We start from the raw sequence: 129,194 nt of genomic DNA, 5'->3' as shown, positions 1-129,194 counted from the left end.
TGTTATTACTTTCGTATATTGTTTTATAAATTTCACTGAGGTAAGTGAATGGCAAAGGTTTTATTATCGATAAAAGGATTTGTTGTAAACTATGCTCCATTGGTCTTTTTGTGTTTTCTACCCACCTTTACCTCCGTGACGGTGAGATATCGTGATGTCTTTACTGGGCTAGTGTCGCTCATTCCTTATTTAATCATTTCAGATCAAGAGGACATCGTTCCCGAGTCGGTTCCGCAGGAGGACGACGAAGGGGACGCCTAAAGACTCTATAGTCACATTCGTAGCTTTTACTTTCAAGTTTCTCCTTTAGGTAGTTTGATCTTTTATATTTTGTGAGCACGTTTTTGGTTTTAGTGTAAGGGATGTTATTCAAATTTTGACTTCGCTTCCGCATTTGATATTTATAATATAAATTCCATTTTAAATTTCCGGGGCTGCTACACACACTTTTCAATTCTTTCTTTTATGTTTTTACTGTGATAGATAAGTTACTTGAAATACATTTATCTTTACTATTTAATTATAGGAGAATTTATAAAACTTGGTGAAATTTGTTGCTGTTACTTAAGTACTTACATAAGGTAAATATGATTTGCACAAATAAGTATAACCTAGAGTGTATGCCATCAATTCAATGTGTGTGTCTAATGTGAGCAGTAATATAATATTGTGTAATGATAAACAATAATATAAAGTAAAGATGATAAAAAAAAGAGTGCAAACTCTTTTATAGAGATTCAGTCACATTATTGTGTCTACATCATCTTTCTCAAATCAAACACTTGAGTTTCTACTATTTGTTTTCAAAGTATTATAACAAACTAATTGAAAATGGTGTCAAGTTCAACTATTGCTCATGTTCTATTAAAAACTCTAACTTATTATCAAGGTGTTAAGTTCACCTATTACTCGAGTTCCACTAAACACAATTTGTCTATAAATATGTCAAGCTCATCTTTTTCTTGTTTCCCCAGGCGCAAAGTTTTCTAAAGATTTCAACAAATATTTTTTACAATGTTACGAAAGAATAAAGACAAGGATATTAAAATTTTCTCTCTTTAAGAATAGATATATAAATAAACAGTTTACTTAAGAATTTTGCAAAGACTTAAAAGAATGAAGAATATTTTTTCTTTTTGAATTACACATTTTTGCTTAATGTCTCTTTTTTTAAAAATTTGTTGGAGCCAATATTTATAGGTAAGAAGGTAAAAAAAAATAGAGATAATTTGAAATTAGTTTGACGTCCAAAAAGATGTAGAACTTTACCCAAAATGAGAAAATTCTGCATGTTGTATTCTGACATTGACAGTTTAACCTTAAAATAACAATTAATTCTAGAAAAATTATTTTGACTTAACATTGTTCTTTCTGACAATATTGTTTTTTTTAATACTTGTAAATATACTTTTTTTTAACACTTTTAACGTTTAAAATAATATTTTGACTTAAAAATAAATATGATTCATGCTATAATATAACTCAAACACACAAGTAACGTTAAAAACATACTTTATTATTAACTAAATTAGTCAGAATCTGGATTCGCGCCAAATTATCCTTGAGATAAATAGTGCTCTCACCGTTCAGGTCCTTAACAAAGTTCTTAACAATAAAGTGATCTCGGTCAACGCGAACTCCAATCTTATCCTATCTATCAAGGTTTGGCTCATGAAATATTGAATTGTCAAGATATAATATGTTTATTGTGAAGGTAATCGGTGTGCGGATTACTTGACAAATATGGCTTTTTACTAGCCCCCTGACCTCTATTACATACAACACCCTCTTATGGAATTAATGAATATCATTAGAGAGGATCTCATTAGAGTCTCCTGACTTAAGATGTGTAATATTTAAGTATTTTTTCTTTTGATTTTATTGTGTTTATTCTCCCTTTGCCCAAAAAAAAATTAGAAGGGGACAAGTCATATTATTAACTCATTATGTGGATTATAGTATTTAGATCATATTGATGTTGTTATTGTTAGTATTTTACATCATATTGTTACAAATAATATATTACTAACTTTCTTAATATTGAAAATATATTTTTTTGAAAAAAAATTATGATTATTTTAAGTAATAAAAGGATTTTATTAGAGTGAGAAGTATAGGAAAAATTTAAGAAAACAAAAAATAAGTAACTTCATGAAACGACCCCTAAAATTCCAAAGAAAATAAATTATAAATTTAGTGCGGAAAAGAAATAAATAGTTAGGGTTTACATTCCTTACACAATAACTGAAAGTACCAAATAAGGTTTACGAGAATAACCATTCTAAAAGAACAACTAATAACCCAAATAAATAAATTAAAAGTAAACAAACTGAACGTCCTACTTGCAATCCTCTTGTGGATCGAGCTCTGAATGTTGGTCCTCTTAATCTAAAATGGTTAATGAAAGAATGAGCTATACTAACTTAGTAAGAATATCACGCTATTCACCGACACAGAAATGAAGATTAGTAGAAAATCATAAAAACAACTAATGAAGCTCTTAATTAAGCAAACTCGTTTATCATAAATAAAATCATTTTTCGTTTACTTACCGTAGCGAGATTTACAAAAACAACCTATAGAGACAATAATATAACACATATCATGATTTCATATGCAATTAGTTTGAACATCAATTTTCTATTTTATTAGCATGCTGGTATCCATTGGGGTCCATAGGGATGTCCCCACTACGTGCGAACTTTTTCTTTTAACATTTTTAATTAACAGATCGTCCCCATACTTCATTCGCTATGAGTGCCAATTTACCAAACCTCAATACCCAGTCCGGTATGAGGGTGAAACGGGCCATCCCCATATCCTGTCCGCTATGAGTGCCAAATTACCAAATCTCGATACCCCGTTCGGTATGAGGTAACATTCACGGTAGGATTCCCTATGTACCCAGTTCATCCACCATCTCCCAGGATATCCAGTAAGCTATCGTTTCATTCATTCATTTAATCAAATAATTTTCTGTTTATCTTTAATTTTTAGTTTTCCAATTCAACCGTAATAACATAAATAAACAAAACATGAATAAAAGGGAATACAATTGCATCCCAGTTTTTCAATTTAACTGTAATCACATAAGGCAAGCAATACATGCATTCAAACTATAAAATCAATCAACAGGACCAACAGTGAAAAACTTCTGGTTCTTGCTCCATTAGTAACTTGTAATTAATTATGAATATTTTTTAAAATTACACAAAATACTGTATTATTATTAATTAGACTTCAATTCCATAATAGAGAATAAGGTGAGGGATTCTTACTCAAATTGATATATGAAATATTAAACTTTTGACTGCACCTACTGGTGGTCCTCGAGTTCCCTGAATTTTTTTTCGGGGATTAAAACGCGCTTTAAGTACTTACAAATATTCTAAAAAAATCAAAATCAGCATTAGGAACCCTTTTTGGCCAATTCTGAAATTGCGACATGGCGGCTTCACCGGGCTCCGACAGCAGCACCTCCACTCGCAGCGGCAGTTTGCTTCGGGCCGGCTGTTTTCGACCATTTTCAGCCGAATTTAATCAGTTTTATATTAATTCTTGTGAGAAAATATGTTAAGGGGCCTCGATTGGCTCAAAAAAATAAAAAAAATCAAAACTTACCGATGGTAAGGTTCTCCAATGTGGCGGCTCCGCCGACTCATATTTACAGTTGGGTGTTTTGATTCGATCAAACTGTAGAGAAAGAAACGGTGATTATAATGGTGGAGGAATTACATAAGATGGGAATCGAGAAAAGCTTCATCGGAGGTGATTTTAACAATTTTCTGCAACGGGGCTGCCAGGTTTTGCACGCAGTTTTCATCTAATCTGCCTATTCTTTTGCTCCGATTTGACTGTGAAGGTGTTAAAAATTGAATTTCGAGCAAATAAAATTTTTTTTACCTCTTTTGGAGGTGGGAAGTGGCTCTGGCACGGCGGCGGACGACGGTTGGCTTCCTTCCTGACGGCTGGCTCTTCTTCTACGGCGATGATGTCTAGTGGCTGGGGTTAGGATTTAGTGTGAAGAGTGTTATTTATGTCTATCCTCTTTTAATCTGAACCGTCCATTGCATTCGATTTGCACCGTTCGATCGCGATTAGATAGGAGTGAATCTGGACTATTTATCACGATTTGATCTGGTTCGTCCGATCGCATTTAAGTAGGAAGTAGATCTGGACCGGTTATTACGTTTAAATTTGACTGTCCGATCACGTTTGGGGAAGGAAAGGATCCGAATCGTCCGTGCGCACGAGAATGAATCTGGACCATCTGATCACGGACACACGAATCGCCTGCGTGGCCTGCCGCGTGGCACCACATCAGTGTCTCTTGCCACGCGGCACGCTCCGGTTCGTCGGTGTTACTGACTGGGCGTTCTGCGTATCATAATATTTTTAAATTACTTTTTGATCCCCGATTCTTAAATTTTCTTTCAAAAATACTCACAGAACCTAAAATTTCATTTTTTTTTCTAAAATTATTTTCAATTTCATCATCCATTTAATTTTTTCTAATTTTACATTAAATAATAATAATAAAAAGAATAAAATTTAAATTATATATATTAATTTGAATATTACAAATTAAATTTCGTGTATCACAACTCTTTGTCCCTTAAAAGAAATTTGGTTCCTCAAATTTGTCTATCTCTCACTCAATCAAACAGTCGGGGATATTGGGTTCTGAAGTCTGATTCTAGCTTCCATGTGGCATCTCTTATTGTGTAATTCTACCATAAGACCTTAATAAAGAAAAATTTTCGATTGCAAAATTTTCTGCTCTTTCTGTAGCACCCGGAAAGGAGGAAAAAAAAAATAATATATATATATAATAAAAAAAAGGGGGGCCACGTCAGCAGCCACGTCAGCAGGCCCGGTCAGCAGTCCCGGCCAACCGGGGCCTGCCACGTGGCAAGACCGCGTCACTCCGAAAGGAGCCACGTTGCCGATCCGCGTGGGTGCGATCCGACGGCCCAGATCAATCGCGCGATCGGACGGCCCAGATTCAATCGCACGGACGGCCCAGATTCAATCAAAAACGAACGGCCCAGATTAAAACGAAATGAACGGCTGTGATCAAAAGGCAAGGGGTTATAAATAGAACCCCCCACACCAGACCACAAACCCTAGCCGCCCGCCGCTCGCCGGAGAAGACGAACCAGAGGCCGACCGCCGCCACCCGCCGCCGCACCGGGGAAATTTTCGACCGCCGATCGAGGTAAATTTCATACCCCCGACTCGTTTTTCTCCGCTGATTCCTCCTATGGCCAAATTGAGGCCGAAATCCCGGCCAAACGGCCGGAATACGCGGCCGAAACCCAGCGGCGCCGCCGCGCCCCTCTCGGTTTTTGCCTCCGACGAGGTCCTTCCCAGCCTCCGTTCGATGCAATTTTTATATCACCGTGATCACCATTCTTTTCTCTACAGGTTGACCGAAGCCGAATCACCAAAACACGAACCTCGCCGGAGAGCCGCCGTACCCGAGAGCGCTGCCGCCGGTAAGCTCCGCTTTTCCGTGATTTTTGGCCCCCCGAGGGCCCTAGGGTTGTTTTCTGACAAGGACCAATGCGAGTGTGGCCGAATTCGGCCGAAAACGGCCGAAAACAGCCAACCCGAGGCGACTCGCCGCCGCCAGCGGCAGCGCCATCACCGGAGCACGGCGGAACCGCCGTGCCGGAGTTGCGATTTGGTCCGAAAGGGGCCCTGGGCCTAATTTAGATTTTTTTGGAACACGTGCAGGTACTGTTAGTGTGTTTCAGTTCCCCGGGAAAAATTCAGGGAAAATTAGGGACGGCCTGCAGGCGCACTGTGAATCGTATTCGGATCCCGAAAACAAGTAAGGACCCCTCACCCTATTTCCTATCACGGTATTAAAGTTCAAAATGATAAAACAGTATTTCTTGAATTAACGAATGTGTGAAATTGCTTAAGGTGGCTAATGGAGCCCGAGTCTAGTGTGATTGGTGATTTACTGTTATTTAGCCTGTTTACAGCTTTAAATGCAAAATGAGGTTTGATGTGTTCACTTTACAGATTTGTGTGCAAATACTACATTTTTATTAATCATGGGTTGAATGACTGAAAAACTGATACTGTATGTTGTCTGTTCGGCATGAATTACTGTTTTGCTTGTTTGTATGTGAATTGATGATGCTGACTGAGGAAAAGGAAAATGAAAGATTGTGTAGACTGATAATTGTATTATGAGGGTCAGCCTAACTAGATATCCTGGGAGATGGTGGACGGACCAGGTCCGTAGGGAACCCTACCGGGATTGTGGTCTCACATGCCGGACGGGGTATGGAGATCTTATGGTTTTGGCACCCATATCGGACGGGGTATGGGGACGGCCCGTTTCACCCTCATACCGGACGGGGTATTGAGGTTTATGGTTTTGGCGCCCATACCGGACGGGGTATGGGGACGGCCCGTTTCACCCTCATACCGGACGGGGTATTGAGGTTCATGGTTTTGGCGCCCATACCGGACGGGGTATGGGGACGACCCTGGAAACTGATTATGAATGTTAAAGGTTAACGGGTAGCGGAACCCCTATGGACCCCCACGGATACTAGTAGGCTGGTAAATGAGAAAAAGATATGTTGTACAATGATTGAATTACAAGAGGCGTGATAAGTGTTATGTTTTACAGCTTATATTATTCCATGATTATGATAATGTTATTATTTTTCTTATATTGTTTTCATAAATTCCACCGAGGTAAGTGGATGGTAAAAGTTTTCATGTTAATAAACGAGTTTATTGTAAATTATGCTCCATTGGTCTTTTTGTGTTTTTCTACCCACCTTTATCTCCGTGACGGTGAGATATCGTGATGTTCTTACTGGGCTAGTGTAGCTCACTCCTTATTTAACCATTTCAGATCAGGAAGACATGGTTCCCGAGCCCGTTCCGCAGGAGGACGACGAAGGGGATGCCTAGAGACTCTGTAGTCATACTCATAGTTTTATTTTCGAGTTTCTCTCTTAGTTAGTTTAATCTTTTATATTTCAAGTACGTTTTTGGTTTTTCGTGTAAGGGATGTTAACTGAAATTTTGATCTCGCTTCCGCATTTGATATATTTAAAAACTCATTTCATTTTAATATTTCCGGGGCCGTTACAGTTTCAGTCCATAATACCGACCGGTACTTCCTCGTAGGACAGATCTTCCTAGAGTGCAAGAGACTCGTGGGCCAAGACATGAGAGGGGTTCGGGTTGTACTTGCGTAGTATGGACACATAAAATGCATTATGGACCTTGAAAAGTTCTAGAGGCAGTGCGAGTCTGTAGGCAGCGGTGCCAATTCGGTTTAAATTTTCAAATGGCCTAATAAACTGGGGATTTAGTTTTTCTCTTTTGCCAAACCTACTGATTTTTTTGAAATGAGTGACCTTAAGGAATACCCGATCACCTTTCTCAAATTCCAAATCCCTCATCCGGGTGTTCGCATAACTCTTCTGCCTGCTCTGAGTCGTCTGAATATTTTTTCCGATCTTAACTATTTTGGCTGTAGCCTCCTCTACGAGATTTGAGTCGAATAGTTTTCTATCACCCACTTCTTCCCAACATATCGACGATTTGCATAGACGGCCATACAACGTCTCGTACGACGTCATGCCAATACTTACTTGGTTGCTATTATTGTAGGCGAACTCTATCAGAGGTAGATACTCATCCCAATGGTCCCCGAAGTCAAGAAAACAAGTTTGAAACATATTCTCAAGTGTGCGAATCGTCCTTTTTGACTGTCCATCGGTCTGAGAGTTGAAAGTAGTACTAAGTGACAATTTCGTTATCATAGCTTGTTGAAAACTAGACTAGAACCAAGAAGTGAACTTGGGGTCCCTGTCGGACACTACTGTCACTAGCACTCCATGTAATATGACTATCTCCCGGATATACATTCTTCTTAATTTATTCAAAGAGTTGGTCATCCTGATGGTTAAGAAGTGGGAAGACTTGGTAAGCCGGTCAGCAATTACGCAGATAGCATCGTGTCCTGAGCGTGCCCTAGGCAATCATATTACAAAATCTATTGTGATATGTTTTCACTTATACTCCGGGATTGGTAATGGCTGAAGTAGCTCATCTGGGTATTGATGCTCTACCTTAACCTACTGACATACCAAACACTTAGAAATAAAGTCAACCACATCTTTTTTCATCATGTTTCACAAAAATAGGAGTCGCATATTTTGATACATCTTAGTGCTTCCGGGATGCATAGCAAACTTTGAGCTATGGACCTCTGTTATAATGTTCTTTTTTAACTTACTTCCACCTGGAACACACACCATATCCTGAAATCTAAGTAATTCATCGGTAGAGACTCAAAATTCTAAATTGACCCCCTATTTTGCGTCTTTCTTAGGGGCTGCTAAGGTGGAATTGACGGACTAAACTTCTTTTATTCTTTGAATCAACTCAGGTTGAACAGTCAAGTAAGCCAAACATGTGACTCTCTTTAAGTTTTGAAGTTGTACATGGTGTGTGGCCCCTATTACCCTACATTCTGAAACCATCGAGTGAGTTGATATATCTGTACTTTTCCTACTGAGTGTATCGGCTACTACGTTGCCCTTACCCAAGTGATATAAGATATTGCAATCATAGTCGTTGAGGAGTTCTATCCATCTTCTTTGACGTATGTTGAGATCTTTTTGAGTGAATATGTGTTTCAAGCTCTTATAGTCAGTATAGATCTGAAAGGTCTCCCCATACAAATAATGGCGCCAAGTCTTCAAGGTGTGGATAATTGCGACAAGCTTTAAGTCATTAGTGGGGTAGTTTTTCTCATGACTCTTCAACTACCTGAACCCATAGGCTATGACCTTCCTATATTGGATAAGAATATAATCCAACCCTAGGTAGGAGGCATCACTATAAACTGTATATCCACTCGATCCACTCGGTAAGACTAACACAGGTGTAATGGTCAACCGTTTCTTTAGTTCTGAAAAACTTCTTTCACAATTCTCGTTCCACTCAAACTTAACGTTCTTTTTTGTGAGTCGAGTCAGATGAGCGACTAGGCTAGAAAATCCTTCCACAAACCTACGGTAATAACCTGTCATCTCTAGAAAGCTATGGATTTCATTGACCTGGGTTAGTTTTTCCCAGTCGTGCACTGCTTTTATTTTTTCAGAGTTCACTAACACTTTATCTTTTGATATAATGTGCTCTACAAAAGTAGTATGCTCAAGTCAGAATCCACACTTACTCAACTTCGCATACAACTTCTTCTCTATGAGGACCTGCAAAACCTAAGTCAGATGGTGAGCATGTTCCTCTCTGCTTTTTAAATATATCAAGATATCATCTATGAACACGATGATGAACTGATTCAGGAATTGTCTGAAAATCTTGTTCATCAAGTCTATGAAGATGGCTGGTGCGTTGCTTAGTCCAAATTGCATGACCAGTGACTTATAGTGTCCATACCTGGTTCGAAAGACTGTTTTGGAAATGTTTTATGCCCTAATCTTTATCTGATGGTAACTTGAATACATGTCTATCTTGGAGAAGACCTGGACATCCTACAACTGATCAAAAAGGTCATCAATCCTAGGAGGGGGTACTTGTTCTTGATCGTGACCTTGTTCAGACCTCTGTAATCAGTACATAATTTCAATATCATATCTCTCTTTCTTATAAATGTGACTTTAGCACGCCAAGGGGACATACTATGTCGGATGAATCCACTGTCCTGCAATTCATTGATTTGTTTTCTTAGCTCCTCTATCTCAACACAACTAATGTGGTAAAGAACAATCGAAATAGGCTGGATGCCTTATTGAAGGTCTATGGTGAATTTGACTTCTTTGTTCACTGGCAGTTCAGGTAGTTCATCCGGAAAGTCTCGGACTATTGAAATCTCTTGAATATAAATTTCTTTCTTGGGTTTGCCTAGTTAGAGAAAACAGCTAGGTAAAAGCACTTTATAATAAGAAAAATTACCATGAGAGAAAAAATGTTAAAGAATTTTATTAATTTGTAAATGACACTTCATTAGAAGGGTTGAATACAATCTTCTTATAAAAATAATCTATGGTAGTGTGATACGCCGCTACCTAGTTCATTTCTAAAATTACATCAAAGTCCCCCATGTCAATTTCTATTAGGTCCACACTCAATTTTTTATCGCTATATTTATGACATAGACTCTGTATATAACATCCTCTAGTAATGTCCTACTCCCAGGAGTAGACATAAACAATATAAAATTAAAATTTTCAGGTAATACATTTAACTTTGATGCAAAAACATGTGAAACAAATGCATATGAGGCACCAGTATCAATCAAAATATGTGCAAGATGATTACAGATAGTGTACATATCCTGTATCACATCCGGGTTGGCTTCTACATCTTATTGTGTGAGGTTGTAAGCCCTGCCCTGAATAGGAGGTCTCGCATAGTTCTGGTTTCTCAGGCACTCCCTTGCATAATATTGGGTACTACCACATATGCGTCAGTGTTGTTGAGGTGATAACAGGGTCGATCCCTATGATCCTTGCCATAGTGTTGACAGGTCCTACAGTGTCCTGTTATTGGATTCTGAGAGGAGCCTGAGTCATTGGCCTGGGTCTCTTGTTCTGTTGAGTAGGTGCAGTAGGTGCTGCTCTGCGGTGTGGAGCTGAGAGCCTGAGGTTCCCTACTGTTGGAGGAAAAATATGAATGTTCCTCTCCACTAACTGTGCCTTGACTAGAACAGCCGAGTAAGTATTGAATTCGAACACACACAACTACTGTCTGATCTCAAGACGGAGACCCCACTCGAACTTTCTCTCCTTCTTGCCTTCATCCATCATGCTTTCAGGAGAATGCCGACCTAATTTTAGGAACTTTCGAGTATATTTTGATATAGTCATGTCCCCCTGGACCAAGTGTGCAAACTTTATCTCCTTCAGATGTTAGAGATGTTCTAGAAGGTACTCTACATGAAAGACTGTTAAAAATTGTTCCCAACCAGTATGTACATAGCAATGATGACTCTCTGTTTAGGAATCACCCCAAGAGTCATGAAGGCCTTCTCTGTTTCAGCTAACTAGTACTTGGCCTCTTCAAAAGAGGATTCTCTTACAAAAGTAGATAGGTTTAGTCTTTTATACATCTCAATGTAGTTTGGGTCCATCATGGGAGGGACTGGGTCCCATGAAAGAGGGATTGGACTGTGCTGAGGATGGACTAGACATCCTTGCGGTGGTACTAGATGATACGGTGGATGCACCAGATTGTACTGTGATAGTGCCGGGTGATGCAGTTAGGGCACTGGACCATACTGTGGTGGTGCCAGCTGGTACTGTGGGTAGGGCACCGGATCATACTGTGGTGGTGTTGGGTGGTACTCTGTAGGAGTAGGGTCATACTAGGGTGACTCGGGATCCTCTCGCTACAGAGGTGGCTCAACCTGTGGCAGTGGGGGAGGGTCAGATAGCTCTCCCCTTTCTTCCTAGGCCTGCTGAGTAGTGATGAGTCTCTCCAACATCTCAAATAACCGGTCAATATTTTTTTGAAGTGAACCCTCTCGGGCTACTCGATTTAGTGGGGGTCTTCCTCTCCTCATTAATCTGTACCTACATTTCACAAGAAACGATTGAGTGATAATTCATTATTTTTGGTGTTTCTTAAGGATTGTGTAAGGAATGGTTTCGAGGAACGCAACTCTGATACCAACTGAAACGACCCCAAAAATGTAAAAGAAAATAAATTATAAATTTAGTACGGAAGCAAAATAAATATTTAGGGTTTACATTCCTTACATAATAATTGAAAGTACCAAATAGAGCTTACGGGAATAACCATTCTAAAAGAACAACTAATAACCAAAGAAATAAATTAAAAGTAAACAAACTAAACGTCCTACTTGCAATTCTATTGTGGATCGGGCTCTGGATCTTGGTCTCCTTAATCTAAAATGGTTAATAAAAGAATGAGCTACACTAATCCAATAAGAATATCACGCTACTCACCGACACAGAAATGAAGGTTGGTAGAAAATCATAAAAATAACTAATGGAGCTCTTAATTAAGCATACTTGTTTATCATAAATAAAATCATTTGTCGTTTACTTACTGTAGCAAAATTTATAAAAACAACTTATAGAGACAATAACATAACACATATCATGATTTCATATGCAATCGATTGGAGTAACAATTTTTCCTTTTATCAGCCTGCTGGTATCCATGGGGGTTCATAGGGATTTTTCCACTATGCACGAATCCTTTTCTTTAATATTTTCAATTAACAGACTGTCCCCATACCCCATCCGGTATGAGTGCCAAATTACCAAACCTCAATACCCCGTCCGATATGAGGGTAAAATAGACCGTCCCCATACCCCGTCCAGTATGAGCGCCAAATTACCAAATCTCGATACCCCATTCGGTATGAGGAAACGTTCACGGTAAGGTTCCCTATGTACCCATTCCATCCACCATCTTTCAGGATATCTAGTAAGGCTGTCGTTTCATTCATTCATTTAATCAAACAATTTTTTGTTTACCTTTGATTTCCAATTTTCTAATTCAACCGTAATCACATAAAATAAACAAAACATGCATAAAAAAGAATACAATCGCATCCCAGTTTTTTAATTTAACTGTAATCACATAAGGCAAGCAATACATGCATTCAAACTATAAAATCAATCAACAGGACCAACAGTGAATAACTTCTGGTTATGTCTCTATTAATAACTTGTAATTAATTATAGATATTTTTTAAATTACACAAAATACCGTATTATTATTAATTAGACTTCAATTCCATAAAGGAGAATAAGGTGAGAGATTTTTACTCCAATTGATGTTCGAAATGCTAAACTTTTGACTGCGCCTACTGGTGGTCCCCGAATTCTTTGAATTTTCTTTTAGAGATTAGAACGCACTTCAAGTACCTACAAATATTCTAAAAAATTCAAAATTAGTATTAAGAACCCTTTTTGGCAAATTTCGAAACTCTGACACGGCGACATCTCTACCCGCGGCGCGGTTTGCCTCGAGTCGGATTGTTTCAACCGTTTTCGGCTGAATTCGGCTGATTTTATATCAATTCATGTGAGAAAATATGTTAAGGGGGCTCGGTTGGTGAAAAAAATAAAAAAAATCGAAACTTACCGACAGCGGGGTTCTCCAGTGTGGCGGCTCCGCCGGCTCACCTTTACAGTTGGGTATTTTGCTTTGGTCAACCTATAGAGAAAGAAACAGTTATTATGATGGTGAAAGAATTACACAGGATGGGAATTAAGAAGGGCCTCATCAGAGAAAATTTTTACAATTTTCTGCGGTGGCACTGCCAGACTTTGCCCGCAGTTTTTAGCCATTCTGCCAGTACATTTGCTCTGATTTGACCATTGGGGTGTTGAAAATTGAATTTTGAGCAAAGAAGAACTTTTTTTTACCTCTTTTAGCGTTGAGAAGTGGCTCCGGCACAGCGGGGGCGGCGGTCGGCTTCCTTTCCGGCGGCTAGCTCTTCTTCTCCGGCGAGGGTGTCTGGCGGCTGAGGTTAGGATTTGGTGTGAAGAGTGTTATTTATATCTGTCCCCTTTTAATCTGGGTTGTCTATCGCGTTTGATGTAGACGGTCCGATTGCGATTAAATAGAGAGTGAATATGAGCTGTTCATCATAATTTGATATGGAACGTCCGATTGGGTTTAAATAGGAATTGAATATGGATCGTTCATCGCGTTTAAATCTGACCGTCCGATCGCGTCTGGGGAGGGAATGGATCTGAATCGTCCGTGTGTTGGAACGATCTAGACCGTCCGATTACAGGTATGCGGATCGCCCGCGTTACCTTCTGTGTGGCATGGGGTCAGCATCCCTTGCCACGCGGTATGCTTTGGTTTGTCGGGGTTGCTGACTGGGTGTCCTGCGTGGCACAATTTTTTTAAACTGTGTTTTGATCCCGATTTTTGAATTTTCTTTCAAAAATACTCTAAAACTCAAATTTTCACCCCATTTTTTCAAAATTATTTTTAATTTCATCATTTATTTAATTTTTTCTATTTTTACATTAAATAATAAAAAAATTTAATTATATATATTAATTTGATTACAAATTAAATTCCTGATATTACATTTCAATCTAAAAATAAAGAAGAAATAATTAAAAGGAAAATTTTTAAGTTTAATAGATAATGAAATTATAACTAACCTTACTGCACATATAATATTGAATATTATTATAAATTTAGTACCATAAATTAAAATTATTTTTATTAGTTAATTTAATGAATAAATAAACTAAATCTCAATAGAGTATTTTTAAATACCAATAGACACTCTCGTTAATTTTGTAAATATCCACTTGGGTTTAACCTTAGAAAGCATTAATGCTTGTTTACATATATATATATATATATATATATAGGGTGGTTACATTTGTGCAAAAGCATTAAAAAGATGAATGAGAGAAAAAGAGATTTAAAAAGAATATATTACAAAATCTGAAGGCAGTCAAAAAAGAGAAGTCGGGCACCTGGCGAAGAAATTGGGTTCGGGTCATAATCCGTCTCTTTACGTGGTCCGATTGGAAAGCCGACGCCTTTGATAACGACTGTCGGCAACTGTTCTTATCGCCACGTGTCTCAAGAGGTGACCACTGCTGGTACAATACTTTAATGTAAAAAGATTTAGTTGTTAAATCATGGATTTTGTTACAAGTTCAATTATGAAAATTTTAGGTTTGATTCTTAAAGTTTAATAATTGATACAATGAAATTCATTTACTCATATTCTTTTTAAATTGAGTTTAACAAAATGAAATTCATGATAAATTAAGCAAGAATGATTATTTTGTTATGTTTAAATAATAATAAATATTTATTTACTCGGTAATCTTACAATATCTTTTTCACAATGATCTAATGATACTACAATTTTCAACTTGGACCACTTTTTTAAAGTTGAAAAAAAAGTAAAATTATAAAAAAAAAATAAAATAAAATACAATGTGTAAAAAATTTCAGGTCTTTGTTAAAAAAATACTTCGAGGTTAATAACTAAATCTAAGTGACGGCAATGTGATTAAAAACAAATGAGTTTGTTGTACTAAAAAGAAACCAAATAATAACATTAAAAAGGTAGAAGATACATTTAGTTGGTAAATGCTTCCCATGGACATGAAGGCATTGATTATAATGAAACAACCATTGGAAACTTGCTGCTATTGTCATTGAGACTTCAACAACTTAATGTTTCTAATGTCTCTTTACATGAAAATCTTGAGGAAACCATTTACATGACACAACTCCGAGGTTTTCTTGACAAAGATTATCCTTATTTTGTGTGCAAACTTAATAAGTCTTTGTATTGTATGGTTTAAGCAGAGTCTACGTACTTGGTTTCAACAGTTCAGTATATTCTTATTGACTTCTGACTTTAGATCATCAAGAATTGTCACATCTATTTCATTTATTAGAAAAAATTATAAAACAATTTATATATTGGTATATGGTGACTATAATACCTTAAATTTTTTTCAAGCTAATTTTGGTCCAGGCCTGCTTATGTTTTTTGTCTTTCTATTTTCTTCTTCCCCCAGCGCCTAAGCCCAAGGACAAGGAAAGTTTGGCCTCAAACTTGTGTGCAGAGCTGATCCCCAAAAAAAGGAAGCTTGGGGTTTGCTTCCTACTGGTACTTGGAAGGAGCAAACTGGAGAGCATGAATGAGACGCAGTGGTGTTGTGCTTGATAATAACACAAAAAATGGAAGGCTCAGATACTTACAGATGCCTCGTCAAAGCGAGAAGAAGAGAAACGAAAGATGTGGACTTCGGGGTTGGGGAGCAGCGTTGACCAAGGATTTATAACAATAAGGAGCCCAGATGATGTCGGAGCAAGGGGGGTCTATGGCAGATCGAAGCAGAAAGACGAAAGGATAAGAGCTGGGGATGATGATGTAATAATCTGTAATTAGATGCAGTATGAGTATCTTAATTTTTTGGGATGGCAGTAAAGCGGAATTCTATGAAATGAATCAATTTATTTAACCCTTTTTACTGAATATCTGAGTTCCAACTGCACGATGTGTTTAGACAATGAGAGAATATAACTAATGATAGTAGGTTACTTTTGTAGTCTTAATCATGGATTAATTTTTATAGGTTTGAACTCATATTTGCATTATCATTAGATTTAGATTATCTCCACTTGAGACTTCTTCATAATTAGTGCCATCGCTCACTCAGTATCCATGTAGTAAGACTTCTTTATTATTTCTTTAGAAATCAGCATAAATCAATAGGATAATTTTTATAGCATTCTCTTTTCCTTTATTAGCTGATTAGGGTAACCAATAATGCAATTATATTGATTTTTTTCTCTTTTGATTTTGGTTTACCCCTGCTATTTAGTGTAGAAAGAGGAGTAAAAGTAGCAAATATGTATATATATATATATATATTTGAAACAACAAAATCGTTAATTCTCTTTAGGCAGTTGTGGATGGATGGATGGTGTGGATCAATCATAAAGTTTACCCAAGTCAAGGAAATCAATTATGTAAGTAACACATGCAAATTATACTAATTAATTAGCTTATATTACATTGCAGGTAACTTATACCTTCCTATCTCGTATCATCCATAAACTTAGAATCCTAAGATCAAAACTAGCACAATTTTTTAGTGTTTTGATTCCACTTCTAATAAAATCGGTGGCAACTCCAAAAATTTCTTAAAATTTAAATTTATTTTTTACGGAGTCTTTTTATTACCTCCCATTATATTGTAACAGTTTGACGATTCTACTTGGGACAATTAAATTTTCAATGAGGGATGATAGACGTATGTTAATAATTGATGATAATTTGCATACTATTCTGAAATTTGAAGCATGACAAACATTATTGAGAGTTTGACACAAATTCTAGGATTTGCATGATAAGATTTAGCTCCTATTTAGGACTTACTGTGGGAGAGGTTATATGAATCCTACTTTGAGGTGGATGTAGTATGTGTATATTCATTATGTTATTGCATACAAGAATGCATATTGCCACCATTTAGTAAACTTAGAGTGATTCATAAAATTGAAGAAATCAAAAAGAAAAAATATTAAACTTACAAATTAAAAAGATGATACTTATTACTTAATTTTTTAAAGATAAAACACTCATATTTCTGTAAAGAAGAATTCGTTTTAAATATAAGTAAAGAGAAGATATGAAAGGAAAAGTTCTCTTTGAATTTAAGCAAGGAAAAAACACATAAGGAAATGTTCATTTTTTTTTTGTGAAAATTATTTTTAAATAGATAAAATATAACAACCCAAACTCTCATTCAGAGTGCTGACCGAATGCTCACAATGTTATAATAAGATAATCAATAGAAATATTTTGTACGTCAAATATTAAAATAATAAAAGTACATTCATTGCATACTTAGCTTAGAATATCCAATATCTATGAGACAGGTATAAACTCTAAAATAAATACTTATTAAAAGTGGAATAATTAACATTAAGTATTATTCGAATTAAAATAAAAATTAAACGATCTCCTAATAAATTTCTCACTGTTCTGGAGCAGAATTCTGAATATCCTGATATGGAATAAATAAATTATAAATATGGTGTGCTTAATATACTTAGTAAGCATATAAGTACTAACAAATAATATGATAATCTGTAACAGACTAAAACGACATCGTTTTGAAAAATTTTAAAATAGTGCCGTTTTAGGTAAAGAAAAAAAAACCAGAGGTGTGTTTGCCTCTGGTCAGGAAAGATGAAGAGACAGAGGCGTGTATGCCTCTGTCACCAGCCGAAAAGGAAGAAGAGGATACCTGCATGTCGAAGAAGAAGGGTCGTGCAGGACTCCTCTCGCTCCTCCCTATAAAATGTGAAAGAGGGGGAAGGAGATCGGTGTAGGAACACACAGAGAGAGAGAGAGAGAGAGAGAGAGAGAGAGAGAGAGAGAGAGAGAGAGAGAGAGAGAGAGAGAAAGGGGCTGCAACCATCAATCGGCAGCCGAGAAAGGAGAAGAAGAAGAAAAAGGAGGAGGAGAAGCTGGTGTTACACGCGACCTTGAGCATGAAAAGAAGATGATCTATGCAGTGGCTCGACCCATGTTTTATTGTTTCGTGGTTCCCTTCGTCGCGATTTCACCAGATATGTGCCGAATCTAAGGGCGTGAAGCGCTCTGTGGTGAATTTCGGCCAATTCGTAGTGGTGAGCATCACTAATTAACGACAAACGGTGGCGGCACGTGGCGGTCCGGTTGCTACGCGTGTGGAGGTGTGTGGACTTTTGGTGGTTATGCGCAGCGAGTCCTAGGAACCCAGTTCGGGTCAGTGCCCTTAGGGTTTACCGTTTTAGATTTAAGGTTAATTAATCTTATTTAATTTTAATGCAATAAATTATTTATCCGATTTAGAATTAGGAATAAGTATAGGCATGTGTGTTTGAAATTAAGAGATAACCAATTCATTTCTAATCCAATACAGATATTACTGTAACAAGTTGATCTTGTACATTGGAGATAATTTCACGAACGAGATATATACAGAAATCAGGTAAGTGCATAGGCACTTATAAATGTAGTTTAATCTTTCTAAGATATTAAAATTATGACACTTAATAATTGATAATTAGACGTAAAATTCTGACGAGATTTTATTGTTGATTGTTATGTTCTTATTTATGTTTATTTTTAAAATTATTGATAAATTGTCTTGCTATGTTTTGTAACTGAATTTGTATATGTACTAGTTGTTATGTAATTAGGAGTATATTAAGGATATGTAGAAGAGTCTATGATGATAAATAGTTAAAGCATGTGTGTCATATGTATAGAATATATTGAATAATAAAATTAAAAAATTTATTAGTGAATTGAAATAAATTGATAGACATAAAAGATTTAAAAAACTCATTTAACCGGTATCATAGAGGAGTGAGTGTGTGTGTAGCCTTTTGGCATGTGACTATGGTGAACCCTACTCATGGATACGGCTTTAGCCAGATGTGGCGAAACAATAAGAACTGTGAATTATATATTGTGTACTGCAAACTATGAACTATATTTGGACGTATTCACGTGGTAGATAGGTTCCTTATTGATCTCGTTGATATCGGCAGAAATAGCATCGCACGATGAAACTATTTTTAATAAGATATAAACTGATAGGAATGAATATGAAGTCATGATTAGAGTTTACGATACTGAACTACTGAATTAATATATACTGAACTGCTTACTGCTTAAATTATGATACTGAATACTGAATTATACTATTTATTGAACTGTTTGTGTCTTGAGTTATAATACTGAAATAAAAAATTTTGAATATTTACTGAATAAACTAATTTTTAAGATTTATTAATTGAATTTGCAAATTAAAAAGAAAAGTATTTTGAACCATCTCCGTCGGTAGCTCTATATTTTCTACCAACTTGGACTTTTATTATTTATTGGTACTTACATGTTTACTGAGCATATTAAACTCAACATATTTATTATTTATTTCTTATAGGTTAGAATATTCAGAACCCGTTCTGAACAGTGAAAGACTTTCTAGGATATCAATTAATTTTTATTTTAATTTGATCAGTACTTAATTTTAATTATTTTATTTTTAATGAGTATTTATTTTAGAGTTTAGACATTACTCATGGATATTGAATATTTTGAGCTAAGTATACAAGGGATGTATTTTTTATTATTTTAAAATTTGCTGCAAGAAGTATTCCTATAGATTATTTTATCTTGACATTATGGGTATTCGGTCAGGACTCTGAATGAGATATCGGATTGTTATAGTTGGTATCCGAGCCCATATTCCTCGGAACTATCTCTTGAACATTAGACTTAAGGATAAGACTATAGTTGAAAATATAATTTCAAAGGGGTATATCTTAAATTTTTTATTTGGTGATGTAGGTAAACGAAAATGAGGCGAGGATGACCCCCTATAAATAGATCTTCTCAGATAGAATCATTACGAAAAGATGTTGACCGTCTTTACAACCTGGTGGAGAGGCTTGTTACTTATCAGTAGGCTATAGAAGAAATGAGGGCCCTTCCTGATCCTCTCCTGGTTCTTGCAAGGGGAGACCTACCAGATCATCCACCTCCTCCTCCACCTCAACAAGGCCCAGCTCTATTAGCGTTGGATCCCAGTTATATTGAGAGGTACAAACAACTGAATCCAGTCTCATTTATAGGAGCATCGATTTTCTATGAAGCTAAAAATTTGTTAAAGGCAACTGAAAAGTCTTTTAGAGTTATGGGAGTAACTGATGAATAGAAGATTATGCTTACCACCTTTATGCTTGAGGGAGAAGCAGAGCGCTAGTGGGAAGTTAAGTAGACTACTCTACCCATGCCCATCACATGGGAACACTTCTTAGAGGTGTTTAATACCGAATACTTTCCTGACCACATTCGTCATCAGAAGGAGATAAAGTTCGCTTAGCTTACCCAAGAAAACCTCCTAATCACTGATTATGCCAGAAAATTCATAGAGCTTAGCCACTTCTCTCTCGAGATTATATATGATGAAGGAAAGATGACCCAAAGATTTCAGTAGGGTCTCCGTCCTGGTAGTACTTGAGCTTCGTACCTATTAGTAGGATCTGGTTAAGGCACAACTCATTGAGAGTACTATTAGAACCTTTGCACCGACAACAGGTAGTTTCAGGCCTCCAGTCCCTTACAAAAAGCCAATTCTAAATCAAGGCCACCAGAATAGGAGACCTAAGATAGCTCACCCTGCCTCACTGCAAACTCTATCGGCCAAACAAGGTTAGAGTTGTGTTCATTGTGATAAAAATCATGGAGATATCCCATGCTACCGACTCAACAATGCATGTTTCAGATGTGGAAGTATTGATCATCAAGTCTATGATTACCCCCAGCCTCAGTCGGAAGCTAGACCAGTAGTCCTAGATCGAGTTTATGCCATCACAGCTAAAGATGCTAAAGTTGCTCCCAATGTGATTCAGGGTACGTACCTTATTTGTAAGCACATAGCATATACTTTCATTGACCTTGGAGCTACACATTCGTTTGTTTTACATTCATTTACATAATATTTAAGTATTGTTCCTGTGTCCCTTGATTTTTCTTTAGTAGTGTTTACTGCTACAAATGGTAATACGACGACTAATACAGTTTACAAGTCATGTATTATAGACGTCGCAGATAAAGAATTTGAGGTAGATTTAATATTATTAGATATTAGGAATTTTGACGTAATACTAGGAATGAGCTGGTTAGTAGCCTATCATGTTACTGTTAACTCCTGCCACAAAAAACTTGTATTTAATATTCCTAATCAAGTGTTATTTTCGTGGTAAAGACTTTCCCTTTTTTTCCTCCTTAATTATTTGTGTATAAAAAAAATAATCTATTGATTTTAATTTATGTGACGTGATTTAACAATCTGAATATGTATTAGGCAAGATAAGTAAGGGAGTTGATATCTAAGAAATTTCAATAGTTAGGAAATTCCTGGATGTCTTCCCTGATGACCTACCAGGATTGCCTGTAGACTGAGAAATGGAATTTGCCATCGATCATCAGCTAGGTACTCAATCGATTTTATTGACCTCATACAGGATGAGCCGAATTGCAATGAAAAAGTTGGGAAAGTAGGTTCAAGAACTTTTGGATAAGGATTTCATCCAGTATAGTGTGTCCCCTTGGGGTGATCCACTCACATTTACAAAGAAGAATGATGGAACATTGAGATTGTGTATAGATTACAGGGAGCTAAATAGAGTTACAATCAAGAATAAGTACTCTCTCCCCAGAATTGATGATCTCTTTGACCAGTTACAAGGTGCACGAGTCTTTTTAAGATTGACCTACGTTCAGGGTATCATCAGATAAAGATAAAAGCTGAAGACATTCCGAAGACAACTTTTCGGACTAGGTACAAATATTATGAGTTTTTTATCATGATGTTTGGGTTGACTAATGCACTTGTAATCTTTACGAACTTGATGAATAGGCTCTTCAGATCGTTTTTAGGTCAATTTATCAGAGTCTTCATCAATGATATCTTGGTCTACTATTAGAGTAAGGAGGAACATGCTTCGAATCTGGCTCAAATTTTGTAGGTTCTTAGGAAAAAGAAGTTGTATCTAAAGTTAAGTATGGTTTTTGCCTCGATCAAGTTATCTTTTTAGGACATGTAATATAAAAAATGGTGTATTAGTAGATCTCCGCAAAATTGAGATCGTGTTAAATTAGGAACGATTTACTACGGTCAAGGATGTCAAAGGATTTTTTGGGATTATCTGGGTATTATCACAGATTTATGAAGGGATTGTCCAACATTATAGCTCCTCTTAGTCAGCTTACAAAGAAAGATATCAAATTCGAATAGGATAAAGTACGTGAGAGAAGTTTCACAAAGCTCATGAAACGGTTGACCACAACTCCTATGCTAACTTTACCGAATGGAGCTAGTGGTATACAATATATAGTGATGCTTCATATCAGGGATTGGGATGTGTTTTGATACAACATAGACGAGTCATAGCTTATGGGTCTAGAAAACTGAAGACATATGAACGAAATTACCTCATTCATGACTTGGAGCTAGTTGTGATTGTCTATGCCTTGAAACTCTGGCATCATTATTTGTATGGTGAAACATTTGAGATCTATATTGACCATAAAATTCTAAAATATATTTTTACTCAAAAGGATCTCAACATGCACCAGAGGCGGTGGATAAAACTACTAAAATATTATGACTGTAAGATCTTGTATCATTTAGGCAAAGTTAATGTAGTTGTAGATGCATTTAACAAGAAGAATGTAAGTACACTAACTTGCATCATGGTTTTTGAGTGGAAGCTTTTAGAGGTTGTGCAGGAAATTCAACTTTATGATTTGGCTGAGGTGTTTATTTAGCCAGTTTAAATGTCAAACCTGCAATACTACAACAGATAAGAAATACTCAGTTGACTAACTCTACATTAACGACCATTAGGAAAGACACAGAGCAAGGTTTGAAACCAAAGTTCAGGGTGTCGGATGATGGGTTACTCAGATTTAATGACAGGGTGTGTGTTCCCAATAACGATGAATTAAAGAAAGACATTTTGACTGAGGCTCATTGCTCTAAATTCGTCATGCATCCGGGTGGTACTAAAGTATATCAGAATTTAAGATCCCGATTTTGGTGGAATGGTGCGAAAAGAGACATTACTGAGTATGTTTCTAAATGTCTTACTTATCAGCAAGTGAAAGAAGAACAACAGCGTCCTGGTGGACCTCTCCAACCTTTGTCAATTCCTAAATAGAAATGGGAATATGTATACCATGGACTTCGTGATTGGATTGCCTAGGACCTAAGTAGGCCATGTTGCTATCTGGGAAATCGTGGATAGGTTAACCAAGTCCTCCAACTTCCTGGCAATGAAAATGATAGACTCGTTAGAAAGGTTAGCTAGAACTTATATCTGCGAGATAATAAGACTACATGAGATTCCGATTTCAGTAATATCTGATAGAGATCGTAGATTTATCTCTAGGTTTTGGACAAGCTTTCAGCAAGCCATGGGCACCCGGCTATCATTCAACACTGTTTTTCATCCTCAGACAGATGCACAATCAGAGATAACCATTCGCACATTTGAGGATATACTATGAGCATGTATTTTAGACTTTGACATATCTTGAGATGACCATTTGCCACTAATAGAATTTGCTTACAACAACAGCTACTAGGTAAACATTGGTCTAGCCCCCATACGAAACATTGTATGGTAGACCCTATAAATCACCTATCTGCTGGAAAAAATTGGGGAAATGAAGTTTATTGGCCCTGAGTTAGTAGACAAAACTACTGCAAAGATTGTTAAAATCAGGAAGAATATTTAGGTGGCCTAGAGTAGACAGAAAAACTATGCGGATAACCAATAAAGGGATTTATAATTCGAGGTAGGTGATCATGTTTTTTCTGAAGATCACGCCTCTCAAAAGTATCAGTAGACTCGAGAAGAAGGGAAAGCTAAAACCTTGATTTATTGGCCCATTTAAGGTTTTAGAGAGAATTGGAGCAACTGCCTATTGATTAGCATTACCCCAGACTTATCTCAAGTTCATAACGTATTTATGTATTGATGCTATGGAAATACAATCTTGATCCATCTTATGTGATACCTTACAAGCCTCTTTCAATTCATAAAGATCTATCCTATAAAGAAGTTCTTGTCACTGTTTTCGCTTGGAAGGAGAAGATGCTTTAGAATAAAATAATTCCCCTTGTCAAGGTCTTATGGTAGAACGACACTCAAGAGGAAGCCACTTGGGAGCTAGAAATTGAACTTTGAGACAAATATGCCCATCTATTTAATATTTTATAATTTAGGTTGATTTTATGTAAGAATATTTTATTTTAATAAAATAAATTTAGAGGACCAAATTTTTCTGGAGGGGAGATTGTAACAAACTAAAACGATATCATTTTGAGAAATTACAAAATGATGTCGTTTTAGGGAAAGAGAAAAAAACCAAACGCGTGTTTGCCTCTTATCGGGAAAGATGAAGAGGCAGAGGCGTGTATGCCTCTGCCACCAGCCAAAAAGGAAGAAGAGGAAACCTTCACGCCAAGGAAGAGGGGTCGTGCATGACTGCTCTCGCTCCTCCCTATAAAAAACGGAGAAAGGGGAGGAGATCGGTGCAAGAAAGAGAGAGAGAGAGAGAGAGAGATAAAAAGAGAGGGTTTGCTATTACCATTAATTGGCAGCCGAATGAAAAGAGAAAGAAGAAGAAGAAGAAAAAGGAGGAGAACTTAGTGCTGCGTGCAGCAGTGCGTAGGAGAAGAAAACGATTTGCGTGGTGGCTCGACGTTTATTTTGTTTTTCTGCGGCTCCCTCCTGCGCGATTCGACCAGATCTATGCCAGATCTGAGGGCGCGAAGTGCTCTATAGTAAATTTTAGCCAATCTGTAGCAATGAACAGTGGCGATCGACGGTGAACGGCAACAACGCATGGCGGTCCGATGGTGGTGCGTGTGGAGGCGCACAAACTTCTGGTGGTTGTGCGCAGTGAGACCTAAGAACCCCATTTAAGTCGATGAGTTCAAAAACTCTAATGGTTTACCATTTTAGATTTAGGGTTAATTAATTCTATTTAATTTTAATGCAATAAATTATTTATCTGGTTTAAAATTAGGAATAAGTTTAGACATTAGTGTTTGAAATTAGAAGATAATAAATTCATTTCAAACTCAATACAGATATCACTATAATAGGTTGATCTTGTACATCAGAGATAATTTTACGAACGAGATATAGACGAAAATTAAATAAGTGTGTAAGTGTTTACAAATGTAGTTTAATCTTTCTAAAATATTAAAATTATGACGCATAATAATTGATAATTAGACGCAGGATTCTGACAGAATTTTACTATTGATTGTTGTGTTCTTGTTTATATTTATTATTGAAATTATTGATGAATTGTCTTACTATGTTATGTAACCGAATTCGTATATGTATTGATTGCTATGTAATTGAGAGTATATTAAAGATATGCAGAAGAGTATAGTGTAGTGAATAGTTAAGTATGTGTGTCATATATATATATAATATATTGAATAATAAATTTAAAAACTTTACTAGTAGGTTGAAATAAATAGATAGATATTAAAAGATTTAAAAAACCTATTTAACTAGTATCATCGAGGGGTGGGTGTATATATAGCTTTTCGGCATGTGACTGCGGTGAACCCTACCCATGGATACGGATTTAGGCAGACGTAGCGAAGTGATAAGAACTGTGAACTATATACTATGTACTGTAAATTATGAACTGTGAACTGAATTTGGACGTATTCACGTAGTAGAGGAAATCCTTATTGCTCTCGTTGATACCAGCAGAAATGGCATCGCACAGTGAAACTATTTTTAATAAGATATAAACTGATAGAAATGAATAGGAAGTCATGATTAGAGTTTATGATATAGAAATACTGAATTAATATCTATTGAATTGCTTATTGCTTAAATTGTGATACTGAATATTGAATTATGTTATTTATTGAACTGTTTATACTTTAGGTAAAATAAAATTTTTTGAATGTTTATTGAATAAATTGATTTAGAAGATTTGGTGATTGAATTAGGGTGTAGATACCATGTATTTTTCGAATTAAAGAAAAAAGTGTTTTGAACCATCTCTGTCAGTAGTTTTATGTTTTCTTCTAACTTGGACATATTATGTTATTATTTATTGGTACGTACATCCTTAGTGAGCAAATTAAGTTTACTCTATTTATTGTTTATTTCTTCCAAATCAAGATATTTATAACCCCGCTCCTGAACAGTGAAAGACTTGCTAGGAGATCGTTTAATTTTTATTTTAATTCAAACAGTACTTAATGTTAATTATTTTATTTTTAATGAGTATTTATTTTAGAGTTTAGACATAACTCATGGATATTGGATATTTTGAACTAAGTATGTAAGGAATGTACTTTTTATTTTTTAAAATTTGTTACGTGAAGTATTTCTATAGATGATTTTATGATGACATTGTGGACATTCAGTCAGGACTCTGGATGAGAGTTCGGGTTGTTACATAATTTTTCAAAGTCGGTAAAAAATACAAAACTAGCGACGAAGATGGTTCAAAATATTTTTCTTTTTATTTTAGAAAACACATAGTATCTACACTTTAATTCAATCACCAAATCTTCTAAATCAGTTTATTCAGTGAACATTCAGAATTCTTTATTTAAGTTCTTTATTTAAGTATCATAACTCATGCATAAACAGTTTAATAAATAGTATCATTCAGTATTTAGTATCATAATTTAGGTAGTAAGTAGTTAAGTAGATATCAATTCAATATTTCAGTATCGTGAACTTTAATCATGACTTTCTATTCACTCATATCGGTTTATATCTTATTAAAAATAGTTTCATTGTGCGATGTCATTTCCATCGATATCAACGAGAGTGGTATGGATCCCTTTTACTACATGAATACATCATAATTCAGTTCACATTTCACTGTTTATAGTACACAGTATATAGTTCACAGTTCTTATCGCTTCACTATGTCTGACTAAAGTCATATCCATGGGTAGGGTTCACAAAGTCACATACCAAAAAGTTACATACATACCCATCCTTCGATGGTACCGGTTAAATGAGTTTTTCAAATCTTTTAATTTCTATTTATTTAATTTTATTATTTAGTATATTCTATATTTATAATACACATACTGTAACTATTCATCACCTTATACTCTTCTACATATCCTTAATATACTCTCAATTACATAGCAAGCAGTACGTATACGAATTCAGTTACAAAATATAACAGAACAATTCATCAGCAATTTCAATAATAAATGTAAATAAGAATACCAAAATCAATAATCAAATCTCATCGAAATTCTATACCTATTAATAAATTGTTAATTATTAAACGTCATACTTTTAATATCTTAAATAGATTAAACTATATTTATAAGCGTTTATGCACTTACTTGATTTATGCCTAAATCTCTTTCATAAAATTATCCCTGAGATACAAGATCAACCTATTAAAGTGATATCTGTATCGAATTAGTAATGAATTGGTAATCTCCTAATTTCAAATACTCGTGTCTAGATTTATTCCTAATTGTAAATCGGATAAACAATTCATTGCAGTAAAGTTAAATAGGGTTAATAAATCTTAAATCTAAAACGGTAAACTATTAGGATTTTTAGACTCACCTATCCAAACTAGGTTCCTAAGACTCATTGCACACTATCACTAAAAGTCCACACGTCGCGACTAGACTGCCATGTGCTGTCTCTGTTTGCCGCCGATCAACGTCGCTTGCCATTGTGGATTGGTCAGAATTCACCGTAGAATGCTTCATGCCCTTAGATCCAGTACATATATAGTGGTACCACGTCGAAACACGCTCGGGAATGCGAAGTCGCACTTGGCTACCACTGCGTGGTTCTTCTTCTGCAATCCAACTGCTGTGCGCAGCACCAACTTCTCCTTTTACTTCTTCTTCTTCCTTTCCTCTCTCGGCTACCGATTGATGGTAATTGCAGTCCCTCTCTTTCTATCTTTCTTTCTTTTTTTTTTCTCTCTCTCTCTCTCTTCCTGAACCGATCTCCTCCTCTTTCTTTGCACAACTCACCTTTTTATAGGGAGGAGCGAGAGGAGTCTTGCACGACCCTTCATCTTCCCCAACTAGAGGCAAACACGCCTTTGGTCCCTTGTTTTTTTTTTTTTTTAATATGGATTAATTTTTGAATTTTTTAAAACGACGTCGTTTTAGAGTTTCTTAAAACGACATCATTTTAATCCCTCTTTTTTTTTTTTTTTCTGGGTTGTTACACAAAGTAGTATTTAAATATTGAATTTTATTTTTAAAAAATTGACGCTTGAAATATCTTTCGCCATGAAGGGTGCAATTTTTAGAATTTTAAAATGGAAAGGAAGGCTGCTCGAGTATTAATTTATTTTTAAAGGCTAGATATTCATGTTGGAGAACCTTCACTGGTTGGTGCTGGGGTGTATATATGTATATATATATATATATATATATTATAAATATCTCAATACATTATAACATAAATATATGTTGCCCATGCAGAAGCACGTTTTTATATTAATGAATTTTTCTGTCCGGTTTCCCAAAATTATTGTACGCAGGAAATGAGTTGAAATGCAATTATTATTATATGCGAAATAAATCTGTTCAAAACTGGTCATGGAAAGTTCTCAAGAAATAATCTTATTAAAAAAAAAAAAGGAAGGCAATTTCTATGGTTAATATAAATTTTTAACGTGGTAGAAAATAAAATTTTTACTGGGGTAAAGAAATTATAATATGGGTAAAAAGTCAAAAGGAAATTAATTACGTCAGAGATATGGAATAAAGATAAAGACAAATATCAGAAAATGCAAGAAGAAAAACAAAAAGTGAGATGGAGAAGCAGAAATGGACCCTTGGTTTATGTAATATTTAATCAATGATATTTATATATATTTATATATCTCTGTGTGTGTGTGTGTGTGTGTGTGTTTGTGTTTGTCTGTACATACATAAATTTAAACCAAAAAAAAAGGTGGAAAAGAAATAAGAAGAAAAGGAAAACGCGTTCCCTATTTACACAGAAAGATGCGGAGGTGGGCTTACAAAATCTTCTCATGTCTTCAAAGATTAATAATTTATTATTATAATATGTATATATGTATAAGTATATGTATATGTATATTCAAATCAGAAGAAAAAATCAAGATACATGTATGCATATAAACAAGAAAACAGATAATAAATCCACAAGATTCACCAAACAGACCATAACTTTCTACTGCAACTCATCTTTTTTATCAATAATTTGGGAAGATTGGGTCTGTTTGGCTCCATGCAGAGTTGAATTTTGAGCCTCCTCCCCCCCCTTTATGTCTATGCCCTTCAAATCAAATCATCACAAACTGTTTCTTCTTCTTCTTCTTCTTCTTCTTGTATTTTTTAATTTTTTTTGTTTTCGTTTTTCTTGGAAAAGAGTCTTAGGAAAACCCATTCTTTATATTATTATTTTGTAATTTTCGTTTAACAATCAATATATTCTAGACCAATTTTTGAGTATCAAGACTATAAATTTCTTACAAACCCAATTCTAAGGAAGTTATAAATGTTTGAGAGTAATAGATTTATGAAGGAAAATACATTCTTAATATTATTACTTTTCTAATTTTCAGTTAACCACCATACCATTTTTATTCCAATATTTTCTCTGCCTTCTTATTCTCTTTTTCCCAATAAACACATACACCAACCACCATTTATCTATATCTTATATATATACACACACACACACACGTATATATGCACCAACAAGGCTAAAACTCAAGAAAAAAAAAAAAAAAAAAAAAAAAAAAAAAAGAGGCCAAAACAGAGAAAGAAGAGTAAGACTACTTCTAAATTATTAGTGCAAAAGCTACGTCTTTCGTGTAGGTTTAAAAACAATTACGACAATTATAATGATATTTTCTTTCCATTGCATTGTTTTCTTAAACATCATAACTAAATAATTATTAACGACAAAAGGATGCTAACTACAAGCCTATACAAATCTTGGTGGCGTTAGCTAGGTTACTGTGTATAAACAGTAACTAAATAATATAAAAATATACAAAGACCCAGATATATATATATATATATCAAGACGTCAAACACTTGGCATTATTGTCGGAGGTACGTTCTTTAATTACTCTCTAGTAATTAATATAGTTCCATATCTACCATTTGTATGTGTTTATACCTCTCTCTGTGTGTATATATATATGTATGTATGTATAAAAGAATATTTCTGAAAAGTTAAAAAAAAATAAACATAAGAGAAATACAACGTATATTAAATTATATTTTTAACATTATAAAAATATATAAACTTATAATGTTGAGAGTTGACGTGTAATGCGATATTCATAAATTTTTTTTGGTATAGTGTTAATTAATTTTGTATTTAGTAGCATAAACTGTTATATAAAATATTAATTATTCATAAAAATTTGTATTTTAAATTAAAAAATAAAATATGATTGATTTGATTCATTGACCATAAAATAACTAATATGCATATACACCCATGAACTACTACTATACACTTTAGAAAAACTGTAGAGCAACCGCTATGACAGTTATAAACGTAGGAGCTACATGCAGGTGCTGATTAATTAATTAATTAATTAGTAATTAATTTTTTAGATGAATATATTCCCGTTGAAAAATAACATGTTTAATTAATTTAATAACATTATCTTAATTTGTTTAGCGGTTAAAGATTCTCAAATACCAAAATTGCCATCATCACACGTTTTGTAATCATATTAATTCCAGACCTAGTGTTTAATTATTTAAATAATTATATAAACTATACGTTATATCCAATATATTTTGTAGCTTACTATATATGGCCCTACCTTGACGTGCCTGATGATGATATGGGTCGACAAAGTTGCTATTTTAGGTTAATATTTTTTTAAAAAAAATTATTGCTTTACTTTAAATAATAAATACGACAAAATCAAAGAATATATATAATAGCAAACAAATTAGTTGTTTAATACATGTGGGTTATTGCTAATTAATAAAATTATCAAATTAATTGTCCTTTGCCATCTAGACGTTGCTTTAGAAATATTGAGGAAAATTTGGAGCCTGATGATATATATATATATATATATATATACACACACACACACACACACACACAGCTAGGTGATGGTGACACCACATTTAAGTCATTTCATTTGAAAAACATTAATTACTAATTTAATAACTGTATAAAAAAATATTTAATGTAAATTATATTAATGTATGTATGCAAAATACTAATGATTAAAGATCTAATCTTCTTTTAAAGAATTAACAAGAAGAAAATTAAACAGAGTGTTTATTTCAAAGAAGATACATGTGCATGTATGTAGATAGGGAATCACTATCCCTTCCTCAAATTAATTTTTTAAAATTGAATTATTAATTAAATTTAACAATAAACTTCTATTTATACAAAATATTTAATATAAAGTTTATTGATATATACCAAAAAATATTTTTTAATAAAATTTTTAAGAATCGATGAATGTTCAAGATACATTACACTTTATTATATGAATAAAAATTTTATAAATAAATGTATTCTAACATATAACTATTAAAAAATATCATTAGTCACGAGTGTTCAGTATAAATATTATTAGATAGAAAGCTATTCGTACAGTGCCAAATCAAATAAAGAATCAGTAGTAATCTAATAAAATGGTTATACACGATATTTTACAAATTTCCTTGAATTAAATTTTAATTCAGTTATCCTAACTATTATACAAATATATGTTACTTCATAATATTATTTATTTTCAATTTTTTTAAATAAATTATAGTTGTATTAAAAACCATATATGAAAAGTACATAAAGAAATGTAAGCACGTAAAATATAGTATAAAACTACAAAAAAAAAATCATGATTTAATTCCATATATATATATATATTAAGTACTTTAAAATTTTAAAATTCGAATGCAAAGGCTTGAACCCCTATTAGATATTTCGAGAATAAAACCCAAAAATAGTGGAATAAAATAATACTGAGATTTATAAATTAGTGGAAATAGTGTAGAATTTAGGGTTACATTCATTTCACAGTTTGCTTAAAATGCCCAATAGGGCTACCAGATTATTCTTAAAAAACATAAATAAAAAAAATAATAAAAAAAAATAAATGTGATAAACCTCTGCTCGAAACTGAAAAAATCGAGAGATAATCTTCTAACTAGTTTTCTTGTTGTTCAGGATCTAGGTTTTGATCGTCTTGATATGAAATAGTTAATAAAAGAGTGAGTTATACTAATTCAGTAAGAATATCAACGCCTTACTGCGGATACAGAAAATCAAAAGTTTTAAAAATCGTAAAGCAATCAATGAATCTCATTTTTAAATAAAACTTGTTTAGTTGAAAATATTAATTTTTTTAACTCACATGTAAGTTCCAAAATATTACTTATGAAGATAAGGATCAGAATAGTAATCTATAATACGCATTTTAAACAACAATTAACTTTTATCATTTTAACTTGCCAATCGGTGCTGTTGGGGGTCCATAGGGGTTCCTACTACATGTGGACACAAGTACTCATTCTACAATCAAATGGTTTCCCGATACCCCGTCCAGTACTAGGCGCCAAAACATACAATTGCTTCAATACCTATCCGGTATGGGCGTAATCAAAACAATTTCCAACCCTTTTCAGTATGAAATTTTTCAGTCCCATTCAATTGAAGGTAACATCCACGGTAGGGTTTACCCTATGTACCAAGTCTGTATTCTCTTTCCTAAGACATCTGGTAAACCCTTTTATTTGACACAATTAATTCATGCATATGCTCTCTTTTATTTACTATTTAACCCTAAGAGGCCCGTATATCTATATAACAACCACATGAGTTCACATTTTAAGGTAAGTACATGAAATAAGAATGCATTATACTGATATAAACATATTAAACACACAACTGGATAACGAGACAAAATTTATAGAGAGGCCTTACTGCGTTCACCGTAGAATTCAGAATAAACATATCAAAGTAAATAGTACAGTGAACAAAATAGCATAATAACAACTGTAGGGATATTTATTGCAATTAAAAACTCAAACGGACGCAAACTGACTAGTTACTTGCTCCATTGATAATCTATACTTTAATCAATTAGAAGACCGCAGATTAACTAAATTTTTTATTTATTTATTAGTTTAGCTTCAATTTTACCGAACAGGAAAAATGTGTGAGAGATTCTTACTCTAGGTTGATGTCCTGAACACCGCCTTTTTTACTACATTTTTTAAAAGTTTTCAGTTCCTGGATTTCTCGGGTTTCTCAGCTAAAATCAAAAATTACATTAAACTAACATGAAAATAGCAAAAAATGGTAAAAAAAAAGCAAAAATCTTGCCGAGGGATTGGTTTAGGGTTCCAGCATGACGATGCCGCTGTGCTCCGCCACCTATTCCTCCTCTTTCGGCAGTTCTTCCTCTTGGTTAGACTTTTTTTGGTCGGTTCTTGATAAAAACCTGTTTAAATCATGATTAATGGGTGTTTATCGGTGGAAAAAGGGAAAAAATTGAGGCTTACGAGTGTTTTCCAATCTTTGGTGCAGCGGCTCAGTCGGGCTCAGCCGCTCCTCTTTCACAGCTCGTGGCTTTTTCGATCACCCTACATTGGAAACATGTTATGCGGTTAAGGGGTGGGGAAAACGGAGTGAATGGGAAGAGGATTTGGCTTATCAAAGCATTTTTCAGTTTCGAGTGCGGTAACTCAGCTGAGCTCCACCCTCTGTTTATGATCTTTTCTTGGGTTTTTCTGCATTAAAAAGTATTTTGGGTACCTTAAAATGAAAAAAATGGAACAAATAGGAGAAAATCACACTTATTAGCATTGATTTTGTTCTCTAGTGCAGTGGCACCAATGGTTAGGCTTCTCCTCCGGCCGCCCTTCTTCTTCTTCTCCGGCGAGCAGGTGTGCGGCTAAGGTTAGAGTTTTATTGGAAGAGGAGTTTAAATACTCCCCTTACCTCGATCTGGGTAGTCTATCGGGGTCTGTGTGGTACCTCATCAACTATTCGATCACTCCTAATAGGAGAATAAATATGCATCGTTCGATCGAAGACATGTGAACTGTCCGATTGTGCCAAATAGGGAAATGGATCTACTCCATTTGTGCACACGGGAGAGGCTTTGAGCTGTTCGACGACCTGGCACGCAGATTGCCCACGTGGCTTTCTGCGTGGAACCCGTGCTGGTGTGTCCGCCACGCGGCGCATGATAATTTGTCGTGTTGTTGACGTGGCTGTCCTATGTGGCTGCATTTTCTTTTTTTATGATTTAATCTATGTTTTTAAATTTTTCTTTCAAATATACCCTCATCTTATTTACAGTTTCGCTCTGTCTTTTGAAAATTATTTCAAAAATGTCTAAAATGCATATATCTCAATTTTTTTTTTAAAAAAATTAAAATTAACTATTATTATTATTATTAAAATTAAATTATGTTATCTCGTACCTAAATTCTGGGCTCGGGATGTTACATCGAAAATAGACATTAGGTACATAACTTCAAACTAGATTTTGTATTAAAGATCAGGAATAATATTATTGATTGAGTAACTAAAAATAATTATTATTTTTATTTAATATAAAAAATGTACCATACAAAAAATTTTAAAATTAAAAATATAATTAAATATAAAAATATTATCATTAAGGTATGAAGATTTCTGTTATTTGGTTTATATCCATATATATAAGTAAAATCAGAGACGGATATATGCCAATTTTTATTTTTTTTAAAAATTATTTTATATTTTAATATGATTATATATTTTTAGTTATCTATTTTTAGGTACACAAATAATTTTAAATATATAAAAATAAAATTAATGTGATAATATAAACAATAATTATCTTTTTATTTAATCTGATAAATTCGATGTAATAATACATAATAATTATCTATTTTAAATATTAAAAAACGTGAATACAATGATATTTCTTTATAATTAGTATGTGCAAAAGGCCCAAACCTAAAGGAAATAGAAATATTGAATTATAACAACTATAAGCGGAAGCAATTTAGAATTTAGAGTTTACATTTTTTACACAGTAAATTAGAATATCCAATAAGAATACGAGAATATCTTTTTTACAGCAGTTCATAGTAATAAAATAAATGGTTAAAAACAAATGAGATAAAAATTTTATGGGGTTAACCTCCACTTGGAAACTCTGATGGGGTTCGGAAAGTAACTTTTATTTGCAACTCTCCTGCTGTTCAGGATCTGGATCTTGGTCTTCTTGATCTGAAATGGTTAAATAGAGGAATGAACTATACTAGTTTAGTAAAAATATAATATTTATCACTGATACGAAAAATTAAAGTTGATAAAAAATTATAAAATAATCAATGGAGTCATTACTTTAAATAAATTCATTTAACATAAAAATCGATTGTTCCATACTTACCTGTATGAATTTTTAAAATTGACCTACGAAGATAATAACTCAATAACATTGTGATTTTATATCCAAATGAGCAAGAATAGTAACTTACCTTTTTACCTGTTTATTAGTACCTCTGGGGGTCCATAAGGATCTCTCTCTATGTGTGAGCTCAATATTACTGATACGGAAAATCGAAAGTTGGTAAAAAATTATAAAATAACCAATGGAGTCATTACTTTAGATAAATTCATTTAACATAAAAATCGTTTATTCCATACTTACCCGTATGAATTTTCAAAATCGACATATGAAAACAATAACTCAATAACATTGTGATTTTATATCCAAATGAACAAGAATAACAACTTACTTTTTTACCCGTTTACCAGTACCTCTAGGGGTCCATAAGGATCTTCCCCTATGCGTGAGCTCAATATCCAAGTTATCAATGAACTGGTCGTCCTCATACCCCGTCCGGTAATGGGCACCAAAACATACCGCCACCTTAATACCCTATCTGGTATGATGGTGAATTATACCCTTCAACCCCTTCCGGTATGAGACTTCTCAACTTTATTCGACTGAGGTAATGTCCACGATAGAATTTTTACTATGTACCGGGTCTGTATACCCTTTCCCAAGGTACCCGGTAAGCCTTTTGTATATAAATTCACATCATCAGTCGATCACTAGTCACATACTAACATCATATTTTTACCAATAAATAGTAAGTCATGCAAATAGACAACACGTAAATCAATCAACAGTAAGTTATGCAATTAGACAATACATAAATCAAAAGAACATGATTAAGAAATTTACTACAAACAAATCAACAGATGAGGGCAACGCAGTTAGGTAAACTAAATAACTGAGAAAACAATTAAAACTAGTAATCTAAAGCACACAATATAACAATAAGCATTTTAGGCAGTATAAGAGAAAATAAACAATAGGCTATGACAAATATACACTGACATGTTTTGGCTCCACTAGTGATCTGTAAGTAATTTTAGATTTTTTTAATTTTTACAAAACATAATATTATTGATTATTAAGTTTCAATTTATCACAACAACAAAAAAAGTGAGAGATTCTTACCCCATATCGGTGTCTGAAATATTATACTTTTCACTATGCCTCCTGATGGTCATCGAGTTTCCTGAATTTTTTTGATAAAAATTAAAAATACCCGTCACGTATCTAAAAATACCCTAAAAGGCCAAAATATGTGTTTTAAAACTTTTTTAGCCAATTTAGGGTTCTAGCACGACACCACCGTCGTGTTCCGGTGCCAACTCTGTCGCCCACGGTGGCAGTTCCTCTTGGTCTGGCCATTCTCGGCCGGTTTAGGCCATTTTTGCATGAAAACCTATGAAAAATCAAGTTAGGGGACCTCTGTTAGCTGGAAAAGGAAAAAATTAAAACTCTACCGGTGGGAGGGTCTCCAAGTGCTGCGGCTCCGTCATTATTCCTTCGCGGCTGAGTTTCTGCTTCGGCTAATCTGCACCAGAAAAGGACAGAGAATATAACAGTCAAAAAATCATGTGAAACAAGAAGCATGAAGGGGTCATTGGAGAAGGTTTTGGATTTCGGCCGCGGTGGCTCGGTAGAGCTTTGTTTGTGTTTTTTGGCTCATTTGTCGATCTTTCGACTTTGATATGGGCATATGAAGATTCGAGATTGCGTTCCTAGGGGGAAGGAAAAAAATACCTGTTCGGCATCAACAATAGCTCCGGTGCGGCGGTGATGATAGTCGGTTTCTTTTTCGGCTGCCCTTTTTCTTCTTCTCCAGTGAGGATTAGTGCAGTTAGGGTTAGGGTTAGGGTTTCCTGAAACATGATATTTAAATACACTCTTTGAGTCGATCTGGACTGTCCATGCGGGGACACGTGGCTCTCTCCCATCCGTTGGATCCCTCTTATTCGGAGAATGAATATAGACCGCACGATCGGATTGAATCTGACCATCCAATTGTGTCTGAAGGAGAAAAGCATCTGGGTCGTCCGTGCACGTGAGATGCAATATGGACCACTGGATTCGTCGGCACACGGATCGCTCACGTGGCCTCCTGTATGAAATCGATGTCAGCGTGTCCGCCACGCGGCGTGTTCTGAGTTGCCATTGCTGCTGATGTGGCCGTATTTCTCTTTTTTTTGCGATTTTACCATCTATTTTTAAATTTTTTTAAAAAATACCCCATTTATTCACAATTTCGTCCCTTTTTTTTAGAATTATTTTTAATTTTGTCCTTAATTCTATTTTCTTAAAAAAATTTACAAAAATTAAATAAATAAGATTAAATTATTTAAATGTATAATTTTATTAATTGTAAAATTATTCCGGACCAAATTTTCGGACTCTGATATTACAGTATGATTATAAATTTTTGATTAGCTACCATAAATCTTTAACCAAAAAATATAAATTAAAGTTCTCTAAATTTTCATTAGATATTTTTTTATTTTTATATAATTAAAAAATCATATGTGTGTGTAATACATATACCAATCTAGCATATAATGATAGTAATATAAATATAAATATTTTATATTCTAATATATTTTAAGATTAGGAAGGTGCTGGATATCTCTCATAATATATATATACATTTCTAGAGTTGGTTCAGTTTTGTTTTTCTTCCTGGTAGGGGCCGGGGACTCCCTCATAAATAAATTGAAAAATATAATCTAATAAAATATTTTAATGAATATATATATATATATATAATAAAATCTAATTGTCACCTTTATATATATATATATATATATGATGTGATCTTGAAATTATTTTTTTTTATGGTCCACATGAAGCTTGTAATGTTTGTATCCCCACCGTCCTAAAAATGAGAGTAGATACTAAAATGAGTTGGTTGTAATATGAAATCACATAATTTAATGGTAAATAAAGTTTCTACATCATCCAAATTTATAACATTATACTAAAGAAATCAAACATTATAAATTTTGTCTAATTTTGCCTTAATTTGAACATGGGAATATAATTCCAATTGTTAAAAGTCAACCACTAATGTATTATATACAAACTTTGACTTCAATACAATCTTGTTTAAACAAATTCGAATACGTACATACACACACACACACACACACATTGTAACCCAAAACTACTGCTTCATTGTAAGAATGGAGAGAAAATAAACATTATATATATGTTTTAACCAAACTATATTGTTCAAAGTAAAATAATAAATTATTTTTCAACCAATATTCTACCAAAGAAAAACTATTTAATTTTTTAAAACAACAATTTATGTGTTTTGTAAGTAACTTAAATATTTTAATGATTTAAACACTTTTTTTTCCAAATAAAATTCTAAACATCCTTATGGGTGTGTGTTTGTGTATTACATACAATTTCCTTTCTAATAATTAAAATTTAAAGAAAGAAAGAGTGCGGATTCCATGAGATTAGTGTCTTAAAAGCGTTGCAACCCTATGTTGTCTCTTATGAAAAAGTGATGACAATGCCATCCAACCATCACATTATCTAAAAAATTTCTTAAAAGCAAAAAAAAAAGAGAGAGGAAGGGAGAAAGGCAAGCAAGAAGTAAGGAATCAATCTATGGACCCCCAATAATGTGTCAAAGTCCACAGAGTAATTTTCCATATATATATATATATATATATATTTATATTTTTATATATCAACTCAAAGTTACCCACCCTTCATTTCCCCTTCTTTCAACTATATCTAATTATATATATATATATGTATGTATGTATGCATTACCCTCTCTTTCAATTATACGTAGCTGAGGAAGACTTTTCAAGATCGTTATTGCGACGAGTGTTGAGTTGTCGGTGAGTCCGACTCGCTTGACTCGTTCATTTGACTAATTCTCTTTAATCCTTTCTTTAACTATAAATAGGAGAGGAGAAACCAAGTATTTTATTTTTTATTTTTTATATTTAACAATTGATGTTGGTTTCAAATCATGCTTTGGAATAAATTTTAAAAAAATTCAGACATTAAAATATAACAAAAAATATATATTTTTTAAATGAATTATATCATCATGACACAAAATTTGAGAAATTAGCAGAATATCCAAGATTTTATTTAATTAATAAGTAATAAAATAATTTAAAAGTCAATCATTCTTTAGTTGTATAACGGATGCTTCCATTCTTTTTTATGAAGGGTAAAAATTTTATGCCTTCCATTTGGTTTAGTTAATACATATTTCAGTATTAGGATATTGATATATATATATATATATATATTATTTTAGCAAAAATAAACAATAAACAGAGTTAAATATTCTATCACATGGGTAATAATTTTTTTAAATAAATAAAAAAAAAAAAACTCACTAAAATTTTTTTAACCGAATAAGTAAATTAGTATGTTAGTGTAAATTTAAATACTAAATGTAATGCAAGAGAAAGAGAGAGTGAAATTTTAGTACAGGAAAAAAAGAGCAAAAACAATGAAAGAAGTCAGCTTTTTGTATTTTACATAAAGACATTGAATGAGGAAAAGGGAAATTCCTGACAACATGTCTGTTATTAAGAGAGTAATTATAAAAGCTTTCAACACCATAATCGATTGAGAAACACAGAATTCAGGGGAGACCCAGTTATTAGTTTTTGTACGTTAAGTAAATATATTCATTTTGTTTTCGTACTATTGCATACAATGGGGTAAAAAGAGGTATCAAAGGGAGTGTGCATTATAGGGGTAGTAAAAAGTAGAAAAGTTTGGGGGAAGTGCAAAACCTTAATTGGGAAAATTTGTCAATGTCAAGATTTCACCATCTTCCTTCACACCCCCCCCCCCCCATTTTTTTTTTTTTTTGTCACACACATGACAAAAGCGTCTAAATCTTTAATTGTAAAAAGAAAATTAAAGTTCTCTATGGCCTCTGTCTCTTTTTGTCCATCCAAAACAAATGGGAAAAATGTGCTACAATACTTGTATATATGGTCAAACTCTCACTTTTCAACATCTATAATTTCTCTCATTTCTTTCTGGGTATGTCTAAAAAGAACTTCTGTGGTAGGAATAACAGCACGGTGGGAGGAAGACTGGCCTCTTTGTTGCTGTCATATATATATATAAATATTTTCCTAATCTCTATTTCTGATTTTTGTCCTTATATTTTCTACTTATGCTATTAATGTTTATTTATATTAATAAAAGTAATTAGGGAATTACTGAGCTTGGGTAAAGTGGAGATTCCTTTTCTCATTTTCTTCTCTTCAATTTTTAATCAGCAAGCAAAAAAAAAAAAAAAAAAAAAATCTTTCTCATTCTCGTTTAATTCGGAGTGAAACCGGTGATCCACTTCATTCCCAACAAGAATTATATTTTAGGTTCCCGTCGAGTTCGATATAAAATCGTCATCTTTGTTTTTAGTTTTAATAATAATGTATTTCAAAAAAGCAGAGAATTAAATTTTAGTTTGGTTTCCATGAGGAAGGGACAAAAGAAGGAGTGTAAAAGAGAGAGAGAGAGAATAATTAATGGGTTTGCCAACAAACTCAAATAAGACTGTACAATTAACAGATTGATTGAACTTTGAGGGTCACAAATTAAACCATATTCACACAAACACACACCACCAAAATCCAGATTAACAAACAGTTTTAATTAGCAGCCCCTTTAATTTAAAACTAAAAAAGGGCATTTGCTTAATTAAAACACCCCGAAAGACCAAAAAGCTTACACTCTTCAAAAGAACAAAAACCCACAAGACAAAAATAGCACTAGTAGTCCCATAACAAACCTTGATAATCACTGCCTATATACCCACAATCCTCCAACCACGGCGACTCAAACAACACGAACTCCTCGTAATTCGCCCCCAAACTCGGCAACTCCACGATCTCGCTCAGCTCATCGGGTTCCGTGATGTCCATGGCAGAGACGAGGGACGAGAGAGAAGTTGAGGATGAGAGTGTGGTGGGAGTAGGGGAATGGAAGTTGTCCATCTGCGCCGCCTTGGCAGCAGCTGCCTGAACGTCACGAGGGGCGAGGGAGACGGGCCTGGGCAGCGAACTGGCCAGGTCAGGGAAGTTGAGAATAGCGGAGTTGCCTTTGATGCTCAGAGCCGCAACATCGTGAGCCCGCGCTGCCATCTCCGGCGTGGAGAAAGTACCGAGCCAAATGCGGGATTTCTTGCGGGGCTCGCGGATTTCAGACACCCACTTTCCCCAGTTCCTCATCCGCACCCCTCGATACACCGGGTGCTTGCTCGAGTCTCTCATCCGCTTTGTCTTCTTGGGTTGTGGAGAAGATGAATTGGAGGTGGCCGTATCAGTCTCTGAAGGAAGATTGTGATGAGGGAAAGACATAGTTTAAGTGTATGACTTATGTTAATTCAATGAACATGACATATATATATATACACACGCACGCATATATTCACAGAGGAGTCTTGTACAGATGAATTGGAGTGAGAATGAGAGAGTGAGAGTGAAAATTCTATGATGATTTTTGTCACAATAATTTCCAAATGACTCGAAAGGCACTTATAAAGCCCTAAGAAGATAAAAACGGTAGTGGGACCCACTATAAAATTATAATTTTTTATTTTTATTCAAACATTAATTATTTACCATTTTCACCCATCAAAACACTGTTAATTTATCCCTCACCTTCTTCTTCTTCTTCTTCTTCTTCTTGCTCCACACATACGTCCAATTAAAATCATTAATTTTATCCCATTTGTACAATATTTATTTATTTATTTTTTTATTTTTTTATGTCACTCACATGGCATTTAATTAATTTCCCGTTTGGTACTTACATGACCCATATATATATATTTATATATATATATATAGGCATATGTATATATTATTTTTGTAGAGTAGAGTAGAGTAGAGAGATTGAGATCTGTCGAATTATTTTTGAGGTCATTATAAAAGTTACAAATTTTCCAATATCTAACCTGTTTTGCAAACTTGAGGCCCTTCTTCCTCTGGTCCCGGACTTGGAACCATCAAATATCATAACCCTTCTAGTCAATATTCACCAATGTGCAGCTGCTTCTCTCTACTTCTTTCACAATATATACTAACTTAGTTTTTGTGTAAATTTTATTTTTTTATAAATTTAAATGAAAGCTGCACCTTAATTCCAGGTTAATATATTTCAAATATAAATACATAGAAAATTATTTGATAATTTTACAAAAATAAAATAAGTTTCCTTGTTTAATTATTCGACCCTTTTTAATTAAATTCATACGAATCAAGAAAATAATAACATAGTACTAATTAAATAAAATTAAATTGATGAGTTTTAAAAAAAAGTCATATGATTGAAATTTTATGTCTCCGGTCATCAATCATGTTTGTACCCGGTGAAAACTAGCTTATCTATCAATTATGTCTAATTTTTATTTGATTTGTACGTGCGAGTGATATTTAAACTTTATATGCAAAATTTAGAGTCGAGTTTTCTTTGGTACGTTAGATAATTTTATTTTCTAAATTTATATATATTATGCTTAAAACTATGTAAAGTAATTAACAACAAAGAGAATGATAGCAAAAACACTTTGTGGGTAATGAGATGATTATATCTTATGTTATGTTGTAAGTTTTAAAAATATTATTAAAATAATTATTTAGTAAAAAAGCACTTTTTAATAAAAAGTTATTTGATATTTTCTATAAAAAAAATAAAATAAAATAAAAAGCTGTGTATTTCTTAGCATGTCCTTAGATGCTTGAATGAAATGTGTTGCTACAAGAAAAATTGAGCATATTATTAACACACTCTCAACCTTTTAGCTCATTCTTTTGTTTCTCTTACATGCTAGCCTTTGTGCCTTTGATGTTCTAAGCTTTTCATAAACATCTTCTTTTTTTTTTTTTTTTTTTAACTCTTGAATTAGTTTCAATTTTATACTCAACCACCTTAAAAACATTCGGGTGTGAAATTTTTTCTTTTTGCCTACATACAACAATAAGACAAATGTCTTTTTAGTCTTAATATTGTGTTTGACCAATCTCTTTCCCATCATAATGACTATAAACTTTTATATTATAAACAAGTTGTTTTTATATCGTCACCTATGTTAAATTTATATGAGCTATTTTCTTATTTAAATTCAAATTTAACTCACTGTTACTCTCTGTTTTAAAAGTTTTATCTATCGTTCATTGACTTTTTATTGCACGTGAACACTCTTACGCTTCTGTTCATATAGTCTAATTTAGTGTTGATTATTATTATTTTTTATCATAAGTTGTATAGACAACTCGTAAGTGTCTGTATAATATTATCCTATTACTCGCCTTAAGTATTTCTTTTACACTTAATAAGCCTTTTTAGTTCACATGTTCGCCCACTCATGACATTCGTAAGGCTTTAAAGTAAGTTCATAATTGTCTTAAGGGTATTTTAAGCCAAGGTTTATTCTTCTGTTACTAATTTTCCCACCATATCTTCAATGTTTCTTTAAAACTGATTTAGGATGGGAATCGAGAGTATCATTACAGTGCTATGAAATATGCTACTTTCTTGGTAAGTCTTAAATAACAAAATATATATATATATATATATATATTATGACTTGAAGTTTTATTTAAGGTAAATGCAAAGCTATTGCCAAAATAATAGTTAAAGTTGTTGTAGATTAAATTTATTCTTTCTGTAATTGGTTTTTCCTTCTTTCGGCCTCTTATATTATGTGTGGTATTATTGGTGTCATCTATCTCAATTTTAATTCGATTCTTGACACTCATATAAAGTATATTAAGCTCAACTACCATTTTATTTATGAATGAATTGCTATAATAAACTTTTCATTCATTTTTTTTCTAGTGGTTATCAAATTAGAGACATATATATTAAGCTAGTTTTGTAATATCCGAAATTAATTTTAAAAATTAAAATTAATGTATAAAAGTATAAATTTTTAATTTATAAATTTTTATTTAACATAAAATTAGAAAAAAAATCGGTGGAGAATGAAATTAAAAATAATTTTAGGAGAAAGTGGTGAAAATTTAGGTTCAGATGTTATTTTTGAAAAAAAAAAAATCAAAAATTGAGAGTCAAAACGTAATTTAAAAAAAATATGTCATGTAGGACCGTCCAGTCAACAATCTTGACAAATAAGAGCACGTCGCGTGGCAAGACACGTTAACTCGGTACCATGCGAGAGACCACGCTGGAAATTCGCATGCCTGCTATCGGACCGTGCGAATTTGTTCCTGCGCACATGGACGGTCCATATCCGTTCCCTCCTCAGACACGATCGAACTGTCGCGATTAAACGCGATGAACAGTTCAAATTCGTTTTCTCTTTAAACTCGATTGTATGATTTAGATCAAATTGCAATGGACGGTCCAGATTCATTTTTTCTTTAAACGCGATCGGACGGTCAAGATCAAACGTGACGAACGGTCCAGATTAAAAAAAAACCGGATATATATACCTCACTTCATACCGAACTCTAACACTAGCCACCAGTCCCCCCCACTGGAGATGAAGAATCAATCGCCGGAGAAGAGAGCCGACCACCGCCGGCCGCCGCGCCGGAACCACCTACGGGCCGCCAAAAAAGGTAAAAAAAAACTTCATTCGTTCGAAATTTGGTTTTGAACACCCCCATAACCAAATCGGAGCGAAAGGACCAGCGGATGAGTTGGAAACCACAGATAAAGCCCGGTGGTGCCGCCGCAGAAAAAACTAAAAACCGCCTCCGATGAACCCCTTCCCAATTTCTATTTCGTGCGATTTTTTTACCATCGTAATCACCATTCTATTTTCTATAGTTGACTGAAGAAAAATGTTTAACTGCGAAGGTGAGCCGGCAAAACTGCCGCATTAGAAAATCCCAATGCCGGTAATTTTTTGTTTTTCGATTTTTTTCAACCAACCGAGTCTTCTTAACGTGTTTAATTACAGTAATGAGTATAAAATTAGCCAAAAAGGCCAGTCCGAGGCAAATTTCCACCGGGACAGCGGTGCCATCGCCGGAATTCTAAAATTGGTCGGAAAAGATTTTTAACACCGATTTTGAATTTTTTTGGATATTTCTAAGTATTTAAAGTGTGTTTTAATCTCCAAAAAAAAATTAGAAAATTCGAGGACCACCAATAGGGGTAACTGAAAGTTTAGCATTTTGGACACCGATTCGGATAAGAATCCCTCAATTTATTCTCTGTTATGGAATTAAAGTTTAAATATAAATAATACAATATTTTACATAATTTAGAAAATCTCGATAATTAATTACAGGTTACTAATAGAGGCAGAACTGGTTATTTATTATTGTTTGTCATGTTTTAGCTGATTGGTTGATTTTACAATTTTAAAAGCATGATAATATACTAGAATTAGTAAGATGATTTGGTTGTGTTTCCTTAATGCATGTATTGCTTGTTTTGCGTGATTTACAGTTAAACAATGAAACTGAAGATTAAATGTAAACGAGAATCGCTTAGTTAAGTGAATGAATAAATGGTAGCATTACTGGATATTTTAAGAGATGATTGACAGACTGGGTATATAGGGAACCCCATCATGAACGTTGCCTCATACCGGATGGAGTATGGAGACGGTCCGTTTCACCCTCATACCAGATGGAGTATTGAGGGATGATATTTTTGGCGCTCATACCGGACGAGGTATGAGGACGGCCGGTTAGTTAAAAATATTAAATAATGGTTCACGCATAGTATGACATCCTTATGGATACTAGTAAGCAGATAAAAGGAAAAAATTGTTATTCTTACTTACTTGAACATGAGATTAGAAATCTCGCTACGGTAAGTATGTATTTTAAATCGTTTTGTGAGGAACGTGAACCTTAACTTAATTATTTCGCTTCCACATTCAATTTATAATTTACCTCATTTTAAGTTCCGGGTCGTTATACGTTTCGTTGATCAATTGCTTAATCTCCAAGACAAAATTCAACTATGACAAGCACCATCCATAAGCTTGTTAGAGCATTCAATGGTAATAAACACCCAAGTAGAAACCATTCAGAAAAAAAGTTCGTGGTAACATTGTTCTATTTTATATTTTGATCATGTTTACCAACTCTGCCACTAAACTTCATAAATATGTACTAGAATTATGAATAAAAATAATCTAAAAAATTCTCTAACTCTAAAAAAAATTAAACTACTTCATTACGAATATCATATCAGAGTTCACAAATGCTTGAACTCAACATGTGCTCTTCAATTAGAAAATTAGGTCAATTTATATATAATATACACGACTCTTCATCTCCCAACTTAATATAACCCTACATTAAATTGATTTAGATAGATTGAAAATGTGAAAGTAATTATCAGTCAGAAGATCTATACAAAATTTTGTTGGGCAATTGATTTGGTACAAATAATCTGGTAGGAGTTGTATTAATCTCAACATAATCCATATACAGAGATGAGATGAGTCACACCCTTAGTTAGTCCCAATCATAACGATGGTGTCCCACTCGCACCCACGCCATGGACCGCGGCTCGACAAGTCCCCTAACCCACCCCAGATTTATTCATTTGGCTCCTCTTAATTTACACTCAGAATTAAATGCCAAGTAACAACATCGAAGTTGAAGATGGGTTGATCGGATGACGCCACGTAGTTCAAATGAAACTTAATTCTCCATCCTCCAAACTTTTCTTTCTCTAGTGAAACTCAGAATTAAGATCGACCAATATTAATTTTCTAATTAATTCATATGTTTACTTGGAACAAAATGAAATATGGTACTGTTACTGTAGAGTTTATTTGGAAATTTCAGGTTCTATTTGCTATATACATGAAAATAATTTTAATTAATTCTTGTGTTGAATGTGTTTATGCACGTATTTATTTATGTTATATAAAAATTGTACATGTAAAATAATCAAACTACAAAGAAATTTTTTTAAAATTTCACGTTTCTTCACTCTCTGAGTATTCACCTGCTCCTCTTTCTTTTGAAGTTTTGTGCTTTATTTTGTTTTTTGTTTTTGTTTTTCATGTTGTGAATCATGGAAGTATTAATCGAGTCTTGATCGAGGTTGACACCAGAGGCGGCAATAGGGAAACAGTCGTCGACGACGAAGACGTAGACGGCGTTGTGGCTGTAGACAACGTGCAGGGTGGTTTAGACGGCATTATGGTCTCATCAGGCGGTTCCTTGCCATTTGGATTAAAGGGTGCTGCTCCTTCTTCAAACCCTCCTGCCACCGTAGCCAGAACATTTAGGGAATACAAGAATCTAACTGCAGGTAAGGCATTTATGATCAAAAGATTGTTTTTTGAATGTTCATGTTTATTAGAATTTTGAGGATTAAATTATATAATGGAATTAATTTTTGGGTAAGAAAAATTAATTTGGACCCTAAAGGAGAAATAAAGAAATTAGAGGTTTAAGAAGGAGTTGAGGAAATTGAAACAATAGTGAATGTAGAAGGGGCTATGAATAGTGAAGAGGTGCTTTTATTTTTTGCTTTATAATTTTCTATATGCAGCTTGTTTGGGTTATTTTTCTTTCTTGATTGATACACATATGCATACACCTACAAATATATAGAGCCTGGATGACCGACTAAAATGGTTGCAGATTTTTCTCAATCTCTCTATTTCTCCACCACCTCTCTTTCTCTGTCATGAAGACAATCTAAGTTCTTTCAAGTTCTTCGTTCTCCACCGTCATTCTCGATCCTTCATCTTTTAGTCTCTTAAGTTGTAATTAGTTTTAACAACGCCTCTTAACTTGTAATTTAAACATGTTTTCTAAATTCTTTACATATCTCTGTCGAAATTGTTTTGGTGAAAATATCTGCTAATTGCCACTTACTGCTCATGAACTCCAGCTGAATTTCACCTTGTTGTACAAGATTTCTGATGAATTGATGTCATAGGTCAATGGACTTCATTCTGCTGTGAAGGACTAGATTCTTGGTCATAGCAATGGTACACGTGTTGTTGCAGGAAATAATTATTGGATAGCCTTCTTTCTATTGCAAGTTGGACAAAATTCTTCTAAGTCATACTGCTTCATATTCTGCATCAGTTGCTATGATGCATACCACTTCTGCTGATGAAAGGGCTATTGTCTTCGGTTTCTTCGATGACCACAAAATTATTTTGGAGTCCATACAAAATAAATATCCAGACATACTTTTTCAACCATCAATGGATCCTGCCTGATCACTATCAGTGTAGCTAACTAGATTGTTTTTTTTTTTTTTCTTTTTTTTTGCCATTGCGGATCTTACTCGGCTCTTACATGAATCTTGAAGTTAAATTGACGGCATAGACTAGATCTTGTCTAGTGTTTGTTAATGAACCACTTAGGCTACAATATAATTTTGCATCTGCACTTGGTGCACCGTCATTGGTTGCAGCTATGTATTTGTCTCTAGAGGAGTTGATATCGGGTTGCAATTACCAATGTGTAGTTTCTGCAACAAATCTCCGAGATACTTTTCTTGGAAAATCCATATTTTTCCTTTGGCTTATTGTACTTGGATCCCAAGAAAATACTTCATCATTCCCAAGTCTGTCTTCTCGTACTCATGCATTATGGCCTTCTTAAATTCTTTTACCATCTTAAGATTTGTTCTTGTGTAGGTTAAATCTTCAACGTCTAAGCAGACAATTAGAAAAGCGTGCATGCCTTCTTTATTTACTCAAAGAATGGCTCACCTTGACTTCTCTTAAAGCCTTTATGCAAGAAATAACAATCTATTTTACTATTTCAGACCATGGTGCTTGTTTTAAACCATATAATACTTTCTTGAGCTAGTAAACCTTTTGCTCTTGGCCTTTTACCATATACCTTCTGGTTTGTTTCACATACATTAAGAAATGCTAATTTGACATCGAATTGACAGACATGTAGCTTGAGCTGGGCCATTAAGGCGAGAACTGTTTTGATTGTCTCCGTGCATGCGACTGGGTGCAAATGTTTCATTGGGATTAACTTCAGGCTCTTTGGAATAGCCATTTGTAATTAATCAGCCTTGTGTTTCTGAATTATGCCCTCTTCTTTATGTTTTGTCTTGTGATCCACTTTAAGTCGATGACTTCTTTATTTTTTGGTAGATCTATCAGCTTTAAAGTATCATTCTTCTCAATTCTTGCGATCTCTCATCTATTGTGTTCGACCAAATTTTTTCTTTCGCTTCCTCTTCATGATTATGAGGTTTTCATGTGAAGAAAGCAACATCAGAAGTTTCATAAATTCCTTGGGGTCCCCTTGGGTGCTAGATTCAAGGATGGATAATCTTAGGAACCGGTGGTTAACTTGTTTGTAAGAAAACTGGCGGGGTGAAGGAGAAATTTTCTATCTAAAGGCGGGAGACTAACTTTAATTAAGAGGACTTTTGCCAACCTCTTCATTTATTCCCTTTCCACCTTAATGATCCCTGTAAGTATTGCTAGGAGGTTGGAAGCCATCCAGTGCCGGTTTCTTTGGGGTGACGAAGTTGGAAATAGAAAATACTATTTAGTCAAGTGGGATGATGTCAAAAAGCCATTTAAATAGGGAGGATTAGGCATCAGGTCCCTGGTGGAAATGAACAAGGCTCTCCAACCAAAATGGCCATGGAAATTTCTCAAAGAGGAGAGCTGTCTCTGGAGGAGGTTTGTTCAGATGCGGTGGGGTAACATTGAGGTTTGTAATGATGGGAGAAGGATAGAAAGCCTCACGGTCTGGGACTTTGGAAGAACATTCTGTTCCAGTGGCCCCGATTCAGGGACTGTATTCGCTTGGATCTAGGCAGAGGTGACAGGATTAAATTTTGGTATGATGAGTTGATTGAAGGAGAAAGTCTCAACAACAGATTCCCAAAACTTTTTGCAATAGCACAATCTAGAAATATGGTTATTGAAGAGGCCTATAGAGAAATTAATGGCAATTTTGAGTGGATGATCAATGTCACAAAAAACTTAAATGATTGGGAGTCAGCGAGTATTTAGATCTTCTTCAGATTTGGCTGCTCAACAGATTACCTCTGTTAAGGATCAGATGAAATGGAAATTGGAAAAGGATGGTGTTTTTTTCGGTCAGATCCTATTATAAACACATTATGAGGGAAGAGTTTAGCAGAAGGCATAGCTTCCCTGTCCTTTAGATTTGGAAAACCTGGGTACCCCCAAGAATCGTCTTCTTTGGATGGGAAGCTTGCAGAGAATGTATACTAACTATTGATAAGCTGAAATCTAGAGGACAGATGTTGGTCAACAGATGTTGTTTACGCATGAACGCTGAGGAAACTTGTAAATATTTGCTGCTGTGGTGCCCTGTGGCCTGCGAGCTATGGATCATGATATATGGTTTGATGGGGGTTAACTGGGTTATTGCGGGATCTGTTATTGTTGAGGTGTGGGCTTATGAAGGACTTGATAGGAAAAGAAATACTGTAAAGATGATTCCATTGACTGTATTTTAGATTCTTTGGAAGGAAAAAAACTGTAGAGCGTTTGAGGGTAAAGAAATTGACCTGTATAGGTTAAGGGACAAATGGCTCTACTATTTTGATTTTATTTTGTTAGTTCATAACATTATTAGAGATGTGGATTTTGGGTTTTTTATTAACATTTTAACACACTTGTAAATCTTTTATATATAGGTGGTATCCCCTTTTGATACATTGTTAATATACTACTCACACTTTTTATTTCAAAAAAAAAAAAAAATTTCATAAATTTCTCTCAAGAAACGTACCCTTCTAGGTGGCATTTCAAAGTCTGAATAGATTTCTTCTGATGGTGTAGGGCTCAAACCTGGATTGATTGAAGCTGTTGCTAGGAAATTTATAATAGGTCGTTGTTGTAGAGAACTCTTTTTCTAGTTTCAACATATGAACTCATCGAAGATAACCTCTCAAGAGATTATGAATTCTTTCGTCTTTGGATTTACTAGAGACTATCTTCTGAATTTTCTCTATGTTGTGAAGGAATTTGAGAATAGGCAATCATCCAAAGACTTTTAGAAAATTTACCCGGAGTTTTCATCCATACCATATGTTTTAAGAGTCTTGCTTTGAACTGCTTTTTTTCGGTGGCCGATTGAGAACATAGGCAACAGTATCAACGCTTCACTTCAGAAATTGCTTTGCAGTCCTTTGCTCTTTCGAGGATGTTTCAAGCCAGTTCGACAATCGGACGGTTTCCTTTTTGCAACTCTATTTTATTATGGACTGTATGCGTGTGAAGTTCCCTTTTCATCCCTTCTTTAGAATGATAGTTCTAGAACTTCATAGAATTTAACTTGCTACGCCAATGAGTCCTCCAAATTTTCAAATGGTACCTCTTTCCTTTCCTCTTTGGTTTAAACTGAAGAAATTTAGAAAATGCTTCTGATATTTGCTTCAACGGATAAATCCATATCATCTTGGTACAATCACCAATGATTATTGTCGTTTAGTGATGGTGTTGCTATAGGACCACAAGTTTCTGGATGCACTAGCTGTAGTTGAATTTTAGCCCTCCAGGATGTTTTTGGAAATAGGTAATAAATGCATCCTTCACAAATTTCTTTTTTTCTTTGATCTTAGGCAACCTAATAACCTTATTTTTATCCTTCAACAGTTTCAGGCCTTTGTAATTCATGTGCCTACAGCATAAATGCCATAAATATGATTCATCATGTACATGACTTTGGAATGCACATTTTTCATTTAATGGCAAGTAGAAAAGGAATGTCTTATTACAATTCATTGCCACTTTTGCCATTATCATGCTTGTATTCTTATCTATGATTTTGTAGTTACCATTGTTTGTCCAATGCTTAATAAATTCTATGCTAGATCAGGAACAAGATAAATGTCAAGAATCAGTGTAGAGTTACCTCTCTTTCTGTTGATTCTGATGATGCCTTTCCCAGCTATCTTGTGCTTTTCCCCATCACCAAGCTTGACTTTAGATTTGAATGATTCATCCAGCTATATGAACACCTCCTTGCTCTCTGTCATATGATTGCTGCATCCACTGTCCAATTACCAGATGTCATTGTCTTCCTGTCGTGCTTTCATGCAGGAAAACATTATTTCTTGTTGTTGATCTTCGTTCTCTTCTGAATAACTTGCATTGTTTTGTTGCTCATTTTTGAATTAACAACTTACATAGGAGTATTTAATTTTTCTTAAACCTCTATATATATGCGCATATATCGTGAGAGGACATTAAATCAATTACTAGTTTACCTTTGATCTCCTTTTAACCCATTGGTACGAAAAAGTATAGATTTGGTGCTAGCATTTTCCTCAAAATTATGGAAGATATATCTCCAAGTGCATGTTTCAATGAAGTTTGGATACGTAAATATATGCATTTATCAACTCATATATTGCACTAATGTGTTGTTTGTCTATTTTTTGAAAATTGAGCTTGGTGCGGTTTCTGATTCTTGGATTTTCCACCTTTATCTTTTCTCAATGCTAATATCACTCACACATATTTTCATTATGAACTCCGTTCGACGGATGAATTAAATACATTATAATTTGAGGCTTGTACTTTTGGATACTAGGTCTTCTGTATTGAGTTAAAATATGCAGTCCTAATAAATTTCTGGAGCATTCTGTTTGTTATCCATGTCTTTGTTCATGTATGAAAGATAATTGAGACCTCTTATATGTTGAATAATGCTAAAAATTTGTCCTAGATTATTTTTCTTTCACTTGTGTCGGAAAGGGTCTTGTAGTACTGAAGTAGGCATTGCATAGCAGTATGTATGCTGCATATTAGGCATGATCTTGATTAGTGAATGTTGGAGGCTTAGGATGAGCCGTTATGAGCTCCTCTTTCTTTACTTATTCACCATCTTTAGATAATTGAAAAGAAAGCGGTAAGCGGAGTAGCATACGGGGATATAATAAATGAGCTTACATCAAGCTTGTGATTCATGGTCGCATTAAATTAGTAGGATTAGTGAACTTATACAGGGATATAGCCTGTGATCTTTAGACATAATAAATAAACTCAAAAATATTTATGTAATCAATTTTATATATTTTTACAGGTGAAGATGGTCAATCACTAAGAACTAGAGTGTTAGCAAACTCTAATCAAACCATGTAGACAGTTCTTCATGATGAACATCATACCGAGAATCAACAATTTTTTGGTTTGGCAATTGAACAAGAGCAAGAAGTGGCTACCAATACAGGTTAGTAAATTTTAACAAGACTTCCTATTTGTTGGTGCTTATTTGAAGGGTCTACAAGATAAGGTTAGATATCGACCCTCACAGAGTGGATCATTGTTAGCTTTTTAGCTAGACCACCCGGATGTTGTAACTGAACTTGTACGAAGTATAACAAATGTTCGAAACTTGAACACATGAGCTATTGGAGATTCGAGAGCGTGAACATTATCCAGAGCCGACTATCAATTAGTAGGCAATGTATATATGAATTTTCAGTCTAGTCATGATGCAAATGCAAAGAATTCATAAATTTCTCGGTTATTTGCTGGATCTATAGATTCATTATAGAGATCTTATTGCAAAAAGGGGACAAAGAAATTGGATGGATGTTATTTACTCACAAGTCTATCAAAGAATTAGTACAATTGGTATGATTTCTGAAAACTATTTTGGATGGATGTTATTTACTCACAAGTCTATCAAAGAATTAGTACAATTGAAATGTAAAGCTTTTTACATGACATTTACTTGGAGTGGAAGACAATTTGCAACGAGTTTATTTCCTACACAAACAAATTGGACCATTCAAAGTGTAAAGCTTTTTGTATTTTAATGAGACATCATTAATATGGATGTCAGACAAAAACTAAGCTGGCCTGCTAGGTACTGGAAACCTACATGTCTGTGTATATATATACACACACACATTATCTTTCATAATAAAACAAAAACACGTATTACGATTATTTTGTTATGGAAACTGTTTTTTTTTTTTAAAAAAAATTTATAACGTTTGTATATAAATATACGAATAGTTGTTTAAAAACAAAATAATATTAAATAAATGACAATAGATATTATTTAATTTGACCGGTTATTTTATAGGCTTAAATTGATAAAAAAAAAATTATACACAATTTATCATTTATATGTTAAGAAACTTTTTCACGTTTGAATAGGTTTCCCAAGTTGGAATTTACTATCTCCAATTATAATAAGATCTCAAACAATAAATTAAAAGATTAAGTTGATATAAAACGAGACAGTTGATTATTTAAATTCTACTATAGTCATTTTATATATAAGCTTAATGACTGAGGCACGATACAAACATGTGTCTGTATTTATTTGTAACCTATAATTATCTCCTTAAGAAGCTGACAAAAGAAATGCATACAACTCAGTTGTTTAAATCTCCCCTTAGTCATAGATTTGTCATTTGTCAAGAGGGCAAACAACTTTTGTTTTCCTTTTCAGTGTTTCTTTTATTTTTATTTTCGGATAAATCAATCTTTAACTTACACCATTAAATTCAACTGTAAGTGCAAGGAGATTCTGTCAGTTTTGGAAAGCATCTCTTTGTTGCTAATACTTGGTAAACATTCACAGTTTTATTATACATTTTAGTAATTTTTTTGATGTTATCCAACTATATATGATAGTTATAGGGCATACCAACTTTATACATACCAAACCCATATCAAAATAGGTGTATTCTAACTATTTTTTCTCCAACAGTAAACTTGCTCAGCAGTAATATAAGTATAAAGTATTGGAAGCAATGGATGAATAGAGACATCTATACAGTACATGCATGTTGATCTATATGTACATCAAGTTGTCTGTATTCTCTTCCGTTTATAAACCCTTTTCACCTGAACAAGTGCACTACAAAACTAAATTAATAACACAAAGTCTCTGCTGATGAGACTCGCCAAAATTATACAACAAGAAACTTCCACGCCGAGACCAACCTCTTTTCACCCTCCAAAAATCCAAAGATGAAGCTCTGGCACATGTATTGCTCGTACACTTCGTGAATCAACTCATTAATTACACGCCCTTCTCCAGTGAGACCTGAATGCCAGATCTATATGTGTATATACATCTTCTTTTCCAGAATAAAAAGAGCACTAAGCGGTTAATTCACATGCAATACATGTGCAATCATGTTTTGTAGATTTGAATCTATAACTACATATTTCAACCCATACGTGCGGGATTTAACCTGAAATCTCTGAGACTACAACAAGAATCATCAATGTAGCAAGTGGGTCCTCTTCATTTTTTCTTTTTTGATATCACCATTCAGTATATGCAACTAACAGACTTTTATGTACCATTCATATGAGGTCATGTGCATAATGCTCGTCATCCATGTTATATAGGTATATATACATATAATATAAACATATACTACGAATTTGTCCAAGTTTTGATATCTGAAGTGCTAGTAATTCCTCAATCCGTAAGCCAATCTCATTTTTAAGAATCGATAATTTTCTGCATTACCTATGTATATAATATTGTCATTAGAACCTTATACATAAATACATATAAATGTCTGATTATACATAATTTGGAGAAGTTGCCACTTATAAAAATTTTCTGAGACTTACATGGAGTAACCATTTCCTGTCTTGCAGTCAAAGATAATCTAACATTGTGTTGACAACACAAAATTTGTTGTCTAGATTAGTGTCAACTATTTCGTAAGAGTTGTACAAGGTAGCAATCACCATACATATGTTTTATTTTTCTTATTGTTTTCGAGAGGGTCACCATTTATATGGTTATTTATCATATATAGCTAACAGAGTATTAAAAAGATTTGGCCAACATAAATAACTGTATCAATTTTATGTTCTATTTCAATCAAAGTCAGATGTCTCTTAGGTTTTGCAATGAAAAGAAAGAAGTAGCAGCCACATCATGTCCAATAAATGTATAGACAAGAGAAGAAAAATTTATCACAATTTATAGAAGTAATACCTTGTCATTATGAAAAAGGATTGAAGAATATCAATCTGGATTCAAAAAATATTGATGGGAGCTGTAAAGGAATAATTATAAGAATCATAAAAATAATTACTAACTGAGAAATTATAAAAATCACAAAATAATTATTGACAGAACAATTATAGAAATTACAAAATATTCTAATTACCAAGTTAGTCTTATTTGTTGTAAATGATCATAGTATTTTGCCTAAATTAGTGTGTAGTTTCTTCCACATTAGGTTCATGTGTAGATTATATGTAACCTTTCTCTGTTATATCTTTGATATAAGGAAAAAAATAAGAAAAGAAAACCATTTTTTGTCTAATTTTCTTCTCTCATCAATATGGTATCAGAGCAGAGATTCTGACCATAGAATTCCTAAGGAAAAAAGAAGAAAGGGAAAATAGAAACACCTACCACTAAGATGCAGAAACACGAAAGGGAGAATTCAATTCATGTAGAACTTACAACAAGAATAACATAAGTACTAAATCTCAATCAAACACAGAACTAGGTCTCAAGTTATGAATCCGCAACATAGATTGGAATCAAGCTAGATGGCACCAATCATGCACTATGGCCCCAAATTGTCGAGATGTATATCTTAGACAGAGACAAGTTGGAATACATAAATGGAGAACTTCCAGAGTCTCCACAAACAGATCCTGCATTCAGAAAATGGAGAACTAAAAACACAGTGGTGAAGGGATGGCTAATTAATTATATGGATTCAAAGTTAGTAACTTTATCAGATTTCTAATGGCTAAGGCTGTTTGAGATAATATTGCCACAACATACTTTGATGACACGGATACATCAATATGATCTCAAAAGAAGAGTAACCAAACTCAAATGAGGAGAAGGATCTATCGAGACATACTACAACAATCTATAAGGATTGTGAAGAGAAATCAATTTTCACCGACCAAATCTCATGAAATGTGATACTGATATACATAAATATAACTCAATCTTGCAAGAGAATAGAATTTATACTTTCTTAGACGGGCTTGAAGATTCGAGCAGATGTGCTCCAGTTACAACCATTGCCAATAGTGGAACAAGTTTATGCTCTAGTATGAAGAGAAGATTTGAAGTAATCTGTAATGATAGAAAAGGAGGATACCATATTTAGTAGTGCTATGTTTTTGAAGGGGGACAAAAATCTCAACATCAATTATCTTTTCGACCAACTTCAAATGGAAAACCAGTTACAAAACTAAAGTCACAAGGGGAAGGAGAAGACTGCACACATCGTGGGAATACAAAACATACCAAAAAAACATGCTTTAAACTACATGGTTATCCAGATTGGTGGCACGAACTCAAGGCAAAGAAAAAATGTGAAGCAAGGGGAGAAGACAATCCTGGTTGTGTAACTCTTATGAGCGTAGAGCATCACTTATCTCTTATACCGCAATAAGAATCTTCTAGTGAACAAAATTGGTCAGAATGATTCAGGTAATCAAGATTGTATTTTTTGTGCTCTAAAATAAGGAACCATGATAGCTAGATCATTGACTATGGGGCAACCGACCAAATGACATTCGATCCCTGTGACTTCCTTGAAACCACCCAACCGAAATGAACATGTATTGCTAATGCCAACAGAGTAGCATATCCAGTAACAAGGGCTGGAATAGTTGCTTTTTCTCTTTTTTCATTACCAAATACTTTATTAGTTCTATCACTTTCTAATAAATTGTTATCCATAGGACAAGTGACTGAGGAATTGAATTTTTGTGTTCTAATATATTCTAAATTCTATTTCTTTCAGGATATTCTCACCAAGGAGATTATTGGTCGCGGTATTAAAAGGGAAGGATTGTATTACATGGATGATTTCAGCTGTGGTAGAGTGAATAATATGTATTCTGCAGGAGTCAAGGAAAGGCAGATTTGGTTATGGCATAACCAGTTGGGTATCCCTTATTTTGATATTTGAGATATTTATTTCTGAATTTATTTACAAAATTTAATGACTCAGATTTTAAGGGTGAAGCTTACATTCAAGCTAATAGTCATCGTGTACCTTATCTGATAAGTTTGAATAAGTGTGACGTCCTGTTTTTTATTGTTCACTCTGACGTTTGGGGTCCTGCTCCTATTACTATTTCCTTTGGTGTTAGATGGTTTGTAACCTTTATTGATGATTGTATACGAATAACTTGGCTATATTTGTTGAAGAATAGAAATGAAGTATTTGAAGTATTTCGGTCATTTCATAATATGATTCGAATATAAGTTTTCACTAAGCTATTGATTCTTCGATATAATAATGTGGAAAATAAAATAATGCATAATTTCGCAGATATTTTCAAGAACATGATTTCTATCATGAAATATCTTGTTCCCAAACACTAGAACAAATCAGCGTTGCAGAGTGCAAGAATAGACATATCTTATAAATCATTCAAGCTCTCTTGACAACGACATATATACTTAAGTGTTTTTGCACAAATGCAGTGATGACTGTTGTATACTTGATGAACTAATTGCCATCGCGAATCTCGAACTATAAAAATCCTCTTCAAGTTCTAGCGAAACATGTGACATTACCATTAGTTCTAATGCTTCCTCCAAAAAAGTTTGGTTGTATTAAATATATTCATTTACACAAAAGTTAAAGAATGAAGCTTGTGATGAAATATGAAAAGAAAAGAAAGATCTTACTTTCTGAATTGATAACACACAATATTATATAGTAAGATATAAAAGAAAAAATAGAAAACTTACTCATTCTTAAGTAGGACGATAACTCATCAGGAAACCTAACTCTGAAGCCCTTAATTTACGAAAGTTCTAATTAATTCTCCTAATCTCTTGCCAGCATATCTATATCTTGACACTCCCCCTCAAGCTGAGGAATAAATGTCTTCAATTCCTAGTTTGAATACGAGATAATGGAAGTTCGAACTGTTTAGCCCCTTTGTTAGAATATCAACTACTTGACGTTTTGATGGAATATAGGACATATACACTAACCCTTCCTCCAATTTTTCTTTGATGAAATGTCTATAAATTTCAATATCTTTTGTTCTATCGTGTTGTATAGGATTGTGAGAATTGTTGTCACAATAGAGCTTCATAAGTCCTTCCCATTTGACTCTCAAATAATTTAGAATAATCTTCAACCAGAGTAGCTCACATAATCCCTGAGTGATAGCCCTGAACTTTGATTTTGTGGATGATCTTGCCACCATATTCTGTTTCTTGCTCCTCTATGTTACTAAATTACCTCCAAGAAAAGTACACTACCCTATAGTTGATCTTCTGTCTACTAAGGAACCTGCATAGTCAACATCGATGTAAACTTTTAGAGCAAGAGTGTCGTTCTCCTTGAACAAAATTCCTTTTCTTGGATTGCCTTTCAAGTAATGCAGTACCCTGTAAGCAGCTTGAAGATGAGATTCTCTTGAATCGTGCATGAATTAACTAATCACGCTCACTGAGTATGTTATGTCAGGCTAAGTATGGGTAAGGTACATGAGTTTTTTTACCAATCTTTGGTACATTCTTTTATCAACAGTTGGTTTTTCTTTAACTACTCCCAACTTATGATTTGGATCCATTGGTGTAGAGATTGATTTACACCTAATCTTCTCTGTTTCCGTCAATAGATCAATCACATACTTTTGCTGGGATATGAAGGGCCCCTGTATGGAATATGCTACCTCAATACCGAGGAAATACTTCAGTTTTCCCAGTTCCTTATTTCAAATTCCTTTGCTAGTCTCTGCTTTAGTTCTTGCTTCTCTCTTTCATTATTTCCTATCATTATGATGTCGTCCACATAGACTAGAAGTGCAGTTACTCCCTCTGTAGCCAAATGTTTAATGAAGAGAGTGTGGTCACTTTGGCTTTGTTTATATCCCAATTCCTTCATGACTTTTGTAAATCTCTCAAACTATGCTCTAGGAGATTGCTTTAACCCATAAAGACATTTTTCAGCTTGCACACCTTGTTACCTGTGTCTCCCTCAAATCCCAGTGGGATATTCATATATATTTCTTCATCTAAGTCACTAGGGAGAAATGCATTTTTAACATCATATTGTAGGAGTTGCCAACTGAAGTGGGCAGCCAATAAAAATAGGATTCTCACTGTATTCATTTTCGCAACTGGAGCAAAAGTTGCCTAATAATCTACCCCATAAGTCTAAGTGTACCATTTGACCACCAATCTTGCTTTATATCTCTCAAATGATCCATCAGCCTTGTATTTTAGTGTGAAAACCCATTTACAATCAATAATGTTTTTTCGTTTTGGTTTATTAACAATCTCCCATGTAGCGCCCGGGGAAATTGAAGAAGGAAAAAAAAAAAAAAAAAAAAAAAAAAACGTGCGTGCCACGTCAGCAGGCCCAGTCAGCAGGCCTGGCCAACCAGGACCTGCCACGTGGCAAAACCACGTCGACCGGGGACGGGCCACATTGGCGATCCGCGTGCGCGCGATCGGACGACCCAGATCAATCGCGCGCACGGACGGCCCAGATTAAAACAAAATGGACGGCTGAGATCAAAAGGCAAAAGGGTATAAATAAGACCCCCACACCAGACCCCAAACCCTAGCAGCCTGCCCTCGCCGGAGAAGACGAACCAGAAGCCGGCCGCCGCCACCCGCCGCCGCACCGGAGGGATTTTCGACCGCCGATCGAGGTAAATTTCATACCCCCGACTCGTTTTTCCACGCTGATTTCCCCAGTGGCCAAATCGGAGCCAAAATCCCGACCAAACGGCCGGAAAACAGGGCCGAAAGCCAGCGGCGCCGCCGCGCCCCTTCTCGATTTTTGCCTCCGATGAGGCCCTTCCCGACCTCCATTTAATGCAATTTTTATATCACCGTGATCACCATTCTTTTCTTTACAGGTTGACCGGAGCCGAATCACCAAAACACGAACTTCACCGGAGAGCCGCCGCACCCGAGTGCACCGCCGCCGGAGCACGACGGAACCGCCGTGCCGGAGTTGCGATATTGGCCGAAAGGGGCCCTGGGCCTAATTTGAGATTTTTTTGGAACACGTACAGGTACCAGTAGTGTGTTTCAGTTCCCCGGAAAAAATTCAGGAAAAATTAGGGACAGCCTGCAAGCGTACTGTGAAGCCGTGTTCGGACCCCGAAACGAGTAAGGACCCCTCACCCTATTTTCTATCACGGTTTTAAAGTTCAATAAATGATAAAACGGTATTTCATGAATCAACGAGTGTGTGAAACTGCTTAAGGTCGCTAATGGAGCCCGAGTCCAGTGTGTTTGTCGGTTAACTGTTATTTGGCCTGTTTTACAGTTTTAAATGCAGCATGAGGTTCGATGTTTTCATTTTATGGTTTCATGTGCATATTTTACTGTTTTATTGATTATGGATTGAATGACCGGGATATTGATGCTGTATGTTGTCCGTTTGGCATAAATTATCGTTTTGCTTGTTTGTATGTGATTGATAATGCTAACTAAGGGAAAAGGAGAATGAAAGGTTATGTAAATGGAAACTGTATAATGTGGTCAGCCTGACTAGATATCCTGGGAGATGGTGGACGGACCGGGTCCGTAGGGAACCCTACCGGGATTGTGGTCTCCCATACCGGACGGGGTATGGGGACGGCCCTGGAATATGATTTCAAGTGTTAAGGATTAACGGGTAGCGGGACCCCTATGGATCCCCATGGATACTAGTGGGCTGGTAAATAAGGAAAAATATGTTGTGTAACGATTGAATTACGAAAAACTTGATAGGTATTATGTTATACAGTTTATATATATATAGTTTCATGATGATGATGATGTTATTGCTTTCGTATATTGTTTTATAAATTTCACCGAGGTAAGTGAATGGTAAAGGTTTTATTATCGATAAAAGGATTTGTTGTAAATTATGCTCCATTGGTCTTTTTGTGTTTTCTACCCACCTTTACCTCCGTGACGGTGAGATATCGTGATGTTTTTACTGGGCTAGTGTAGCTCATTCCTTATTTAATCATTTCAGATCAAGAGGACATCGTTCCCGAGCCGGTTCCGCAGGAGGACGACGAAGGGGACGCCTAAAGACTCCATAGTCACATTCGTAACTTTTACTTTCAAATTTCTCCTTTAGGTAGTTTGATATTTTATATTTTGAGAGCACGTTTTTTGTTTTAGTGTAAGGGATGTTATTCAAATTTTGACTTCGCTTCAGCATTTGATATTTTTTTATATACATTCCATTATGAATTACCGGGGCTGTTACAGTTGGTATCAGAGCCAGGTTTCCTCGGACCCATCCCTTACACAATAGTGCCTTAGAGAAATACTCACCGATATATCATTACTCAATCATTCCTTGTGAATGCAGGTACACGGGAATGAGAAGAGGAAGGCCCCCACTAAACCGAGCGGCCCCAGATAATTCACTTCGGGAGGATTTAGATAGACTATTCGAGATGGTGGAGGCTCTCGCAGCTGCCCAGCGAAGGCAAGAGGAGAGAAGGGAGTTACCGGGACCTCCTCCGCTAGCGCAGGTTGAGCCCCCGCTACAGCAGGCTGATCCCGAGCCACCCCGGCAGGAGCCTGTTCCTCCACGGTACCACCCGGCACCACAGCCGCGGTACGACCCGGTACCACAGCCACAGTACCAACAGGTGCCGCCACAGCACATTCCAGTGCCCCCACCACATCAGCAGGCGCCACCACAGGGTCCCCCAGTTCACCCTCAGCCGGCCCCAGTCCCTCTACCCCGGGACCCCGCTCCCTCCTTGATCGACCCCGGCTTCATAGAGAGGTACAGAAGACTGAACCCTTCTACTTTTTCAGGGGGATCCTCTTTCGAAGAGGCCCAATACTGGCTGGCAGAGACTGAGAGAACTTTTGAGACCTTGGGAGTAGTCCCTGAGCAGAGGGCTGCCATTGCCTCCTACATGCTGGTAGGGGAAGCAGTACGCTGGTGGGAGCTCAAGCGGGCCACCCTGCCTGTACCAGTTACTTGGGAGCAGTTCCTAGCGGCTTCCATGCGGAGTATCTCCCCAAACACATCCAACATTTAAAGGAAATGGAATTTGCTCAATTGGTCCAGGGAAATATGACAGTGTCGGAGTATGCCCGCAAGTTCCTGGAGCTGGGCCGACATGCCCCGGAGACATTGTTGGATGAGGGCCGAAAGGCCAGGAAATTCCAGTGGGCGATCAGACAGCACTTATTGGTGATGGAGCTCGAGACATATTCGGCAGTCCTGGCAAAGGCGCAGATCATAGAAAGGAGCTTCGACACCCGCCCTCAGCTAGCGGGAAGTTCCCGACCCTCAGCCCCGCTCCGCAGGCCAGCGCCTACCATGCCTGTCCAACCTAGTAAGAGGCCCAGACCTGCCGTCTAGGCCCCTCCTCAGGCTATGGGGGCAGCACGTGGAAAAATCTGCCAGTATTGCGGCAGGGATCATGGGGACCGACCCTGCTACCGCCTCAACAACACCTGTCGCATATGCGGCAGTGCCCAGCACTATGCGAGGGAGTGCCCTAGGAACCAGAATCAAGGGAGGCCTCCGATTCAGGGCAGAGTTTACAACCTTACCCAGAAGGATGCCGACGCAGACCCAGACGTGGTACATGGTATATATATTATCTCTGGCCACATTGCTCATGTTTTGTTTGATACTGGTGCATCACATTCTTTTATTTCACATGTTCTTGCTTCCAAAATTTGTGTATCACCTGATAGACTTGATTCATTATTGCTTGTATCCACCGCTTGGGGGGAGACATTGCTAGGAGAGGTTGTCTACAGGGCATGTGCCGTGGAGATAGCAGATAAAAAATTGAGGGTAGACCTGATAGGGTTAGACACAGGGGATTTTGATGTAATCCTAGGAATGGATTGGCTAGCGGCGTATCACGCCACCATAGACTGCTTTAACAAAAAGATTGTATTTAATCCTCCCAACGAGGAGCCATTTACAAGTTAATAAAATTATTCGGTACTGATTTCCCCTAATGGCAAATTCTTTTCTTCTTAATTCCCAGTGCCTTAATATTGTATTTTCTCTAACTAGGTAAACCCAAGAAAGAAGTTTGTATCCAAGAGATTCCAGTAGTCCGAGACTTTCCAGACGTATTTCCGAATGAACTGCCGGTCTACCAGGGGACAGAGAGGTCGAGTTCACCATAGACTTACAGCCAGGAACCCAGCCCATCTCGGTAGCTCCTCACCGAATGAGCCGCATCGAGATGGAAGAGCTAAGGAAACAAATCACTGAGCTACAAAACAGTGGCTTCATTAGACACAACATTTCCCTATGGGGTGCCGGGGTTACTTTTGCAAAGGGGATGGAACGTTGAGACTGTGCATTGATTATAGAAGGATAAACAAGGTAACAATTAAGAACAAGTACCCTCTTCCCCGAATTGATGACCTTTTCGATCAGTTGCAGGGTGCACAGGTCTTTTCCAAAATAGATCTACGATCAGGTTACCATCAGGTAAAAGTGAGAGCCGAAGACATCCCCAAGACGGCATTCCGAACCAGGTACGGACACTATGAGTTCCTGGTTATGCCGTTTGGGCTAACCAACGCCCCGGCCATCTTTATGGATCTAATGAACAGAATCTTCAGAGAATTCTTGGATCAATTTGTCATCGTGTTCATCGATGATATCTTAGTCTACTCAAAAAGTAGGGAAGAACATGCTCATCATCTTGCCCAAGTCCTACAGGTACTCAGGGAAAAGAAGTTGTATGCGAAGTTGAGCAAGTGTGGATTTTGGCTCAAACAAACCGCCTTCCTAGGACATGTTATATCGAAGGAAGGGGTGTCGGTGAACCTCGAAAAGGTTGAAGCAGTACTTGGTTGGGAAAGGCTGACAACAGTTAAGGAAATTCGCAGTTTCCTAGGGATGGCAGGTTATTACCGCCGGTTTGTCGAAGGGTTCTCTAGTCTAGCAGCTCCTCTGACCCGACTCACAAAGAAGAATGCAAGGTTTGAATGGAATGAGAACTGCGAGAGGAGTTTTTCAGAGTTGAAGAAGCGACTGACCACTGCACCAGTGCTGGCTCTACCGAGTGGATCAAGAGGGTACACAGTTTATAGTGATGCCTCCTATCTGGGCCTGGGTTGTGTCCTAATGCAGCATGGAAAGGTTATAGCATATGGGTCTAGACAGCTAAAGAATCATGAGAAGAACTATCCTACGCATGACTTGGAGCTTGCTGCAATCATATACGCCTTGAAAACCTGGCGCCATTATTTGTATGGAGAGACCTTTCAGATCTACACCGATTATAAGAGTTTGAAGCATATCTTCACTCAGAAGGATCTCAACATGCGTCAGAGAAGGTGGATGGAACTCCTCAAGGACTATGATTGTGACATCCTATACCATCCAGGTAAGGGCAACGTGGTGGCCGATGCCCTCAGCAGGAAAAGTGCAGGCACCCTAGCCCATCTGATGGTTTCAGAATGTAGGTCCATTGGGGCTACACAGCAGGTTCGCCTGCGAGACCTGAAGAGAGTCACATGTTTGGGCCACCTAGCAGTCCAACCCGAGTTAATCCAAAGAATAAAGGAAGCCCAGTCAGTTGACCCCGCCCTAGTAACCCGCAAGAAGAATGCAGAACAGGGAGTGAGCTCAGAATTTCAGATCTCTGCCGACGGATTGATTCGTTTCAAGGACAGGGTGTGTGTCCCAGACGACAGTGAGTTAAAAAGAGACATCATGACAGAGTCCCATAGTTCAAGTTTCGCCATGCATCCAGGAAGTACGAAAATGTACCAAACTATGCGACCTCGGTTATGGTGGAATGGGATGAAGAGAGATATAGCCGACTTTGTATCTAAGTGCTTGGTATGTCAGCAGGTCAAAGCAGAACATCAACGCCCGGGCGGGTTACTTCAGCCTTTACCGATTCCAGAGTGGAAGTGGGAACACATCACCATGGACTTCGTATCGGGACTACCCAAGGCACGATCGGGACATGATGCTATATGGGTAATTGTTGACCGACTCACTAAGTCTTCCCACTTCCTGGCCATCAGAATGACTGATCCTTTGGACAAGTTGGCAAGAATATATATCCGGGAGGTAGTCAGACTGCATGGAGTTCCAGTAACAGTAGTATCCGACAGGGATCCCAGATTCACTTCTCGGTTTTGGAATAGTTTCCAGCAAGCTATGGGAACAAAGCTGTCTCTTAGTACTGCTTTCCACCCCCAAACCGATGGACAATCAGAGAGGACAATTCGTACGCTGGAGGATATGCTCCGAGCTTGTGTCCTTGACTCCGGGGGCCATTGGGACGACCATCTACCCCTGATAGAGTTTGCTTACAACAACAGTTACCAAGCAAGCATCGGCATGGCCCCATACGAGGCGCTATACGGGCGTCCGTGCAGGTCACCGATCTGTTGGGAAGAAGTGGGCAATAGAAAATTGTTTGGCCCGGATTTGGTAGAAGAAACTACGTCTAAGATAGTTAAGATCAAGAAGAACATCCAGACAGCTCAGAGTAGGCAGAAGAGTTATGCTGATACCCGGAGGAGAGACCTGGCCTTTGAGAAAGGCGACCGGATGTTTCTTAAAGTCACCCCCTTCAAGGGAATTAGTAGGTTCGGCAGGAGGGGAAAATTAAACCCCAGATATATTGAACCCTTTGAAATCTTAGACAAGATTGGTACCACTGGCTACAGACTTGCACTGCCTCCTGAGCTCTCCCGGGTTCATAATGTGTTTCACGTATCTATGCTACGTAAGTACAATCCGGACCTTTCTCATGTCTTGCCTCATGAACCGCTTCCACTCCGAGAGAACTTGTCTTATGAAGAAGTACCGGTCGGTATCACGGACTGAGAGAGCAGAATACTTCGCAACCGGAAAATATCATTTGTAAAAGTCGTGTGGCAGAACCACACGCCCAGGGAGGCCACCTGGGAACTGGAATCAGAATTTAGGGCCCAATATCCCCATCTGTTCGATCAAGAGTAACGGGGCAAATTTGAGGACCAAATTTCTTTAAAGGGGGGAGAGTTGTAGCGCCCGGGGAAATTGAAGAAGGAAAAAATAAAAAAAAAATAAAAAAAAAACGTGCGTGCCACATCAACAGCCACGTCAGCAGGCCCAGTCAGCAGGCCTGGCCAACCAGGACCTGCCACGTGGCAAAACCACGTCGACCGGGGACGGGCCATGTTGGCAATCCGCGTGCGCGCGATTGGACGACCCAGATCAATCGCGCGCACGGATGGCCCAGATTAAAACAAAATGGACGGCTGAGATCAAAAGGCAAAAGGGTATAAATAAGACCCCCACACCAGACCCCAAACCCTAGCTGCCTGCCCTCGCCGGAGAAGACGAACCAGAAGCCGGCCGCCGCCACTCGCCGCCGCACCGGAGGGATTTTTGACCGCCGATCGAGGTAAATTTCATACTCCCGACTCGTTTTTCCACGCTGATTTCCCCAGTGGCCAAATCGGAGCCAAAATCCCGGCCAAACGGCCGGAAAATAGGGCCGAAAGCCAGCGGCGCCGCCGCGCCCCTTCTCGGTTTTTGCCTCCAATGAGGCCCTTCCCGGCCTCCGTTTAATTCAATTTTTATATCACCGTGATCACCATTCTTTTCTCTACAGGTTGACCGGAGCCGAATCACCAAAACACGAACTTCACCGGAGAGCCACCGCACCCGAGTGCACCGCCGCCGGTAAGCTTCGGTTTTCCGTAAATTTTCGGCCCCCCGAGGGCCGTAGGGTTGTTTTATCGCAGGAACCAATGCGAGTGTGGCCGAAAACGTCCAACCCGAGGCGAACTGCCGCCGCAAGCGGCGGCGCCGTCGCCGGAGCACGGCGGAGCCGCCGTGCCGGAGTTGCGATATTGGCCGAAAGGGGCCCTGGGCCTAATTTGGGATTTTTTTGGAACACGTGCAGGTACCAGTAGTGCGTTTCAGTTCCCCGGGAAAAATTCAGGGAAAATTAGGGACAACCTGCAAGTGCACTGTGAAGCCGTGTTCGGACCCTGAAACGAGTAAGGACCCCTCACCCTATTTCCTATCACGGTTTTAAAGTTTAATAAATGATAAAACGGTATTTCATGAATCAACGAGTGTGTAAAACTGCTTAAGGTCGCTAATGGAGCCCGAGTCCAGTGTGTTTGTCGGTTAACTGTTATTTGGCCTGTTTTACAGTTTTAAATGCAGCATGAGGTTCGATGTTTTCATTTTATGGTTTCATGTGCATATTTTACTGTTTTATTGATTATGGATTGAATGACCGGGATATTGATGCTGTATGTTGTCCGTTTGGCATAAATTATCGTTTTGCTTGTTTGTATGTGATTGATAATGTTGACTGAGGGAAAAGGAGAATGAAAGGTTATATAAATGGAAATTGTATAATGTGATCAGCTTGACTAGATATCCTGGGAGATGGTGGACGGACCGGGTCCGTAGGGAACCTTACCGGGATTGTGGTCTCCCATACCGGACAGGGTATGGAGATCTTATGTGTTTTGGCGCCCATACCGGACGGGGTATGGGGACGGCCCGTTTCACCTTCATACTGGACGGGGTAATGAGGTCTATGGTTTGGCGCCCATACCGGACGGGGTATGGGGACGGCCCTGGAATATGATTTCAAGTGTTAAGGGTTAACAGGTAGCGGGACCCCTATGGATCCCCATGGATACTAGTGGGCTGGTAAATAAGGAAAAATATGTTGTGTAACGATTGAATTACGAAAAACTTGATAGGTATTATGTTATACAGTTTATATATATATAGTTTCATGATGATGATGATGTTATTGCTTTCGTATATTGTTTTATAAATTTCACCGAGGTAAGTGAATGGTAAATGTTTTATTATCGATAAAAGGATTTGTTGTAAATTATGCTCCATTGGTCTTTTTGTGTTTTCTACCCACCTTTACCTCCGTGACGGTGAGATATCGTGATGTCTTTACTGGGCTAGTGTAGCTCATTCCTTATTTAATCATTTCAGATCAAGAGGACATCGTTCCCGAGCCGGTTCCGCAGGAGGACGACGAATGGGACACCTAAAGACTCTATAGTCACATTCGTAGCTTTTACTTTCAAATTTTTCATTTAGGTAGTTTGATCTTTTATATTTTGTGAGCACGTTTTTGGTTTTAGTGTAAGGGATGAAATTTTGACTTCGCTTCCGCATTTGATATTTTTTATATACATTCCATTATGAATTACCGGGGCTGTTACATCCCATGTTTTATTCTTTTCTAATGCACTCATCTCTTCTCTCATAGCATTCCTCCATTCTCTTTTTGATAATGCCTCAGAAACAGTGTTTGGGATAACAATGGTATTTAAACTTACAATGAACCTTTTGTGGGTGGTGATAGGTGCTTAAGAGAGACATAGTGAGATAGTGGGTAAAACAATTGTTTGGTGCATTCTCTGGTACCTTATCTCACAGCAATAGGAAGGTCTAGGTCATCTTTTGGATTATCAGGTATTTCAACAGATTGTGTATGTAAAGGTAGATCAGATCTTACTGTAATCTCATTTCCAGAGTCTAAGTTGAATTCTTAGACTTGTATTAGTTCTGAAACGACCTTTCTCCTTGAATGCACTTGGGAGAACCTTGGTAACTTGTGACTTGCACTGGCAGGGACAAGAGGTATGTCGGCTCAAAGACAGAATTGGGTGACTTAGATGTGATTAGCTTAGAGGCCTCAGATACAACAGCATAGGCTGGAACTTAAAGAAGGTAAGGGTTTTAATTGGTTCAAAGGACTCACAAATACTATCTTCCATCATTAAAATCTCCTCCTGAAGAGAGAACTTGGAGAAAAAAAAGAGTTTATTTTCTATAAAGGTGACATCTATAGAGATAAAATTTTTTTTGGATGAAGGGTTGTAACACTTGTATCCCTTTTCAGTGGATGAGTAACAAAAGAAAACACATTTTATGGCTTGAGGATCTAGCTTTCCTCTTTGTTGGTTGTGGACATGAACAAAGGCAATGCACTCAAATACTCTAGGTTTAGGCCATTTGAGGTTTAAAGTGAGGGTAGAAACTATTAAGGATCTCTATGGGATTTTTGTTGTCTAACACACACGAGAGATTAGTCTATTTATCAGGTGTGTGGCAGTAAGAACAACCTTTCCCAAATAGGACTTAGGAACATTCCTTTGAAAGAGTATGGGGTGGTGTTAAGTAAGTGCCCATTTTTCCTTTCAGTTACCCAATTTTGCTGAGATGTGTTAACACACATGATGATTCATGGATAATACCTTGTGATTGAAAATAGGGTGATAAAATCTGGTTGAAGTAGTCTCTAGAATTTTCTGTCCTAAAGCCTTTTATTTTAACCCCAAATTAGTTTTGAACCATTAAGTGGAAGTTGGGTATAACAATGCTAACATCAGATTTTTATTTAAGAAAGAGCCAAGTAACCCGAGTGCAATCATCAATTAAGGACACAAACCAACAGGCCCTAGAAACATTTGGTATTGTAGAAAGACCTCATATGTCACTATGAAATGAAAATGATGAGAAGTTCTTTTATTGTTGATAGGAAAAGGTATACAAGTATGTTTTGCTAATTCAAAATTCAGATATATCTAATCCATTGAACAAACGAGAAAACATGACTTTTAAAACCCTAAAAGATGGATGACCTAGGCAAGAGTGATATAACCAAATAAAATCTTTATTTGTGGAATTGAAGAAAACCAAAGACAAATTGCTTCTACCATTTTTTAATGATTCAAGGTGATAAAGGCCGCGTATTTCCTTAGTAAGTCCAATCCTCCTCCCTAAGTGCTGATCCTGAAAAACACATTAAGAAGGAAAAAAAGAGACATAATATTAAGATCATGGGTTAATTTTTGAATGAAAACCAGGTTGGTTGACAGTTTCGGTATATGGAGGACATTTTTAAGGGTAAAGGTAGGTGTAATATGTATATCTTTGAACCCTGCAATAGTAGTTAAGAGCCATTGGTCACTAAATTGTTTTTATTACTCGGGTATGGAGTATAGATGTGAAAGAGTTGATGTATGGGGGTCATATGACCTATGGCACCAAAATCTATTATCCAAGAGTTAGCATATAGTGTTTCCGAGGCATTCGTACAAAAGGAGAACAAAGGTTTACTTGTAAGAGCCAAAGAACAAGTTCTAGAAGGCTTCCCAAGAGACCCCAGTAGGTTTATCAGCTACTCAATTTCTTCACCATTGAGCTAAATTTTTCTCAATTTTGTGTTGTTTTACCATATGAGCCTGAGGACTTTGTTGCCCTCCACAATTCCCCCATTCTCGGCTTGGTGGCTTTCCATTCAGTTTCCAACACTTCTCTTTTGTGTGCCTTAGTTTCTTACAATAGGTGCACTTGTTCTCCTTCTGTTGGCTTTCTCTACCAAGGTGTTGAGTTAGATTACCTTTTTCTTTCTCCTGATGATTTGTTTTTGCTATTAGGGCTGACTTGTTCACAGTTTGTTGTGTTTGAAGCATGAGACTCCTTCGACTTTCTTCAGCTCGAATAAATGATATTGTCTCTTCTAGAGAAGGTGTGTCCTCCTTACCAAGGATTTGGATCCTAACTTACTCAAATTCAGAATTCAATCTAGCCAAAAAATCATAAATCCAGTCTTTTTCAATGAAGTTCTTTAAGATGACAACATCCTCGAAGTGTTTCATCTTAAAAACTCGGTAATGATTAAGTTCTTACCTAGGTTTTGTAATAGGTTTGCATATTTTGTGACAGATTTGTCTCATTGCTTAGTAGCTGCAGTTTTTACCTAGATCTCGTACACTTGAGTAGCATTATGGGCCTTCGAATATGTGCGACGAATGAAATCCCAAATTTCCTTTGTTGTAGCAAAAAACATACACGTATTACTGATCATGGGATCCATAGAATCCCATAGCCAAGATATTATTATGGAATCCTACTCATCCCATACTTTAAACAATGGGTCATCCTTTACCGGTCCAGTTCTAAGAAGGTGATTAAGTCTCCCTTTGTCCTTGAGGTATGTATGGACAAATTGAGACTATTTAAGATAGTTCTTCCCATTGAGCCTATAGGAGTCCCGAATGTTATGCAATTCTCCAATTTTTTGAACAGAGTTGGACTCTTCGGTAGATTTGAATTGCTAGAGGTAGTGGTTTCGGTGTTTTGAGAGGTTGACATGATGAAGGAAGGAAATCAACAACAATTAAGACTACTCAAACGGTTATTAAAGAAGGAGAAATTAAAAAACAAGATCATTGATGAAGACTAAAAGGAAAATCATTCAACAATTAAGATTGAAGAGAGAGAAGACAGAATTCCCAGAAGAGAGCTTAGAGCTTTCATACCATGTGATGAAATATGAAAAAAAAAAGATCTTACTTTCTAAATTGATAATATAGAGTATTATATAGTAGGGTACAAAAGAAAAAATAGGAAACTAACTTATTTCTAAATAGGACACTAACTCACTAGGAAACCTAACTCCGAATCCCTCAATTTATAGGATTTCCAATTAATTCTCTTAATCTCTAGCCAACATATCTATATCTTGACAAAGTTAGATTCATGTGTTGTCTGTTATGTCTTTCTTGGCTATGGAGCTCATAAAGAAGGATACAAATATTACGATCCAACTACACTACACCTCTATATCACCATGGATGTCACCTTTATTGAATAAGAGAATTTCTTCACCTCTCAATTTTACCACTCCTCTCTTCAAGGGGAGATGATGAGTGAAGAGCGGAATTGGGAAAATTAACCAAGCTTCAAAAAAACTCCAAATGATGTAAGGGTGGAAGTTCAACCAATAGAACTAATGAAAATGTCAAAAATGTTGAGCACGTAGAGACAAAAGCAGAGATAAGTGAAGAACTTGTAGAAATTGAAAGTGAACAACTCTTCCATGACTTGATAGTGCCATAATCAGACCAATCTCCTGAGAGTGTTCCTGAGGTATAAGTTCTAAACTCTCCTCAAAATATTTATATTGGTTATAAATTACCTTTCAAACATAATCGCGGGCAACCGCCAAATAGCTATTCACCTACCCATAGAACTAGCTAGTCAAAGTACCCAATTGCCAACCACATCTTAGCTCAACCATGGTCCGAACCTCTCAAGATATTAGTTTATAACTTATCTGCAGATGATGTTCCTCATACAATAAGTGAAGCCATGAATAATCCCAAGTGGATCCAAGCAACAGACAGAGATGAAAGCGTTGCAGAAGAATGATACTCGGGCACTTATGCTACCATCCGACGGAAAGAAGATTGCGGGATGTAGATGAGTGTTCTTTATCAAACACAAGATAGATGGATCAATTGAAATATATAAAGCAAGGCACTCGTCAAGGGATACACCCAGACATATGGGATAAATTATCAAGAAACTCTCACCTATAAAAAAATTGAATACTATAAAAGTACTAATCTCGCCTGTTGCAAACTTGATGATGTAAACCTGGACACAAGAGACACAAGGAAGGACGTTTACCAGAAAGACCAATAAGACAGTTGGGGAGAAGTGGGAAGAAAGATTTAAGTCCCAGAGAGACCTGTTACTCGAGCCCGTGCCAAAAGGTTCCAAAAAGCTTTCAATCTTATTATCCAAAGCTGAATTAACCAAGAAACTGACTTTGAAATCCCAGAAATTGCAAGAACAGGTCCAAGAAAACAAGAAGAACACAGGCCATATCTGGTTTTGACATGGAAATAGCATGGCTGAGAGCATGGAGGTGCAGACCCGCATGGGAACTACACCAAATTAAGAAACGCGAGTTGTATTTTCTCTTTAGGGAGGATTGAGTTCTCTTAATTGGATTTCGAATACCTGTAAAACAGAGACAAAACATTTGGGAAAATCGATCCTAACAACCAGCAAGGAAACTGAGATGAAGAAGCAAAGAAAAGAGAGATCCCTACTGCAAGAACACATAAAACCCAAAAAGTATTCTCCTTGCCGCAAGTCACCCTTAAGTTTTCTGGTTTTAATCTAGGTCTTCATTAAAGGAAGAAGAATTCTAAGTAATAGAGGATTGCAGAAAAGAAGAAATAAGAAGAAAAAAAATAGAAGTTTATCCAATCTTCACTGCCCAATTCAAACATAATTTTGTAGGAAAAGAATATGTCATAGCCACCACCTGCACATTAAAAGAGAAAAAAAGATAAGTACAAAGGCCAAACCAAAAAAGAACCCAAAAAGGAGGAGTTCGATTGGGAGTCTTAGCCACACAAAGAGAAAGTCATTATTTTAATTAAGAGTTTGTATTTTGTTTTTAATTAAACTCTGATTTTTAATTTAAATTAAGATTAAGAGTTTTATTAGAATTTTTGTTTTTTTATTTAAGTCAAATAAGGATGCTAACTCTATAAATAGAGGCCATCGGCCTTTCTTGAAAATACAATTCAAATTATTAATAAAATTAAGGTATTTTTACTTTAACCTTCTAAATTTTTAAGAGTGAGTGAGTGTGTCTTCGATTAATTTATTGCGCTAAGAATTAGAATTACTTATGAAAATAAGTCTTGTGTCGAATTTTCAATTCTACTTCTTTATTTTTTTCTCTATAACCTTAATTTTTATTCCCCTGTTGATGTGACTATGAATATGGATCAAGTTGACAGAAATGATATCTCAATGCCAAGTGGGCTCATTAAAAGGAGGAGAGCTAAAAGATTATAACAAATCTTTCAACTCTTTGTCCAAGCATGGATCAATGAGGAAGATGGAGCTTGATCCATTAAAGAAGCTAAAGGAAAGAAGACAACAAGACCATTAACCCAAGGTTATAATAGTATATATTATTCACCCTAAGTTCAAGAAGGAAATAAGTAAGAAAAAGAAAAAATTCTCCGAGACATGAAAAAGAAAAATTCTCATGGGATTTCTCCTTGTTTACTTTAATTTGTAGGTGTGTTTTTGTGGAGTTTCAATTCGCAGTCCTATTTTGAACTTGAAATTGTATTTCACTTGAGGAACTTCTCACACTTGTTATTTTAGTGTTATCAATAGATATTGGTCACGTTTATGGAGTGGTTAGTTTTCTTTGTTATAACCCTCAATCCAGCTAGTTTATGTTTCAGGTAAAGCTAAAACTTTGTGCTTAATTAATTCCCTGCTCTTGTTTGTTGAATGTATATTCGTACCTAAAATTTATATTCTCACAAACTTTTTCACTCCTAATAGAACTTAAAGGACCTGAAGGATAAATAATACTAAAATATATAATATATGATTTTTTTATAATTTTACCTAAAAAATGAGTTGCAGATAAATAATAACCTCAATAGAATGTTAAATTATCATAATAATAAAGAGCTGAATCTTGTACTTTATTAATACCTCATGACTGATAATGTACACAATAACAGTACCTGCAAAGAGCTCAAGTGGTAGGTGCTAACATAAAACACAATTTGATATTTTTACACTATTTAAGTATATGGCAAACAAAGCAAATATATCAATTACCTCTAACTTAAAGAACATAATAATTAGAGAGGACTAGCATGAGCAAATATCTACCTGATTTTGAAAGTTCGAAGTTGTTAAGAGTTAGGGAATGAAAAAATATTGAATAATACTCTTATTATTTATTGAATAGAGAATAGGGATATATATACATGTATATGGATTCATATTTAGTTACCAATATAAATTACCCAATTAACTTTTTTCTTAATCATACTAATATATTTGGGAATATAATCATACTATTATGTACATAAAATATTCTATAATATTCTAACACTCCCCCTTAAACTGGAACATAGATATTAATCATGCCCAACTTGTTCCAAAAATACTCAATTTATGTTCTGTTCAAATATTTTATGAATATATCACCAATTTGTTCTCCTGTTTTCACATGCAGTAGATATAAAGTTTTCTTGAATTTTCTCTCCGATGAAGTGACTATCAACCTCAATATGTTTGGTTTTCTCATACTACATAGGATTTGAGGCAATCTGAAGTGCAGCTTGATTATCACACCAGAGTTTTGCAGGAGATGTGTGCTTCAAACCTACTTCATCTAAAAGACGATGTATCCATAAAACTTCGTATGTGAACTGGGTCATAACTCTATATTCAAACTCTGCACTTGCGCGAGATACAACTGTTTGCTTCTTACTTTTTTATGATACGAGATTCTCACTAACAAAAACATAATAACCTGTAATAAATCTTGTATCAATTTTAAATCCAGCTCAATCAGCATCTGTAAAATATTTAATGTGAGTATGCCCATAATTTTTAAACATTATGCCAAGTCCTGGTACACCTTTTAAATAACACAAAATTTGTTTTAAAACCTCCTAATGTTTGACTGCAGGTGCAGACATAAACTGACTAACAATACTAAAAAAATATGCAATATTTGGACAAGTCATAGTGAGATAATTTAATTTCCCAACTAGTCGTCTGTATTTTTCTGGATCATCAAATGGATCACCATCATCTTTTATAAGATGTACATTTGGTACCATATCCTTATGGAAAGAAAGGAGAACCTGCCCTCTATAGAAGGAAGATAGTGCCAGGAGAGTCCGAGGAGAACTGAAAAGGGATACACCAGATTGACAAAGCGAGAGTTGGTGGGTCCGCCTTGCATGGCTTAGTTCCTAACTTTCATGTTTCTACAAGTACATCAAGTACATATTTTCGTTTAGATAATATAATCTCTTCCTTACTTTTTATTACTTCAACCCCTAAGAAATATTTTATTTGTCTCAAGTCTTTGGTATTAAATTTCGTATGCAATAATAACTTGAGAGAAGATATTCCGACATAATCATTTTCTGTAATTACAATATCATTAACATAAACAACAAGAAGTATAATATCAGCTGTTGATTGTCTATAAAAAACTGAATTATCACACTTGCTCTTCTTCAATTTGAACTTACAGACTACCTCACTAAACTTATCAAACCACGTACGAGAAATCTGCCTTAAACCATACAAAGATTTTTTTAAATGATAGACTTTTTCGTACTCCTCCTGAACAACAAATCCAGGTGGTTGTTCCATATACAGTTCTTCTAAAAGATCACAATAAAAAAATACATTTTTAATGTCTAACTAGTGTAACGGTCAATCTTGAGAGGCTGCAACAAATATGAATAAACGGATAAATGTAAATTTGACTACTAGAGAGAATGTATCAGAATAAGTTTGTTACTAGTCGAGCTTTAAATCTCACCATTGGGCCATCTGAATTCACTTTGACTGTAAATACTCTTTTACACCCTAAATCCTTTTTTTCTTTGGGTAAATTTACCAAATCTCAAGTATGATTTTCATCAAGAGCATTTACTTTCTTAAGCATTGCATTACGTCAATTAGGGTGCTTCAGAGCCTCCTTAACTGTCTTGAGTATAAAAGTTGAATTTATAAAAGCAATTAAAAAATTAGACGAAGGAAACATATGATTGTATGAGATAAAATTAGCAATGGAATACGATGGCGTAGGAATAGTGCACTTACATTTACTTTTACGTACATCAACGGGAAGATCAAGGTTCTATGAGACAGAATTAGATGGCATGGTACCTGGTGCAGGACATGTAACATTAGTATGTGGTCTTTTGGAATACGCATGAACAACTAGTGGTTGTGCTTGGGTTAGAGGCACACTAACACTATCATCAACTTGTTCAAATAAGGCTGGAGGCACATTATTTGAAGAAACACTATTATCTGTTTGCTTAGTAGATGCACATGATGTAAAACTATAGATGAACCACTTGTCGTCTGTCCACTGACTTATAGACTTGGACAATGAGGAGAAAAACAGTGTATTCTCTAAAAGGACTACATCAGTTGATACTAAATATTTATTGAGATTTAAAGAGTAGCACCGGTATCATTTCTGAAGTCGAGAATATCCCAAAAATACACACTTCAAGATCTTTGGGTCCAATTTTGTCACAATAGGTCGCACATCTCGAACATAACAGAGGCTACTAAATATCTTAGGTTGCACCGAAAATAAGAACTTATTTGGAAGAAGAAGACTATAAGGAACATTTCCATCAAGTACTGTAGATGACATACGATTAATCAAAAACAAGTCGTGGAAATAGCATCGGTCAAGAATTGATTTGGGACTTGCATTTGGAATAAGAGGGTTTGCGCTGTCTCAAATAAATGTTTATTCCTCCTTTCAGTGACTCTATTTTGAGATGGTGTATCAACACACGATGATTGGTGAAGGATCATGTGTTGAGTCATATAATTCTGAAATGACTATGACATATATTTTTTGACATTATCACCTCTTGATGCATGCATAGAAATATTGAATTATGTCTTGATTTCAGCACAAAAAACACAAAAGTGAAAAAATACTTTACAATGATTTTTCATAAAATATATTCAAGTCATGTGAGAAAAATCATCCACAAAGGTAAAGAAATACTTAAACCCTATTTTAGACGGAACATGACAGAGGCTCTAAATATCATAATGAACTAACTCAAAAGCAGACTCAGCTCGTCTATTGACCTTTGGACCTGACGAACTACGGTGATGTTTTGCAAACTTATATAACTCGCAATTTAGTGAAGATATATCATAAAATTGAGGATATAACTTCTTCAACATACATAGAGACAGATGTCCTAATTGACAATGTGCTTCACATAGAAAGGTAACAAGAGAACAGGCAATCGATCGAGGCACCAAAGTATCAAGAATGTAGAGACCATCTGATATATTTTATTTACCAATAATCTGATTTATCATAAGATATTGAAGAACACAGTGATTAGGAAAAAATGTAATACAACAATTCAAATCTTTCGGTAGTTTACTCACAAAAATCAGATTGAATGTGAGTTTGGATAGACTTAATACATATGACAAAGTAATAGATGAAGTTGGTTTTGTGGTCCCGGAACATACAATGTTATAAGTTGACCCATCAGCAATGGTTACAGAAAAAAATATTGTGGTCGAAAACTAAAAAAAATATTAAGGTTAACTGTCATATGATCTGTAATACCAGAATCAATCACTTATCTGTTCGAGAAGGAGATAACATATTTTTTCTCTGATTCAATAAAAGTAGAAAATTTATTTAAAGATTTCTGATATTGAGAGAATTCAGCATATTCATCAGCTGAAATCATAACAGTTCTTTCAAAAAAAGAGCTAGCAATAGTAGCAAAAATATTAGTGGTTTGTGCAATCCAATTGCAATTCTGCAATTTCTTATAATACTACTTTATATGTTCTCACTCACAGCAGTAATAACAAACAATATTATCACTCATTTTAATCCATAAATCAAAAAATATCACCTAAAATATCCAAATACAGCAAATAGAGATACACCAAAAACACTGCAAATATACTAGAAAATTTCAGAAGACAAAGTGTCTCTTCACGCACGGTTATCAACAACCTTACTAGAAGTTCACTGCCAATCATTGGAGTTTCTGTGCCACCGTTGTCGAGAAATGCCAAACAATCTCCTTTTGGTCGGAAATCACCACAGAACCAGGATACACATCCAAATCCGGAATGTAGCTCCCAACATTGCAGCAAATCGCGCTAGAGAATCGGAAAAGCTTGTTGTCGCGCGATCTACTGAATCTCGAGTTTTCTCCGCCCTGACCTTTTGGTTTCGTGCTCAGAACAGACCGACTGAGCTTCCCTTCACCTTCTGACTTCGCATGGGATAGGCACGATGCTAGGATTTCCAGCACCCGCATAAATGGTCGACAAACCCGATTCTGACTTGAAACAGCCATGCAAATGACCTCCTTCTCTCATTCTGCATACACCACCGTACTGGCTGCACTTTGAACACGCCGAAGATCGGTGGTCGACTTCCTCTGGCACCGGGAATGGTTGTTCAACCCTTTCTTAGTCTGATGTATTCTGACAACTAAAATCCTAACCCTAACCTTAACTCTGATACCATGTTAAGAGTTAGGGAAGAAAACAATACTGAATAATACTCTTATTATTTATTGAATAGAGAATAGGGATATACATACATGTAAATTGATTCATAGAAGGTAACCAATCTAAATTATCCTATTAACTTTCTTCCTAATCATACTAATATATTTGGGAAAATAATCATACTATTATGTACATAAAATATTCTATAATATTTTAAAAGAAGTCAATAATAACGTAAATAAAAGTAAGTATATATCTACTAGCAGCTGAAATGGTAGTAGTATAAACAACAACATCGAACTCATATCTATAATGCTCTGTAATTTTAGTTGACTGTGAGATAAGATTGAGACGCACCCGTATTTCGATTGACAACCACAAATCCTCCTTAAGTTGACCGCTTGAATACCAACTCATGATATAACAATTTTCAGCAATAAAAAGTCAAATAATAATTGTATAATTTACAATAGGGAATTAGATATCAGCCAACATTTGTCAATAAATATAATCAATAGATGACATAAAAATATTGAACACCAAACTGAGAAATAAGAACACAAAAACTACAAAAAATAAGACCAAAAATGACAGTTTCAGTATCTTACCACTAGGAGTGAGAGTTGCATGAGTTAGTTAACTATCTATAAAAGTATGACATTTCAAAGTCCTACTCAATTAAGTCCCTATATCGTAATATAAGATGTCTTGCCTTATCAAGAAGTTAAAAATTTCAGCTTTTGTAGCTGTGTTTCTTTCCAAAACCCAAAAATATTGATCACTACTTACTTATGTAAGGTGTTAAAGGCTTAGGCCTTTGCTTGTCAGGATTCTTCACAACTGAATGGACTTTTGTTTGTCAAGTTTGTTTAGTTGTGTTTCTTACAAAAAGCTCATATTGTCGACCATTTGATTTCGTTAGATATTCGAGTTTTGTTTGTGTTTGCTAATCATTTTGTAAAGTCATATGTTTCACTTTTGTATGTTTGTTTGATTTGTAACTGTACTTTATTGTGGTCTAATTTTAATTTGATCGGTTTGTTGAGCACACATTTGTGTTTGTTCAGTTTAACTTTGGTGTTTTATTTGTAATCGTGTTTATTTCAAAAAGTTAGACGAAGTATTAGCATGTGTTATTATGAAAGATATTTGATATTCAATTGTTTGTTTGTTAGTTGTTTTTCAAAGTTGGATGTGGTTTTTCTTTCTTTATCTCAATTTGTGGTTGTGTTTCAGTTTGAGTTTCGATCCATGTTCGTGTTTCGAATTTTGATTTGTGTTTTTGCTAGCTTTTTTGAAAGTTGGATGTGATTTTTGTTTGTTTGCTTGTTTGATTTGTAGTTGTGCTCTGTTGTGGTTTGATTTTAATTTGGTTCGTACGTTGGACATATATTTGTGTTTCTTTGGTTTAACTTTAGTATTTTGTTTGTAATCATGTTTGTTCCAAGAAGTTAAAAGAAAAACATTGACATGTCTTAGCGTGAAAGATATTTCAGGCTCAGTTGTTTGTTTGCTCTCGTTTTTTTTTGTCTATCTAGATTTCTGGTTGTCTTTCAGCTTGAGTTTCGATCCATTTTCATGTTTGGAGTTTTGATTTGTGGTTTCACTAGCCTCTTTCAAAGCTAGATTTGATTTTTAATTGTTTGTTTGTTTGTTTGATTTCTAGTCGTGTTTTCTCGTGTTGGCTAGTGTTTTTCACAATTAATAGTTTGATTGTTTGGTTTTGTAGTTCTATGTCTATCAAAAAATCTAAAAAGTACACATGTTTTACAGAAAATATAGGGGGTTAACTTGTTTCTTTAATAGCCGTTTTTTGAAAATTTAGTACAATTTCTCCTTGTTTACTTTGGTTTTTAGGTGTGTTTTTGTGAAATTTCAATTCGTGTTCCTGTTTTGAACTTGAAATAGTATTTCACTAGAGAAACTTCTCGCACTTATTATTTTAATGTTATCAATAGATGTAGGTCACATTTATAGAGTGGTTAGTTTTCTTTGTTATAACCTCCCAATCTAACTAATTCATATTTCAGGTAAAGCTAAAACATCGTGCTTAATTCTCTACTCTTATTTGCTGAATGTATATTTGTACCTAAAATTTCTATTCTCACAGACTTTTCACTCTTAATATATAACTTAGAGGACTTGAAGGATAAATAATATTAAAATATATACTATATGATTTTTTTATAATTTTATCTAAAAAATAAGTTACAGGTAAATAACAACCGAAAATAGAAAGTTAAATTATCATAATAATAAAGAGATGAATCTTGTACTTTATTAATACCTCATGACCGATTGTGTGCACAATAACAGTACCTGTAAAGAGCTCAAGTGTCAGGTGCTAACATAAAATACAATTTGATATTTTTGCACTATTCAAGTATACGACAAACAAAGAAAATATATCAACTACCTCCAACTTAAAGAATATAATAATTAGAGAAGTCTAGTGTGAGCATCTACCTGAGTTGGAAAGTTTAAAGCCAATAATAACGTAAAGAAAAGCGAGTATATCTGCTAGTACCTGAAATAGCAGCATTAAACTAATATTTATAATACTCAGTGGCTTTAGTTATAAGTGTGAAATAAGATTGAGACGTATCCATATTTCGATTGACAACCACAAATCCTCCTTAAGTTGACTACTTGAATACCAACTCATGATATAACAATTTTCCGCGATAAAAAATCAAATAAGAACTGTATAATTTACAATAGAGAATTAAGATATCAGCCAACATTTGTCAACAAATATAATCAATAGATGACACGAAAATCTTGAACACCAAACTAAGAAATAAGATAACAAAAACCATAAAAATTAAGACCAAACGATGACAGTTTCAGTATCTTACCACTAGGAGTGAGAGTTGCATGAGCTAGTTAACTATCTATATAAGTATGACCTTTCAAAAGTCCTACTCAATTGAGTCCCTCTATAGTAAAATAAGATGTTTTGCCTTGTCAAGAAGTTAAAAATTTCAACTTTTTGTTACTGTGTTTCTTTCCAAAACCCAAAATATCGGCCACTACTTACTTATGAAGGATGTTAAAGGTTTAGACCTTTGTTTGTCAGGATTTTTCACAACTGAATGGGCTTTTGTTTGTTGAATTTTTTTAGTTGTGTTTCTTACAATATTGTCGACCATTTGATTTCGTTAGATATTCAAGCTTTGTTTGTGTTTGCTAATCATTTTGTATAGTCATATGATTCACTTTTGTATGTTTGTTTGATTTGTAGTTGTGCTTTGTTGTAGTTTGATTTTAATTTGATCGGTTTGTTGAGCACACATTTGTGTTTGTTTGGTTTGACTTTGATGTTTTATTTGTAATCGTGTTTGTTTCAAAAAGTTAGAAGAAGTATTGGCATGTGTTATTATGAAATATATTTGATGTTCAGTTGTTTGTTTGTTAGTCAAATTTCAAAGTTGGATGTGGTTTATCTTTCTCTATCTCAATTTGTGGTTGTGTTTTAGTTTGAATTTCGATCCATGTTCGAGTTTTGAATTTTGATTTGTGTTTTTGCTAACTTTTTCCAAAGTTGGACGTGATTTTTGTTTGTTTGTTTGTTAGATTTGTAGTTGTTCTTTGTTGTGGTTTAATTTTAACTTCGTTTGTATGTTGGATATATATTTGTGTTTCTTCAGTTTGACTTTGGTATTTTGTTTGTAATCATATTTGTTCCAAGAAGTTAAAAGAAAAACATTGGCATGTCTTAGCATGAAAGATATTTGAGACTCAGTTGTTTGTTTGCTACTCGTTTTTCATAATATAATGTGGTTTTTCTTTGTCTATCTAGATTTCTGCTTGTCTTTCAGCTTGAGTTTTGATCCATTTTCATTTTCAGAGCTTTGATTTGTGTTTTCACTAGCCTCTTTCAAAGCTGGATGTGATTTTTGATTGTTTGTTTGTTTGATTTCTAGTCGTTTTTCCTCGTGAAGGCCAGCGCTTTTCACGATTGAGAAAGATTGTTTGTTTGTTTGTTTGGTTTGTAGTTCTATCTTTCAAAAAGTCAAAAAATTACACATGTTTTACAAAAAAAAGTATGGGGTTAACTTGTTTCTTTCATAGCCATTCTTCAAAGTTTAGTACGATTTTTCCTTGTTTACTTTGATTTGTAGGTGTGTTTTTATGGAGTTTCAATTTGTGTTCTAGTTTTGAACTTGAAATTGTATTTTACTCAAGGAACTTCTCGCACTCATATTTTAGTGCTATCAATAGATGTAGGTCACATTTATAGAGTGATTAGTTTTTTTTGTTGTAACCCCCCAATTCAATTAGTTCATGTTTCAAGTAACGCTAAAACATTGTGCTTAATTCCCTGCTCTTATTTATTGAATGTATATTCGTACCTAAAATTTATATTCTTACAGATTTTTCACTCCCAATAAAACTTAGAGGACCTGAAGAATAAATAATACTAAAATATATATTACATGACTTTTTGTATAATTTTTCTTAAAAAATGAGTTACAAGTAAATAAGAACCGTAATAGAAAATTAAATTATCGCAATAAAAAAGAGATGAATCTTATAGTTTATTAATACCTCATGACTGATGATGTGCACAATAACAGTACCTGCAAAGAATTCAAGTGACAAGCACAATAACAATACCTGCAAAGAATTCAAGTGACAGGTGCTAACATAGAACACAATTTGATATTTATACTATTCAATAAATAGTTAAAATGTATATTAATTATCTCTAAGTTAAAAATAATAATAATAATAATCACATTGGTCTGACACTTGCATTTACCTAATTTTGATAGTTTCAACCCGATAATAATCCATATGACAGCAAGCATATATGCTAATAGCAAAAAATAGGTAAAAGCATGAGAAGTAAAAAAATTTCGGTCATTTGTTACTCTAGTACTTCAAAACTATTATGTGTAAAATAATGGTACTAGTCAGAAAGGAATAAATAACTAAAGTTTTAAGTGATAGTATGAAACACAATTTGATATTTTAACTATTCAGCTAGATGATGTTAGTTATGACTATGAAATAAGACCGATGATTACCTATAGTTCGATTAATAACCATAAATTGACCTTATCTTGATGCCTGCATTCTAGTAACAGCAACCATTTTGTGGGAATAAATACTTGCGCATTACCATATAGTTTACCTGAAATAACTAAAAAATTCAAGAATTAGCAAATAGCGGCAAGAGAATGGCATGCAAATTTAGCCTATCAAAGTTGAAAACAAAGAAACAAAAAAAAAAAAAAAAACAAGCAAAAATAAAAACAAAAAGATGAGAATTTATTATCTTATCTCTAAGCTAAAACATAACCTAATTTAGTGATTAATAAAAAAATAAAGAGAAATCAATCTAGCAGTATGTATGATTTTTCTAAGTTATAGAGGCTCCTATTAAATGACATAAGCTTTTGTACCCTATACAAACTGTTAGTAGTGTCATTCATTAGTAAGTACGAAAAAATATTTAGAGCTTACTTATTTCTTTACTAGTCATTAAATGAAGTTTGTATTTGTCTACTTAGATTTGTAATTTTGTTCAATTTGAATTGATTAAAAACAAATTTTTCGTTGAAGCTCATGCTTTTGATTTCGAAATTCCATTTTGTTTGAGTTTTTTCCTTTATTATTTCAATACTGTCCGAAAATATGAGTTAAATTTATTGAGTGGTGAATTATTTTTGTTATAATTCTATTCTAATTATATCATGTTGCAAGTAAGTTAAGACATTGCCCTGAATTTATTGTTGTTACAACGAGTGTGAACATATATCCTAAGTTGAAATTATCTATTCTTACTAGGATTTTGGTGTTGATCGAACTTAAAACATATGAAAGATAAATGATATTAAAATAGATAAGAAAGAATTTTTCTCAAATTTTATCCAAAATCAAACCACAATTTGAGAGAAACGAAAAGTACCTACTGTTCTATTAATAACTACAAACCCAGCTTAAGTTGACCATCTGCATATTACTATAAAAAAAAAAAAACTATTTCTATAAATAAGTAATCAAACACTAATTGTATAATTTACAAGAAATGATTAATAAATTAAATGACTCATTAGTAAATAAATATGACCAATTTAATGTACGATGATATAAGTTATTGTTTTTTTTTTTCAGAATATGAATAATATTAGGCATTAATTAGTTTGCAAGATATGCTTAGTTTTTGTTAGGCATCTTTCCAGATTGTGGTTTTTGTTTCTATTTACTTGAATTTGTAATTATGTTTGAGTTTGAGTTGTTTAAACATAATGTAACTTTAGGTTCAAGTTTCTATTTTTTATTTGAAGTTGTATTTGATTTAAGTACATTTTTACTTTCACTTGTTCTAATAGGATCAGAAAATTTGAGTTAGACTTATTGCATTGTGTATTGCTTTTGTTATTTGGACATGAGACAGAAACCTAGAGAGAGAGAAGTGAAACATCCTATTATCATGAATTCTATGTGTAAATTAGTAACAAATATTCTTTAAAAAGTTAGAATCAAGAAATTCTAAGATGAATAAGAAAATCATTATAAAGATGTTAACCTATAACAGATGTGAACCTACATCAGCTAGAGCAAAACTATCAAGAGAAAAATAAAATGTATGAGACTGAACCTTATATTTTTAATATTATTTATCTCTAAATCTCAAGATAGCCCCTGTATTCTGCATAATAACATTTGGAACTTACACAGTAGCACAATGCTAACAACTCTTATCATGAATTCTAAGCAAATCAGTAAACAAATATTCTTTAGAAAGTTGGAATCAAGAAATTCTAAGATCAGTCAAGAAAATCATTATGAAGATGTTAACCTATAACCGATGTGAACCTACATCAACTAGAGCAAAACTACCAAGAGAAAAATAAAATGTTTGAGACTGAACCTTATATTTTTAATATTGTTTACCTCTAAATCTCAAGATCGCCCCTACATTCTGCATGATAATACTCGAAACTTGCACAGTAGTACAATGCTAACAACTCACAGATGTAACCTGAGGCACACTTTGGATGAAGCTACAAAGAGGTGAACATTATCAAGAAACCAGAAATTAAGTTATTGCTGCATAACCACCAAAACTATGTAGATTGTTTTAAATATCTATCCAAACAAATGAACACAAATAGTCAGTCATGGTAATCTCATGCTAAGCAAATTCTAATGCTGAATTTAAAGAATAAACAAAGAGAGTGAATAATAAACAAAAAAAAATGTGATATCATACCTCCTGGTCCTTAATGATGCCCTTTCAACTTAATACGTTTCACAAATTACAGTCTAAAATTTAAGATTAAAAACAGCACTAAGAAGAAAATACACATTGGTTTTGATGATTGAGAGGTGGTAAATTGATGGCCTAAATAAGACTGTTCGCTAAATAGTTGGCTGATCAGTTACCCTTTAACTTAATCTAGAAAATAGACCAATTTTATCATTTATCGCATAACATGCACCTTAAGAGCAAATCGGTAACAAACTTACCAATATGAAGCTAGAAAGGGAAAGACAATTCAGATTGGCAAATTATGCATGAAGGCCTAATTATTGATAAGAGACTGGTCTAAAAAATTTTCCAGAAGAGACAGGTGAATGACAATAAGTGAGGTTCTCACAATTACAGAACTGAAAACAACCTTTACTTTGATACTGTTTTGAATCATCGGGTGAGTGACAATTATTTTAAATTGTTAAATGGATAGGAACGAGTAGTTGTATTATCTATACTTTAACAGAGAAAAGCACAACTTCCAATTTAAGCCTACTTGATATACTATCATTTGAAAGTATCCACATTTATAAGCTATCAAATTCTAGAATGAATAATCTTGATATGCCGATGATTCTTTTAAACCTAGTCAGTATTTCCAAATGATCACGCCTTCATCTCCAGATTGGAAAACCGAAAGCAGGAAACTGATCTCTTTGGTTAATCTTTCTTTCATCCTCACTGATCTTAGAAAATTATATAATCTGGTGAAGCTATACAAAATCTGATGCACATTAAATGTCAAAAAGTTAGTAGCATGGTTGTAAGTGCATTTGCTTAAAATATAAATTAGTAGAGTGAAAGAGAGCAGATCTATATGGTGGAAAAACAGATTTACCTAATGGACACCCAGGCGGAAGACAGCGAAGTACTTCGGAGTTCCTCCATTCAGGTCTCTCTGTTTCCAAATGATCATGCCTTCATCTCCAGATTGGAAAACCGAAAGCAGGAAACTGCTCTCTTTGGTTAATCTTTCTTTCATCCTCACTGATCTTAGAAAATTATATAATCTGGTGAAGCTATACAAAATCTGATGCACATTAAATGTCAAAAAGTTAGTAGCATGATTGAAAGTGCATTTGCTTAAAATATAAATTAGTAGAGTGAAAGAGAGCAGATCTATATGGTGGAAAAACAGATTTACCTAATGGACACCCAGGCGGAAGACAGCGAAGTACTTCGGAGTTCCTCCACTCAGGTCTCTCTGTTTCGTACCCTAGCTCTCGGAACCCCAAAGTTTTTCTCTCTGCGTTACATTTCCTTTTCCGCCTCTCGATTTTTCCTCTCTTTACCTAGAAGTTGAAAGCCCAAAAAGAGAAACCCACAGAAAACTTTCCCTCTCCTTCAAGATTCTCTCTCTCTCTAAAAGCCTGTCTTTCTTTGCCGTTTCTTCACCGCTTCTAGCCGCGAAATTGTTCTCTTCACATGCTTCTTGATTTATTTTATCTTCTTCCTAACGGTTCTCTGCCGTGGAACACATTCTTGTCTACTCCCCTGCCTTTTGCTTTTGCCAGATGCTCCTTTGCAGTTATGGTCGCACATTGAGCTCTGCTCTCTTTGTCTTCGTCTTCTTCCACCGAAACTCGGTCCGATCCAACCAGCCTCTGCGTCCTCTGCGCCTTTTTTCCATCGATTGCCTCTTTCTTCCTCTGCCTCTCGGCTTCTCTTCTTCGGACGCTCTATCTCTCTCTTGGTTACCCAAAGGCAGAAGAAACAAATAATTCAGATTCAAAAAACACCGCCTAGACATTGCTATTTAAAGGAAAGAAAACGCTGAGGCCAGACTCTGTGTCTAAAGCCGGATCGGATTTGCATAGAGGGCCTAGTTAGGCTAGACTCTGTCTAAAACCGGATTGAAAGAAAACACTGAGGCCAGTTTGCAGTTATGGTCGCACATTGAGCTCTGCTCTCTTTGTCTTCTTCTTCTTCCACCGAAAGTCGGTCCGATTCAACCAGCCTCTGCGTCCTCTGCACTTTTTTTCCATCGATTGCCTCTTTCTTCCTCTGCCTCTCCGCTTCTCTTCTCCAGACTCTCTCTCTCTCTCTCTTGGTTACCCAAAGGCAGAGGAAACAAATAATTCAAATTCAAAAAACATCGCCTAGACATTGCTATTAAAGGAAAGAAATCGATTGCCTCTTTCTTCCTCTGCCTCACCGCTTCTCTTCTCCGGACGCTCTCTCTCCCTCTTGGTTACCCAAAGGCAGAAGAAATAAATAACTCAAATTCAAAAACATCGCCTAGACATTGCTATTTAAAGGAAAGAAATCAATTGCCTCTTCTTCCTCTGCCTCTCCGATTCTCTTCTCCGGACGCTCTCTCTCCCTCTTGGTTACCCAAAGGCAGAGGAAACAAATAATTCAAATTCAAAAAACATCGCCTAGACATTGCTATTAAAGGAAAGAAATCGATTGCCTCTTTCTTCCTCTGTCTCACCGCTTCTCTTCTCCGGACGCTCTCTCTCCCTCTTGGTTACCCAAAGGCAGAAGAAATAAATAATTCAAATTCAAAAAACATCGCCTAGACATTGCTATTTGAAGGAAAGAAATCGATTGCCTCTTTCTTCCTCTGCCTCTCCGCTTCTCTTCTCCGGACGCTCTCTCCCTCTCTCTCTTGGTTACCCAAAGGCAGAAGAATAAAATACTTCAAATTCAAAAAACATCGCCTAGACATTGCTATTTAAAGGAAAGAAATCGATTGCCTCTTTCTTCCTCTGCCTCTCCGATTCTCTTCTCCGGACGCTCTCTCTCCCTCTTGCTTACCCAAAGGCAGAAGAAACAAATAATTCAAATTCGAAAAACATTGCCTAGACATTGCTATTTAAAGGAAAGAAATCGATTGCCTCTTTCTTCCTCTGCCTGTCCGCTTCTCTTCTCCGGACGCTCTCTCTCTCTCTCTCTCTCGGTTCCCCAAAGGCAGAGGAAACAAATAATTCAAATTCAAAAAACATCGCCAAGACGTTGCTCCTTAAAAGGAAAGAAAACGCTGAGGCCAGATTCTGTGTCTAAAGCCGGATTGGATTTGCATAGAGGGCCTAATTAGGGCTCAAATTGGGCTTGGGTCTGCAAATATATATATATATATACATAAATATAATCGGCTTTTGAAAAAAACAATCTAATACTCTCTTAGAGAGCTCTAAGAAGTACTTAATATAAAGAATATTAATATCAATTTTATTAAAATTAAGATAGATAATATTAAAAAATTAAATTTATGACTCTGATATCATATTAAATAATTAAATTTATTATTTTAAAATTTTAAGTTAATTAAAAAAATATACAATCTATTATTTATATGTTAATAAAAAATATTTGGTATGTCTTTTAATATAAATATTAAATTCTTAATGTACAAATGTTTATTGGTGACGTATATATAGATGATATATTATACATAATCTATTTAAAATAATTTAAATATTTTTAAATATACAATTTATCATTTAAAATAAAATTTTCATTATTTTAAAATATTTTACATGTGTTTAATATAAAACATAAATAGATATAATTTAATGACAGATACTTAATACAAACATATACTTATGTATTTATTTATAATCTAAAATTATTTCATTTTAGAAGTTAATAAAAGGAATGCATATAATGTTTCTCTTTTTTTTAAAAAAAAAAAAAAATTACTCAGAAAACAGAATTAATTTTTAACTTATACCATTATATTCGACTATAAGTAGGAGGAGATTCTACCAGCCTTGGATAACATTACTCTTATGTTTATACAATGTAAAAAATCACCACAAAAAAATGAATAATGGAAAAGAACATTCGAAGTTTTATTGTATACCAAATTTTTTTATTTTATTTTATCCAAGGATATAAGATAGTTTTAGGGCATACCAACTTTATACACACCAAACCCATATCAGAATAGCTGTATTCTAACTTTTTTTCTTTCTCCAGATAGTAAAACTTACTCAACAGTAATATAAATGTAAAGCATTAGAAGCAATGGATGAGTAGAGACACTTATACAGTACATGTAACACCTCAATTATTATTATTATTATTAGTATTATTTTATTTTGATTTTTTGTAATTTTTATATGAATATATGAATTTTTATATGGTTTTAATTTAATTAAATAGAAATAATAATAATAAAAATATGTAAAATTATTTTAGCGATTTAATTGAAAGTAATTTTAGAAAAAATGGGTGAAAATTTAGCTTATGATGGTATTTTTGAAAGAAAATTTAAAAATCGGGGGTTAAAACGTAATTTAAAAAAATTACGCCACGTCAGCTGCCCGGTCAGTAGCCCCGGCCAACTAGAACGCGACACGTGGTAGAAACACTGACGCGGGAGGCCACGCGGAAGGGAGCCACGTGGGCGATCTGCGTGCGCGCAATCGAATGGCTGAGATCCGTTCTCGCGTGCACGGACGACCCAGATCAAAAACGCGCACAGACGGCCCAGATTGCACGTGCACGGACGGCCCAGATTGAATCGCGCACAGACAGTTCAGATTGCATTGTGATGAATGGTCTAGATTAAATCGCGATGAACGACTCAGATTAAAAGCGGAAGGTTATAAATAATCTCATCCACATCCAAACTCTAACCTTAACCGCCAGAGTCATCGCCAGAGAAGACAGCCAAGCCGCCAGGGAGCCGACCGCCGCCGCACCGGAGCACTTTTCGGCCGCCAAACTAGGTAAAAATTCTCCAATTGGCTCAGAATTCGACTCTAAACCCACATGTGGCCAATTCAGAGCCAAAACACCAGCCAATTGGCCGAAAAACGCCGCCGAAGCCCAGCGGTGCCGCTGCGGGTTTTCTCAATTTTTGCCTTCGATGAGGTCCTTCCCGATTCCTGTTTGATGTAATTTTTACACCATTGTGACCACCGTTCCATCCTCTACAGGTTGACCAGAGCAAAACACTAAATCGCGACTCGAGCCAGAGGAGCCGCCGCACCGGAGAGCCCCGCCGTCGGTAAGTTTCGGTTTTCGATATTTTTTCGACTCATCGATGGCCCTAGAGGTATTTTTTCACAGGAACCAATGCAAGTTTGGTCGAATTCGGCTGAAAACGGCCAGAAACGGCAAACCCAAGGCGGATCGCCACCGCTTGTGTCGGAGCACGGTGGAGCCCCTATGCCGGAAGCCTTAGGTCTGATTTTTGAGTTATTTGGGACATGTGTAGGTACCGTAAGCGCATTTCAGTTCTCGAAAAAAAATTTAAGGAATTTAGGGACTGCTCATATGCGCAGTGAAAATCCAGTTTTCGGTTCGAATCAAGTAACTACCCCTCACCTTATTTCCTACCACGGGATTAAAGTTTAATAAATGATAAAACTATATTTTATGAATTAAATAGATATGCATAAGTATTACGATTGCTAATGGAGCCCCGAACCGGACATATTTCTCTGCCAATTCCTGTTTGATTTATTTTACAGTTTAAATGCAGTATAGTATCTGATTTATTTATTCTATGGTTTTAAATGCATGAATCACTATTTACTTCATTATTGCTTGATTTTGTGAATCCGATGATATGTTTGCCTTGTTGGATGCTCGTTACTTGTTTAAAGTATTCATGTTTATGTGAGAAATAGAAAACTAAAAAAAAAAATAGAAAAGATATATGAATTGATAAATGAATAAGTTGACAGACTCACTAAATATCCTAAAAGATGGTGGACGAATCGGGTTCATAGGGAACCCTAACGGGAATGTTGTCTCATACCGGACGGGGTATGGAGACTTTAAATGTTTTGTCTCTTATATCGGACGGGGTATGAGGACGACCCGCTTCACCCTCATACCGGACGGGGTATTGAGGTTTCTTGCTTGACGTTCATACCGGACGGGATATGGGAACGGCCCTGGAAATTAAGTTTGTTAAGGGAATGGTTCACATGTAGCGGGGACCCGTATGAATCCCAATGGATACGAGTAGCCTGATGAAAAATGGGGCAACTGCTGTTTGATGATTGAAATATAAAAGTATGACATGTACTATGTTACAGATTATGTATGAACTTATGATATCTATGATGTTATTGTTTCCATAGATCGTTTTCATAAATCCCACTGAGATAAGTAGACGGTAAATGATTTGATTATTGATAAATAAATTTACTTATAACTTGTGCTCCATTGGTTGTTTTTGGTTTTCTACCAACCTTTAATTCTGTGACAGTGATATAGTGTGATGTCTTTACTGGGTTAGTATACCTCATTCCTTACTAACCATTTCAGATCATGAGGACTTCGTTCCCGAACCCGATCTACAAGAAGACAGTGAATAGTTATCTAGATATTTATTAGTTCTCTTATAGTCTTTTATTTCCAATATTTTATTTTAATGACTTATTTTCGGTATTATTAATACGTTTAAGTTATTGTATAAGGGATATTAATCAAAACCTTTTATTTTACTTCCGCACTCATATTCTTTATACACATTTTTTTTTTTAAATTTTCGAAACCGTTACAGTACATGCATATTGATTTACATATATAGATATATCAAGTTGTCTGGCTTTCTCTTCTTTTTTACGCTTTTCACCTGAACAAATGCACTGCAAAACTGAATTAATACAAAATTATAAAAGGAACTTCCATGCTCAGACCAACCACTTTTCACCGTCCAAAAATCCAAAGATGAAGTTCTGGCACATGCATGGCCTGTATACTTCTTGAATCAACTCATTAATTATACGCCTTCTTCAGCGGGACCTGAATGCCAGATCATATATGTATGTATACATACAGATTCTTTCCCAAGGTAAAAAAAACACTAAGTGGTTAATTCACATGCTGTACATGTGCAATCATGTTCTGTAAATTTAAATCTGTAACTACATATTTCAGCATATACGTGCAGAATTTAACTTGAAATCTCCAAAACTATAACAAGTGGGTTCTCTTCATTTTCTTTTTTTGGATCATCACCATTCCATATATGCAACTAAGTGACTTTTATGTATCGCTCATATAATAAGATCATGTGTATCTAATGCTCATAATGCATGTTATAATGAGTATATACATATAAAATACACACACTATATGAATTTGTCCAAGTTCTGATATCTGATCATACGAATTAGCAATCACCATATATATGTTCTTTTTTTCTTTTTTTTCAAGAGGGTCACCATTTATATGATTATTGATCGTATGAGCAAGTTAGTTATACTACTCTATTAAAAGGATTTGGCCAACACCAATTTTATGTTCTATTTCAAATCAAAGTCGCACGTCTCTTAAGTTTTGTGATAAAAAGAAAGAAGTAGCAGTCACATCATGTTCAATAAATGTATAGGCAAGAGAAGAAAATTTATGACAATTTATAGAAATAGCATCTTGTCATCATGAAAAGGGATTGAAGAACATTAATCTGGATACAGAAAATTTTTCTGTGCTTATTGTTTCCACATGTCAAACAACATAAAGAATGTCTTGCTCTATCATTTTGCCGTGCCTTTGCCAGTAAAAAAATCTAAATGAAACAATTTTTAAATATACAACACCAGAAAGAGGGGGTCTCTGACCTTTACCCTTTTCTTCTCTTTGGACTTAGAATGAAGTCGTCATCATCATCACTATCCTTGATTTTCCTCTTTGTTTTTACGTCTCCATTTTTCAGTGCCCATTGCTGCTTCTGTGAACTCTCAGCTTTACTACTGGATGGTTGTGGAGAAGATTTAATAGGAGTTCCAGTTCGTAGTTGCTTTTGCTTTCTCTGCTTCTTCTCAAATGCTTTTTTGGCCCTCTTGGGGGACAACAATCCATGTTCCATCATCCTGCAAGTTCGACACCATAGTATAAACTTAGGTACCACGAATAGAATATTGTTTCTCCAGGATAGCATAGAAGTATAGATCTACCAGCGAAGCTCATGTAAGCTTTATCTTAATACAGAGCTCCATTGAAGGCTAGGATCAGCAAGTAATTCAGTCAGCATCACAGCCCAACACTACATTTTTTGTGTGAAGCTCAATTCAATTCATCCCACTAGGTCAAGTTTGCTGGGGTGGTGGAAAAGAAGTGCATCACACCACCTCTGATGTTGTAACATATATTTGCCTTTATAAGATTAATTTAACATTTGCTAGTGTTTGACATTTTCCTTGTCCAGCTACGGTCCAAAATGTAGTGTTTCATATAGTGGTTAGTTGTGTACTGCTTGTATTGGTAGTAAATCTTATCAGAAAAGGTTAATGTAGGGTTTAGATTGCTTTAAGTTAATAAAGTATTTTTCTTTTGTGGAAAAATCTGGTGTCATGGACAGCAAAAATCAGAATTTTCTAACGTACTTCTAAGGCTGATCAAATGAAGAATGAAGTAGATTTTCAGCTCAATTTTCTTTTCTCTTCTTACTCTAATGCTAACTACTGGTATCAATGCTATAGCTCTCAGAAATGGGAGCAAGAAAAGAAAAAAGTCACCAGAAAAACTCAAAAGACTACCACAAAAGACTGAAACGGTCTCTGGCAGTTCAAGTTCTTCCTCACATCTGATCTCTAATGATGAAAACTGACAGCTTCAGGATATTAGCATGAAGGCCATGTGGTTCATAAGTTATGGAGATTGGTGAAGAACCCTCTCCTCTGAGCGTAAGTCCAACAGTTGCTCAAATAAAACATCATGTGAAAAAGACTGCAAAGAAGTTCAAAACTCTCTCTTTCATTTCACCAACTATGTTCAAGAGCATCTATGCAGATTATGTTTTGTTAAACTAGCAAAGAAGCATAGCACAGAATTAAAAAGTACCAGGAGTGAAAAATTAGAATAAATACAAGTACTACAACCTAAGATAAAAAACAGAAAATGGGATGTGAAAAACCTCCTAGATAGAGTCACGAAGGTTACAAATCAAGTAACAATATTTGGAGAAGAATTAACTGACAAGAGGGCTGTGGAAAAGGTTCTTATGAGTCTTCCAAAGAGATTTGAAACAAAAATATCCTCCTTTGGAGATTCAAAGGATTACTCAACAACGTCACTAGCTGAACTAGTAAATGCTCTACAAACTACTGAACAAAAGAGCTACTTGACGATGAATGATGTAGTAGAAGGCATTTTGTGATGAAAAATAAAGGCAAAGCTCAAGGAAATAATGCTGAAAATAAAAGAGGTTTCAGGAAGGAGAAACAAAAAAATAACAAGAATAGAGAAAGAAACAAATAGGGGCACCTATCCTCCATTGGTTCAATCATGCTGGTAAGTATTATTGGTTCAAGCCCAGAATCTAGTGCAGGGCTTGCAAAAAGTTTTGACATGTGGAGAAAGTTTGCAAAAGCAAAGGGGAACAAGGTGAGGCAAAGGCAAAAGTAATGGAGAATGAAAAGCAGCGAGAAGGGAACTTATTTTTTGCCACATGCTACTCAACCAACTTGGACTGAACTACTTATTGGTTGACAGTCTGCAGCTATTGCATGACGCCAGATTTACGGCTGGAGAAGCATGACAAGTCTTACAAATCAAGGATCAAAATAGGCAGTTAAGAGCACTTAGATGTTGATGGAAAGGGCCATATTCCAGTGATTGAATTTTCAGGGAAAAAAATTAGACCAGAACTTGTTGAATATAGGACAAATGCTTGAGAAAATTTATCTCTTGTCTTTAAGGACAGTTCGTGCACCATAAACGACCCCAATAACCATGCGATCTCTTCTGAAAGAGGAAGGCTAGCAGCTTCACTTTACAGTGGGACAACTGCTTATGTATGCCAAATAGATGATTCTTTGTTTTAGCACAGGAGATTTGGACACTGCAACCAGTTGACTCTTAAAGATCTATATAAGAAATATGCCACTATTAAAGCATTAGAATGGAGTTTGTGACTTTGGAAAGAAAAATGCCCTTCCTATAATTGCAGCCTAGAGAGCTAGACATAAACTGCAATTTGTACAAACTAATTTGTGTGGAACAATATGATGTGAGACCATCTTAGCTATTTGGGAAAAAATATTGTTGTAGGAATAGAGATTTCTTCCTGGAGTATTACTAGTATGCGACCTAGTTAGTATAGGATTATTGTGTCTTATTATTTTGTTATTTTGTTCTTTTTAAAAAGAATCTTATTCTATTACTCTAGTCACATTAGGTTATATTGACACTCAATAATGGATGTTTTATCATTATTAAAGAAATTACTTGAGCTATAAAATTATTTATGTCTTTTCATTTATTTGAGTGTCAAACAACTCTGTAATTTAGTGACAACCCTATAGCCGTAGTTGTTCAGAATCCCTATGGTTATAGATTATATCTATCTTTAGTTTCTTTAATTTTTCTATATTTCTAAATCCTAGTCCAGCATGCTATATCACAATAAGCACTGTTCTTCGAATGAAAACAAATGTTTTTTTTATTAGATTTATTAAGAATGTACTGCATCATTTTTTGAAATAAAAATATAAAGTTTTGGGTCGATTAAATGCTTTCCCTTGGTAGAAAACCAAAGTGAGGAGAAGATTAGAACCATCAGATTAGATAATGGTAGAGACTACACCAACAAGAACTTTTTCAAGTTCTATAATGAAGCTAGGAGACACACCAACTTGATATTGCTTACACATCTCGATAAAATAGGGTGAGTGAGAAAAAAACTGGAAGTATAATGGAGATGGCCAAATATTTGATATCCAAAATAATTACCAAAGAATTAAAGGGGGAAGCTGTGAACAAAGCAGCTACCTTCAAAAGCCTTGAAAGAAGAAACACTAGACGGAGCTTACCACAGAACAAAGCCAGTCCTAAAGCACTTGAGTATGTTTGAAAACGTCTCAGGTACCTTTGACATGTACCCGCTGACTGTTATATTGTATGAAGATAAAAGAAGGGTTTATTAGGGAAAGAAGAAGAATGGAGGTAAAAAGAGAGAAGAAAGAGGGAGAGATAGTCTAGAGAGATTGTAAACTGAGATCTTTCTGAACAAAACTTACCATGATGACAAAGTGATTTACAAAATATTTAAAGTCTACAAAAACTAGAAACATAAAAGAATTCCTAAAAAATCTCAACAGAAAATAGTTATAATGACGGAGAAAACGCGCGAAAGCCTAGTCATCTAACAATATTTCAAGACTCTTCCTTTAACTCTAATTCCTCTCTGATCCCGCCTGATTTCTGCCATGTTGCCTTTTTCTTTACCCTGATTGAACCCACATCGCCCACCTTTTTCATGCTTAGCACAATTAACGCCACATGCTCTTATTTCACCAAATATTTGTCACGCTTCTACCAGCTATTTTCCTTTTATACACTATCATGGGTTTAGGTTCTCGGTTCTCCATCTCATTCTTTTTTCCTCATAAACCCGCTTCATGACAAAGACGATTGTTATGTTCTATTACAAAAGTTAAAAAGAGATAAGCTGAATGAACAGACTCTAGTCAGTATTTTGTTGGGCATTAGCAGTAATGTCTAAGGTTATTGAGTCTTCCAGATTCAAATAGAAAAGGTGATTTTGGCACGAGACGAAAAATTGATGAAAATGCTCACTGGAATTGAGATAAAGCAGAAATTGAAGCTTCAGCAAATCAGTTTGTGTTGCAAGACGTTGTTGAGAGTCAAGATATACCTGCTGAGGACGAGAGATCAGATCCTCATAGTGAAATAGACTCTGATTATGCAATAATGGATATAAGAACTCATTAAGACATTTATGATATGTCCAACGCATACTATTGGAAACCAATATTCAAGGAGCTTTACAATCAACTAGAATGGAAGAAAGCCATGGAGGAAGAGTTAAAAGTGAATGTGAAGAACAAGACTTGGTTTCTTATTGTCAACCTATCAACCAGAAAGTTATAGGACTTCAAATGGATGTGCAGAATCAAGTCTTGGTGGCTCATTTAACAGATTGATGCCAGATATATTATCAGGAGATACACCTAACAGCATGGGATTGACTTTATTAATACCTTTGCACCAGAAACAAGGCATGACAATGTAATATTGATCATTAGCTTAACAGCTCAAAGGAATTGGAAGATTTATCAACTTACTTTAGGTTAGCCTTCTTAAATGGCTTCTTCAAGGAGAAGATTTATGTTGACCAGTCACCAGGTTTTGATGTCGAAGGAGCAAAGATGGTTTATTGTTACAGAAAGCTCTATGAACTTAGTTAGGCTCCAAGCCTAATATCAAAGAATTGATATCACTTGCCACAATTGGGCTTCAATAGATACTCAAGTGAAGCTATCTTGTATATGCACAAAAGGGGATGACACATTGATCATTTTGCTTTATGTGGATGATTTTGCGACTAGAAGGAGAAAAGACTGGTTAACAAATTCAAAGCCAATGCAAAATAATTTTGAGATGAACAAATTTGGAGTACTTTCTCGAAATGGAGATGTATCAAACTGATACACAGAATTTTATCAATCAAGAAAAAATCTTGAGGAAGTCCAGTATGATGCTTGCTCTACTTGACTGCCACAAGATAGACCTGTAAACTCATTCTGCTCTTTAAACTCATGCAGAGTCCAATTGAATTTTGTTTCAAAGTTAGGAACAAATTTTTTAAGGTATGTCAAACGAATTGCAGATTGCGACAGATGGTATATGAGGGGTTCTAGTGTGAATTCAGCTGGCTTTTGGACAGTAATTGGACTGATTTAGTTGATTATATGAGAAATGCTTCTAGGTACTCTTTCCATCTTCGGACTAGAGTGATAAGTTGGAATTCAGAAAAGAGGAAAAGAGTTGCTCAATCAAACTGATGAAGCAGACTACAGTTGTAGCAACTATAGATCTGGCTTTTTGGACAGGAAAATTGCTTGGTGACTAGAAACTGAAACAAAAAAAACCACAACCATTTTTTTAACAATCAATCAGCAGCTGCTATAATCAAGAATCCTGTTTTTCATGGCAATGAACATATCAAAATCACAGAGTATTATGTGAAATAAGCTGAGAAAGATGATGAGGTTAACTTATTGGACAGCAAGTGTCTTCAATAAGGGACTAACAATGTCCAAGTTTGGAACATTAAGATAGATACTTGGTGTTTTTGGAAAAAAATGTCAAAAAGAGCTTCATTGTTTGGCATTTTTGATGTCCACCTAAGGTTTCAAGTTCATGTCCAAAGTTAAGTGTTTTATCTAGTGGTTAACTAGTTGCGGAATGCTTGTGTTATTACATAAGCCAATCAGGAAAATGTTCTGTCTTGCTTAAGTTACCAAAAAGAAATTAGCCATGTATTTTTATCTTTGTGGAAAAATCAGCTGTTCTGGACAGCAAAACCAAAAAATCTCTAATGTATTTCCAAGGCTGATTAGCGAAGAATGAGTTAGATTTTCAGCTCCAATTTTTCTTGTCATTTTTGTCTAATTAGCATTTAGCCTGCAAAAACCAATAAATATATTGGGAAAGAAGCTAGAGAATTTCATATCACAATGTAATAGAGAAAGATCAGAATTAAAGTCACACATCACATTTTGTTTATATCTCAAAGCAATAAAGTTATATAAGAGGCGTATTCCTACAGATTTTCCTTGGTGTGTGTGTGTGTGTGTTTGTGTACATACCATCATACTGAACGACCCCATGCCGTCTACTTTATGTTCATAAGATGCATGCAGATCTGATAGCTGATTGAGCTTGAGATTAGCAAACTTTGATCCATCTGGACCCTACTCTTGATCAAATATTACAAGATATGCACATTACCCTTCACGCCTGTGTATTACAAACAACCCATTCATGGGATGGTTGGGACGCATTGCAGCAAGTACTGATAAAGGTGCGGCAAGAGTACATAGACTGTTTTCTTTCTTCTGATGATTGCCAAGTGTAAGTGTAATTGTATCTTGGAAGCACACATAAAATCAGTCTATACACTCATTATATAAAGGAAGCAAAGCAAGCAGAAGAGCCTTGACAACTCTGGCAACGGAAAATGTGAGTTGAAACAAACTTCCAATCAAGAAATGGAAAATACAAAAAATTATCGATTGCTTAATAGTTTTTAAGCTAAACCCTGTTGTTACAGTTATCTTTTCAACGTTACTTAATATTCAATTCTTTAGAATGGGAATACGAAATGAGGTAAATAACAACAATATTCTACTATCTAAACTCTAAATTTAATTTTAGTTAAGATGATTTGTCATCTCTACCTTAACAAGTAGAAATAGAAATCAATTATTCCAGAGCTAAGTAGGTTAAATTGAGAATTAAATATGAATATTGTTATTATGGTTTACATTTTAGTGTGAGCCAAACAAATTGTTGGTTATTCATCAAAGTCCACAAGCATTTTATCAACTTCGCAAAACAAGAAGTCGTATATATACCTCACCAGAAAATTGACAAAACAAATTCATAATTGACAGTATTATAAGGAAAAAACAACTCCTAATACAATATCTAAATTATCTGTTCAGAGTTCAGTTTGAAGAGGTCCATGCAATGATATGCTGTCCTACAAGAAAATGGATGATGTGAATCAACTTAAGCACTCAGAATCCATCTGCTAGAAATCACTTAATTGAACTGAAAATGACTATCCTTCCACCATTCAAAAAAATTGGCAATCCTTCTAAAGAGGGAGAAGGAGATGATGGTTTATGGAACTCTTCTGACTCGAACTACTGACATTGCTATCCTCAACTCAGCTCTAGGAGATATTGTACCTCTGGAACTAACAGAGAAATCTATAAAACTAGAGAAGACTGTACATTCTGCAGCCGATCAGGCATGGATTTAATGATATACCCATCCTGCACTCAGCTATATATAAAATTAATAAAATTTTAATTTTATTTCTAGTTATACTCAAATTAATCAAATTTTGATTAATAAATATTTAATAATATATATATAATGTTATTTTATATTTATTATTGAATATCTTATGCTTAATATTATTTTCAATTATACTTTGTTTTAATTAACCCATTCAATTAACTTTCAAAATTAAACCTTAACGACATCAGGAATCTGAGGGAGACTAGCCAAATCCCAAGCACCATTCTCCTTCAAGGCAGAAATCTCTTCTTCCATTGCCTATCTCCAACCAAGATGTGAAAGAGCTTATGTGACAGACTTAGGATTGGAAACATAGGAAAGGAGGTGATAAAGACACGATCAGATGGAGATAAGTGGTCACAAGAAACCCAAAAAAATAAAATCAAAAACCAAAAACAAAATACACTTAAAAGCTTCTGGATCTAACTTAATATGACCATGTTTTTGCTGATAAACAGAATAAAACAACTAAAATTGTGTGGAGAAAAAAAAAAAGTTGTATTATGAAAAAAAAGAAACAGTACGTGGAACCTACGCTTGAAGAATTGAAGAAGGCATGAATATGCAGTAAGAACAAGGGCACTCAAAAATAATTTAGGAACATCCATATGAATCAGTAGAGCACGAGCCATTTCAATTAAGGACTTTTCATCCAACAACATCATTCTACTATGAAGTCTGTGCATTAGAGGATGATGGATCATCCACAGTAAGCCATGGATGTTGCTGAAGGTTGTGAAAAATATCTTTTTGTATTTTCAAAATGAAGAATACACATTGACGTACGAAAATGTGTTTGAATTTCATAATAAAATGTACAAAATATAGGGAAATGTTTCATAATAAAATGTACAAAATATAGGGAAATGTTGAATGGTACTTCCCTAAATAAAATTATGTCATCCTTTAAAAGTCATCAATGCAAACAACAAAATAACAGAATCTAATTTAGAGATCACCTAACTAGGACCCCGAACATCTGAATGAACTGATACAAAGGGACCCTCAGCTTTTTTTATTGACACAAGAAACAGATGAACAAGATGATGCTTTTACTGTGCTAATCTAGGAACTAGCTTCTTTAGTTTCTAGAGGAAGGGATGACCCGAATAACTACGAATTTGAAGAGGACAAACTACTGCAGAATAAACTGTTGGAGAGGAAGAGTTGAGATAGCAAAAGCCCTCAAGTTCACGTCCTTTGCCAATCCTCTGTTACTTCTTCAAGTACTGAATAACAACACAATAAGGTAGGTATTTCATTAACTAGCTGACAAACATAAGAGAGAATTGAAAATGCAAACAGCAAAAGGTAATGTAAAATATGATGTAGGGCGAATAGGTCGTACACCATTCATAGGAACTTTATTGCCTTTTGCCAGATGAACAGTAGAGTTACAGTCAATGCTGGAATCAGTTATGTATGAACCAAAAAGGAAAAAGAAAGAATTTGCCTTATATATGGTTTGTCGCAGCAAAATTTATGACTTATGATGTACGAACAGAAGCTGAGGCAGGTAATATGGTTGCCTAACACAGCAAGAGAGGCAACCAAAAGAGGAAGCCAGTTGTGATACCTGACACTTAAGGAATTTGGAACAGTTATTCTTAGGAACCACCGTACTTGGCAACTTCTGTCATAGTAGAAGTCAAGCCTTGTACTTGGATCATAGGTGCAACAAGATTTCCTATTCAAGGTGGTCTGGAAATCAATTCCCAACAATGACAATCATAAGAACAACTATGCACTGTGACCACCACAACCATGTCCTTGCCCTTAGCCACCCTCTCCAACAATAATAAGGTCATAATTGAAACTATTAGTAGGTTGGGAGGAAGTATCCTTCAAGACAGACTGAAAAGCTCATGCATAGACTTCACCAGAGGAAAGAAGTTCAGCATTCCTAAAATTAGGGAGCGTGATTGCCAAATTTTGATTTTAATCTCGCTAAGAATCACATAGTCACTTGTGTTGCTTTTGCATCACCTTCACATAAGCTATTACAAGTTGAATCACATTCAACTCATCATAAGCCTATTGTACTCAACAAAATATTCAGTAATGGTTTTTTACTTTGTAGAATCATAAATAATTCTGGAGACAAACCATACATCCAAGTTATGTTGCCGCATACAAGTTCTTGCAGCATACAAGTTCTTGACATAATCTCATATCTTCTTGCATGAATCAAGATGAATACACCAGTCAGCATCATGAAGTTGCATAGTATTCCAAAGGAGACTCACTAGTTGAGCATCTTCTTGCTGCCAAAAGTTTAATTTGGACTAATTTTCAGAAAGCAATTCATTGGTAATATGTTTATGATCACCCTTTGCTTTTATCAGGGATCCCAAGCACCAAAATAATAATAATAATAAAAAATCAGAATTAGTCACTGCTTAGGTAGTACTTGACTCTTTTTTATATGTGTTTATGAGTTTTTTTATATATTTTTATATGGGCAGCATGTAGGGGAAAAAACTCTGTCAAGTATTTGTTAAAATTGTTCAAGCCTAGTAAATAAGAAGATTTTCGTAGTTAAAATTACCAGCATATATGGGAAAAGTTCTAGTAGTTATTCATAAGCAGCACAGTCGTTTTTGTAGAGTGCTTTTAGCAGTTCTTAGGGACGGTTGCTGCAGTTACTATTTTCTGCCAAGAACAAGAACTGTTCCTTTAACTTCTGTTCTATAAATCCATATTTATAATCTATAAAAGATGTGGGAGGAAACTACAAAAATATTGAGCACTTACTCAAGAGATCGTAGAGTTATCTCTTAACGAGTCCTAATTTTCTTCAGAACAGATAAAGGTAAGAAACTCGAAAATACTCAAAAATTTCTGCAAGTATTCATGTTAAATATCCCACAACTAGACCTATTAGAACGAAGAATAACAATTTGATGTCGGAGCTAAAAGTTATCGATGATTTGCAATCTAATGTTCGAGTCTTTTGCGAAGACATATCAAGAAGATCATCAACAAGATTGTATCAAATTTGAGATCTTGAACGGATGCCTGGAGGAACTTTCTATATGCTAAATAGATCAGAAGGAAAATGGCGAAGGCAGTGCACAGCCTGGGTGCCAACATCACCACAACAATGATCATGTGGCCGACAAGGCTGCTCCTTTTATTTTGAGGTATGCTAAATTATACTCTCTATGTGAACATCTTTTCTGTCATTAAGTTACCACAGAAGAGGAAAAGGTCTACCTGACTTCATTCCATTTAGAATGTGAAGCCTAGTTATGGTTTTTGGAACTGGAAAGAGATTGGCTAGATTTGAATTGGGAAAATTTTAAATATTTCTATCAATTATGTTTTGTCTGGCGATCTTGAGCAACAAATTCGGGGAACTCAATAAGTTATGGCAGCATGGCGAAGTGGCAGAATATCAACATCAATTTGAAAGTCTCTCTTCATAGGCCAATTGATGCGATAAGGAACCAGGACAAACCCTGTGACAAGTGGGAGATCCACATAGGAGAATATTTTCGTAACCCAAGCATTCACAAATATGTGGCAGCAAGAGGTCGTAAGCAATCACGCAGTAGCATGCCCCAATAGCGCATTAGGAAGTGCCCCCGAAGGGAGATAGCCTACCCGATTAAAAAGGAAAGCAATTCTGGGCATGCGTCGTTTCCTAATGAGAATATCTCAAACAGAAAAGTAAGGACACTCATTGGAACTTTCCTAAGCGGTATTAGTCACAAAGAAGGGCCCAAATCAAATCCAGAAGGTGGATTAAAGGCCCAGGAAGAAACCCATGGGCTCAGAGATGCACATAAAAGAAAGTGGATCAAGGTTGGGTCCAAACCAAGGGCACAACATGGCCTCATGGCCGAGAAGAGACATCGCCCAAGGATGTTGTGCCTTTAGGCGGACGTCGTGCACACGCAGACTTGTGCGGCCGTACAGGATAGGCCATCCACTCCCAAGAGCAACCCACACGAATGGCCTAGGCTTGAGTACGCGGAAAAGGAATCTACGCACATAAACAGGTCTTGCCGCACGCTGGGAGGTGCGCATGAGCGGGATAAGCCAGCCACAGCATGCATGGAAAGCCCCGCACACCTGCGGGCAGCACGCGCATGAGAATCATGTGCCAGGAATGCGCTAGTGTGGAAAAGTGCTACCGCACACACACAAGGCACACAGGAGCAGACCGTGCGTAGTAGTGCACTTGTGCGGGCTGTCCCTGCCGCACGTGTGCGAGGAAGCTTCCACCACGCGCACCTACTTCATGCAAACAGCCAGCTTGAGTCCAAGAAGGACTCCTCTTCCTTTTTCCTTATCCCCATATGATTTCCATGTTACAAATTAAAGGAATTCTACACCAAATTGAAGTCAAGACAAGGATAAAAAGATCTATAGAGATTCGGCCAAGAGGAACGAATTCTTCTTCAAGTAAATTAATAATTGTTTTAATTATTTTTTTGAGTTCTAGATTAGCATTTAATTATTTTATTATTTTTGAATAAATATATTAGTAAACTTATGTTTAAGTATTCAAGTGAGAATATGTAAATCTACTTCTAATAATATTAGAAAATTGAAATCTATAAAAAGACTTCACCATTAAGCTTGTAATCATAATCTACAATTTTTGAAGATTCAATCAAATTTCAAGTTTTGGCTTTGAATTAGCTTTTACAAATTTTATGAGAGTGTTCTTTAAGTGTCTTAAAGTTAGGAAGCTTCAGACTGCCTTGTTGAACCGAGGAGTTAGAATTGACTTATTAGGTAAGTCGTGACGTCTTTTCTAGTATTTTTTATTCTTCCTAGTTATCTTGATAACATTCACTTTATTGGGTGTGATTCAAGTAGGGAGTGTGAATTACGTAGTTAAGTCTTCTTACTGCAACGTTGTGTGAGGTTTTAGGAGTTAAAATGATCATTCTCCATCCCTACCACGTCACCAATGTTCTCACATTGGAACATGAAGTGGAAATTTTTCTGAGTGCATTGAAGGTGGATTAAAGGCTTAGGAAAAATAAATAAAAAATTAAGTGTGGAAGCAAAATAATTCGTTAGGGTTTACATTCCTTATACAACGACTTAAAGTACCAAATAATAATACGAGAATTATCCTTTTGAAGGAAATACAAAAAATTAAGGAAACAAACGGAAAATAAAATAAAATTTGCATCCTACTCACAGTTCTCTTGTGGATCGGACTCCAAATCCTGATTCTCTTAATATAAAATGGTTTAAATAAGGAATAAGCTACACTAACCCAGTAAGAATATCACGCTACTCACTGACACAGAAATGAAAGTTGGTAAAAAAATTAAAAATGACTAATGGAGCACTTAATTAAGAAAATTTATTTATCAATAATAAAATCATTTACCGTTCACTTAGTATAACGAGATTTACAAAAACAATCTATAGAAACAATAATATAATATTTATCATAATTTCATATTCAATCGATAACATGCACATATTATAATTCTATGTTCAATTAATCAAAACAACAACTGTCCCTTTTCATCAGCCTGCTGGTATCCATGCCGGTCAACAGGAATATTCCCACTACGCGTGAACTCTTTCTTTTAACATTTTCAATTAACGGGCCGTTCCCATATCTCGTCCGGTATGAACACTAAATTACTAAATCTCAATACCCCGTTCGGTATGAGGGTGAAATGGGTCGTCCCCATACCCCATCCGGTATGAGCGCCAAATTACCAAGTATCGATACCCCGTCCGATATGAGACAACGTTCACGGCAAGGTTCCTAATAGACCCGATCTGTCCACCATCTCTCAGGATATCCAGTGAGGCTGCCGTTTCATCAATTCACTTAATCACACAATTTTCCGTTTACCTTTAACCTCCAGTTCCCCAATTCAACCGTAACCATTCAAAACTATAAAATCGATCAATCAAATACTATCATGCATTTAAACCGTAAAATAAATCAACAGAATCAGTAATGAATAGTTTCCGATTATGCCTCCATTAATAACCCGTAATTAATTATGAATCTTATATTATATAATTTACCGTATTATTGTTAATTAGACTTCAATTCCGTAACAGAGAGTAGAGTGAGGAATTTTTACTCAATTTGATATCTGAAAAGCTAAACTGTTGACTGTGTCTACTGGCGGTCCCCAGATTCCCTAAATTTTTCTTTAAAGATTAAAACACGCTACAAATACTTACAAATAACCCCAAAAAAACTCAAAAACAGTGTCAAGACCCCTTTTTGACCAATTCTAGAATTTCGGTACAGCGGCTCCGTCGTGTTTCGGCAACGACGGCAGCGGCGGTCCGTCTCGGGTTGGCTGTTTTTTGCTGAATTCGGCCAGTTTTGCATCAATCCCTGCGAGATTGTTGTGAAGATTGAAATGCAAAATCAATGCAACTTAACTAAAACCACAAGTTTTGCACACCATTATGAACAATATTCATCCAAACCCACTAGGGACCAAGCTTCTTCCTTCGCTGTCTCTTGCCCAATAATCCGTTGATGATACCACTCTCGCAGGCCAAACTTGAGGACTGCCGCACACAAGACATTTGTTTTAACTGCAAGAAAAAATTCAAGTGGACCACCATAGTAAACTCATTATTTTGGTTAGAATTATGGGTCGATTGCAATTTGGATGAACAAGCTTAAGATGATTTAAATCAAATCGATGGTAATTTTCAATGTTGAGCCATAGTGCATTATCCAGCATGAGCTTTACATGCAAGTGACTGGCAGCATGTGAGAAGTCAGTCGGGGACCAGACCCCTAGTAACGAGATAGTTAGAGGTCAGAAAATTAGCACATTTTTGTTCCTTCAACTGAGCTAAATACCTAGTTAGGTACATTTTTTTACTTTTTCATTTAATTTACTCATTTTTGCAACTATGACATGCATGTAGCAAGTTGAACAAAAAATTTGGATATATTTAACTAAAAGTTTAAAGCCACTCCAACCCTCAAATGTGTTTTACCGTCAATGGACCTTGTGATACGTCTGTTCAATAAGTAAAGAAATGTGCACACAGCCTCACTTGAAAGCATTTAGGTAAATTCTTTCAAGCATCATCCTTCCGACCATGTTTGTCAAGTTCTATTCTTTCCTAGGAAACTCCATTCTACACAGTTGTATAGCTGACTATAAGTTGATGCTCAATATCGCATCTTCATAGAATTTGTTAAATCCATTTAAAATGTATTCTTTTCCATTATCATATCTTCGATTTGAGACCCACTTTAAGCTTCAACTAGTTCCATAAAGTTCTTAAAACTGAAATGACTTTTAATTTATTGCCAAGAAAATAAGCTCAAGTCATTCTTGTTAAGTCATTCATAAATAGCATAAAGTGTTAGTTACTATTGAAAATGCAATTATCACTGTTCAACAAATATTTGTATGAACAAATTAAAGTTTTGTCTTCACCTCTATAAGATTTAGGAAAATGAATTCTAAATATTTATATACTTTCATTACACAGAGTTTGGGGTATATATATATAGAAGAGGGATTTATATATAGAAACATAAATCACCCTATTAATGCTATGAAATCAACTAATAATTACATAAGAATATTTCATAATATATTTTGTGATATTCTAACACTTCCCCTTAAACTGAAATATAAATATTGATCATGCCCAATTTGTTACGAAGGTATTGAATTCGGGTTCCATTCAAAACCTTTGTGAATATATCACATAATTCTTCCCTTGTTTTCACATAACTAATAGAAATCAATTTCTCCTTAATCTTCTCACGAATGAAGTGACAATCAACCTTAATGTGTTTAGTTCTTTCATGGTACACCAGATTTGAGGTAATATAAAGAGCAGTTTGATTATCACACTAGAGTTTTGCAAGTAATATGGGATTCAAACCCACTTCAACTAAGAGGTGTTGTATCTATAAGACTTCACAGGTGACCTGGGTCATATCTCTGTAGTCGGACTCTGCACTAGACTAGGACACAATGTCTGCTTTTTACTCCTCCATGATACCAGGTTCCCACCAACGAAAACACAATAACCTGTAGTGGATCTTCTATCAATTTTAAATCCAGCCTAATCAGCATCTGCAAAGCATTCAGTGAGTGTGCTCATGATTGCTAAACAGTATACCAAGTCCTGAAGCACCTTTTAGGTAGTACAAAATCTATTCCAAAACCTCCAAATGTTTGACTGTAGGTGCAGACATAAAGTGACTAACAATACTGACAGGATATGCAATATCTTGACAAATCACTGTGAGATAATTCAGTTTTCCAACTAATCGTCTGTACCTTTCTGGATCATCAAGAAGGTCACCATCATATTTAATAAGATATACATTTAGTACTAGTACCATTGGAGTGTTATACGGTTTAGCTCCCAACTTTCCAGTTTCTGTAAGTAAATCAAGTACATACTTCCTCTGATATAAGAAAATCTTTTTCTTATTTCTTATTATTTCTACTCTCAATAAATATCTTAACTGACCTAAATCTTTGGTATGAAACTTGGTATGTAAAAATGATTTAAGAGAAAATATTCCTGCACAGTCATCACCTGTAATAACAATATCATCAACATAAACAATAAAGAGTATAAGACCAGCTGTTAAATGTCTATAGAAGACCGAGTGATCACACTTGCTCTTCTTGAGCCCGAATTCCAAAACTACTTCACTAAATTTGACAAACCACGGACGGGAACTCTGCTTCAGTCCATACAAAAATTTCTTCAAATGACAGACTTTTTCATGCTCCTCCTGAGCAATAAATCCAGGTAATTGCTACATATACACTTCTTGTAAAAGGTCGCCATAAAAGAATGCATTCTTGATATCTAACTGGTGCAAGGGTCAACTGTGAGATGTTACGATAGAGATAAATAAATGGATATATATAAGTTTTGCTACTGGGGAAAAGGTATTAGAATAATAAACCCCATAAGTCTGAGCATAGTATTTTGCTACAAGTCGGGCTTTAAGTCTTGCTACTGAACTATTTGGGTTTACTTTAACTGAAAAGACCCATTTGCACCCCACAACCCTTTTTCCTTTGGGTAAATCCACCAAGTTCCAAATATAATTTTCATCGAGAGCATTTATCTCCTCAAGTATTGCATTATGCTAACCAGAATGATTCACAACTTCCTTAACTGTCTTGGGTATGGAAATTGAGTCTATAAAAGCAACGAAAGAAGTAGACAAGGGAGACAGATGCTCATACAAAACATAGTTAGCAATGGGATAAATTGGCTGAGGAATGGTGCACTGAATTACCTTAACGAATACTAATGGGGAGATCAAGATCCTGTGAGGCAAAATCAAATGACGATGGACCTGGTGCAGAGCATGTATCATGAGTCTATTGTCTTCTGGAATAAAAATGAACAATCAGTGGTGGTACTTGGGTTAAGGGAACACTAACACTATCATCAACTTGCTCAAATGAGGTTGGAGGCACATCATCTAGAGAAATACCATTATCTGTTTGCTTAGCAGAAACACCTAGTGTGAAATCATAAATGAGTTACTCATCATCCACCCTCTGACTTGTAGATTTGGACAATGAAGAGAAGAACGATATATTTTCTAAAAAAACCACATCAGTTGATACCAAATATTTATTGAGATCAGGAGAGTAACACCAGCATCCTTTCTAAATGCGAGAATATCCCAAAAATACACATTTTAGGGTCATTGGATCCAATTTTGTCACACTATATCGCACATCTCACACATAATAAATGCTACCACATATCTTATATTGCACCGAAAATAAAGACTTATTTGAAAAAAGAAAACTGTAAATAGTATCTCTATCAAGTACTGTAAAGGACATACGATTAATCAAGAAACATGCTGTGGAAACAGTATCAGCCCAGAATTGTTTAGGGAATTGCATTTGGAACAAGATAGTTCGAGCTGTCTCAAGTAAATGTCTGTTCTTTCTTTCAGTAACTCTATTTTGAGATGGTGTATCAACACACGAAAATTAGTAAAAGATCCCGTGTTGAGTCATATAGTTCTGAAATGAGTTTGACATATACTACTTGACATTATCACTTCTCAATACATGCACAAAAATATTGAATTTTGTTTTGACTTCAGCACAAAAAGCACAAAAGTGATAAAATACTTCAAAGTGATTTTTCATAAAATATATCTAAGTCATTTGAGAAAAATCATCCATAAAAGTAACAAAATACTTAAAACCTATTTAGACGTAACAGGACAGGGGCAGTAAACATCATAACGAATCAACTCAAAAGCATACTCAGTTCTCAATACATGCACAAAAATATTGAATTGTGTTTTGACTTCAGCACAAAAAACACAAAAGTGAAAAAATACTTCAAAATGATTCTTCATAAAATATATTTAAGTCATTCGAGAAAAATCATTCACAAAAGTAACAAAATACTTAAAAGTTGTTTAGACGCAACAGAACAGGGGGCCCAAACATCAGAATGAACCAACTCAAAAGCAGACTCAGTTCGTCTATTGACTCTTAAACCTGATGGACTACAATGATGTTTTATAAACCGACACGACTCGCAATCCAACGAAGGTATATCATGAAACTAAGAACATAACTTTTTCAACACAAGAAGAAAAGAATGTCCTAATTGACAATATGTTTCAAATGAAGATGTAACACTAGAACAGACAACTGACCGAGACACTCAGATATTAAGAATGTAGAGACCATTTGATATATTTTCTTTACCAATAATCTATTTCGTCGTAAGATTTTGAAGAACACAGTGATTAGGAAAGAATGTAATAAAAACAATTCAAATATTTACTCAACTTACTCACAGAAATTAGATTAAAAGCAATTTTAGATAGACTTAGTGCAGATAACAGGGTAATAGATGAAGTTGGTTTTGTAATTCTGTACCCCGCAATGTTATAAGTCGACTCATCAACAATAGTTACAGAAAAATGTGTTTTGTGTGGTCAAAAATTAGAAAACATATTAAGATTACCTGTCATGTGATCTGTAGCACCAGAATCAATTACCCATCTGTTTGAATAGATAAAACATTTTTTCTCTGATTCAGCGAAAACATAAAATTTATTCAAATATTTCTGATACTGAATGAATCTAGCATACTCGTCAGCTGAAATCATAACAGTTCTTTCAGAAGATGAACTAGCAATAGCAACAACAATACTAGTGTTCTGTATCTTACGATTCTGCAATTGCTTACAATACTGTTTTATATGTTCTTGTTCACGGCAGTAGTAGCAAACAATATCCATTTCAATTTAAAAATTACAAGAAATATGTCACTCAGAATACCCAAAACACAACAATCAGAGATATTCGGAAAACACTAAAAATAAGCCAAAAATTTTGAGAAAACAGAATATTTTCTCACACACAGAAACCCAAGAGAACCACATTGCCACGACAGGAGATCACGCGCCGCCGCACCCGCCGCCACCGGAGTTCATGCGCCGCCGCTTAAAAACACCAAAATTCCTCCTTTCAGCTGGAAATCACCACAGAACCCTAATGCGCACCCTGATCCAGAATGACGCTCACCGAAACGCCCTAAATCGCGCTGGAAAGCGAAGAATCAATTATTGTCGCGCGATCTCCTCTGCTGCAACTTTCCCTTCTTCAGCCTTCTGGTTTCGTGCACAGAGCCTGCTGACCAAGCTTCTCTGTGCCTTCTTTCCTCGAACGGGAACCCAAGACGCTCGGTGATGCTCTCCTCCGACAATCCAGCCGCATGCAACCTCAAACTACTGCACGAACTGCTTCCTCGGATTCTCTTGCGTACACCACCATGCTGACCGCACTCTGAACTAACCGAAGATCAGTAGTTGTCTTCCTCCAGTGCCGGGAATGGGTTGTTTAACCCTTTTTTAATCTGATGTAATTTGACTCATAAAACCTTAACTCTAACCCTTACTCTGATACCATGTAAGATTTAGGGAAAGGAATTTCAAATCTTTACATACTTTCATTACATAAAGTTAGGGGTATATATACATAGAAGAGGGATTTATATATGAAAACATAAATCACTCTATTAATGCTAGGAATAATTACATAAGAATATTTCGTAATATATTTTGTGATATTCTAACAATCTCCATAATTTATTAATAGAACTCTTTCCTGTTGCTTGCCTACCTGACAATAGTCACACATCTCTGCTAAGATGGATTTCAATCATATCTAAAATTAAACCAGCTGTTTATAGAAATATTAGAGATTTCGAGTTGAAATGCCCAATCTTTTATATTAGAGCCATGTTTCATCAAGTTTTGATTGTGTAACCTTTCTCAAATCTTTTGTTTCCGATTGATCAACTGATTTCCAATGACAATTGTTATCGACCATTCTAAATTAGCATTGGTCATCCTTTAGGACACTAAATAGTACAGCAATTTCCCTTGAAAAATTATGAGTTCTTTAAATCTTAAGACATATATACTTCTAAACTGATAAGGAAGGAGTTTAATAAAAGGGAGGAAGTGTTTCACGGGTGTGGAGCACGACTACCAATCTCTTTAAACATGAAGATATAGATATTATGATTAGCGGGGACCTTCTTTCATCTGAAAAACAATAGATCCCCTTCCTTCTACTTCACAATTTGTCTATTCCCATCTTCACTTTGGTTTTGAATGATATATACAAACCATTTAAAATATTTGATCTTAAGTCAATGCTTAGGACAACCACTGTCTACAACCAAGATTTTTACTAATTGATTGGACAATATCAGATGCTATTAATAAGAGATCTTTGCAAGTTCCATATGGTGGAAAATTAACTCTCTTTACAGAGCTCTTCAGCCCTTCTGGCACTTCCCCTTGTCCTGCATTGTCAATATCAGGTTTATCACCATCTTTAAACTTTAGTCACTTTCTCTTTTGTTTGACTTGGAAACCATTTTGCTATACTCTACCAGATCACTTAAACACCCTCCTCTGGTTTGAGTTTGTAACTTGCTAACAAATGCAACTATGACCAACTTCTTTAGGTAACAAGACTATGCAATTTTATAGGTCTTGGATTCACTTGCTTGGCAGGCCGATCATCATCTTCTTCATTAGCGTTATCATTTTCTAATGTCTCGCCATGAACACTTCCTTGATTTACCAGCTCCTAAGTTTGGCAGAATTGGTTGTCTCGTCATCTTTTATCATCAAAATCTTTTGAAACTTAACAACTTGACAGGATGTACTTTTTCACTTCCTTTAAACTCCTACTAGACTTAGTCACATGCTTTGCAATTGAAGCTCCCACTATCCTTGGAAAGTTTGCTTCAAAAACTGTTTAGTGAAGTTTTACCATATGCCTCCTTTTGTTGCTTGGTCCATTGAAAATGGTGGGATTTTCTGACAAAATGACTGACTTATATCCTTTTCGGCCATATTCAAAAGATTTGTATACCATTAAGAAGAGCTTCCATTCTTAGAAGCCAAAAACTACAGTTTCTTCTGAAAACCAAGAGATATAGATAAAGAAACATTACTTCTTGTCATTTCCTGACTTTTGTGAAACACTTGATATAAAAACTACTCTTATTTGTAAGAATTCGATACTCAAAATTATCACTTCCTTGAAATTAAAGAACTTGTAGCTCAAGATAATATCTCTCTCATTTTATTGCATTTGCATGCATTATTCCATTAAATAGAAGTTAATCATAGCAACACAAGAGTCGTCTTCGCACCTCATCTAACTTGCCTTACACTCTTCATAACTTAACTTAACTTACATATTACCTCTTCCCTTTATTACATAGAAAAGCTAACTTATACTAAACACTCATGCATCAATTTAAGTAAATCCTTCACATAAAAAAAATTATTTGAAAATTTTCATAACTCTAATATGTTTAATTAAATTCCCATTTCATCTCTTGACTTTAATTACTGGAATATTCTTAACATATATAAATATGGATCACAGCTTTCACATTTAAATCACAATGAATCAATTCCACTTCTAGTTTAAATTCTTTACAGCTGAACTTTAGATTTTCTAGTTGACAAGTTAAAGAAAAAGCATCACTTAGAATTAAAAACTATCTCATTCCAACCTCACCTTAATTCTACTGTAATCCTATTCATGTTTCGTGGAAGTTGCAATAGTAAAGAAAGCAAAGCCTAAAAATAGTAGCAGTCTTATACAGGAAGATCTTTCATAAACTTACCAAAATTCTGCCATCTCACTTTCAGGTATTTGTTTGGATAATGACTCGTAGAATATCCTCAGAGGTTCTCTCTGTCAAAATCAAAATTAATAGAGTTGGTTATACCAACTTAATCTGGAAATGATTTCTAAAAGTAAGAGAAAAATAAGAATGTATACATGTGGACAACCTCTTCAGGAGGATCATATTTTTGGCCAGGCAAAGAATAAACTTTCTTCTCTCTCTTCTCTTTCACTTTAGTTGTAGTTGTGGTCGTCTTGGATGAACTTGGCGTTGTCTTTGACTTTACCTTCACACTTGCATAAAACATATTAGAGAGTCTCGCTATAAATATGATAATTTCACAGTTGTTATGATCCTTAAGAAAATATTTGCTATTCCAACAACTAAAATCCATCAGAAAGGATCTCACAATTCGCTTGAGATTATTCAAATTTAATGCACCCAGATGAGCAATTTATGATAGATTATTCAATTCAGTTCAGTTCAGTTCAGTTCAGTTATGACTTTATCTAAATCACCTCGTCTTCCAAAATTCCAATACATAACTAAGTTTTCCTGATATATATCGAACAAATAATAGAAATTAACACAGCAGGATCCCCAACCTAATCAATTTAAGAGTCTGAAAAGGAAAATAAAAACCCCCACTACCCAAATCACCCCAAGTAACAAAAAACCAAACAAAAAATTATCATTTTAAGGAGAAGAAATCGAAAGGTGAACATGAATGAAGAAAAAGTTACCTCAGTTTTTATTGTCACAGTCGAAACAGATTTGACCTTCGGATCAGCAGGCTGTTGTTTGATCGAGCTTCGAATCAGATTCTTTTCTTTCAAAGATGAATCACCCTTCCCCTTCGAAGAACCATCTTGACCACTGGACTTGAGCTTCACCACACCGGATTTGGACTCCGCTGTCATGTCTGGTCTCTGTAATATATTAAAACTCGATTCCTCTCTTTCGTTGATATCAACGGATTGATCTATGATCTGATTGATTATACACTTCGGATTCCTGGTGTGCAAAGCTTGTAAATTGTGACACAGAAAGTAGAGGAAGGAACAGAGAAGTGAAAAAGATTGGGCGAATGAACAGGAAAAAGGTTATAATTTTACCGTTTGGCGGCATTTCTTTTTAACTCTTCGAGGTTGTTGAAATGTATTTAGTTTGAATTTTCTTGAAATTATCATTTTATAGAATATGATCATTATAATATAAATACAATAAAAAAAAATTTAAATAAAAATGGTAATTTAATTTCATATCCAATTTCAGTAAAGATGGTTTTGTTATGTATTCCTTAATACGTAGGAATGGCAAATCTTTGATTTTACAATTGAAAATAAAAATAAATTTATGATTTTGAAATTAAAGATAATCTACTTTTTTATGGTAATTTTATACCTAGATATTTTTATTATTTATTTGGAAGAATAAAAAATTTGACGTTAGAATAACTGCATATAGAAATAAAATATAAAATACATTAATTCCAATTAACTTTTATGCTTAAAACTATTATGATTTATACATTATTATATGATAATAGAATCAACCAAATGAAGGTAACAGTATAAACTATATAAGCTTTTCTGCGCAAATCATCCAATTTCTGGATCCACCCAAAAAAATTAATTTTCATCCAATTTCCAGTCCAAGTATCTATTTTCCATATATAACCATGTAAGGGATAATGCAAATTTGCTAATTCATTGAATCAATACTTCATAATCTAAATTTGGTTCACTAAAACAGGCTCTTCCTGGTAAGATATGTAGCAGCAGCTGATTCAAGTACGGTAACCTGAAAATAAAGTCAATACAATGGTGGTTCTCTTCCCACAGCAAAAACTTCACCAAATTCTCTAAATTTGAAAAGGATTTATTGTCTTCACAAATTTTCTATATAAATAATAATAAAAATCAAAGAGCAGCATGCATACATAGAAAACAACCAGATAAATGAATATGAATACACGTGAAAGGGACAGGAGGCAGAGAGATACTCGGCCAAGTAAAACTCATTCTCTATGCACAGCGGAAAAGAATCTCACAAGTATAACGTTGAACCCCCCCGGATATAATCTACAAATTAACCCTCCTCACACTTCCTCTAATGTTTAAATCAACACCTTCCCAAACTCCTAGCAAGACCTAATAATGTACACAGGATTGTATGCTAAACTTGGAAAACTCTATTGTACCAAACTGAGTGGAGTATCATATGAAAGATATCATACTTCACAGGCTTACTATGCCAAAGGAAATGCTGTTGTACTCTTTTGACCCTCATTTGCATCTCTCTGTACCTTTTCTCTGGGATTGAGAGGAGTATTTTCTTCAAATTTGGGATGTCCTCCTCCAAAACAAAAACAGCGAAAGATTCCCAGTTTAAAACCTCATAAAATGGAGGAACAAAGTTGTCAGATATAATCACCGGAACACACTCATAGAAAATGGCCTCCACAACTCGTGGACTGTTGACTTCATAACCCTTTGCACAAATGCAGTACTTGCTGCTCTTCATGAACTGGATGTAGTTTTTTTGGCCCTTCACCTTAGGCAATGGACCAAAGATTTTCATATCAGGATCTTTGTTTCCACCCCAGTGTTGTAACAGAATAGGCCTCAGGTATCCATGCATTTTTCCAGCAAAGAAAGCAAGGGTTTTCCTTTCTGAAGAAGGCTTTCCTCCAAGATCCCTAAGAGGTTTCTGAGGTACACGTACGTTTGTCTCAGGAAGAGATGCATCCTTCCCAAAAACAAAACCTTCTTTAACATCAGAATTGCAGAGGGCTCTTATGCAGTTGGCCATAAATTTCCTCGTTTCAGCCGGGGCCTGAGGAAAATGACTTTGTTAGAACCCCTATTATTCAATAACATAGGCAACATAGAGATATGTGATTGTAGCATCTCAGATCACATCCATTTCTCATAGGAATCTATTACTCTACATCTAACAGGAAATAAAGCAATCAGGCAAAACACCATGAAAAAGTTCTACAGCTATCAAAATGACAGAAAAAATTGTCAGTGAAGTGAAGAAAGAAAAAGAAGGAAAACACAGGTATTCATTCAACTTCTTTGAAATGCTATAAGAACAGTAGTTCATTTAACAGCTATATGAAATTGAACAGAAAATTATATGAATTCACATGCATGTCCATCGTAAGCCAAGGTAATTAACTACCAGAGCATTTTCTTAAGATATTTAATTTGCAGAATTTACATAATGTGAATTAAGGTAATAAGCATACCCAATCATGGCAAGCAACAAGGAAGTGGTCTGCTCCTTCAGTTCTGTTCCAAAAAGGGTATCTTGCAGAGATTAGATCCAAATATTCCTTCAAAAATTGTATGAGATTTTTGTGACTGTGTGAATCACGAATATATAAGGTCTCCTCTAGCATTCGGGAACTAAAAGGCAAGTAAAACAAATGTGCTTTTCCAGGGTTTCTAACAACAAATTTTTTGTTAACTTCCAGTAATTTCATGAACCAGCCCTCTGAAGCGTATATTCCCTTCAGAACTGGCATATGCATGATAGGTTTTTTCCCTTCCTTGTAAATGTATACTTTAAGCATATTTTCCATTAACTCATAGCTCCTGCAAATTTGATAATGGGAAAATTTTAGACAAGTTCATCTGATAGTAAGAATTAATTGTCCTTCAAAACAACATGCTATAACAGAAATTCCCATATGTTTAACAAGTGAAATATTCTCAGTAATGAACAGTAGCAGCAATACTGCCATTCAGATCAGACTATACAAATTAAAAATCAGACTATACAAATTAAAAAAACACCCTACAGAATTAAATATATATATATATAATAAAACTCTTAACATGCCTTTGATTCTGATTCCCTTTTCACTTACTTTTCACCATTAATATTCATTAATATTAGTCACAAAATATAGATAAGAACATGCTTAAAGTTTCATCTCATTCCCAACTTATCCAAAACAACCGAACAAGTCTACAACGAAAGAGGGTCATTTATTAAGAATAAATGGTTAAAGGAGAAAAAAGGAATTATAATTATTGCACACATCAAAGGAAATAACAAATTCATCTGCATCATCCTTGACTAAAATCCACAATGGAAGATAATAAATATCTGCAGACTATAATAATAAGTTCCATGTGTCGTGTGAACTGCCATTGGAGGAAATGATAAGCAGACCATAGGGAAAGTTTTACATGTTAAGTAAAAGGTAACTATATAGATCACAATAACTTATATTGGTTGACTTCATGCAGATCCTTCTTTCCCCGACCTTATCCAACTGAATGCAAGAAGTCTGATTGTTAAACAGGGCCATCTACTAATGATAATAATCACAAACTCAACTTAAACGTAATTATTATGCTCATTAGAAATATCACAGACTTCATTTGAATCGTCCTTGCATGCAACTGAAAATCGAAAAGAATAAAAATCTATGTTTGAGACTAAACTATTTGGAGACTTGTATAGATGAAGCAGGGACTTCAGCAACTAAAAGAGTGTGATCCCCTTTATATGCAAGTAAAATTTGAAAATTGAAGATTCTAAAGCCTATTTGTTTGGAAGTCAAACAAATACCGCAAAAAATTCCAGAATGGTTCAAAAATATCTGATAAGAGGAACATTCTCCCACCTTTTGAACATGGAAATATTCCAGTAGAGAGGAGCATAAAGTGCAGGATCATTCTTTATTATTGGTGCATTCTCAATTTGTGATCTTGCATATGTTAGGTCCTGATCAACTGCTGAAGACCATCGTGGTGTCTATATTTAGATAAAGAGTCAAAGTAAATGAAGGTTGAAATAACCAAAAAGAAATCTAAATTCGCTAACTGAAATTCTGTACCTACCACTGAATGATGTGAAGCATGATTCTGATGCAACAACTTTTTCATCTCAGCTATCGTAGTTACTGCAGACTTTGGCGTAACAGAGTTTCTGTTCACCTTAGGATCGACAGTCAGAGAAGAATTGTCACCAGATATGGTGAAATTACTTTGCAATTTCCCCAGTGTTTCATTGTCTTTAGAAGTAGACTTCATAATGTTCTCTCCTGGTGGTGTCTTCAAATGAAGAGAGTAAAAAGGTGTACTTGCATTAGTTATAACATCTTGTGGCAAGCTCAAGTTTGATGACGAATTTTTTGTTGATAATGAAGAAGAAGACGCAAATGTGTCATTCAAGGTTCTTTCACTTTGTGATATCAAAATGGTATTTTCCGTCTCCGTGTAATCGTTATCATCAGTTTCACTCTGTGGAGAAAATCCCTGTTCGTCTTCTCTTAACTCATCCAGCGAGGGAACAGAAGAAATGTTGTCAAAATGATTGATATTGTCCACAAGAGAATTTTTCATTTTCTCACTTGAAGACTGCTTAACATTGTTAGCCTCATCAAATCCAGATGAATTCAACTGTTTACTTCCTTTTGATACAATATCACTATCTAGATTTCTGTTTTCTCCTTCAGAAGTCTCTGTATTATTTACCATCTCATGAAATGGATATGAATTGGTCGAGTTAAAACTATTCTCATGAGACAGATTAGCAATCATCTCCGAGTTATTCAATGCACCATCAGTTCTGGAACTACTATCAGTTGGTGCTGTAACCTTATCAGTAGAAAATAGAGAGGTTAAAACATTACCGTAAGGCAGTTCAACATACTGGAACATCAGAATTACAGCAAACACAAATCCCATAAGCCATATTAGTCTCCTGGTTTCCACTAGAAGCAATGATCGAAGTTCATGACCCATCGAAAATCAATCAACGGACTGGAAGCTGACCCTCAATAACAAATACCAAACCTGCACATTGTCCAGATTCCGTATTCAGCTAATTAAACTACAATCTTCCACAAAGTAGAGACATGAGTGGTACAAACTTGGAACATTGGAAAAGTTATACCGCTTGCATTTCCAAAAATTCACCTATATGGTTAAACATACTTGAAAATTCATGGAAAATAGCGCGTTTTGAATAGACGGATCGTGTGCGCTAAAATCAGAAGAACAGAAATCTACCATGAATCAAAAGAGCCAGATAACAACCGCAAAGAGAACAACATGTAAGAGATTCGATCTTCCACTCAAAAATTACTCAAACACCGGAAAGGAGGATAGAATTAAATTGCAAGCAAATGCAGATTCTTCAGATAACAAACAAGAAATAGGAAATCAAATTTTCCTACTATATGAATAACAGTTCACAGAAATTCATCAATTAATCATTTCAACAACAACAAAGAACAGAATAAGCAAATATAGACAAAAATTAATAAAAGAAATATTGGAAAAAAGAGGCAAAACTGCATGCAATTACTTACGGTTCTTGCATGTGGTGAAAGTAACCAGTGATCGAAAGAGAGACAATGCTAGAGATTTGACTTGTGTTTGTGTTGGCTGCCGGTAGATCACGCACTACAAAAAAAAAAAATTAAAGAGAAGATTAAGAGAACGAGAATTGAGTATTGGCGTCTTCAGTCAAAGTTGCAGGTAACGTACGAGATCAGCAAGTTTCGTTTATACTGTCGTTTCCTACAAACTTTCTCGGGAACCAAACAACTCTAAAAAACTTGGCAATTTCTTTCTTCTGTTTTCTCTTGGTTTTATATTTGAAAACGGAAATTGGAACTGGGAACGTTGGCGGTAGTAGGAAGATCCCGTTTAGGCTTCTGTGCATTTATTTTTCTGATTTCCCAGAAAATATTTTAATGTATTTCCTAAAATAAAATAAAAAAAAGCAAAATAAAATAAAATAAAACAAAACAAAAATAGGGTTCCGAACCAGTCGGATATTACGTAATGGCGGCTCGAATTGAACTACAGGTGGCAATTGTAGTCCACGCGCAATTACCGCCTATTTTATTCCTTGTCTCATGCATACACAAAAAACGTGAAAATATTAATATTAAAAGTCGCATATGGTTGGTATATAAATAAATAATATTAATATTATAAATATAATAATTATACTAAGAGTGTAGATAGCAAAATTTTGTCTTTTCTTTAATTTATTAGCTAATTAAACAAATTAATTAGTTTATTATATTTTAATAAAATAATGGCTTTGATTACTTGTTGTGTACTAAAATTATGTTTGAAATCCTAAAAATTTTAAAATAAAAAGACGAAAACATAAAAATTTTTATGAATTTTCAGAAATAATAATTCAAGACATTAGAATTAAACCAATGAGTTTATGAATTTTAAAATAAGAAAATACATTTAAAAAATAATAATATTATAATAAAAGAATTTATGATTATAACCGAAAAATGATACTTTTTTTTAATAAGGAAAAACGTTTCTCTTGGGAAAAAAAATCCATTTAAGAACATTAAACAGTTGCAGTTTTTTAAAATATACTTAAAATAAATGAATTTAAATAATTATTTCAATTTCAATCTTAATCTTAAATTTATAGCATATCTTTTTTTTTTTTTTGAGAAAGAAAATAGAATTTATTAAAAATCTTCTCTAAATAAATAAATTTATTAATTAAATTAATATTCTTTCTGTCTAAGTTGTTAGCAACATAAATATAAATAATTGAAATAATTACTAGGAATAATAAGTACCTTTGAAAACTACCTTTAAAACCATAACAATGAAACAAAGATTACAAACAAATTGTTGCAATATATGTATTGATTTTGATAAATTGCAAATATTCAAGATGTAATTATTAGAGATTACGTGGACCCACTTGAAATAGAAGAAAATTGATTAGGCCTTTTGATACAATTAAATACAAACTCTTAATTTGCTTCAAGTTCATCATAAATAATTTACTTTTTTCTTTTTCGAAATAATCGGATCCAACAGTGACATTCTAATTCCTTAGATATTTCGATATAATCAAATAAAAAGTCTCAACGTGTAATGTTTTAAGAGTTAGAATTATGTAATTGATTAAATGTTTCTCTATCTGTGATGCGGATCGAGAATTTTTTATTTTATTTTTTTTAAATTTCGATTCGTATTTTTCATAAAAAGATATATATTCAATGATAGAATAAAATTATTTTTGTATTAGATATAAGAAATTTTTGGTTGAGGTCGAAGAAGTAATGTTACTCGATCGTTATCAAACTGACCGCAATTTTCTTACAATTCTTCGTCAATTGTTCAGTTTCCGCATCAAATCAAAATGAACATTTTTAAGGTTCTTCATTATTTCACATTTTATTTTCTAGTAGAGTCTTGGGCTTCAAATTTCGAAAAAGAAAAAGTAGAATTTTACATATGAATTGGGAAGAAATCACCATGAAAACCATAGGGAACTCGACACTGCAATTTGATCTTTGCTACTGGTTCACTCGAGAAGTTGTCTGCATCAATTATATAAACCTGCAAGAGACAGGAAGATATTTATATATATATATGTTGTATATTGATTTGAGAAGGTAGATTTTTGTGAAATTGACTGACTTGAGAGATATTAGTTTGTTCGTTATGAACAAAGGTGATAATCCACCCATCATCTTCTTCAACACCTCCTTGTTTAGCAACAAAAGCTGCTCCTGTGCAATATGTATTCTCCTCAAACTCATGGAATTCCATTTTTATCAGCTGCTCTTCCATTTCTCTCCCGCCCTGCCACGAATATTTACCAAAACCCCATTTAATCAACCCATATATACATAACACACACACGTACACACAAAGGAGTGTTTTTAAGTCTACCCTATTAGAAGAAGCAGTAGTTTGTTTCTCATGTAAGTACAACTTGGCAATGCCTCCAAACTTTGGCATGCCTAAAAACATTGGAATTAGAATATAGATATATGGTACTTATAAACATATAATGAAAGTATCTTTGAAGAACCTGATATTGAACTTGCAAGGAGATGAGAAACCTGGGTGTAGCCATATTTATTTCGCAAACCTGTAAAAGTTGAATTTATAAAAGGAAAGTCCATTGAGATATTAGATGGAGTTAGGCTTGTCTCCTTCACTTCTCCACTTTTCATGTTTAATCTCCATTGATGAGCACGAGAAAACAACAGTTCATTAAGTTCTTTAGAACCCTCATCATCTTCTCCCAGCAGGATTGTTGACTCCTGAGCTCTACACCCAATCACTACAACCTAAACTTTATCTTGATCCCATTAAAAATTTATGTTCAAATATATGAAAATTACTTTACAATATTATAAATAAATTATTATTTACCTCATCATCTCCATCTTCAAAACAGTTCAGAATATGGAAGGTGCAATTTGGTTCTACATCAAACCACCGAATCGAATCTGAGTCTCCATATCGAGGAAAAACACCAATCTTCGCATACTTGTTTTTGTTAAACTCTATTAATCTGTTAATTATGGTCTAAAATTAACTAATTTTAAAGGAAATTTTAGACTTTATTTATTATATAAAAATATTTTTTAGCTTTTACTTTCTAAATTTATGTGTCTGTACATGAAAAAAAAAAAAATTACTGAATAATTGTAGTACAAAATATATTATTTTATAGAAAAAAATAAGAAATATATTTTATATTTTCTAAATCTGTTTAATTTACATTGTTATTCTCTTTTATTATTAATTAACTTATGCAATTTTATACATAAGATATACATAAATAATTTAAATTTAAAAATAAAAATAAGAAATTATTGTCATGTATTTTATTTACAAAATATATTAAAACAAATTATTCCAAAAATTTAGACTGATTGAAAAAAATTAATAAATTATTTTGAACATTAAAACTCTAATTATGCTACTATATGGATAATATATTAAAATTAATAACCTCAAAATCTTATGCTGATAAAAAAATTCAGCATCATGCACTTACGGGCCTCCAAGAATAAGCCTGTTTACATCCAGTGACAGCGGGTGATCAATGAAAATATTATACCTGCATGCAGTCATAAAACATAATTCACTCCCTCCACACACATATATATATATATATATATATATATATATATATTTCTGATTTATCTTCTATATATGTATATATTATATGTAAGGTGGTTACCTTTGCGTGACTCCTAATTCATGGCTATATGTGCATCTGTTAAGTTTGAGATCCACTTTGTGCAGTAGTTTCTCTCCATCAGCTGGAAAATAAATTAATATATTATGGATTTAATAAATAAATTAAAGTGGGTTTGAATATATATATATATATACATATGTGTGTGTATACATAACATGAGTATATGCTGCAATGGTAAAGAACATACCAGATATGACTCCCACTTCAACGAAAGGTTTACTTAGATCCACTCCCATAGTTACAAGCTCTCCACTACCCGGAGCTTTCTGTCAAAAGTTCAAAATTTTAACTTAATCAAATTCTGTGGTGGGAGTATGTATGTGTATATATGAAGATATGAATATAAACCTTGGGATGGCTGGTGAAAGATCTCATCCAAGCTCCATTAACGTTCCAATCACCCAAAGTTTGCAAAGTGAAGATGTCAAATTCTTGAGGTTGGAAATTTTCTGCAACTGAGTACAGCTTCCCTGAATGCTCAAACACATTGGTGTTGCTCATGTCTTTGTTCAACTTTCCAAATCTTAACTGATCCACAAACACGTATACACAAATTAGACACTAACATGAACAAAAAAATAAAATAAAATAATGCAGGAAAGCATATAGAAATACAAACCCAATTCAGGAAAGAAGACAAGAAGATGGCGAGTGAATCCCCATGAGTTGCTGGGAGAAAAGATGGTTTATTTCTCTGTTTCTCTAATTTGAACGTTTGAGATTCAACGTATCTGTTTTTGTATACAACATTCCAGGTGCCATTGCTTTTGTTAAAATACAAAGCATGAAGCATTCCTTCTCCTTCAACCCAGATATCTCTTGCCTTCCCAAACACAGATTTCGTTGACTTCAACCCTCCAAAAAGTGGGTTTGATCCAGCATTCATTAATCATATATAATTGTATATGTATACATGTATATATTATCTGAATTCATAAGCAGGAGATTCGAAGAAAAAAGAGAAAGAAGCAAACCGTTTCTTATATAGACACCGATTGGAAAATCATCTGGAATTGCCCCTTCTGTCACTCTCACATCAACACCTTCTTTAAACTCGTAATCAATTGGAGCAAAGTTACTCTGCAGATTAAGCACGAGAAAATTTACTTCTCCTTAATTTTATTAAACTTTGTTTTTAACAATTAAGAACTATAATGTTATTTAAACCTAAATAAAATTGTAATTTTAAGTCAATTTCATAACTAATATAAAATAATTATTTTTGTGATTCTATCATTGACACATGACAACACCAACTTTATGGGTGTGAAGCTGAAGATATTAATGAAATTAATTTAGGAGTGTTTAGATAATATATATATATATATATTCTTGTCGTTTAGTGCCAAGCCATAACCTTATCTTGTCTATTAGGTTTTCGAGATTGGTCTTCCCAGACTCATTTAAGTTGACAACCAACAAAATATCACAATCCCAAGATAACAACATTTCATGAATGCCCATGCAACAAACACATATACACACATATATATATATATATAGCAATTTATATTTATTCATATATATTGCAAATTAGAAACTACTTAATGAAGATAGATGGAACCTGAGATGGCGACAATTTATGATCAACAAATTCGAACATGGAATCCACAAACACATCAACAAGTCTCACAGAAGTGCCCTTGATGGTGTTACCAAAATCTAAGCGCATAGGTGGTCGCTGCAGCTCCTTCAAAATTGGCTGCCAATCAAAATCATCCATCATTCCTTTATATATATACATATATATAGTTATATACCACCTTCGTTGCTCCTCGAGTACCATCCATTAAGTGATAATGCTTACAGCTTTATTGTGAAGTTGAGTATATGATAGTTTTAGTTCTGTGCTAAACTATGAATTGAGAAAAGAAAAAGAAAGATAAAAACTTTAGATGATTAATAAGTTACCTTGAAAGAGGAGGAGAGTATTGACTTGAAGTTAATGTGAGAAATGGTGGGTTTTCCCTGCAATCCTGTGCAGTTCAGTTGCATTGCTGCATAATATGAAGATCCCATCTGATACATATATATATATATATATATATATATATATTCTCCTGCGTTTTTCACAACTCCACAAACCAATGCCTCGGCAACTACAACTATCCACCCTACTTTAGATATTCCGAACTTATACATGTATATATATATATATACCCCATAAACAATTGGATATCTTATTAAACTATTATCAATTGGTCATAATCGTCTGCGTTCAACTCCATTAATGATTGCGGGATTCTCTCCCTCTTGTGTAGTCATTAATTAATTATTATTGACTTTTCCTCAAATTCACAAAAAAATTTGAAAAAAGGTTTTCTATGTATGTATGCATTTTAAAATAAGTCTGACTTTATATATAAATTCTAAAAAAATTCTTAATTTATCAAGACAGTGGTAAAAAATACTTCAATCATCCTGAAATCTTCTTCAATATATATATATATATATATATATAATGCTTGCTTTTCGTATATAAAATAAATGTTTGGCTTTTATTGGAGATGCAGAGCTATACATATAAAGAGAGAAAAGTATGACAAATTAATTACCTGTAAATTAATTAGAGAGGTTAATGAGAAACTAATTAATTAATGCAAATTAATTAGGTGAAAATTAATAAGGAAGATTACTTAAAAATTAACGAGAAATTAATTAATTAGGGCAAATTAATTAGGTTGAAATCAAGTAGGTAGACATTAATGAGAAATTAATTAACTAAGACAAATCAATTGATGTGTGTTTAGAAAAAATAAATGAGAAATTTATTAGAGACAAATTAATTAG

The 129,194-nt window shown here is 34.9% G+C and overlaps 4 protein-coding genes and 3 long non-coding RNA genes across 15 annotated transcripts; 2 read left to right on the top strand and 5 right to left on the bottom strand.

Annotated features, from left to right (window-relative positions):
* The first annotated feature begins 15,027 nt into the window (after positions 1-15,027).
* On the top strand, positions 15,028-16,015 carry LOC148252915 (uncharacterized). The gene is made up of 2 exons (XR_015813339.1): positions 15,028-15,362; positions 15,555-16,015. It is a non-coding gene; the product is annotated as an uncharacterized LOC148252915 (long non-coding RNA).
* A 24,988-nt stretch (positions 16,016-41,003) lies between these two features.
* On the bottom strand, positions 41,004-41,974 carry TINY2 (Integrase-type DNA-binding superfamily protein). Its single transcript, XM_022051988.2, has one exon. The coding sequence runs from the start codon at positions 41,809-41,811 to the stop codon at positions 41,224-41,226; it is 588 nt and encodes a 195-aa protein (XP_021907680.1). The 5' UTR covers positions 41,812-41,974; the 3' UTR covers positions 41,004-41,223.
* A 4,972-nt stretch (positions 41,975-46,946) lies between these two features.
* LOC110822001 (uncharacterized) lies at positions 46,947-53,898 on the top strand. Of its 4 annotated transcripts, none has more exons than XR_015813492.1 (3): positions 46,947-47,072; positions 47,475-47,707; positions 53,452-53,898. It is a non-coding gene; the product is annotated as an uncharacterized LOC110822001 (long non-coding RNA). The 4 variants fall into 4 exon arrangements; XR_002541186.2 differs by having other exon boundaries at positions 46,981-47,235; XR_002541185.2 differs by having other exon boundaries at positions 46,982-47,200.
* Positions 53,899-55,139: 1,241 nt separating this feature from the next.
* LOC110822009 (uncharacterized) lies at positions 55,140-90,421 on the bottom strand. The gene is made up of 8 exons (XR_015813708.1): positions 88,621-90,421; positions 87,116-88,506; positions 85,243-85,349; positions 84,761-84,792; positions 82,676-82,736; positions 82,497-82,528; positions 56,350-56,410; positions 55,140-55,434 (listed from the first exon to the last, which is right to left on the bottom strand). It is a non-coding gene; the product is annotated as an uncharacterized LOC110822009 (long non-coding RNA).
* Positions 90,422-94,782: 4,361 nt separating this feature from the next.
* LOC110821064 (uncharacterized) lies at positions 94,783-117,511 on the bottom strand. The gene is made up of 4 exons (XM_088208584.1): positions 117,122-117,511; positions 116,545-116,664; positions 116,376-116,446; positions 94,783-95,257 (listed from the first exon to the last, which is right to left on the bottom strand). Exons 1-4 carry the CDS (start codon positions 117,296-117,298, stop codon positions 95,008-95,010), a joined length of 618 nt encoding a protein of 205 aa, XP_088064710.1. The 5' UTR covers positions 117,299-117,511; the 3' UTR covers positions 94,783-95,007.
* An 810-nt stretch (positions 117,512-118,321) lies between these two features.
* On the bottom strand, positions 118,322-123,092 carry LOC110821114 (putative glycosyltransferase At5g03795). Of its 3 annotated transcripts, XM_022050847.2 has the most exons (6): positions 122,894-123,092; positions 122,716-122,809; positions 121,241-122,197; positions 121,024-121,154; positions 119,635-119,983; positions 118,322-119,216 (listed from the first exon to the last, which is right to left on the bottom strand). In XM_022050847.2, exons 3-6 carry the CDS (start codon positions 122,144-122,146, stop codon positions 118,557-118,559), a joined length of 2,046 nt encoding a protein of 681 aa, XP_021906539.2. In that variant the 5' UTR covers positions 122,147-122,197; positions 122,716-122,809; positions 122,894-123,092; the 3' UTR covers positions 118,322-118,556. The 3 variants fall into 3 exon arrangements, with proteins under 3 accessions (XP_021906539.2, XP_088064103.1, XP_088064104.1); XM_088207977.1 differs by lacking the exon at positions 122,894-123,092 and having other exon boundaries at positions 122,716-122,880; XM_088207978.1 differs by lacking the exons at positions 122,716-122,809; positions 122,894-123,092 and adding an exon at positions 122,339-122,676.
* A 1,345-nt stretch (positions 123,093-124,437) lies between these two features.
* Positions 124,438-128,514, bottom strand: LOC110821103 (carotenoid 9,10(9',10')-cleavage dioxygenase-like). 4 transcript variants are annotated; one of them, XM_088207542.1, is made up of 13 exons: positions 128,316-128,514; positions 127,969-128,106; positions 127,379-127,484; positions 127,024-127,259; positions 126,753-126,932; positions 126,592-126,670; positions 126,384-126,465; positions 126,198-126,260; positions 125,567-125,708; positions 125,220-125,481; positions 125,078-125,148; positions 124,823-124,987; positions 124,438-124,741 (listed from the first exon to the last, which is right to left on the bottom strand). In XM_088207542.1, the coding sequence occupies exons 1-13, from the start codon at positions 128,430-128,432 to the stop codon at positions 124,631-124,633; spliced, it is 1,752 nt and encodes a 583-aa protein (XP_088063668.1). In that variant the 5' UTR covers positions 128,433-128,514; the 3' UTR covers positions 124,438-124,630. The 4 variants fall into 4 exon arrangements, 3 of the variants coding, with proteins under 3 accessions (XP_088063668.1, XP_088063669.1, XP_088063670.1); XR_015813303.1 differs by lacking the exon at positions 125,078-125,148; XM_088207543.1 differs by lacking the exon at positions 125,078-125,148 and having other exon boundaries at positions 125,220-125,279.
* Positions 128,515-129,194: the final 680 nt, after the last annotated feature.

This window comes from Carica papaya, chromosome 7, assembly GCF_054855325.1.
Source record: "Carica papaya isolate Zhongbai chromosome 7, ASM5485532v1, whole genome shotgun sequence".
Lineage (NCBI taxonomy): Eukaryota > Viridiplantae > Streptophyta > Magnoliopsida > Brassicales > Caricaceae > Carica > Carica papaya.
The sequence above is the reverse complement of the archived record's forward strand: the minus strand, read 5'-3'. Positions and strand labels throughout refer to the sequence as shown.

What these genes read in the sequence shown, in the direction of transcription:
- TINY2 (XM_022051988.2), bottom strand. Translation starts at nt 41,811, where the DNA reads ATGTCTTTCCCTCATCACAATCTTCCTTCAGAGACTGATACGGCCACC.
- LOC110821064 (XM_088208584.1), bottom strand. Translation starts at nt 117,298, where the DNA reads ATGACAGCGGAGTCCAAATCCGGTGTGGTGAAGCTCAAGTCCAGTGGT. An exon ending in CTGTGACAATAAAAACTGAG is followed by an intron (nt 116,665 to 117,121) that starts GTAACTTTTTCT and finishes GCAAGTGTGAAG; the next exon opens with GTAAAGTCAAAGACAACGCC. An exon ending in AGTGAGATGGCAGAATTTTG is followed by an intron (nt 95,258 to 116,375) that starts GTAAGTTTATGA and finishes TCGAACTTGCAG; the next exon opens with GATGATGGAACATGGATTGT.
- LOC110821114 (XM_022050847.2), bottom strand. Translation starts at nt 122,146, where the DNA reads ATGGGTCATGAACTTCGATCATTGCTTCTAGTGGAAACCAGGAGACTA. An exon ending in ATGCTTCACATCATTCAGTG is followed by an intron (nt 121,155 to 121,240) that starts GTAGGTACAGAA and finishes ATCTAAATATAG; the next exon opens with ACACCACGATGGTCTTCAGC. An exon ending in TTGTTGCTTGCCATGATTGG is followed by an intron (nt 119,217 to 119,634) that starts GTATGCTTATTA and finishes CATTTTCCTCAG; the next exon opens with GCCCCGGCTGAAACGAGGAA.
- LOC110821103 (XM_088207542.1), bottom strand. Translation starts at nt 128,432, where the DNA reads ATGTATCAGATGGGATCTTCATATTATGCAGCAATGCAACTGAACTGC. An exon ending in GAATTAGGAGTCACGCAAAG is followed by an intron (nt 126,261 to 126,383) that starts GTAACCACCTTA and finishes GACTGCATGCAG; the next exon opens with GTATAATATTTTCATTGATC. An exon ending in AACAAACTAATATCTCTCAA is followed by an intron (nt 124,742 to 124,822) that starts GTCAGTCAATTT and finishes TGTCTCTTGCAG; the next exon opens with GTTTATATAATTGATGCAGA.